Source organism: Rattus norvegicus, chromosome X (assembly GCF_021556685.1).
Source record: "Rattus norvegicus strain SHRSP/BbbUtx chromosome X, alternate assembly SHRSP_T2T, whole genome shotgun sequence".
In the NCBI taxonomy this organism is placed as follows: domain Eukaryota; kingdom Metazoa; phylum Chordata; class Mammalia; order Rodentia; family Muridae; genus Rattus; species Rattus norvegicus.
Genome location: NC_141554.1, coordinates 105,660,192 through 105,782,087, shown reverse-complemented (window position 1 = coordinate 105,782,087; position 121,896 = coordinate 105,660,192). Strand labels below are relative to the sequence as shown.

Genomic DNA, 121,896 nt, shown 5'->3' with positions numbered 1-121,896 from the left:
TCATGACTTTCGTTAACCCTGGTAAAACTCACGTCCCTGGGGCATTCCTTTCCACCAAGCGTCCTAGCCTAGGCTGACTCTCACTCTCACAGCTCTTTTCCCCTATTTTGCATCACAAATAGCTAGAAGGACATGAGGAAATGCTTGACACCATTTGTCGTTAAATATACACAAATGGAGACCACAATCAGGTCGCACCTCCTGCCCACTAACTCTTAAATTTTTATCTACTATGTAGGAGCTAAGGAGGTATGAAGAGAGAGGGCTCCAAAACCCCCCAGAGACCAAATTAATTCCACTCACTGTGCTCAGAAATACTCCACAAGGCCAAATCCATAAAACCCTGGAGTCTTTGTGGAAGACTTGGCAGAAGAGCTGGGAGAACAGTAAAACAGTCCAACTATGAAAATCAGTCACACATCGTTAAAACGCTAAAGTACAAGGGAAGTTCTGCTCGCTGTTAGTCTAAGGAGAAGTTTGGGGACAAAATGGATTCCACTAACGTTTCCCCAGAAAGTTGGAGTGGGGGAGGAGGGAAAGGCAGCCAGAGGAGTTTGAAAACTGTTTATCTGCCAAAAACTCAAACCAACTTCATGTTCATGGACGGCAAGGATAATGCCTCCCTTTCTAGGCAAGGAGTCGGAGCTGGAACTGACTTGGCAAACAGCCAGGCTTTCTACACAGAAACCACAAAAACTGCGCATGGTGGTGCACATCCGGAATCGTAGCGCTCTGTAGATGGGGGCAGGAGGACCACAAGTATAGTGCCGTCCTCTGCCATATAGTTCAAGACCAGCCTGGGATACAGGAAGGAGATCCTCTCTAAAAAAAATGACACCGTCGTTAATACCCAATAAGGCTGTTCTAATATAAAGTGACTTACAGGAGCAGAGTTCTGTAGCAACCAAGGGTCTTGGGCCCAGCTACTGCCTAGGGCAGCGTTGTCATTACTGTGACAAAATACCTTAGGAAAGATCTCAAATGGAGAACTTAAGTACGACTTTAATTTCTTGTGTCTCACAAATTCAAACTAAGTTCCTCACGGTTGGAAATAAATTGAGATGACAAGGCTTAATGGTCCTTGGCTTGTAGCTTGGGTAAAGGGTCAGGCAGTGGTATGAATTGGGCATGAAATGCCTGACCCCCTCCAGCTCATGCACTATTTTGTGCTCAGTTGTTTTTTCAGTCAGGGTTTCTCCGTGTATCCCTGGCTGTCCTGGAACCCCCTCTATAAACCGACCAGGCTAGCCTCAAACTCAGAGACCCGCCCGCCAGTCTCCTGAGTGCTGGGATTAAAGGCGTGCACCACTACACCCATCTTCCTGCCCCTCCCTATCTGCCCTCCAACTTTACAACCTCTCCCACAAAAATAAACAGGACATCCAGGATGCTTTGTTTACATACTATGGTTTCCTGTCGTTACCCCGTGTTGTGGAGATCTTGCAGCTTTGCTTCTATCAGACTGACGACCCTTTACAAGCTGCAGTAGTTCATGGATGGGGTAGATGTTGGAGTGGGCCAACTCAAAGCCCTGGGTCCAGGCCCGGGTGGTAGCTGAGCTGTCAGCCCACGATCACTCCTGCGCCACCAGGTCTAGCTCTTCCACTTTACCCAGGTGAGGGGAAGAGCCAACTCTGCCCAGTCCTCAGACATTAACATGGCCCCAGTTGGCAGTCCAGACCAGGGACATCCGCATAAGCCTTTGGTGGTAACATAGGCCCCAGATCTCTGCTGCACAGGGCCATGGACCCAGAGAGGACCCCTAGTGTTATCAGCCGGGACTTCACCATGGCCTTGGGTAGCACATCAGGCTGACGTCACTATCCTCTTGTCTCCAGTTCTGTCTCTTCATATTGCACAAATCATTCAGCTTCTCTCATTTCTCCACCACACAGTTGCTCAGCACAATGATGCCCATTTGCCTGCCTGACACGGCAGAGAGATTGGGGGTTCTGGGTGTCTTCTAGGAAATTCTTAATTTTGACATTCATTTTTTCATTTATTCTGTGTACTTGGTTCTGAAGCTAAAAAATCATCATCTAATGTGAGATCGTAAAGATTTACTCCTGTTTTGTCTAGGAATCACCCCCTATCCCATACCTCCTTCCCCTTCTTCTATGAGGGTGTTTTCTCCACCCCAACCACCCACCCCTTCCCGCCTCCCTTCCCTGACATCCCCCCACACTGGACTCAGGATGCTATTTTCTAGCACAATCTATTTGCCTACGAATTTCATGAAGTCATTGTTTTTGATAGCTGAGTAGTACTCCATTGTGTAGATGTACCACATTTTCTGTATTCATTCCTCTGTCGACTTGGGATATACAATTATTCCAGCATCATTTATTGAAAAGACTATGACTTAACCCTATTGAGAATTCTTGGCAACCATGTTTCAAGTTGCACTATCCTAAAGGTATATATTTATTTCTGAATTCTCAGTTCTACTTCATTGATCTGTATTTATTCCTTTTTTGTCTATGCTTATGTACGTACGTATGCACATGTACATTTGAATGCCTGTAGAGGTCAGAAGAGGGTGTCAGATATGAGGTACAGGCAGTTGTGAGACATTTGAAATGGGTGCTGGGAACCAAACCCAGGTGCTCTGCAAGAACAAGTGCTCTTAACTGCTGAGCCATCTCTCCATCCCTCATAAGCACACTGTGACCGTAACAGGCTCCCAGACCTTAGCCCAGCTGACTCCATAACTAAAGTACCATTCCGGCTGTAAAACCCAGCACAGAGACAGCATTTTTAAAACAAATCTTTACTTCTTTCCATCTTCTTCCCTTTTAAATCCCCCAACCTGCTCGAACTTCTTTCTACACTCACTTTACACATGACCTTTTGTTCCCCTCCCTCAACCCTTCTTCCCTTTATTTGACCTCTTATTTGAATTTTAAAACCAATTTGTTGGTTTCTATATGTGCCAGTTGGGATTTTTTTTTAAACAAAGATTAAACTGTAATGAATGATGCCTTAACTATATTGTCTTCTAGATGAATATGAAATATCTCCACATTAGATTGTCTTTACTTTTGAAAAGAACATTGTGACTTGACATATTAACTGATTTTGTAATGTTAAATTAACCTGGCATCCCTGGAGTGAATCAGTTTGTCACAGAATATAATTCATTCTTTTTTATACAGTATATTACTAAATTTGATTTGCTAATATTTTCTTGAGCTTCTTAGATATAGACTTGTACCAAGGGCACTGTTACAATTTAAAATATTTTCTTCTTTCCTTTTCTGTCCTCTTTAAAATATCTATTTTTATGTGGGTGAATGCTTGCCTGAATGTATATCTGTGCACCATATACACATTCAGTGACCAAGGAGGACAGAAGACGACATTGGAGTTGCAGATGATTGTGTGTGCTTGAAACTGAACTTCATGTATGTAGTGGCTACTCTTAGTTGCCTGCTTGACTACCTCTGGAATGAACTAAAAACCCGGGAGTTAGACATACCTGGGAGGGATTTTTAGCTAGTCAGATCATCTGAGGTAGGAAGACTCACCTTAAATATGTGTCACACCTTCTCATGGAAGCCAATCTAAATAAAGGACAAGGAAGAAAATGTTTTGCTCTTTGCATGCTTGTCCTCACTCACTGGCAAGCCCATTCTTGCACCAGTATTAGCGCCTAGTTCTTCACGATTCTGGTGTATACTAAAGATGCATTGATACATCCAGCCTTGTGGACTGAACTCCTGGATGGATCCATGACCTGTAAACTCCTCTAATAAACTCCAAATAGAGTCATTCTCTCATGTCTGTTTCTCTAGAGAATCCAGTGCATTAAGTGTGATTGCAATATCCTCTTGATGGATTTTTCCTTTAATGGGTAGCTAGTATGCTTCTGTACCTCTTCTGATTACTTTGGCTTGAAGTCTATTTGGTCAGACATTAAAACAGCTATACCTGCTTGCTTCTTGGATTCATTTGCTTGAAATACCCTTTCCCCCATTCTTTTCTGCTAAGGGGATGTCTGTCCTCAGTGGTAAGGTATGCTTCTTGAATTCAGCAGAAACATAATTCCTGATTTCTAATCTAGTTTCTATGTCATGTTATTGGAGAACTGAGGCCATTAATATTGAATTATTAATGAGCAATGCTTATTAATCCCCTTTATTTTGTTGCTGTAGTATGGGAGCCGCACCTGCAGCCATTGTAACTAAGTGCTCTAGGATTATTTATTCCTCGTGTCCTCTCCCGTGTATACCTCCCTTCAGGGTGAAATGAAGGTTTTCTTCTGGTACCATCTGTAGAGCTGGAGTGGTGAACAGGAATTGCTTAACTGTGCTTTATTGTGAAATGTTTTTCTTTTCCTGGAGATTGGGATCATAGTTTTGCTGGGAATAGCAGTTTATGCTGGCATCTGTGTTCTCTGGAAGCTTATAGAATATCCTTTCAGTCCCTCCTGGCTTTCAGAGTCTCCATTAAAAAAAATCAGGTGTTACTCTCAATGTACATGTGTTAAATAAAGTTGTTCAGTAGTGATAAAATAAAAATTTACAATGAATTTTCAGCAAAAATATCTCCCTGTTATGGATTTTTAAAAAAATATTCAGAAATACTCCGGAAGGTAAAACTGAAGTTAGTTTATTTAAGCCTGGCAATTTAAAATCTGAATTAAATACATAAATACATACATATACATATACATTCAAATATAGTGCTGTCATAAAATCAAACCAATAAAATGAAATTTCTTCATTTCCCCCTCCTCCCTTCCCTTACAATTACTGCCAATGCAGGCAGATAGCCATCAGCTTCTTGGGATGTTAAGAGTCACACATGTTGCATTCTACTATTAGTATCTTAGAAATGTAAACTATTCCTAGGATTTCAGAGATTGCAGAGTATTCTGCATAAGTGTGTCTGAGGAGTAGCTTAATTTATATTACTTGTTCTCTTCCACTAACAAAGCCGACGAAAATGCAAAGCAAATTTCCTACTAGAAAGCAGACATATGTGTCTCTTCATGTATAATTCAGTGAAAGCAGAACTGGATGATGAAGAGGTTATTTTTCATTAGTAACCTTAATATCTGAAGACTAAAATGAAGTTAGTGGACACCAAGGCTCTCTTGAGCCATGGACGGAAGGAAGGCCAGGCTTAGTACTTCTTAAAGATGGCAGTCGGCTTATGAAACGGATATGGAAAGTCATGCGAGGTACTTAGTCTCTCCAGCAGTGAGACATTTAGTCCAGTATGGCATTTGTTTATGTCAATGTTTATGTGTTTTTCTCTGTTTTGGATACAGAAGAATGATCGATACTACTTTTTATGAAAAGGTTTAAGCCTTGAAAACCCTCTGAATATAAATGGTCCAAATACCAGTTCCATTTCTTTCCCTGCAGGTACAGAAAAGGGAAAATTACTTATTGAACATGGATACTCGTTCGTTCCCTACCTCCTTTTCTTCCCCCAGAAAAGTTTACGACATGTTGGATGCATATTGAAAACAGCTTAAAAGAGGTTCATGATTAGAACTAAGTCACTAAATTAATCAAATCGCTAAATATTGATTTAATTATACGGATGAAACGTTCATCAGAACAAAGTACTATGAAATGGAAAAGCACCACTATTCTATTCTCATACTCTAGAAATTCACCATCTAAAATAACGGACACAAAAGATATAATGTCAGCCAGTGTGTGTGCTGTGTACACAGGAGGATTTTCTAGGATAATGAAAGCTCTGTGCACAGTGTAGTTACATCAGGTTCATTTTAGATACATACTGTACTATTACATGAGACAAAGAATGATCAGAATAGCAAGAGTCAAACTAGGAAGAGTTATATTCTAGACATAATGAAGGACTATGCCTATAAATCTGGATTATTTGATTGCATTATGAAGGCAAACATTTCATTTTCACTTTTTGGAGGCAGTAGGAGTAAAAGAAGGAAAAAAGAAAAGGCATAGAAAATCTCTTGTTTAAGTTATATAAAGTTCCTGTGTGAGGAAAGTAAGTTTATTTACCCGGATAGAGCTCAGGTGGACTGGCATTTCTTCTGGGCTCTCCTTTAAAAGAAGGAAACGAGGAGTCACAGAGATGAACACAGTAGGTTAGCAAAAGTCATCAGATAATAATCATGGTCCTTCCCACTCTGATTCATCTGGCCACGTTCTAGTCCTACCATCTGCCTGGGACTCCCGAATAAACACTCACTATGACCCCTGCATTTCCTTTTCCCTAAAAACACGAGGAACAATAAAGGCATGGTGGATAACTGAGCTCCTAAATTTAGCTAATCTATGATGTCCTCTTTTTATTTTGTACATAAGCATTAAGGTAGTGATGGGTGCTAAGGGAGACTTTTTCCTAAGAAATGTGGTATTTGAATTTCACCTTAAAAGACAAAAAGTACATTTTCCGCATTGCTCGGTCATCTCCATCCTTCCAGGATGTTACAACAGTCCACTGGAATAAAGCCTGGCTCTTCTTCTCTAAGTTTATTCATTTATTTCTTTTTAGTTAGTTTGGCTAGACCTTTGTCAATTTTGTTTATCAATTCAAAGAACCAGCATTATGTTGCAATGATTTTATATACTGCTCTTTTAGTTTCTGTTTCTGTCCTAATCTTTATTATGTCTTGCCATTTACTATGTTTCTAGAAGCTTGTGCATCACTAGTTTGAGGTCACTGTTTTTAAAATGTTGTTGAAGAATTTTTAAATATAAATGAGTCTTTTGCCTGAATATATATATATATATATATATATATATATATATATATATATGCAGCACATGTGTCTAGTCCTCACAGAGGTTAGAAGAAGGTGCTAGATCCCTTGGAGTTAGAGTTACAGATGGGGGTATCCTACCACACTGCTGCTGGGAGCAGAAGCTGGGTCCTCTGCAAAGTCAGTAAGTGCTCCTCACCGTCGAGTCACCCTCCAGATCTTACTATGTTTTATTTAAAGTAAGCAGCCATAGCTGTAAGCTTTCCCTCTCAAAATGCCTAGCTGCATCCCAGAGGTTCTGGGAGGTTCTGCTATGATTTCATTTGTCTAGGAATTTTAAAATTCCTCGGTCAATTGCTAAAATCCATCCATTTAAAAGTGTATTCTTTAGTCTCTGGGTATCTGTAGTTCCTCTTACTGTTGATTTCTAGTCTTATTTCAATATGCTGGAAGGGATTATTTGAATTTTGGTGTTTATCACACCTGCCTTGAAACTGCATTCATAAATGCAAAAGAATGAAATTAGATTCGTATCTTTCACCTTCCTTCAAAATAAATTCAAAATGAACCCAAAGACCTTAACATAAGACCTGAAATTCTACAACTGTTGGAGAGAAAACCCTTTAGAATGTAAGCATAGACAAAAACTTTCTGGAAAAGTTTCTGACTGTACAGGAGACAAGCCCAAGAATTGACAAATGGGCTTCTATAGACTTAAAGGGCATTCCCACAGGAATGAAGAGCACAGCAGATAATCCACAGAATGAGAAAAAATCTCTGCCAGCTAAACTGCAGACAGCAAGCTAGTGTCTAAAGGACCATAGAAATTAAACATCACGAAAACAAACTATCCAATCTATAAAGTAATAAACTAAAAATTCTCAAAAGAAGAGATACAAATGGCTAACAAATGTTTTACGAAGTGTTTGGCATCCTCAGCCATCAGGAAAACAAAGAGTAACGCTGCCTTGACCTTCCATTTCACCAAAGCCTTTAGGAAAACACGGGGCTCGAGATGACTCAACACTTACTAGCCCTGGCTGCTGCTCTGCCCGCCTTACAGTTCACACCCACCTAGTGCTTTACAATCCTTTGTAATTCTGGATGCAGGGAATCTGACCCTTATAAGCCCTGGGGCACCAAACATGCCTGTGGCACACACACACACACACACAACACACACACTAAAAACAAATCACAATCAAACAAAAAATAGACAACAGCGAATGCTAAAGAGGTTCCCTTATTGACTGCTTGTTGGAGAATAAACGGCTGTAGCAGCTGTGGACATCAGTATGCGACACTTGCACATACATGTGTCTGCTACTGCGCTATTCATAAAAGTTAGAAAAGAGACATCCTTTATATCTATCCATAGATTAATGCATAAAGAAAAGATGGTACATTCACACAGCTGAATTCATTTAGCCATAAATAAAACTGAAATCATGACATGTGCAGGAAAATGGGTGGGAATCTAAATTAGCATCTTAAGCAAAATAATCCAGAGTGAGAAAGACAAATGCTATGTTTCTTCTCTCCTATGTGGATCCTAGATTCTCTGTATATTTGTGTGCATATGTTCATGTACACATATGTAAAGATCAGAAGGGAACCCGGATCCTCAAGATCCAAGAGACAACATCTCTTTAGTGACCTGTGCCTCTCCAGCACTGGGGTTACAAGTACACGCCTGGCTTTTTTAAAATGTGGGTTCTTAGGATCGAACTCAGGTTATTCTGTTGCCCTGCAATCACTTTACTGACTGGGCCATCTCTCTAACCCCAAAACCCAAAATGTAATTTCTGCAGTGCATGTATGTGTATAGAGGAGTTTAAAACTGGAAAGGGGGCATGAGGAAATGGGGTGTTAAGGAAGGAGGAAGGGAAGGAAAAGATACGGGAATACCTGCGACATGAAGTGGATGGGGATATTGGGGAGGCTGGAGGGGACATGAAGGAGCAGGGGAATTGGAAAAGTACAGGAGAAAGATCATCATAAAATATAGGAAGATGCAATGATGAAATCTAGCAGTTTGAAAGCTAAGCTAAAAAGGTAAAAACCTAAGCACTAAAAAGGAATAAAGAATCTAATGAGGTAAGCACTATTACAGTAGAGTCTATGAGAGGAAACCTTCACTAGACTTTAACCAGCACTCTATTCTTGGACATGATGCTTTTTAATATCACTAACAGAAAATCCTGCCTATCAAACACTTACAATGCAGTAAGTTTGCTATACAGCCTTTGTTTTGTTTTGAAGTACTGAAGATCCAATCCAGGGCCCTGTACATACTGGGTAGGTACTCTGCCAAAGACCAATCTTCACCTCCATGATGGTTTTTCCTGCTTAGCATTGCTATTTTGTAATCCTGAATGAGTTGTTTCAGGTGTAGGCCTATCCTTAACATTTTTAGAAACATGTTAGTAAGTATTTGCAAATTGACAAAAGCATTGTGTATGTATGTGTGTGAGACAGTGCTAGTAATGAAACAGTTCTTAGAAGATCTAAAGGCCACTGGTGACATCATCCCACACATGTAAACATAATGACTGCTGACCCTTCATAGTTACATATTCCATATCTATGGGTAATCTACCTAGAATCAAAACTACTGGGCGAAAATATAATAGACTCTCCAGTCAAAACTTGAAGCCGCTATGTGTTGAACAGTATGCTGAGTCCATATAAACAGAAGGATGTGCTGGCATGCCCTGCTGTAGCTCCCCAAGGTACTCTTGGTTTCAGCACTGTTCACCTAGCATCTGTGTACTGTTATAAGGTACAATGGTACTGTCTGTTCTGAACACTTACAGACGATTTTTCTTACCGTTATTCCCTAAACAATCTGTTAGAACAACTCTTTACACAGAATTTACTCTCTACTGGATACTTAGTAAGTAATTAAGGAATGGTTAGTTAAGTAATTACCATAAATACTGTACTGCATAAGCATTTCAGAGATGACTTAAAGACAGTTTCCAACTTAATGATGGTTCAACTTAAGATATTTGAACTTTATCACGAACCCAGAGGGACAAAAATCTCACCCCAAGTCAAGCAGCATTTGTATACAAGAGGAGGTGCATAGGTTCTATGCAGATCACTTGATGAGACGTCAGCATCTATGGACCTTGCCACCTGTGGAGGTTTCCTAGAGTCTACCAATATCAAGGATCAAACAGATTTCTGCCTCTTGCTTCAGGAGAGTTTGGAATGTGTACGTTTCTGTCTGCTTCTCAACTTCTCCATTTTCTTTCTGGAGGATTAAAACTATCTTGGGAAAATTTTTTCCCAAGCTACTGTAATTCATCAAGTCTGAAGGTAACCTGTCTCTGTACTCTCAAACAACAAAGAACAAAAACTCCGTGGTTCCTACCCGGCTGCAAATGCTCACCAGCCATATCCTGATTTGGGATATACATGGGACTGACCAAATGTGCTTTAGGAAACGACGAAATCCAGAGTGTGCTGACTAACTCCATATTTGATTTATTTTTCTAACTTCCAGGTTTTCTTCTGCTCCAAGCCACTATGTCAAACTGTCTTAACATTTTGGTCCTGAGTGTCAAACAAACTTAAATAGGTCAAAACAGAGGTTTCTCTTGCCCTCCTTCATAAACAAGGCAACACCTCCAGTTCTTTCATTAGAATTCCCCTTACGAAAAACTGGAATCACAACAACCCTAACAAGAGTCCTTTTCTCATTCCTACCTTCAACCACACCGTCATCAGCACTCCTGCCTGCACGAAACACACGTCACACCAAAGCAGTCCATTTCTATTAGTCTCCCTTGGGGCCACCTGTACAAAATCATCCTCAGGATGTCATGTAGACTCCTGCAACTGTTCCTACTGCCACTTGGCCCTCCTCTTATAAAAACTATCCTTTACAAAGAAAGCACACATCACTAGTGGATGCTGACTTACTGGACTAGGACTCTGCTGGAAAATCTCCCCACTGTCTCCTATTGCATTCTTGAACTGACCTCTAAGACAGATAGTCACCTATGTCTTTTCAAACTTTTAAAAAATCCTGTCTCCAAAACAACAAAAATAGAATTCTTTTATATGGGCGCTATACATATTAAATATATATCCACGGTCAGCAAAATGGCTTAATGAGTAAAAGTGCTTCCAGCTAAGTCTGATAACCTCCATTCAATTCCTAGAACACACAGGATCAGGGGAGAGAATTGACTACTACAATTTGCTCTCTGACCGCACATGAGTGTCCTAGCATATGTGAGCTCCATTTCACCCCCCCCCCCACAGGAATAAATGTAAATTTCTAAAATAAAAAATACTTCCAAGGGCTAGATTTATTAATACTGGGAATCTCATTGATTTGAAATGTTTACAACTAAATACATCAATAAGGTAAAATTGCAGAATTAAATCATACACCACTGTATCAGGTTATAAGCAATACCTAAACTATACAGTATTTAGATAGTTGTCACTTAGTTGGTGACTGGGACTCAAGACAACCTTCAAAAAGACAGACTAGTGTCATATATGGTGGTTCAAGCCTATAATCCTAGAGCTTGAGAAGCTGAGGTAAGAGGTTTACCTCAAGTCCCATGCCAGCCTGGGCTACAAAGTGAGAACCTTTCTTTAAACAGTGTGAGTGGTGAGATATGAATGTAATTCCCTTTAACTTTTGTTTTGTTTTGTTTTGTTTTGTTTGTGAGACAGGGTCTTACTTTATAGCCCAGATTGTTCTTAACCTCACAATATAGTGCCCTTGAATCCACAGTTGTCTTATCTCAGCCTCTAAGTACCAGGGTTATAAGTGTGAACCAGTGTGCCCAGCTTACTGTATTACTTTTAAAACCATGTTGTCCGAACTATATAGAAACAGTATCAAAAATGGCGGTTTCATATATATGCGCCAAATATACTCTCTATGCTGCTAAATTTTTACCTTCTGGAATGAACCTTTCGCATTTATCATTAGCAATATGAATTACTAATCCTTTAAATTTGTTTACTTGTGTTCAAGTTCATATATTCACTACTCTGAGACTGAACGGTCTTAGTGTCTCTCATTCCTGCTCTGTCTCTCAAGGAGAAAATCTTTTATCTGATTCAGTACATCCTTTTCCAAATAAGACTTACAGAAGGTGCAATTGACTGAGAGTGTGGAGAGATGACCATCAATTCACTGCTAGTAGAAATATAAGACAATATAACTTCTTCTTAAAAAAAATTCACTGCTAGTAGAAATATAAGACAATATAACTTCTTCTTAAAAGCAAGATAACAAAACCCAAAAATCTTTTAGAAGATGTACCATTGAGAGCAACTTCTCTTGTAGTGGTTTTCTCCAACAGAATACTTGTATACATGTAAAGGGTTGTGTACAAGAGTATATCTTAATAAAATTATAATCAAATCATTAATAATGAGGAATTAAATTCATATAATGGCAAACACAAAAAAGAATAAAGCAGCCTTTCATACACTAATGGTAAACAAAAGTCATGTTGAAGATAGATCAAATATTATTAAAACATTTTAAAATAGGGACCAGAAAATTGTCTTGAGAGGATATCCTGTATAGCAAGATGCTTAACAGCATCTCTGGTTCTAGCCACTAGATGTCAGCATGCCCACTCTCCAGTTAGGGAGAAACAAAACTGCCCCAGACATTGTAAACCATGTTGAGGAGGGACTTTTCCTTGGCCTTGAGCTACTTATTGCTTCAAGTACTGAGCAATGACAACCATGAAAAATTCCCAAAATATTTTTGAATTATGATGCAAATTAATCAATATGTACTACCACTATCCAGGCAATCACTCTAAGTCAAGCATACTGAGATTCCCACACATGATGAAATATACTGTTTACAATACAATTAAGTGTATATTATCATTCCTACTGAGCAGACAAGGGGAGCAGGGTATGGCAGCACGTCTCCTTAACTCCAAAACTCAAGACACTAATGGAGGAGGGTTAAGAGTTTAAGACGAGACCAGGCTATTCAAGAAAACCAACCCTGTCTCAAACACAAAACAAAATCTCAACAAGGCCAGAACCTTTTTAAAAAGCGTGTCTAAGATCAAAGTTATTAAGCAAAGGCACAGAATTTGACCCACGTAGGGATATCCAATGTTCTGGTTTGTTTAAGACATCTCAACATTTATTCTGATATGTCTGCTCAAAACAAACAAACAAAGAAGGTAAAAACTAACAAGAAATTAACTAAATAATTTCTATTAAACTTCAATTAAGATGAACAAATGTCTGAGACTGGAACTATGACCTGCTCCATCCTGGAGAACACAGCTAAGGGTTCAAGGCTCTCTTTCACCCAAGAATACCAGCACGTTCATCTTTGTCCCGGCATGTTCATTAGGCACAGATTCCATGCTGCTGGGGTATACCAAAGACTAGAGGCTTCTAACTTACATCATGCCTAATACAGTGGCTCAGGAATTATTCTAGGGAAGGAAGCAGTTAAAGTGACCTATATATGCACTAGAGTTTTATTCATCCATAAAGAAATGAAATTATATCACTTGTAATAAAAATGGATGGAATTAATTGATCATCACACACACACACACACACACACACACACACACACAGAGAGAGAGAGAGAGAGAGAGAGAGAGAGAGAGAGAGAGAGAAGAGGAATAAAAGGTCTGAATAGTTTTTACAAAGAAAATATAGAAGTGGCCAATGGGTATGAAAAATGGAAAATATCCAGCAATGCAAATCAATATCATAATTCAGTATTCTCTCATACCCTTAGTATAGCCAAAATTAAAAATATATATAACAATGAGAAATATGTGGAAAAATGGAATCTTCACATTGTCTTTTTGTACTTCTTTACATTTATTTTTCCTTCTTTCCTTCCTCTATCCCTCCATCCCTCCCTTTTTCCTTCATTTCTGAGATAACATCTCACTGTATGTCTCAGGATAGTCTCAAATTTACAACTCTTCTTACCCCTAGCCTCAGCCTCCCATGTGCACTACCAAGCCTATTTTGTTGTTTGCTTTTGTTTGGGGTTTTGGTTTTGAGTCAAACCATCTTGGAACCCTTGATCGTCCTGCCTCAGCCATGAACATCTTCATTTCTGCTTAAGTTGTTTATTGACAGCCTCCCCAACTGTACACTGAACTCTGAGAACAAGATCCAAATGCATCTTGCCCATCTCATGTATGTTTGAGACATCTAGTCAAAGACCACTGCCCTAACTCTATGCTGTTTTCATTGTTAGGGTTCTCAATGTTCTATCTGGTTAAGAAACTTGTGAATCCAAATTCTTCTAGCATATTTGTAATCATAACATTGTATCATGGATACATTTAACATATACAGCTTATGAATAATCCCCAAGTCACTAATAAGGTTGAAAATGGTAATCTTGCCCATTACCTAAGAAGACATACATCCCTGCCATATCCACTAACCTCCACTACACTGAATCAATAGCTTCAAGGAAGAATAGAAAAACACTGCCTATCTCACACTTTCAACCTTAGGAGGGATACACAGGAGCTTTCATTCTATGAAGCCCATCCTTACCTGAACTATTCATGGAACTTTCTTATATTGGCCCTTCCCTAACTTCACCACATCACGCTATAATCCTTTGTTAACAAGTCTGTCTCAGTAGCAAGGTCAAGCTCTAATCTTAGAGAATAGATATTGAAGTTCCTTAAAGCCTAGCATCCTACCAAAATTTTGTTAGCACTAAAAAAATCTGAACATGCCTTGCAACTCAGATATAACATTTCCTCTTTTCATAGTCAGTGTTACCACATGAAATCCAAAGACCCTGTAAATCCGCTTACCTGTAGCAAAAAGGAAGCTGCATAGTTCAATAGACAAGGATGGTGCACAAAATTTAAGTTGTGTTTATACTGTGTTTCTCCAGTATTTTCTATGATTTGGGGATCAATGTACACTCCTGTTTCAAATGGTCTGGATGACCATAGGCAATGAACCAGAGCTGTCAAATAGTAATTAAATTCTTTACAGATCTTGCTGCTAATACTGAACTCTGACTTTGCCTAATGGGAAAGAGAGAAAACAGTCATTAACATCTATTATTTTTGTTCACTTTATTCCTAACAAGTCCCACATATCTATACCTGATTATTTACAAAAACGGTCATTTAACACAGTTTTATCCTTTATACCTTCTGTACAAGGTCCTTTTTCTTAGCAGCTGTCAAATTATCGCGATACCTAATAATAAAAACAAACACAATAACACATTTAAAATGCCATTGGATATAATATTTCTGAATGTAAAATAAATTCTTTAAAATGTGTATTTTAGTTCCATTGGTAAAATACCTGTCACAGAAGCACAAGTACCTGAATTTACCTCTCTAACCCCCTCATAAAAACCAGGTTTGGGGGGGTTGGGGATTTAGCTCAGTGGTAGAGTGCTTGCCTAGGAAGCGCAAGGCCCTGGGTTTGGTCCCCAGCTCCGAAAAAAAGAACCAAAAAAAAAAAAAAAAAAACCAAAAAAAAAAAATAAATAAAAAAAAAAAACAAAAAAAACAGGTTTGGTTGACATATCTTTAACCTAGCACTGTAGATCTCTGGGGCTCACTGTCTAGCTGGTCCAGGGAATCAGTGAGCTCCTGGTTCAGTTAGAGATGATAAAGTGCAAAGCAATAGTGGAAGACACTCGACAGTCACCTCTGACCTCCACGTGACTATACATGCAAGTATACATACACAATCGTGCACACACACACACAGTATATTGTAAACAAATGCAAATGTGAACAGACACAAATATTTAATTGTCTAGTTAAAGATTTTATACTTTGGTTGTACGTTTTCTATGAAGAATTTTTAAAGTTAGGGTTTTCAAGTGGAATTACGCATTAGACCATTTGTGTAGCATGCGTGAGGTCAAGTTCAACCTCGAGTACTGCAAAAAAAAAAAAAAAGATAAATAAAAAGAGGCTCAAACTTCAGTTGGAGGATGACAAGATTAGCAAGTAAAGTGCTTGCCGTGAGCTCTTACCACCTGAATTTGATATGCAGAACCCACGTACAAGGAAAGAACTGACTGCACAAAACTGGTCTCAACTCTCCATATAATTATGGTACATGCACACCCATATACATACAGACACAATAATGATAAATTTTAAAAACTGAATCAGACATTTCAGATGTGCCCTTACAGTAAATAAAACTGAATAGAAAACATTCTTTTATTGGTCCATTATTAAAGAAAGCAGTTAATCACTGATACAGAACCCATTTTCTTTATGTAAAATAAGGTCTATTTTTCATAAAGCAGCTCAATGAGATGACTGAGCAGGCAGAGACTCTTAACATTGAGCCCGATGACCTGACCTTGGGCAGGGGACATCACAGGGTGGAAGAAGAAAACAGACTCTTGAAAGTTGTCCTTTGACCTCCACACAAATTGTTACACACACACACACACACACACACACACACACACACACACACACACACACACTCAGAGCCACGAACACACATAGGCACGAACACATGCAAACATGCACACAAAACAAATAAATGTCAAAAAGTTAGTTTATAGGTATAGCAAAACAGACAATAAAATCAGAAACATAATCTTTTTCTTATCTGAGAACAGCTGTCTAAATCATTTCTACATATTTTAACATTGACAGAGCTATACAAAGAGCAAAAGGCCAGAAGTAAAGCTTAGAGGGTCACATAGGCAGGCCCTCTTGCTTTCCAGAAAAATGTTCTTTTTACCAGAAAAAGTACATATACTTCAACAGTTATCAACAAATGATTAATTTTTCTTTAACATGAAAATTTTAATTAACAAAGCTGAGTGCAACAGTGCCATTACATAACAAACCAATCCTTAACACAGACTTTTAACCCCATGTGCTCTATGGGGGGAATTGAAAAATAGCACAGCTACAGTTTTGGTGTCTTAAGATACCTCCATAACACATCTTGAAATCACTTATAAAGTTACATATGGCAGAGTCAGAAAGAGAAATACTATGTTTTCTCTCATTTGTGGATGTAATATTTTATATAGACAGAAAATATCATTTATGTATACATATGATAAACAGAAGCGATAGTGGAGAATAGAAGTAGACTAGCAAGAAGGGGTAGAACAGAAAAGGCGCGGAGGAGCAAATCCAAACAAGGAGCACGGTGCTCTATAACGAACATGTCTTCAGAAAAACCAGCACTTCGTACAGTGAGTATAGCTCAATAACATTTTACATAATAAAAATAACAACATAGCTATCATAGTCATAAAGTCAGACACCCCAAAAGCCATGCTACCTATTTCCAAAGACCCTGGCAGAAAATTGATAGGAATTTTATTATAGTTACATGATAAACAGAGAATTATGGAGGAGAAATTCCTAAAATCATTTAAAGAGAGATGGGGGCTTGTACCTGTACATTATGTAACAGAGTTGGTTCAAGATAGTGGCATCCAAGCTTAGGAATGCAGAATGAAAGACCACAGGAGGAAACAACACCACCAATGGAAGGTCATAATTTATATATATGTCACACACCTTTGGGAAAGAATATTAATATTAATATACATATTAGTGTCCATTAATCAATGAAGCTTACTCAAAGACTCATAGATATAAGATAAACAATATGGCAGCAGTAGTACATTTGGACCTCTATAATTCCTAAATAAAAAGGGTTTCTATTAGTCTTTTTAAAATACAACTCATCGAACACCAACCTTAACTCAAAATTATTTCTAAGACCATTATTAAAATATTTCACTTAGGTGGGCCAAGTGATGCATGCCTTTAATCCCGGCACTTAGGAAGTAGAGGCAGGTAGTTCTCTATGAGTTTAAGTTCAGCCAAGGCTATTCAGTGAGATCCTGCCTCAAAAAATACTATTTTTATTATGGGACTGGGGCAATGGCTCCGCGGTTAAGAGCATTGTCTGGTCTTCCAGAGGACCCAGCACCTACACGGTGGCTTACAACCATCTCTAATTCCAGTTCCAGGGGATCTGATGCCCTCTTTTTTTACCTCTGTGACAGCAAGTATTCACATAATGTGCAGATGTTAGTACAGGCAAAGCACCCATATAAATAAAATTAAAATAAATCTTTAAAATCCATCTTAGCACAGGAAAAACATGTTAGAATAAAGAAGCATTATTTAAAGTAGGCAGAATGTTTGCCTAGCACAAAGAAGGCCCTGGTTTCAATCCGCAGTGCCATATAAACTAGGAGTGGTGATGCAAGCCTTTAATCCTGGTACACCAGGTGAGAGGCTCAGATGATCCTGTGTGCTGGCTAGTTTTACATCAACAGGATATACACTGGAGTCATTTGGGGATAGGGAACCTCACATGAGAAAAGAGCCGCACCAAACTGGCCACCCTGTGGAGCATGTTCTTGATCGACGTGGGAGGGCTCAGCTCCCTGTAGGTGGTGACACAGTAGTTTTGGATGCTATAAAAAAGCAGGCTGAGCCAGTCCCAAGGAGCAAGTCAGTAAGCACTGATCCTCCAATGGCCTTTGCTTCCCTTCCTACCTTGAGTTTCCTGCCCTACATTCCCTTCATGATAGACTGTAACTAGGGCATGTAAACTGAAATAAATCCTTGCTCCTCAAGTTGCTTTCAGTTGTGGTGCTTTGTTATAGCAATAGAAACCCTAAGACACTTGGCTACACATCAAATTTGTGGCCACCGTAGGCTACATGAGACCTACGTCCAAAGGAAAGAAAAACCAATTAGGTTATTAGTGTATGAAAATAGAAAACTGGGGAAAGGGAGACTACAATGGGGGCTTTGTGGTGGTGATTGTTTTGTCCCTGTTAAATCCTATAAAACAATAAAAGAACTAAATTTATGAAATTACTAGGTACCAGAAGAAATCAAAGTCAGGAGTCAAAAAAATCAAAGTTCAAAGTCAGGAGTACAAATCTGAAGAAGACAACATTTTCTTTTTTTATGCCTGGGGACAAGAATAAACATAGATGGACAAAAACATGATGCCAGACACAGCCTTTTACCCAGGACCTTGTTTATCAGGTCAATATATGTTAAAGTGGCATCTGAACTAAAACCAAGTCATTTTCCTCTATACCTGTTCTATCAAAGTCAGTTGTTCAGATGAAACAACACTTGCTCTACTAAAGTCAGTTACTCAGGTAAAACTCAACCATTAATTTTAAAATATGGCTATTTTAACTACTTAGGAAGATTGTAACATACCTTAAATCTAAATCACAGGCTAATAAGGTGACTAGCTGTCATAAATATATGATTTGTGTACTACCTTCTCATAGAAGTCCAAAATAAAGTGCAATAGTAATGTACTGCTGCTCTCCAGGCGTATTGCCACCATGGACAGCCAGCCTATGTACTCAATCAACTGAGACACAGAATCCATGGATCCACCCAAAGTTGTCTCCCTGCAATAAGAAATCATAATACTTAGATAAACACCAGTAAAAGCGCTCAGTTCCAAGTTACAGATAAGCAATGTAAAGCAATGGATGGATAGGGAATTCAAAAACTGTAAATTCTCCAATGTACAATTTGCTGTTTTAAAAGATAAAAGCACAGCGATTAACCACAGTATTACTCTTAATGGCAGTGGTTGTTGTCCTCCTCCTCTTCTTCTTCCTCCTCCTCTTTTTTTTTTTTTTGAGATATGGCCTCACTACACAGCTCTAGCTGTCCTGGAACTCACTACTATGATGCAGAACTCAGCAGATCTGCCTGCTTCTTCCTCCCAAGAGCTGGGATTAAAGGCAGGCACCACCGAGGCACAGCACTTTTGTCTTCTAAGGAACCATTAAGAGCAACTCAATTTTAGCACTTGGAAGGCACTTAAGGAAGGTCAAGAGTTCAAATGCTGAAAATTTGAGGGCCACTAGAGGTACATGACTACCTCGAAAAATGAAATAAAATGAAAATGATATATGTTGGACTGGAGAGATGGCTAGGAGGACAAAGCATTTGTCATGTAACCCTGACAACATGAAATCAACCCCCAGAAGCCATAGACAGTGGAAGGAGAGAGTCAATCACACAGTATTGTCCTCTGACCTTCCCACATACCATGGCATCGTGTGTACATGTACATGTAACATATATAAACACACTGCCAGACTAATAGTAAGCGTTATAAAATTTTAGAAACTGTTTGGTTATTATAATGGTACCATTTTAATAGCTGAGATGGTATCTAGAGTTCCCAGGAATTATTCTTAGGAATAATACAAGGAGAAAAGTAAAATGTGAAGAAGAGTTTGGGGATAGAGAGATGATTTAGCAGTAGAAAGAATGTACTGCTCTGGGGTTGGGGATTTAGCTCAGTGGTAGAGCGCTTGCCTAGGAAGCGCAAGGCCCTGGGTTCGGTCCCCAGCTCCGAAAAAAAGAAAAAAAAAAAAAAAAGAATGTACTGCTCTTCAAGGTATTCCAAGTTCGAATCCAGTGGGTGGCTCACAATCATCAGTAAACTTTCGCTTCAGGGGAATCCAACACCTTTGGCCTCCAAGGGCACCTACATTTAACTATACACATCATACATATACACTTATTAAAAACTAATAAAAACAGTTCTTAAAAAGAAAAGCCATTGAGTCAATAACTATTAAAACTGGATGATGGATGTGTAAGTATGGTGTTTAATCTTGATTCTTAACTTGATACGATCTAGAATCAGCATGGAAACCAACCTCTAGTCATGTCTGTGAGAGATTAGTGAGACGAGGGTAACTGAGGTGTAGGAGGACTCACCCTAAATACAGGTGGTACTGCTGTTTCATGGGTTGGGGTCCTGAACACAAGCATGAGTTGCTCTGTTTACTAAATGTCAAAAGAATATGGACAGCTGCCTCATGGTCCCACAACCACCCCTTCGCCACCACAATGGACTACATATTCTCAACTGTGAGCCAAAATAAACCCTCTTTCCTTCCTGGACTTTGCCAGGTCCTTCCTTTGGTGCAACAAAAAAGTAATTTACCAGAGGCTGGTAATATTGTACTGTGTGTGTGTTTCTATCTTTGGAATTATTTTTATTGTCTATTTATAATTTAAAGCATTTTTGTATTCCATGGAAATCTCATAAATGTATTTTGATCATATTCACCCCAACTCTTCCCTTTAACTCTTCCTACCTCCCTATGCCCCTTCACCTTTATGTTCTTTTTTACAATTTAATAAGCCATCAACTCCACGTTTTTGCTATCCACACATTTCTGAGGGTTATTCACTGAAGTATGGTCTGTCTACCTTAAGGAAACGGAGTTCATCCTAGAAGCTATAAAGTACTCTTAGCTACCCAGGGGTGGAGTCTTCTGGATTGCTAGCATATCGACAAGCTGCACTATAAGTTCAATATTCCCTTTTTGCTATATTACCTAGTGCCACATAACTCAAAAGGGTTGCTTTCTGGTTTATCTAAATAGTAACTTAGAAACTTGATTTTTCTTTCAGGATTATGGGAATGAAATATAAAGATTAACTATAAAACATTTCCAGGAAAGTTCTACGTATTTTCATAAAATAATTAAGTCTCACGCCATAATATTAGATTCCATATGCAAACATTTTTATGTAGAACATTTCTGTGGACGGCCATAGGATTAACTCACAGAGGACTGTCTGTCATGGGCTGCACCTGTGCTTCTGTAGAGAGCCACAACAGCCAATTCTGCAGTAAGTCTTTCAGACATTGAAGAAGACTGCACTGAAGAGGGAAAACAAAACAAAACAAAATCATCCAAAGCAAATAGTAGCTAGACCGAACAGACTAGAAATAGAATGTGAAGATGGCGGTGGCCCACTTACAACTCAGTTGCTACTGACATGCTCAGTCTCCAAAACGGAGCTGAATGCAAGCACATGCTTATGTTATCAATTTTTTTCTAGAACATACTAAAACAAGACTTCAAGCTTAGCCTAGGAACAGAGTCTTCTCTAAATCATACTCCTTTATAACATCCTTTATTTCATCAAAGAAACCAGCAGTCCTGGCCATGCACAGTGGCATAATCTATATTGGCAGCACTCAGGAGGCAGAGGTAGGGAGATAAGAGGTTGAAACAGAGTAGTACATAGTAAGTTTGATGCCAGCCTGGGCCGCAAAAGACTCTATCTCAGAAACAAAATCATCCCTAGTGTCCTCTCCAAGATCATCTCAAGTTGCTACCAGTAAGAGTTTTCCAGGCTTTTTCTTTGTGGTCTCTTAAGTACAAGCTATTTCCTTTCTGCTGGTTATAATCTTCTATAATTCTGGAAAACGTTTCTAATGTCTGAGTTCTCAGACTTTTTACCCTGTGTTCCCAAGGCCTCATTCACAATTCCTTAACTATCTTCAGTAAGTCTCAGTTTGGGTCTCAAAATTAAAAACTGCTCTCTATCCTTGATTCATTTTCTGTTTCCTTTCCTCCTTCCGTCTCTCCTCCCACCCCCTTCCTCTACTCTTAGACATGAAGAGATAGACGGACAAATAAATGGGTCCATGCACAGCAGGTTGAATCATGAATAACTGCTATCAGCCCCTGACCTACACAAATAACACCTGCCTACAGCTCACCAGAACATCCGCAGCTAAGGGGCTCTTTAAACTGCTGGCATGAGTGGACATTTTTGAAAAGAACTCAACTAGAAGATTAGGAGAGAATTGTAAGAGATTTTATTTTTCGAAATAGTCTCTGAAAGTTTAGTAGCTGGGATAACTGGTATTTTCATTTGAATAACAGTATTCATATAGTAGTAAGTTACAAGTAATGTAATTTGTAAATTCAAGTTAATAGTTAATGTGATAGGCAACAAAGTGACATGCAATGAATTATGAGAAATACTAACCAGAACAACTTATTTTTCCTGTAAATGCAGTCAACAGTGAGTAATGTGAGAGGCAAACTAAAGAAATAGTCTACCATCAGTGCTTTCAAAGGAAAATAGGTATTCGATAAGAAAGTGACTCAAGGAATTTGGTTGGCTTTGGTCACTATTGCACCCTACAACTGTTAAAAATAATTAGAGCATCGTGGCTCACATCCCTAATCCTAGTGCCTGGAAAACTAAGTTAAGAAGACAGATGCAGGTTAAAGGTTATCCTGAGTTCCAGGGAGACCTGGGCTACATAGGTAGACCCTGTTTCAACCTCACATCCTTAACTCCCAAAAAACTTTCAAAAGAGAAATTAGTATATTATGATATATAGTATGATATTAATAATTAGTATATTTATGAAATATACTAACGTAAGTATTATGTTCAAAATTCTAGCAATGCATTGCGATAAAAATATCATTCATTATATTCTAAGAGACTGGAGCTTTGGCTGGATTTTATAGCCAGAGTTAATTCTGTACCTTGAGGTCGTTTGAGATTGCTAGCTACTGTGTACCTGATTTGTTTGTTTAACCTGCCTTTATGAAAACAATGCTCCAATCGACCCTGCTGGCCCTGAATTTCCCACAGAATCATCTTTTAAATCGTACGCTAGTGCATAGCTGTAATCTTAAATTATGTAATTTCCAAGTCCCTGACCCAGAACAACGCATGGGCATAATTTGTTTAAAGCAGCAACTATAGAGGTTGAAAGCAACCTTTTAAAATGAATATTCACTGTAAATGTTGAGCACAACACTTATGGATATCAGTTGATATAAACAATAGTATTTATAGTTCTGTTTTATTGTCTGGGTCAATTAGGGTCAGTTGGAACCAGTGGCTTAATCCCTTGTAAAACTCTGTTCAAATTTTCAGAAAAGTATCAGATCCTTGCTCACAGTTAAATGACTCCAGGAGGAAGGGCTGTTACTTCTTTAGTGTGATACTGATGCACTGTTAGTGATGGGGAGTTAAGAACAATGCATTTAATCCAGGCACAAAGGCATAAATAAAAAACTTCATATACAGTTGAGTATTTCTCAGTGGGTTTGCTCATTGTTAATATGCATTTGACATGTTTTTCGCTGCTTACTACTATAAAAAGTTCAGGAAAAGTGTGTGACCAAGCTTTCAAATCAGAAAGTTCCATACACTTTAATTTCCATAATATGGAATAGTTACAAAGTAAATGCAGTGGCTAGGTGCAGTGAGACATACCCACCCGTGCTATCGTGCTATCAGCGCTGGGAGAGCAAGGACCAGAAGGACTGCTGCTATCCCAGCCTGTCCATGGACCAAATCCCAGGCAAGTCTAAGCTACAATACCTAGCAAACCCTTGGACTGAAAGGGAGGAAGAGGAGAAAGAAGAAAGGGAAGAAAAACTGGAGGGAAGGAAAGGAGGGCAGGTAAAATTCCAAGCCATGACAAACACATTGTGGTGTACGTGCACAAACACACGCGCGCACACACACACACACACACACACACACACACACACACACACACACAGAGAGAGAGAGAGAGAGAGAGAGAGAGAGAGAGAGAGAGAGAGAGAGAGAGAAATGTCACAAAATTACAAAAGAGAGGAAAATAGAAAATCACTGCCAGAATTCCACTTTGGAATTATAGAACATCAGTTAACAGAAGTATGTTTTTTCCTGAGTATGACTCAGATATGTTTTTACCTTGAAATAAATGGATGATGTAAAGAAGAGAGGTGCTAGATGATCAAGAAGAAGTGGCTTTATCTCTAGAAAATAGAAGATAAAAGGAGTATTCAAAAATCTTTAATCTTCTTATATTACACTGAATCAAATAAGTTCAAGTTCTGGTGGTTTCAGTAAAAATGTCTCCCATAAGTTGAGTTCAAATGCTTGGTCCCTAAATGGTGTCGATATTCAAGTGGGCTTCAAGGCTTCAAAGCCTAGGCCACTTCTAAGCCACTCTCTGCCTCATCCTTATGCTTTAAGAAGCGATCCCTTCCTTATATTCCCGGCCTACCTCTATGCTCTACTGCTGTGGATTCTAACACGCTGGAATTGTAAACCAAGTTGTAAAACAAACTCTAAATTGTCTCAGGCATGGTATTAAATCACAGCCGAATAAAAGTTACTGGGGCTGGAGAGATGGCTGAGGGCTTGAGAGCACTGACTGCTCTTCCAGAGGTTTTGAGTTCAATTCTCAGCAAACTCATAGTGGCTCACAACCATTTGTAATGACATTTGATGCCCTCTTCTGGTGTGTCTGAATACAGTGTACTCATATATATAAAATAAATAAATCTTAAAAAAAAGTAACCGATAAGTTTTCATGGTACATACCAGAGAAGCTACTGAATGGAATCCAGGCCAGAAGCTTAAGGAACTGTGACCGACAAGAGAAGCCATCCCAGAGAGGCAGGCTTTTATACAGGAATGCCTCACAGGAGTAAAATCCCTCCTGAAATACATGGTGATCATAAAACCTTGTATAGAATCACGAAGGCTAGTCTAACAACCATTTTATTTTGTGCTATAGTTGTTTCAGATGTGTGAGGGCATCTAAGCAATGTCAATACATGACAGGATAAAAAATACACCTGCAAGGACATATGACACACTCTGAAATGTTTGTAGCTTTTAAAAATATAAGTCATGGGCTGAAACCGGAGCTCAGTCAGGGTGCTTGCCTAATATGCAGAACCACCTAAACTGGATGTGGTCATGCACTCCTGCAATCCCAGATTTCAAAGTGTGGAGACAGGATGATCTGATCAGGTGTTCAGAGTCATTCTCGGGCCAGCCTGGGCTAACGAGGCCCTGTCAAAGGATTAATTAATTAATTAAAACACAATTCACAGGCTGAGGATATGGAGCAGTGGTAGAATAAGGGCTCACCTAGTACACACAAGGCCCTTGGTCAGATTGACAGCACTTGCCCCAACCTTATATGGTAGTAACCCTCTAAGACTTATATTCCTGGATAATTCAATTAATTGAATGCATCACAACCATTTGTTTTCTTAAACTTATAGAAATTTCCATTGTATTTAAAATTTTAAACATATTCCTTCTTCAAATATAATAGTATAAAAATAAACACCAGTCCAACTTGGCTCTCTAAATTTCATTTGGAGAAAATAATATTTTTAAAATATGCCAAGAATAAGGAAAATTAGAAAATAAAAATAAAAATTGATGACAGCAGGTACCACGGCTTAGAGTACAGTTCTGTTGGTAGACTGCTTGCTTAGTATGCACCAGGCCCTTGTTTTGATCCCCAATATTGCAAACTATCAGGTGTATGTATGTGTGATACATAAGACTCTACCTCTAAAAGCGAAGAATGTCAGTTACACAAGAAAATACTGCAATGAGCATCCAAATGAATCTTAAGAATGATGGGGTCACTAGAAACCAGATAAAACCTTACTTGTAAGAAGCACTGCACCCTGATGACCATGTCCAGAAAGTTTATAAACTCCTTTTCTTGTTGATAATCATTCATATTATACCACACACACTCTAGAGAAGAAATTATGAATATAAGCATCTGGTCAGACAATAATAAAAATGATATGGAATACAGGTATGACTACTCTGAAGTGACAAAGAAATGACAAATTGAAAAAGTTGTAGGATTCGAATATCCTGGCTAAGTGACATTGTAGATTTGAACAGGGATCTGGAAGTGATAGCCAGCAAATATGGTAACATAGGTGAAAGCTTACAGTTCACTTACAATGAATAATATTACCTTCATGTCAGAGGAATTCAAGTGACTATTAATAGATGCTTGAAAATAAATAGGGTGAGTTGAATATAAGCTACAAGTAGTGAGAACTTACAAATTAAAAATCAAATTCATCATATCAAATATCCTATAAAGATAAGACTCTAGATCAAAGGAACAATCCCCTATGGAGACTAAAACTGATTGCAAAGATGTGAATAGTCAAAACTTGCTTATCCAAGAAATAAATACTTAATGATAATCAGCAAAATTCCAAGAGAAAAATGGCAATAAAGTGATCAGGCTTTACTAGGGTGCACATGAAAGCCTCTTCACAGTCACTTCCTTGAGCTCTCTAATTAAAAAAAACTGCTAATAACCAATGGGCTATTAGAGGCAGGACTTGATTTGGTCCACATGACCATGTTGGTCACCAAAAAGAATCAAGTCTACTATAAAATAAAAAGATGATATTCTGTCTTGTAAATTGATTTTCTCTCAGATGGCTTAACATTAACCTAATCATTCTTGCCTGTTCCTAGGAATACAAAGAAGATCCCTGAGATAAAGGTCAGTCATCTGACAAATTCTGATGCTCATGTAGCAGTGTTTGCTTAACATCACTCCATTTTTATTGTCTTAAAATGATAACACCACAAGTATTCATGTTCAGGATATAGGATTACTAGAGAAGTGACTACAACATATATATATATATATATATATATATATATATATATAATTTGTAATTTAGTATAAGGAATGTGTTTACTATCATCTTCGACTCTAATTTACCTAATGCTTTAGAGCATCAATTCTTACCTTCTTGTAATGTTTGACTCAGCCAATAAGAAAGCCTGAGTAAGATTGACTCATCTTTGACACAGTTGACATAGTGAAGTAGCAGAGAGCTGTTTAGCACTGAGCTCATCTGAGAAGGCAGCTGTGAAGATGGAAGAAGTCACCAGTTACTGTAGGAAATGAACAGCACAGCAAGAAGTAAAACAGTATATAGGAAATATACAACAAGAATGAAGGGTAGGCCTGAGATAAGGCTCAGTTCCTTGGTATGTATAAGGCTGAGTTTGATCCCAAGTACCTAAAAAAAAAGAGGCTCTGCAGATCAAACAGAAAACCTGAATTAGCACCTGCTCCAGTCACATACCTCTAAGCAATGAATGTTCTCTAAAAGCTGAGGGAAACTTTGCAGTTGTTCTACTGGAAGTGATCTATCATTGCTGAGATAATCAAAAAGGCTCATCTTTTCTCTGCATTCTTTCTTAGCAGAATTTACTGCTGGTATAACTGAGTGATAATTCCATTTCTAAAGGAGAAAAAAATTATACAATAATTTATCAATGTACTAAAATGACAATCTAAAAAAGGTAAAAGCAGCAAGTCAGATACGGTGGCACACTCTTTTAATCCCAACATTCAGAAGGCAGAAGCCAAGCCTAGTCAACATAGCAAGTTTCAGGCCATCCAGACTACATTTTAGAAATATACAATCTCAAAAATAATAGATAAAAAGTAAATAAATCTGTAAAATCAATTGTTAAGATGTTTCACTTAATGGGAGACTGGATGTGGCTTTCATAGAATACTAGATTGTCAAAATCTAAGTAAATGTCTCTCACCACCATCTGAATAGTTACTATTTCAAAGCCACAAGTCCTTTGGTACCTTACATTACTTACTCTTTTTAGAGAACGGCCGGAAGTGGGACCTAATTGAAGCTTTAGAGGTTCTGGAAAAATTCCTTGATTCCTTAGCTTCACAGCAAGGAGAGCTGGAGTCCATAGATTTTTTGAATTATTAAAAAAGATCTATAAATTTAGGTAAAGCAAAGAGGATTAGGTACTCAGGAATCAGAGCAATTGAGTCCAAAATTATTAACTGAATGCATATTAATCATGAAATATTTACATTCTTATAAATCCATTTAATACTTTAGTTCAAATCTTTAAATTAACTTCATGAAGAACAATGTATTTTGCCAAGGCTGTGGTGCAAACTTGCAGTCTCAGCACTTGGGAAGCCAAGGGAGGAAGATGAGTTACAGGCCAGCCTGAGCCACCACAGCACAACCCTTTCCCAAACAAAACCAAATAAACAAAATGGATTCCATCTCTGTAGGACTTCTCCCTTGGTAATCCCTTACCTTCTTCCTTACAGGCAAAGATACAGAAATCAGGGTAGGAGCGAAGAACTTATACAGTGACAGCAAAGCCTGGAGATGAGGCTGCATTCCCTGAAATAAAGTGAGAATTTGTCAGTTTTCATTGTTCAACTCAGTGGCCAAATGCAAACTAATATTAACAAAAAGTAATAATAACCCAAGTCTAAATCTTTAGACTCTAATTTCACAATGTAGCCATCCAGGCATGGTGGCAAACAGCTCCCAACAATCAGGTGCAGAAGTAGAAACAAGTGGAAACTCTGTGAGCTCAGAACCAGCCTGGTCTACATAGACAGTGTGCCAGGCCAGGCAGGGCTAAATAGAGAAAGCAAACTGTCTGTGTTGGGTAGTTCTCATATCAGCATGACACAATGGAGAGCCATTTGGAAGAAATAATCTTTATTGAGAGATGCCCCGATAGGATTGTTCTGTAGGTGAATGTGGAGGACATTTTCATGATTGATGGTTGATGTTCAGGGCTTAGCCCATTGTGAGTGGAGCCACCCTTGGGTAGGTGGTACCGTGGTACAAGAGAAAATAGGCTATCCAAGCCATAAGGAGCAAGCCAGCAGGCAAGGATCCTCTATGGCTTCTGTATCAGCTCCAGACGTCCCTGTCTATATTGTAAAAAAAATAAAATAAACCCTTTCCTCCCAAGTGTGGTTTTCGTAACTGCATAAACCCTCACTAAGACACTGTGTAAGAAAGAGTGAACAGAAGGCAGAGAGGCAGGCAGGTAGGCAGGCAGAGAGGGAAGGAAGGAGGGAGGAAATGAGTAACCAGATAATTTATATCAACAATCTTAAAATCCAATTTCCCCACTGGATGATCTCCTCGTTGGTTAAGTATTTCCTTATCACTTCTTCCATGGATTTTCTCAATGTTTCTACCTGTATTTTAGTCTTACAACTCATCCTTGCTAGCACAGGCATGGCTTACTCAGAATGGCAACTTACTTGAGCTTCCATGTTTATTAATCTTTGGAGCTGAGAGATAGCTAAACAAAAGCACCCAATACTCTTGCAAGGACCCAGGTTCCAGTCCCAGCACCCACACAGCAGCTCACCGGGTCCATAATGCTACTTCCATGAGTTCTGTCACCTACTTCTGGCCTACTTAGGTACTGCACACATACATAGCCACAGACAAAATACCCATACGTATAAAACAAAGTTTTTAAAAATAGTAGCAAGGGTGTGGTGGCATATACCTTTAATCCCAGCACTCAACAAGGGGGAGCAGAGGCAGAAAGACCTCTGTGAATTTGAGGCTAGCATGGTTGGCATGGCTAGTTCTAGGACAACGTGTGCTATACAGCAGGATACTGTCTCAAACCATAGATAGACAGATAGATAGATAGATAGATAGATAGATAGATAGATAGATAGAAAGAAAGGAAGGAAGGAAGGAATATGGTCATCTTTGAATTAGACATCAAGGCAGTAGGATCTAGAGTAAAAGTCAAGAAAAACAGAACCGAAGAGATGTTAATTTAACAAGAATACTTGATCATCGTATCCCAGCAAACGCATTAGGAAGGCTGTTGACGCCGTAATGCGCGCAGCAACCCACTTTTCATGTACTGGCTGCTGCTGATTGCCCCATCTTTACAACAGCCCTCCCTACCTCCCTACTGGACAACAGTCAAAGAGCTTGATAAGACCAAAATAAATCTTCAAAAATACTAACTTAGCACCCGATCAAATGGCTGTCAACAAAGTACATGTCTGGCAAACATGAAGGTCTGAGTTCCTTCCCAAGAACCCAAGTTTTTAAACTTGTCATGTGTAATGGTATGCATTTGGAACCCCAGTGCTGCAGAGGCAGTCAGGTAGATCCTAGGGTTGGCTTGCCCCAGCCGTTCACTTGCCAGCCAGCCTAGACTACTTGACAAGCTTCAGACTATGAAGAGGCCCTGCTCAGGAAAGGTGGATAGGAACTGATAAGATGGCTCAGTAGGTATAGGCACCTGTACCCAGACCTGATGCCATGAGCTCACTCCTGGGACCTGAATGGTAAAAGGAGAAAACCAACTATGGCAACTTGTCCTATGACCTCCATAAGCACTCCACGGCACATGCACACCCACACGTCTATAATACGACATGCGCAAACCAGTGCACACACACATAAGCAGAGAGAGAGAGAGAGAGAGAGAGAGAGAGAGAGAGAGAGAGAGAGACAGAGAGAGACAGAGAGAGACAGAGAGACAGAAAGAGACAACGTCTATAATATGACATGCGCGCACCAGTGCACGCACACATAAGCGGAGAGAGAGACAGAGAGAGAGAGACAGAGAGACAGAAAGAGACAACGTCTATAATACGACATGCGCGCACCAGTGCACGCACACATAAGCGGAGAGAGAGAGACAGAGACAGAGACAGACAGAGAGACAGAGAGAGGGATTGACTGACTTCACAATGAAAACAGTCATTGATGCTGGATGTCTACATTTAATACACTTGGTTACTGAAAAAAAAGAGTATCATTCCAAATCGAAATAAGTAACCAAATCTTTTTATGACATTAAAATTTTGCTGAATTGAATACTATACAAAATAAGGCAGCAAATGCCACTTAGAAGCACAACAGTCATAACAACCATGGGGATGTATTACGAGAAATGCATTGTTAGTGAGTTCATTATTGCATGAACATCTTCTCCTGGTTAGTTCTTTAGACAATTTAATACCATCAATTTAATAATTTAGAGTTGTCTGTGAAGAGAAAACCTCAATTGCGGCAAACGCCTCCAGGGCTAAATGGCAGATTGTTCTTCCAGAGGACCCAAGTTTAATTTCCAGCACCTCCACGACAGCGCACAACCATCTGTAACTCCAGTTGGGGGACGCTGACACCTTTTCAGGTCTCCACGGGCACTCTATGAGCATTGTGCACAGATATACATACTGGCAGAACACCTATACACATAAATTATTTAAATAAGTTTTTAAAGAAAATGTCTGTCAGATTGCCTGTAGGCAAGTGTGTAGGGCATTTTCTTGAAGAATGATTGATGTTCGAAAGCCCACCACACTATGGGCAGAGGCATCCCATGGTTGTATAAGAAAGCAGGCCATGGGAACAAGCCAGTATGCCATATTCCTCCTTGGTCTCTGCTTCAGTTCCTGCCCTAATTTCCCCACAACATAGACTATATAAACTATAAGCTAATAAACTCTTTCCTCAGAAGGTTGTTTTTGGTCCTGGTGTTTTATCACAGCAATAGAAGGCAAACTAGGAATAATCATAGAATCTACTTAACCTCATATGGGTATGGCCTATTGTTAAATAATTAGGCTCTGTACGCACCACTGCATATGTGGTCAATTGTTAAATAAAACATTACAGGGAACATGATTGTATTCCACTCACGGACACTCATGTAGCCCAGGCTGGCCTCGAAACTTGCTATGTAGCTGAAAATGACCTTAAACTGATTTGCCTATCTCCACTTCCCAAATGCTAAGATTACAGGTATAGGCCATAATGTCCAATTTTAATGGTTCTAGGATTTGAACTGAGCTTTGTGCCTGCTAAGTAAGCACTCTACCAACTAAGCCACACCCCCTCCCCAAAACTTAATAATTTTTTTAAAGATTTATTCATTTATTATATATAAGTACACTGTAGCTGTCTTTAGACACACCAGAAGAGGGCATCGGATCCTATTACAGATGGTTGTGAGCCACCATGTGGTTGCTGGGAATTGAACTCAGGACCTCTGGAAGAGCAGTCAGTGTCCTTAACAGCTGAGCCATCTCTCCAGGCCTAAATTTTTATTTTTAACCTTTTATTTTTATTAACATTTTACACACACACACACACACACACACACACACACACATTAATTGGATTCAATGCTGTTGTTCAGTGCAACAGTTTAATACAGCTTGCATTGTTCACTGCATTGTTGACTACTGCAATAGTCCTACCTCCCTGTCTTCCCCTAACATATTCCTTCAATTGATATTAATACTCCATGTCAACAGTGACACTTTTTAACAACTCCATGTGATACTAGTCCTTGTGTCTGGCTCCTTTTATCCATCCTTAGTGTCTTCTAGTTCCATCCAATTGCTGCAAGAAGACTTCATTTTTTTTCATGGCTGAACATATTGTATTTTACATATTTAAAATGTCCCTTTCACTCAGTCATTTCCAGACAAGCAGCTCAGCTGATTCTTTCTTACCTAATGCACACTCTAAGTGTCCCGATAAGTGGAGGAATACAAGTACCACTGTGCTATGCTCACTTTGTCTGCTTCTGTGTGAACCCAGAACACTAACTACATCGCACGGCAGCTCCATCTTTAGTGGTATTTGGGAGTAGGGGAGGATGACATGTGCTCTCCATAACGACTGTACTAATATAATTTCCCAGCAATAGTAAGTGAGTTCCTTTTTTTTTTTTCAACTAAAAGTAGAACTGACTGTGAAGGAAGTTAAATCAGGTTTCAGAGACACACTTATGGGTACATGTTTATTGCTGCACTATTCACAATAGCAAAAATATGCAACCACGGGGCTAGAGAGACACTTGGGAGCTAAGAGCACTAGCTGCTGTTTCAGCGGGCTGGGTTTCAGTTCCCAGTACCCACATGGAAGTTAAAAGCTGTTTGTTAACTCAATTCTAGGGATCTGCTGCCCTCTTCTGGCCTCTGTGGGCACTGCATGCATGTGGTGTATACACACACACACACACACACACACACACATACACACACGCACACATACACACGCACGCACACACACACACACACACACACGGGCGCACACACGGGCGCGCACGCCCGTGCATGTGCTCAGGCATGCACACTTGTGCACAGGAAAACACATACATAAAATAAATGAATTATACATTTTTTAAAATACGGAACTAAGATGTCAATCAAAGTCAATTGATACAGAAAATGTAACAAACTGGCACAATGGAGCTTTACTCACCCATAAAGAAGAAAAATTTTATCATTTGAAAATGGATAAACTAAAGATCATGATGAATGAAATAAGCCAGACTAAGAGAAATGTCATGGTTTTGCTTCTATGAGGAATCTAGAATTAAATATAAATATATTGGCCAGCCACAATAGGCATATGCCTGTAATCCCAGCACTGGGGAGGCAGAGGCAGGAAAACTGGCATAAGTTATGCCAAGCTAGGTCTACAGAGCACATTTCAACAGATCTAGGGCTACATGGGAAAACTGAGTCTCAAAAAGATATAGATGTGATTGAATGCATGCCTGTGTATGTGTACATATATATGTACACATTAAATGTCATATTATGTATGACACAAAATTAAAATTAAGCCTATGAAGGAGACAAAGGTGTGAAATGAGGGGAAAGGAGAGTTGATTTGAGGAAGAGGACAAACAAAATATCCCATGCTTCTCTAATATGTAGAATTTGGGTAGAAGTCTCAATACGTGGACATATATGTATATACGTATATATGCGACATGAAATCACCAGTGATGGAGAAAATAAAAGAAGAGAGCAATGGCACAGTGATATAGTAAAATACCATCCCCAAACTCCTTATTGTGTACTGTCACTTTAAAAGGTAAATGTAAAAGTTTTAAACAGGCTGGCAAGAGAACAGATAAAGTATTTCCTGCAAAGCCTGAAAACCTGAGTTTGCACTTCAGACCCACATGGTGGAAGGAGAGAACTGAGAGAAATGGCTCTCCCTAACTCTCCTCTGACGTCCACATGTGAGCTATGGCATGTAGTACCCACATGTATACATCCACACCCAGCCTATACAAATAAATAAAAAAACAAATAAATGTGATTTTTAAAGACTTTCAGACATGAGCAAAACCAGTCCCTTTATTCACACTAGCAATTGATTTGAGGGTGGGAAGGGTTGATAATAGCCATTCCAACTTTGATGATACAGTACCTTTTAGTAGTGATATGAATTTCCCTGTGGCTAATGATAGTGGACATTTTTTCATATATTTGTTGAGTATTTATAACTAAAACTAAACTGTTTATAAAACAAAAATGGTCCAGTGCAGTCAATGCTGAAAACATCTTCTGATACCTGTAAACTCATTAAAGTATTTGAACTGGGCTTGTTTTAGTTTACACAGAAGCTCATTATGTACTCCAAGTAATCCTTCTGCCCTCTGCTTCCTATGTGTTGGGAAAACAGGCATGAAATGCAATGTTCTGTCAGAAAATGTATTTAGGGAATTAGATGAAATTTGGTATAGGGACAGCCTTATAAGCATGTATGATCTGAGTTCAATCTCAGAAGCTACATTACAAAGCCGTGGATGGGGGGGGGTGCATATGCTGGAAATCACCATGTGGGAGAGGCAGAGACAGGTAGATTCCTGCCATCTCTGGCAAACCAGCATAGCCTATGTGGTAAATTTTAGGACAATGAGAGCCTGTCTCAAACAAAACGACAACAATAACAACAACAAAAAACCGCAGACAGCATTTGAAAATGACACATTGTTATCTTCTGTACTGTACATATACCACCATCTATAACACACATACACAGACAAACATACAGCCCTTCCAGCCTGCGGCTTCCACCAAGGCTGATCATTAGCTTGTCTGCCCATCTGAAGACTCCCCAGTCTGAAGGCCTCCCAGGACATCTGCTGCAGCCAGGGCCGCAGGAGGCAGGCTCAAGACAGAGACACCCAGGACAGTTAACACCAGAGATAACCAGATGGTGAGAGGGAAGCACAAGACTTTAAACAACAGGAGTCAATGTACATGGGCATCATCAGAACCCAGTTCTCCCACCACAGCAAGCCCTGAATACACCATCTCACCTGAAAATGAGGAAGCTGACCTAAAATCCTATCTCATGAAGATAATAGAGTCCTTTAAGGAGGACATAAATAACTCACTGAAAGAAATACAGGAGGGGTTGGGGATTTAGCTCAGTGGTAGAGCGCTTGCCTAGGAAGCGCAAGGCCCTGGGTTCGGTTCCCAGCTCCAAAAAAAAAGAAAAAGGAAAAAAAAAAGAAATACAGGAAAACACAGGTAAACAGTTAGAAGCCCTTAAAGAGGAAACAAATAAATCCCTTAAAGAAATATAGGAAAACAAAACCAAACAGGTGAAGGAACTGAACAAAGCAGCCCAAGACATACAAGTGGAAGGAGAAATAATAAAAAAAAAAACACAAATAGAAGCAATCCTGGAAATGGAAAAGCCAAGAAAGAGATCAGGAATTACAGATGCAAGCATCACCAACGGAATATAATAGATAGAAGAGAGAATCTCAGGTGTAGAAGATACCTTAGAAGATATTGACACAACAGTCAAAGAAAATACAAAACATAAAAAGCCTCCTAAACCAAAACATCCAGGAAATCCAGGACTCAATGAGAAGATCAAACCTAAGGATAATAGAAATAGAAGAGAGTGAAGATTCCCAGCTCAAAGGACCAGGAAATATCTTCAACAAAATCATAGAAGAAACCCCCCCAACCTAAAGAAAGAGATGCCCATAAACATACAAGAATCCTGCAGAACTCCAAATAGATTGGACCAGAAAAGAAAATCCTCCCGTCATAGAATAGTCAAAACACCAAATGCACAAAATAAAGAAAGAATATTAAAAGCAGTAAGGGAAAAAGGTCAAGTGACATAAAGGCAGACCTATCAGAATCACACCAGACTTTTCGCCAGAGACTATGAAAGCCAGAAGATCCTGGACAGATGTCATACAGACCCTAAGAGAGCACAAATGCCAGCCCAGGTTACTGTATCCTGCAAAACTCTTGAATAACATAGATGGAGAAACCAAGATATTCCATGACAAAACCAAATTTACACAATATCTTTCTACAAATCCAGCGCTACAAAGGATAATAAATGGTAAATTCCAACATAAGGAGGCAAGCTATACCCTAGAAAAAGCAAGATATCTCGTCTTACAGAAGCTTTCCACTTTCATGAGGTCCCATTTATCAATTCTTGACCTTAGAATCTGAGCCTTTGGAGTTCTGTTTAGGAAATTACCACCACAACCACCTCACACCAATCAGAATGGCTAAGATCAAAATCTCAGGTTACAGCACATTGCTAGTGAGGATGTGGAGAAATAGGAACACATTTCCGTTACTGGTGGGATTGCAAACTGGTAAACCACTCTGGAAATCAGTCTCGAAGTTCCTCAGAAAATTGGAAGTAGGTCTACCTAAAGACACAGCTATATTACTCTTGGGCATATACCCAAAAGATGCCCCAACATACAACAGGGATGTGCTCCAATATGTTCCTAGTGGCCTTATCTGTGATAGCCAGAACCTGGAAAAAACCCAGATGACCCACAATGGAGGAATGGATACAGAAAATGTGGTTCATTTACACAATGGAGTACTACTCAACTATTAAGAACAATGACATCCTGAGTTTTGCAGTCAAATGGATGGAACGAGAAAATAGCATCCTGAGTTATGTAACTCACAAAAGGACATGCATGGTATGTACTCACTAATAAGTCCATATTAGCTCAAAAAATTACAGACTACCCAGAATATAATCCATGGAATTTAAGAAGGTTAACAAGCAGAAGGGCCCAAGTGAGGATGCCTCAATCCCACTTGTGAGGAAGAAGAAAACAATCATGGGAGGCAGGGGGAGGGAGGGACCTGGGTGGAAGAGAGGAGGAGGAGGGGAAAGGCGAACAAGATCAGGTATGGGGAAGGGACAGGATGGAAGTGGGGGGGGGCACTCTAGAGTGTTCCAGAGACCTTCACTCTAGAATGTTCCAGAGACCTTAGAGGTGAGAGACTCTTAGGACTCAAACGGAGGGACCTTAGACGAAATGCCCTACAGTGGGGAGAGGGAAATCATAGAGTTCATCTCCAGTAGAAAGACAGGGCATCAAATGGAGGGATGGGGTTGCCATCCCACAGTCAAAAACTCTGACCCAGAACTGTTCCCATCTAAAAGAACTGCAGGGGCAAAAAGGGAGAAGAGACTGAGGGAAAGGAGGTCCAGCAACAGGCCCAAACTGGGATCCATCTCAAGGGGAGGGTCCAAGGCCTGACACTATTATTGATGCTATGGTGTGCTTATAGACAGGAGCCTGGCATGGCTGTCCTCTGAGAGGCCCAACAAGCAGCTGACTGAGACAGAAGCAGATATTTACACCCAATCAATGGACTGAAGTTGAGGACCCCTATGGTTGAATTAGGGAAAAGCTGGAAGAAGCTGAGGAGGAAGACGACCCCACAGGAAAACCAGCAGTTTCAACAAACCCAGACCCCTGAGATCTCTCAGACATTGAGTCACCAACCAGGCAGCATACAGGAGCTGGTCCAGGGCCTTACACATATACAACAGGGGACTGCCTGGTCTGGCCTCAGTGGGAGAAGATGTACCTTGAAGCCCCCGGGAGTGGGGAGGCCTGGAAGGGAATAGGATGGGGAACATCCTTTTTAATGCAGGGGAGGGGGGTTGGAATGGGGTGAGGAACTATGAGAGGGTGGACCAGGAAGGGGGAACGACTAGATTGTAAAGAAATAAAAGTAATAAAAAATAAAACCAAACACACACCCATATATACACACAGACATAATAATATGCATGTATACTTTTAAAGAACACATACTGCAGACACCTTTAGGATTTACTGTATGACTAACTGAACTCATCACTTTGGTAAAAATTAACATACTGTACTGGAGGTTGAACCAAGGCTTCATGCATGGTAGGCAAGGACTCTAACCACCGATCTTTACTCTCAGCTTTGAGTTTGATTTTTCAATTTGTTGACTGAGTTCTCCAGGAAGTGAGTTCCTTCAAGCTAATGACTCACTTGGCTTTGTGTCTTCAAAGCCTAGCTCAATTCCTAGCTCAAAGTGCAAATGGATTCTCCAGGGTCTTTTCTGCACTCACCATTTTGGCCTGGAGATCAAGCAATTTTCTCGCACGAAATGGTTTGACTAGAAAACAGAGAGAAAAGTGGTTCTCAGCATCTGCTTCGGCAAAAGAAGTCAGTTATACTTAATCACCATGTGAGTCATATAATTTCTCACAACACTTTCAAAATATAAATACCTCTTCAGTTAAGCCACTATGCAGATACTCTTAGATAGAAGTACTAAAAAGGCAATTTTCAGAAAATGAGTGCTGTCATGCAACTAGTGCTAACAGTTATTGACGTTCATAAAGGATGAAACAAATGCTGGGCCTATAGAGTGGGAGTAATGTAACTGGGGTGAAAACACTTACCATTTTCCTTTTTGGTCAGTAAATATAACAAATGGCAAACATAAGGGCACTGTTAAATAAAAAAATGAAAATTGACAATGTGATTTTGAGTAAAATAACACCATAGCCTCCTCAAATGTCAATCATCTGCTAAGTAAAAGAATTTCAGGGCTTCACTGAACAATAATTTCCTCATCTAAAATGCTGGATACAAGTGATTACATGAACTGAGATTTTCCAGGCACTTAATGAAAAAGCACCGAAGTCTAAACACAAAATTCCCTGGTGAGTTATATCTACTGTTTACAGAAAGTTTAAGGTAAATTCCCACGTTGATTTTAATGTGTCTGCTTGACTATGGCTTGTGGCGTGAAGCAAGACATTTTCCACTTTTCCTCTTGGTGAGTTATATGCTGGCATCTGTGCATGAATGCACGCATCCTTGACATGTGCACACTTAGAGATCAGATTTGAATTGTTGAATGCTTTCAGTCTCAGATTTTCTGACTGGCTGTGCTCAAACCTGTATGTGATAGTGATTTTTTAGAAAATTGCTTCAATGGTGACAAGATAAGTGAGAATTCTTGTTTTGCCTTTTGCTTAATTTTGCCTACATATATGTATGTATACCACATGTCCACCTGGTGCCAATGGAGGCCAGAAGAGGGCGTTGGTCCTCTGGAAATGGAGTTACAGGTAGCTGTGAGTCATCATGTGGGTGCTGGGAACAGACCCCAGGCCCTGAGCAAGGAATGCTCTTAAACGCTGAGGCAACCCTCCTCCAGCCTAACATTTCTGCTCTAAAATCAAAAGGCAATGTGGACAATTTTGAACAAAATTTTAAGAAAAATTGCTTAGAAAAAAATGTGATGTTTATAAAGAATGGAATGTTTTATGTCATTTGCCAGAAAATAGAAGAGAATTATATTGAGAGAATTAAGCCACTTTCAGAAAGACAACTATTGTTTTTTCTCTTATATGTGCCTCAGATTATTTTACATAGATATATAAAAATCATATATATATATATATATATATATATATATATATATATATATATATATATATATATAACTTGAAAATAGAAGCCAAACTGTCAAACTGTCTAGGGGAACAAAGGGAATTGATTAATGAGTAGGAGGGTAAGAAAGGGTAAGGTAGGAAAGTGTGAGGGAATATTCTCAATACATAATAGACTTGTATGACAATGTCCTTATGTAATACAGCATCAGGAGCAATGAACACATACAATGAAAACTTCAAAAGATCTTTAAAAATTACACATTCCTTTCAATACTAGTTATTGCTTAATAAGTATAATGGTTTGAATAGGAATGACCACCATAGATTCATGTTTCAATGCTTGGCCCACAGGAAGTGATACTATGAGGTGCGTTCTTGTTGGAGTAGGTGTGGCCATGTTGGAAGAAGGATGTCACTGTAGGGGTGGACTTTTCCAGTCTACTGTTTGCCTTCAGTACTACAAGATGTAGAACTCTCAGCTCCTCTAGGACCATGCCTGCCTGGATGCTGCTGTTTCCCACCATGATGATATGGGACTAAACTTCTGAAACTGCAAAACAGCCCTAATTAAATGCTATCCTTTATAAGAGTGGCCTTGGAAGCACCAATACCTGACACTATTAATGAATTTCTGCTATACTTGCAGACAGGAGTCTAGTATGCTGTCTTCTGAGAGGGTCTACCCAGCAGCTGACTGAAACAGATGCAAATGCCCAGAGACAAAGAGTGGATGGAAGTTAGGGACTCTTATGGAAGAATAGAAGGAAGGATTGCTGGCCCCAAAGGGGATAGGAACTCCACATGAAGACCAACAGAGTCAACTAACCTGGGCTCTTGGGGCTCTCAGAGACTGAACTGCCAATCAAAGAACATACATGGGCTGAACCTAGGCTTCCCTGCATATAGGTACAAGATGTGTAACTTGCCCTTCATGTGGGTCACAGAAACAACTGGAGCAGGGGCTATCTCAAAAGTTGTTTCCTAAGCCTGGGATATGTTCTTCTAGCTAGGCTGCCTTGTCTAGACTCAGTAGGAGAGGATGTGCTTAGCTTTGCAGAGACTTGAAGTGCCAGGGCAGGGCTGGGGACTACCCAGGGGGCATCACCCCCTCAGAAGAGAAGGGGAGGGAGAAGGAAGAAGGATTGTGGAAGGGGAAGACAGGGAGGGGGGCAAAGAGTGGGATGTAAAGTGAGTAAGTAAAACAATAATAAAATAAAATAAAAGCTATATATAAGAAACAAAGAGTACTCTGGTAATTGAAAACAAAATTACATATAAAAGCACATTAAAGGGCTGGAGAGATGGCTCAATGGTTAAGAGCACTGACAGCTCTTCCAGAGGTCCTGAGTTCAATTCCCAGCAACCACACTGTAGCTCATAACCATCTGTAATGAGATCTGATGCCCACTTCTCATGCTTCTGAAGACAGCTACAGTGTACCTATATATAATAAATAAATAAATCTTTTTTAAAAAGTACATTAAAATATTTTAATGTTCCTTCCAAGATAGAGAAATTTAAATAATAGTATAGAAAAATACTAAGGAATTATAAATTATAAATTGTTGTTTAAATATATAAAACGCTATTACAAAAAAAGAGTTGCCTTGGTCATGGTGTCCCTTCACAGCAATGGAAAACCTAACTAAGACACTAAGATACAAAATTCAAACTTTTATCCTTGGGCCTAGAGTGATAGCTCACCGGTCTAAACACTTGTTCTTCCAGAGGACCCCGAATTGATTTCCAGCACACAACAAAGTGATTCAAAATCATCTGTAACTCTAGTTTCAGGGGACCTAATGCCCATTCTACTTCCTTGGCTTCCTGTCTACACAAGGTACAGATGTACACACTCAGGTGCACAGAAATACACAGGAGTACATTCTGAAACCTTTATCCTGGTTTCCCACTTTAAAGCATTTTGATATATACTATTTAAAAGATCATTTTGAGTGGTGCCTCATTTTCCATGGGATAGAATTCTTTTGTGTGCAGGGCTCGGCACATGTTAAGTAGATGCTGTCTCTTGAGTTCTAACTCCAGCCAATTATATCATAATTTAAGCAACAACTTGTCTATAGTCTGGCAAATAGGACACACTCACTACATTATTTTATTAAGTTACTGGATGATGACCACTCTTCTTCATTTTAAGTGTCCGTCTGCTGAAGGCGTACTTCACTTGATAGAAGTTTTACCTAGCATGCATAAAGCCCTGGGTTTACATACAGGTCTGCTGGTCCAGATCTATAATCCTGGCACTCTGGTGGTAGAAATAAGATCAGAAGTTTAGGATAGTCCTCAGCTATATAGTGAGTTAGAAAGCCAGTCCGAGATGCTTGAGACCCTGTCACAGACAGATGGATAGGTAGATGGGTGCATGGATAGATGATGGATAGGTAGATGGATACATGGATGGGCAGGCTGGCAGGGGGACAGATGTCACTCCCATTCATTCCTGTATTGCCAATAGCTAGTTTGAAATTATACCTGTTGTAACTAAAATAGTATGGTCATCACATATAAAAACATTTACTCCTGAACCTTTAAGGAAATTTTGTAAATACTTCCTGTCAATGAACAAAAGCCAAAAAGTGTATTATAGCTGGTCAGTGGCTCACTTTAATCCCAAGACTTGGGAAGCAGAAACAGGCAGATCTCTGTGAGTTCAAGACCACCCTGGTCTATGTATCGAGTTCCAGGATAGCCAGAGCTTATCTCAAAAAAGAAAAAAAGTCAACTATTTAGTGGAAACAGAAAAGAAGGCCTGGCAGATAAAAGCTCAGCCTGTGCAAACCTGATCCCTGAACTGAACACTGGAAGGAATGAACCAACTTCCAGAAGTTCCTTTGGTTTTTTATATGCTTGCAGTGATGAGTGCACAGCCACACTTACACATTCAAGTCATACCCACATGCACGCACATGTACACACATACAGACAAATAATAAATACACTAGTTTTCAAAAACAACACAATGCTAGTCTCTAAATGAATTTGCATACTAGTAGTCATTACCCTATACTTTGAAGGATAGAATATTCTAAAGTGTTTTTTCTGCACTTAGAAATGGATTCAGATAAGACTCTAAACATAATTTTAAGAAGAAAGAATTTAGATTTCGGTACAAATTCATTACCTCACACCCCTAGGATATGAGCCATTAACAACACTATTCATCATGTTGAATACAAAATGAATGCCATCCAATTGCTGGCCTGAGGCTCCAGCTGGTATTATGGGGAATCTGACATTCTCCTTTAATCACATCTAGAAAGAAAAAATCCATATGCATCTCATACGTTGTAGTTGCCTTGATGGCAAATATTTAACTGCCACATCTGAGTCACTGCACAGTCAGAATCTGATCAAAGTCTATGAAAATGACTTTTAAGAAATATGACTTTTAAAAGCTAAACCCTGCTGCTAGCCATGGTGACTGACTCACACCTACAGCCCCCACACTTCGGGAAGGCAGAAAGATAGTGAATCCAAGGTTATCCTGAACTATACAAGACACTCCGTCGCAAACATACAAACGCGAAAATAGCACCATTGAGATGGCTAAGCAGGTAAAAAGCGCTTGCAGCATAAGTCTGATGACCCCAGGCTGATCCCTGGAACCCGTATTGGAAGGAAAGAACCAAATCCTGAAAGTTTTTCTCTGATATTCACATGTCTACCATGGCAGATACATACCTATATTCACAGTCTTCCCACACTCACACAGAATCCACCATGGCAGATACGTACCCACTCACATACATTAGTTATGAACACAATGTATTTTTTTCATATTAAAAAAAAGAGTTGTTTTCCATTTGTTGATATTTGCACAAACGAAGTCACTTAGAAAAAATTAGAGGGGCTGATGAGTGGGCTCAGTGGTTAAGAACACTTACTACTCTTACAGAGGATCTGGGTTCGATTCCTACCACCAACATGGCGAATCAAAACTGTAACTCCAGGACCATGGGAACTAAGGTCCTTTCCTGACCTCCAAGGGCATCAGGCATACACATGAAGCATGTACATATGGACAGACAAAACATTCACACAGAAAAAACAAATAAATCCTTTGAAAACCTTAGAAATATAGTTCTCATTTTAAAAAGCCAGTCATGGTCAAGCAAGACAGCTCAGCAGCTCAAGTTACCTATTGGCAAATCTGATAAGCTGAGTTCAAGACACTGGACCCACAGATGCAACTAAGTCCAGCAAGCTGTCCTCCAACCTCATCATCTATGTTGTAGAATGCACACCCACATGTCCACACAAAATAGATAAAATGTAAGGGCTGGCAAAATGGCTCCATGGGTAAAAATGGTGTCTGCTGCCAAGCCTGACAAGAGGAGTACAAGTCCCAGAAGCCACATGGTGTAAATAGTAGCCCAACTCCCTCAAGCTGTCCTCTGACCTCCGCATATGTATGTGTGCACACACTAAACAAACATGTATTCTTTAAAGTGGTAAAAAAAAAGGCGCTTCACTTAAAAAGAAGGCTGACGAAAGGGCTCTGTGGTCAAGTGCACTCCCTGCTCTTCTGGAGGGAGTTCTAGTCTCAGCACCCACATCAGGCAGCTCACACTCCTACAATTCCAGCTCCAGGACATCAGCATCCATCCTGTTCTGGCCTTTGAGGGCTCCCACATTGATACATACACTTAAGTAAAAATTATAATATAAATCTTAACAAAATTAACAAAAAACAAGTCAGGTATAAAAGACCACATTGTATATGGTTCTTTAATTTTTATAGAAAATTAAGTATTGATCATGTTCTAAAATTGGCTATGCTGATCTTATCTATGACTACACAAAAATCAAAGTTATATACATTATCTTGTAAGTTTTGAGTATGTTTGAAACATTGTTTTGCTGTCCATCTTAGTTATATTCTGTATGCAGTGAGGCCCTGTCTCAAAATAAAACAAAGTTCAACTTCTAATAAAAAGAAACCCTCCACAGTTTATTCCCAACCCATGTTTCTCAGTCTTTTTTTTTTTTTTTTGTGGAAGCTGCATTTTATTTGAAAATCCACCCATTTGCTAACATACATTTTAATACTGTAAACAAAAATAGAATCTGCAGAGACAATGCAACAAGTATGCTTAACTCATGTACAGAATTGCTTTCCTACAATGACCTGTCCTTCTTAAGGCCCCTCTCACCCCAGGCGTTAAGACGTATGTACAGAATGCACCGGTCAACAGTGCAGTGTAATTCTTCATTAGCTAAGCTCTTGGCTAGACACTGACTTTAAAGATACTATCTCCCCTTATTTAAAAGGTCATGTTTCTCAGTCTTACCAACCACTATCACCCAATACCAACTTCAGCTAAGTCAGGCTGTCTATTTGTATTCTCCTAAATACAACCTCTACATCTCACAGCTTTGCCTGAAATCTTGCCCTCAGAACTAACACTATTTACTTCTGTCAAAGCCCTAAATCACAGAACATGGTGGCACTCCAGTACTCAGTAGACAGAAGCAGGCAAATATCTAAACTCAAGGGCAGTCTAATCTACATAGAAGTTCCAAACTAGCCAGAGTTTCATAGTAAAACTATCTTTTAGAAATCCCAAATTCGATTCATCCTCCCAAGGCCTAGCACAATGCTTATCTTTTATGCCTTTACTAATCACTGATTTGTATGGTTTCATTTTCTAATCTAGTATAGCAATTACTATCTTCATGTTTTTATTTTGCCATCTGTTATAATTCAACTTTTAAAAAAATGTGTAGGGTGCTTTGTTTGCATTGTGTATCTATGTGCTACATGTATGCTGTGCCTGCAGAGGCCAGAAGAGGGCACCTGATCCCCTAAAACTGAATTTACAGAAGATAAAACTAAAGATAGTTTTGATCCACCCTGTAAGTGCTAGAAATTGAAACCCAGGCCCTCTGAAAGAGCAGCCACTGCTCTTAGTCACTGAGCCATCTGTCTAAATTCATAATTCAACTCTTGAGTTGTTTCCTTCATGTAATTTAATTCCTTTGCTACATTTTTATACTACTGAACTACAAAAGCTAAATCTTTTTAATCTAGGGACCAGAAAGATGGCTCAGTGGTTAAGAGCACTTACTGCTCTTGCAGAGGACATGGGATCAATTTCCAGCACACATATGTCAACTTACAACTGTTTATCATTCTAGTTCCAAGGAATCCACACATTTTTCTGAACCCCCATGGGCACTAAGCCCGCAGGCAGTACACAAGCATGTATGTAAGCAAAACACTCATGCATATAAGTAAATCTTTAATAAAAAATAAATTTATGCCTATCAATACAAGGAAAGAAATAGGATGGCAACATGAATTTTCATAAATAAAACAAAGGCATGAATTCCATTCCCAAAGCCAAGAGGAATTTGACTATGTATGTGCCTCACATGGTCTGTAAACTAGTGACTGTCCTTGAAAATCTTCTAGGTGGCTAGTCGGTTCATTTCTTAGCATTGTTAATACATTAATAGGGATAACTATGCTATATAATAAAAATTGGTCCATTTGCAACTTGTGAAATATATTATTTTCCTTCTTATTGGTTTTGATGTAGTTTTTGCTGTGTTGAGAAAATTCAAACCAAGTCACCCAAAGGTGTGGTTTAAAAGGGAAAATTATAATCACTGGGCTACATCTACAAAACTCTAACATTATTTTGTTAAAAGATATATAGCAAATACCACAGATTCATTAATCTGTGAGACAGTGCAGCAATGAGGTCTGCTGTGTAATATCTTCTGTATTCTTAAAATATCTTTAAGTATAGAACACACATTAGGTGGCCTGTCGACAGGTATTTGACTGAAGCTCAATGCTGGTCGATATTTACTTACCAGAGTATCATCTTGCAATGAAACAAAAAAGAAGCCATACAGCGAATTAATTTGCTTCTTATGATCAATAAAATCAAACATCGCAACCAACCAACGATAAAAAAGTACCTGTTTGATAGAGAAAAAACACTGTCCTTAGAGAAATGTAACTAAGTGTCACAGAATGTTAATCCCCCCTACACTGATATTTTGAAAGGACTAAGTAGGATAAAAGATTTTTATATTTGTTGTAAAAATTTTTGAAGAGGGTCCTTTTATCAATTCCTGAAACCACAGGTTCTATACAAAAGGCCACTGCCATTACTGTGTAAGTGGCTCTTCTCTGATAGCCCTTAAGTGGGTTCTGAAGGACTTATCATCAAAGTATTCAAAAAGATTACCTTGGTATTACCAGAACACTTCCCAACACAGAGCCAGGATACTGCCTTAACCACAGAATCTTCTGATATGTGAGTTTCTGGAATCATGCACTTTAAAATCCGTGTGCTTAGAGCATTCCCTGGAAGACAGACCAACTCTAAATTAAATTGGATTTCAGGGTCTCAATTGTTCCTTTACTAGTATCCACTATAGGACATAACTCTCTAAAACTTCTAAAACAAACTAAAAAGCAAATTATCTTGGGTGTGTACATGTCCCTGTGTGTGCATGTATGCATGCAATTGTGGAGGACAAAGCTCAGTGTTAGGTAGCTTCCTTAATTCTCCATCTTGCTTCTCAAAAATCTTTTGTATTATTTTATATGTATGGGTATTTTGCCTGCATGTATGTTTGTGTACCATGTGCATGCAGGACCCACTGAGGTCAGAAGAGGGGACTGGATCCCCTAGAACTGGAGTTAGAGGCAGCTGTAAGCTTTCACTGGGTGCTGGGAATCAAAGCTGGGTCCTCTGGAAGAGCAGCAAATAGTCTTAAGCACTGAGCCATCTTTCTAGCCCCATCCACCTTACTTTTTGAGACATGGTTTGTCAGTCGAGCTGGAGCTCACAGACGCAGCTCGATCGGCTGCTTTGCAAGCCACATGGATCCTCTGGTCTCCATCTCCATAGCACTGGGATTACAGGTACATGAAACATGCTTCTGCCCAGTTTTCTTTTTTTCACTTTACATTTATATGAGTTCTTGTTTGCATACATGTACATGCGTCACACATGCATTTAACGGAGTGTGTTGGATCCCTGGGACTACAGTTACAGAAAAGTGTGAGGCACCATATAAGTGCTAGGCAATAAACCCATGTCATTTAGAAATGCAGCTAGTGCTCTTAACCACTGAGCCATCTATCTAGCCCCTTGCCCTTGACTTTTAGGTGAGTGCTGGGAATCTAAACATGGGTTCTCATTCTTATATGGCAAGCACTTTGCCAACTGAGATATCTCCTAGCTCTTAAATAAATTATGTGACCCAAATACATCTATTTTTTTTAAAAAGTAGGTTTAGGGACCAGACCTGGTGGCTCATGCCTTTAATCCCAGTACTTGGGAGGCAAAGGTAGGTGGATTTCTGAATTCAAGGTCAATCTGGCCTACAGAATGAATTCCAGGACAGACAGGGCTCTTACACAAGGAAATCCTGTATGGAAAAGGTGGGGAGATGTTAAGAGCTGACTATGGAGGTACAGGCCTGTAATCCTAGCACTCAAGAGGCTGAAGCAAGAGGATCTTAAGTTTGAGGTCAGCCTGAGCTACATAGCATTACCGTGTTTCAAAAAGGGGAAATGAGAAAAGTGTTTCCTTTATTAAAATATTTAGCAATTCAATCATTTTGATGATTGCAGGACTCAGTAAATTTGCAAACGATACAATGTGTATGTTTTTCAGCCCTAAGGCTTAAATTTAGGTTCAAGCATATTAGGCAAGTACTCTTATCACTGTGCCATATTCTCATTCCAATACATTCGATTCTTAAAGCACTATACATTTTAGTATTATATCATTAATCTCAACACTAAAAAGCCTTTTAATCACAAGAAAATTTCAAAGTGTTTTTAACTTTAATTTTGTAACGGCACAATAGACTATTATTAATGGTCTTATTATTATTATTACCTACTAACAGGTATCTTCCTGAGTTGTTGCATTAAAGAATTATTTTAAAGGGCTGGGTACAGTAACTCATACCACTATTCCTGGAACTTGAAAAGCAGAGGCAGCTGGATCTTTTAAGTTTCAGACCAACTTGGTCTATAGAGTTAGTTCCAGGACAGTCAGGGCTACAGACAAACCTTTCTCTGTGAGGGTGTCAGGTGTGGGAATTACAGATAGTTGTGAGCTGCCATGTGGGTGCTAAGATTTGAATCTTAACTGCCGAGCCATCTCTCCAGGCCCTGAGAAACCCTGTCTTGAATTTTAAAAAAGGCAGGGGGAGGGCTGGAGAGATGGCTCAGCAGTTATGAGTGTATACTATTCTTGTGAAGGATCAGAGTTCAGTGCCCAGGGCCCATATGAGTAGCTCAGAATCACCTTCAACTGTAGGTTTAATGGATACCATGCCTCTTAGCTCTCTGGGTACCAGCATCCATATGCTTATACCCCTTCACAGACACAAAGACAATTAAAATTAAATCTTTTAGAAGAAAAATGAAAAAAATATGTTGGCAAGCCCAACTTTCCCTAAAAGCTGGGAAAGTTGCAGAATGAAAACTCATTCCCTCGGGATTAGCTGAGGTGCAGCATTCTGTACTAGTCTAATCACTCCATCTTGTTCTCTATCCTGCACAGTGCTTCCTTTCTATGTGGTTTTTAATCAAGCTCTAATCATTATGGTTCCAAGTATTTACCAACAATGTCCACACCGTCATTCTGTAGAGAAGCAATGCAATGATGGCAGTGTTAGAAAAAAAGCAAAACAAACAACGACAAAACTAAGAATACAAAATCTTAATAAAAATGATTTTCTTGACAATTCTAGGCTCTATTATCTCCCATTGCTATCCACGGACCATGGTAAACTTTCAAACAGCTTCCCCACTTGCCAGGTAACAAGCTCAAAGTAGAGACCCTACACTTACTCTGTTTTCCTCAGTAACTTCTAAAATTAGTTAACCACTAAAGCAGTGGGTCTCAAACTGCCGGCTGCAAAGCCTTTGGGGATTACATAACAGATATTTACATTACGATTCACACCAGTGCCACAATTATAGTTATGAGGTAGCAATGAAAATAATTTTAGGGTTGGGGGAACACCACAACATGAATACAAATAATAAAGACTCACAGTATTAGGAAGACTGAGAACCGTAGATCTAAAGTCTCTATGCATGCCTGGTGCCATTTCTAGCATACCTAGTCCTAAAATATTCATTTCAATGTTCCAGAGATAAATGTGATGATCTAATATGGAGAACAATACAGAAATACCTAATAGAGAAAAGAGGAATTCTCATGGTAACGGTTGATCTCAGCAAATTTCAAATTAACATAAAAATAAAAAAGTAACAGGCAGGTATGGTGGTGTACACCTTTTTCTTAGCACTCAGGAGGCAGACCCATGCAGATGTCTCGGAGTTCAAGGGCAGTCCTGTCTACAGATCAAGTTTTAGGTCAGAAAAATAAAAATAAATAAATGTAACAAAAGCAAGAGATTATTTTCTTTCCTTTACAGTTTTTTAAAGATAGTCCCATTATATGGCCCAGCAAATAAAGACAAAGCAATCCTCGGCCTCAGTTTCTCTAGTATTACAATTTACCTATGTGCACCACCACAATGACTTAGCTCAGAGATTACCCTTTCAAATATTATAAACAAATTTCCAGAGCCTGAAACATTTTACAACACTCCCTATCTGGCATACATCAGGAAAAGCTTCCTACCATCAATTTATGGTTGAATATCAGATATTTATGTATCAAAAAGGAAAAATTTGAAAAAGCTGTCCAGTCTACGTATTTTTAAAGGAAGACAAAAATGTAAAATTGATTTCAATGGAAACTAATGAGACACAAATTCCTGAAAACGTATGAGAACCAAATATCTGAAACCACCACCTTCAAGAACAGAAATCCATTATTAAGTCTAGCTTAACTAGGAACACATAGATCTAATCAGGTAAAGGACAGAAGTAAGATACTTGAAATCAGCCAGTATGTTACCTTTAATGTGAAAGCACATATAACCGCACTTACACCCACTTCTATAAACAGAATGGAAGGTTATACATCAATATGCAAAACAAGAAAACAGTTTGTGTTAAATCATAGGTTAGTAAAAAAAAAATGGTGACAATGTAAGCATAGACACTAGAATGATAGGAGGTGCGGATTTTCCTGATTCTAGCTTTGACATTAAGTCTCTTTAACCAGTCTGGACCTGTCTTCACATCTTTGTTTTACCTTCTACATTTATCTGTGTGTGTGTGTGTGTGTGTGTGTGTGTGTGTGTTTTGTGTATTTACATTTGTGTCCCTTTACTATGTCATACATGTGAAGGTCAGAGGACTACTAGTGGGAGTGGGGATTGGTCCTCTTGGTCCACTATGTGGGTCCCGGGACTGAGCTCAAGTCCTTAGGCTTGCATGGAGGCCTGATGAACCACGTGTTGGCCCATGCACAGTAAAATGAAGAGCTATGCTGAATGCGTGAATTCAGGTGAGAGAAAGCTAAAAGTAAAAAGACACTGATCAGGCGGTATTTCTTAGTCTCTCTCCTACCTCTCACCCTAACCAATGAACTTAAGACAAGAAACAGGAGAGAAAAGCATTCTGACTGCCAGGGTCAGGGACACTGAACTGAAGACAGTATAAATAGAAAATTGTCAGATAAATAAACCCAAAGCAATGAAATAGACTAAGTGATCTTTTAAAGACCATCTTTGGGAACAGTATTCAATCTATGGGTCTGAAAAATGCTGAAAATGGTTCCCTGCATCTGGTGACAGAGTCCCACGTGCATTTTCTTTATAAAGATGTGGTAACTGGTCACTTCCAGCAATAAGCACACAAATACCCTTGGCTCAGGAAGCTAAACATAGAAAAGCCCACCTTGTCATCTTACCAGATTGATCTTACGGACAGACTAGGACGACTGATTTCAACACAACTTAATTCAAAAAATCTTAATGGCTTCGGAGCTTAGAAGTTAGGAAAACTTGATGCTCCAGCAGAGAACTGGATTTGGTTCCTAAGACCCACATGGTGGCTCACTACCACCAGCACCAGAGGACTCCACAACATTCTTCTGACCTCCGAAGACACCAGACACACACACAAGGCTTACATACAGACATACAAGCAAAACCTCTCATATACATAAAACAGAATAAACAAATCTTTAAAAAAAAAAGCCTAGCTGTGGTGGTTCACATCTGTATTCCCAGTACTTGGCAGGCAGAGGCAGAAGGGTCAATGCCAATCCAAGACCAGACTAGTCTACGTAGCAAACTCTAAGACTACTTCAGTTATCTCACTGTGTCTCTTTGTGTGTACACACTGCTCGTGAGTTTTGTTGGCCTGTTGGGTTTCTTCTATTCTCCTTTGTTTGTTTGCCTGTTTTATTTTTTCTAAAGAGAGAGAAAGCAAACATGGAGTGGGATGGGTCAGGAGGTGGAGCTGATCTGGGAGGATATGATAAAGGAGAAGCCATGATCAGAATATATTCTAGAAAAAAAAAACCCTAGCTTCAACAAAACCCAAGAGACACAGTACATTTCCTTTCGAAAGGAAAAAACAAACAAACAAACAACAAAAGCCCACAAACCATGAGGAAAGGTGAAACTAACAGGAAACTGAGGACAAATGGAACATACCGAACTTGCCACTGAGTGCCACATTCAATAAAATATCAATTGCTTCTGGGGCTAAGCCATTGTTCCAAGCCACATTTTCCACAGTTTTCAAGTGTTTTTCCAAGACCGAATCTTTACTCAGTGAAGCTTTCTTAGGGCCTAGAAAAAGAAAAAAATATTAAACAATGAGACCTTGAAAATTCTTTCAGTGCTCCATCCTCAACAAGTACAACCTTGTTAAAGGAACAGATTTATGCTATGAATGTCTTCCTTAAACACAAAAAAAAACCTTGAGAGCCTTTATTACTCAATATTTTCATCATGCACTGACATCTCATATATATATACATATATATACATAACTTTATTACATTGTTATATTTATTATTTAATAATAAATATTATATATAATTCAACTTAAATTAAAACTATTTTCAAATTAGAAATTAGGACAATTCCCAAATTCTGCAGTGCAATGAATTACCTAGAAATAATCTTTATTTGTGTATATAGGTGTGCATGTGCCCATTCCTGTGCATGTGTAGCCGTGTGTGTGTGTGTGTGTGTGTGTGTGTGTGTGTGTGTGAGAGAGAGAGAGAGAGAGAGAGAGAGAGAGAGAGAGAGAGAGAGAGAATGGTGATGCTGCTAACTCTCCATCTTTTTTTGAGATAAGGCTTCTCACTGAGCTGGGAGCTCCCCAATTCAGCTAGACTTCTGGCCAGTAAGCTTCTCTGCCGCCCTAGTACTTCCAGTATAAGCACATACACCATGCCAAGAGTTTTACATGCACACTCATCAACTGGGCCATCTCCCCAGCCTACTCAAAACCTTTTAAAATTCACAGTGCCAGGTTACATCCCATACTAAGAGTCAGATGGCTAAGAGTAGATACCAAACATTCGTATGTTTTGAAGATTCTCAGGCGATCGCAGTGTCTGCAAACTCTGATGGGAGGATGTCTTGCTTTCTCTATATTATATAATATACTATTATATAGTAAATTTTCTATAAATGACTATTAGATAAAAATCTGAATAAATGAAAGCATGTTTCCTTTAAAAGCATCTTAAGGGTAGACTTGATGGTGCCTTGAATCATAGCATTTAGGAGAAAGGGGCAAGTGGATCTGTGTGATCCGAGGCCAGCTAGCTTCCAGCCCAGCGAGGGCTATACAGTGAGACACTGTCTCCAAAAAAAAAAAATCTTAATGAAAAAGACAATTATTTTTAGACAGGTTCCCACTATATAGCCTCATGTAGCCTTGAATTTATGTTCCTCTTATGTAATCCTTACCTCCAGTGCTTGGGACTCTGAGTGTGCCTGCCACTACATCCAGCAATTATAACTGCAATATTCTTAGAGAGAAATAGGACTGGGGGCTGGGGCTGGGGCTGAGCTGCTAGAGCTCTGGGCTCTATCCACAGCTCCACATAAACCAGACACGGTAATGCACACTTGGAACCTTAGAAGCAGGCAGAATGGGAGCTGCAGGCAACCCTCGGCTACAAAGGGAATTCAAAGCCAGCCTGAGGTACAAAGACTCAGTCTCAATAAAAAACAAGTAAATAAAAACAATACAAAACAAAAGCCCTGCACATTCACAAGGCAAACAGCCTGCCTTTACCTTTCTGGAAGTATTCTACTGCTGTCTGCAGAGCGTCTTCAGTTTGATCGTCAGCGTGGTTAGAATCTTCCAGGGAACTACTTTCTTCCAAGACACTCTTGGAGTTGCCTGCTTTGTCTTTCACCTTCCAGTCTAAGAGAGTGGTCTGACGACTATTACTGCCTTGAGAAATTCTGTTTTGTTGTTGGGAGTTTCTAGTAAGCCTTGGAGTTGCCATCCCTGTATTAATGTTCTAGACAGAAACAAGTACCATGTTAGTATTAATCAGCTAGAGATATGACCATATTTGCTGGAATTCCGATATGCAACAGGTATTCAATGACAAAGAACTCAGGAGACATAACCTGCAGGCTAGTTTTTTTTTTAAAGCCCTTGACCCAAACAGAAACAGATTAATAAGTTGCCAATGTAAATAATATCAGCTAAACTCTGACAACATATGTTCCCTTTTAAAAATGGCTACATCCGGGCTGGAGAGATGGCTCAGTGGTTAAGAGCACCGACTGCTCTTCCCGAGGTCCTGAGTTCAAATCCCAGCAACCACATGGTGGCTCACAACCATCTGAAATGAGATCTGATGCCCTCTTCTGGTGTGTCTGAAGATAGCGACAATGTAATCATAATATATAATAAATAAATAAAATATTTTAAAAAATGGCTACATCCTATAAGTATAAAACCATTCCATTTCATAATTCCAATCTTCTTCCACACCTACTCCTCCCTTTTTTCTCTATCCCTCCTTGATTTTACCTTTATTCTTTATATTCCTTTTGTGTCAGTACTATGTTAAAACCACCCCACAGTATAGAAAGCTAACTAGCGCTCAGGGTAGTGATGTTATCCATTTATTAATGGGTTAATGTATGAATTAACTATTCATATATCTAATAAATAATTACCGTGCGTCATCATTATGCCAAACACAAGTCTATTTACTAGGGATGCAAAAATAAAATAAAACATCACAGTACCTGAATTCATGAACCCTATACTGGGGCACAAGGGTTATAAGCCAATGAATCAACATGGGACTAGTGCAGTGAAATGACAGAAACAGGGTAGAATAGGAATCTAATTTGAAGTAGGCATTCAGTGATAGCCTCTTGTGGAGTGAGAAAGCCCCCCATAGGCCCATATATTTGAATACTTAGTCCACAGATAGTGGAACTGTTTGGGAAGAATTAAGAGGTGTGGCCTTATTGGACTCATTCAGCTCTCTGCCTTGTGCATGTGAATCACAGATAAGCTCTCAGTTACTGTGCCAAGTGCCATGCCTGTCTGCCTGCCTTCATGATAGTCTCGGACTCTACTACTCTCTGGAATAGTAAACCTCCTCAAGCTAAATGCTTTCTTTTGTAAGTTGCCAATAGGAAAGTAATTAAGACACCTCTCTTAAGTGACCTTTAAGGTGAAATCTGAGTGCCACTGGAGGAGGGTGAAAGATGGGGTGGAAGAGTATTTTATGACAAGGGAAAGGAAAACGTAAGATCTTTCAAGCAAGAAAGTACTTTGTGTGTTAAACAAAACATGTCAACACCAGTGTGAATAGAGTGGAGTGACAGAAGGGGAAAGCTAGAAATGAAGTCAGAGAGGTAAACAGGGGGATCATATTGGGTCTTATAAGCAAACAGTAGGGACTCTAACCTTTCAGTGTTATAGGAAACCGCAGGAGATAGAAGACTTAAGACCATATGTTTCTGTTGAGTAGGCTAGTGTCCAGAAGTGTCAAGAAAACTTACCAGGTGTTGGCAAAGAAAACAGATAACTGGCCTACAGTAGGCCTATGCTGTGTAAAAGTGTAAAAAAAGATACTCATTTAGAGGCAGACTGGAAGCTCCATTCAGCAGCATATGTACTTGGGCAGACTGTTAAATTGGGGAAACAAACAACAACAAAAAACAATTAGACATATGAATGATGGAAGCCAAGAAGGACCAATCAGCAACCAAAACTGACTTCTCAGGTTTTAGCTTCAAGTGGGAAAAAAATCTACGGGGTCAGATGGAATGACGTTAATCTCTTCACCCTAGAACAGATGAGACCAGAGCAAGAGAGCAAGTAAATTCAAATCTGAGGGAGAAGGGGTCCCATGACATCCTATAGAAGAGGGGCCAGGAACGGTTTATGACCCCACTGGACGAACTGTTCCAGCACCTCTTGGGGGTCAATTCACAATTCCCTTCCCCTCCCCACCCAACAGGGAAATCGGCAAACCACTCCCGACTAGGCCGATTCCTGGGGCCACAGAAGAAAACCCGATCCCTAACATCCTTTCCAAGATTAGTCTTACCCCTGAGTAACAGGATTCCAGAAGATCTCTGAGTCTCCACCTCAACACCAGCCGCTGGGCAATTTACCTAGAGAACCTCTGCTACTACACAGCCTCCGAAGCCCAAAAGCCGCCTCTGAGATTCAAAGGCGCGGGACCCGCCCCGCGCATGCGCCTCCTAAGAGACCGCGGCTGCGGAGGAGTTAGTTCAGCCAAAAACTAATTGGCTCGAGTACGGCTCTAGGGCGGGAGGTGGCGCGCGAGCGAGCAGAAAGTGACGCGGATCGATGACGCAGTGCGGCTGGCCCCACCCACGTAGGCCTGCGGCGCGCCCCTGCCGGCTGTTGCTCCTGGAGCCCCTTGGTGCGTGGTGTTCTGTGTGTCTTGAAAAGGCTTGCATTAGTCAGTCTGAGTGAAACAGTGCTAAGTGGCTAGACTTTGAGTTTAATGCAGTCAAGTGCATTCATTTTGTCCGCACGAACCCTCAAATGTTGGGGCTTTGAATCTGAGGAAAAAATGCGAAACTAAAAATTCGACAATAAAGGTGGATTTTCCTCTATGCGGTGTTTCTTAACTGTAAAGTTGGGACAGCGGAGCAGAGGAAACCACAAGGTCTGCCTGATTTTGACAAACAATGGGGTACAAGTAACTTAAACTTACTAAAAAACTTATTCTAGGTCAGAGGTTAATATACTTGGAAGGCTATCAACATGTAAAAAAAATATTCCTAACTTTGAAGAACTAACTGGCCTTAAACTAGCTAAACCAGAAACAAGAAGTTAGGCCAGGGTCTAACTTTAGCTCCGAATTTAATATTTAAACTAGAAGTAAAGCCCAGAGTGGGAGCCTATAATTCCAGGACAGGAGAGATGGAGAGGGATCACCAAGGTTCAAGGACTCCCCGGGCTACAGTGTGACTCTTGTCTTTAAAAGAAGAAAAAGCCTAGGAATAAGATGAATTTAATGCTTCCCAGCGACTTGAGGGCATAATATTATTATGAATGTTATGCAAAATTGTAAAGAAAAAATTGTCATGTCAGATAAGCATAATCGAGGATTAAGTTTGAAGTATCTGAGATAGACTACAGCAGAAATGACTACCACATCTAACATGGCTTTCAGAGTAGTTTGACAAACTCATTTACTCATGCATGAAAATTGAGACTGTCCATTTTTTCCTGATAGCTGCTCTTTAGTAAAATTGAAATTTTTATTGAGCCATTTTTCATGCTTTTAATGATTTAATAGACTCAAAGAAGTGTAAACTGAACAGGATTGAAAGCTTCACCCTCCTTCTCACAGATGAAATGGTACCCTAAGTGATGAAATAGCTTACTTAACATGACAAATTTGTGCCAGTACAACTTATCACTTTGTGGACACACTGTGGTGAGAAACACTGTTTCATATTTATTTAATGAACCCTTGGGGTTTTTTTTCCTGAAATAATTTTTCATCTTTTCCTTTGATTCACTCAATAAAGACCTTCCTAAACCTGGAGATGATATTAGGTTCCTGACTCTAAGGCTTTCCCTCTTACATGGTAATATAAAAAAAAAAAGCATAAAGAAACTTATAAGGAAGAGCAAGTTAGCAACCTCATTTGTATATTGAAACTAATATACCCTTCTCTTCTTCTTCATCTAGACGTTTGTTTGTAAGCCAGGAGTGAGATATGGTGGCACATACCTTAACCCAGCACTCAGAAGGCAGAGGCAGGTGGATTGTTCTGTGTTGCAGGCCAGCCAGGGCTACATAGTGAGAGAGAAGGGGCAAGAAAATCTCCACGTTGAGGCTGGTTTAGGCTACAGAATGAGATCCTGTCTTAAATAACAACAGCACAAAATCCTCCAGAAATTCACACAGACAGAAGAATCTGAGTCCCTTAATTTTGGGAATTTTCTTTCCATATTTGTAGTCCATATCCATACCATGTCCTCCAAATTTCAAAACTCTTTATTTGGAAAGAATGAGCGAAAGAAGACAAGTATCAATTACCAAGAACAATGGCACTGAAGAAAATACAGGAAGTACTCTCCCCACACACAACCCCACCCCGTTTCCCATCCCTGGCACAATATTAAAACCATCAAAGCACATTTAACCAAGAGAAACAGCAGTGTGTAACTAACTACAAAAGCAAATTTCCATACTGGTCAATCTGACTAACCCATGTCAAATGTCCTCCCCCAGCTAAACTCCACCCTCTGGAATGCTGAAGAGGTGTAAAATAGACATTTCTAGGGGGTGTTTTGGTCTTTGTTAACTTTAGCAAAGTTCAGTGGGGAATCAATAGCAGTAGAGAACTCTTCCTACAGATAAACAGTGGCTATAGCTTCTCCATCCAATTACAGCTTTCAGAAAACCACTAGGGCTGGAGATTGAAACTTGTACCAGGACCAATCTCTGGTCCCTCAATGGAAACGATGGGGAAGCTTCAGATCCTGGTTGGCTGCTGATAATGGTAAAGTGGGGCAGCTTTGTGCTTACAACAAAAGTTGAAGGTGTCTAGTAAAAGGTCACGAATCGAATGTGAAACCACTAAAGAGCTCAGTTGCTTGGGCTCGGACAAAGGCAAGGAGACCCCTCCTACTGCATTGCTTGAAGAATCAAACTAGGTTATTTGTTTTCCACCAGAAACAACTCTCTTTACGGGATGGTTCTTTTATTCTGTCTTTGCTGGAATTAATTTATAGAGGGAAGGATACTTGTGCAGGATTAGTTCAAGATCTGAACCTCCTCTATATGTGTGTGTATACCCACACACATGGCAGTTATATACGTTCCCCCACACATAATCTCAGTCACATGCTTGCTGGAGTCCATCTCACAAATACACCTCAATTATATTCATACACATATACATGCAGCAAGATGAATGTTGCTCCAGAGTGATTAAAGGTGGCACACGGATGTCAATGTGGGGAGGTCATTTTAGGGTATAGATGTACACAAGCCAAGTAACTTACAGATTGTATTTTTCTCTTTACTCCCAAGATAAATAAATCAAAGGAAAACACACACACACATACACACTAATGTCATCTTGGGTGTCAAAGAAGCAACTGCCTAGAAGGTCCATTCTTTGCTCTTCCAATTTTTATGACACCTTCACTTTGCCCTGTGGGGCCTTCTCATATAAGGACGGTTGCTCTTCTGCACTCTCAGGCAAAGCCTTCTTCTCAGAAGACCGGTCTTCAGGCTTGCGGGCAATCAGCAGGCGGCAGGTGAGCAGGATTCCAAACACCAGAGCATGGGCATAACGTTTGAGAGGATCGCCAACCAGCTGGTGGAAGAAAAGCACAGCCAACACCAGCAAGAGCAGGAAGAAGTTGGCCACATCTTTGGGACGACCGGGTACCAGGGTCATGACAATGCCACAGGCTACTTCAAGCGCACCAATGCTTTTCCGAAGGAGAATGGAATTAATGCCCATTTTCTTCAGCAGAGGAAGGGCTCGAACATAGCTCTTGTAAGCACGTTTCTAGAATGGGGATATCATAAGGATATCAATGCATTAACCACAATTTTAACATTAGAATAAAGAACACACCTGCAAGGGTCTTTTCCTACCTTTAAAAGGAACCACAAACCACAAAGGCCCTCAGCTGACCCAAACCTGCTAGCACCTTGACATTGAATTTAGCCTCCTGAGTTGTGAAAAAGCAAATGTGTGTTGTTCACAAACTGCTAGTCTGTAACATTTTGTTTATGGCAAATCTGGTTTCATAGTACCTTTAAAAGTTGCTGCTTGTAAATCACTAAGAAATTAAAAGAACTTCACTGAACCCATGTAATCCATATCCACACGTTCTAGTTGCTGCTTTGTCCAAACCCCGGTGTAAGACAAAGAACAGGGAAACCTCATTACTTTGAACATCCTTTATTGGAATGTATGGTAGGTTTTTTAAAGCAGAGTTGGAGTATATATTTGTTGAATCTACCAAACATTCTGATTATTTTTTTTTTAAACGGGGCTACAGTTGACAGTACTTGCCTAGTATGCATGGCGCCTTGGGTTCAATCGTCAGGCTGCATAAGTCAGGCATGTGGGCACTTGCCTGTAAGCCCAGCACTCCCATAGTAAAGGCAAGAGAATCAAAAGTTGAAGATCATCTTCAGCTACATAGAAAGTTAGCGGCCAGCCTGCTATACATGAGGCCCAGTCTTGAAGAACAAACGAACCCTAGCTCCCTTCACTGATTCAGTATTTATTCTTCCCGTATGATAGACATTGTACTATTCCAAATGCACATGTGAATCTGTCACAAGGCCTTACCTTCTTGAAGCTTGAAGTTTAAAAGAGAAAGGTAGATACTGAAATGTGTGAATGTGATAAAATGTTGAGTGTTGCATGAAATAATATAGAGGTTATAGCTGGGGCATATCCTCAGATCTCCTCAGATGCTGACAGTGAGAGTGCAATCTTAAAAGAAATCTGGTGTTTATAAGAACAATAAGGGCTTGGCAGACAGAAGGCACTGGAAGAGAGGAAAGACCCTGAAGCATAAAGCAGAGAAATGTATTGAAATATTACCTCACGTTACCATGGGGAGGAAAGACTAGACATAAAAGAGAAGCAAAACATACAACCGCATCGTGGAAAATGTTATTGTGCTATTGAGCTTTGGACTTGGGCCTATATCCAGTGGGAGCAACATAATTTGATTTTAAGGAATGTCTTATTGGAAACCATGGGGATGTATTGAACAGGTATACTTGCTAACAAGGATATCGGGTGAGATGCTTAGACTAGCAATAAAACACACACACACACATTCCAAACAAATAAATTTAAAAACAATTCTAGGGCTAGAAGTATAGCTCAGTTGGTCGAGTGCTATCCTAGTATGCAGGAGAATGACTTGGGCATGTTAAGACATACCTGTAATCCTAGCTTGGAAGGATGAGGCAGGGGGACCTGAAGATCGTGGTCATCCTCAACCACAGAGTGAGTTTGAGCCAGACTGGGATTGTGAGACCTTAGGAGGAGGAAGAGGAGGAGGAGGAGGAGGAGGAGGAAGAAGAAGAGGAAGAAGAGGAGGAGGAGGAGGAAGAGGAGGAGGAGGATGATTCTAGAACTCTCAAATAAGAGAAAACAAGTGAATTTTTCTTTATGTATCTGATTTATTTAACTTAATATGATCTCCAGTTGCATCCATTTTCCAGAAAATGACACATTTATTCTCGTTTATGACTCAATAAAACTCTGACTGTAAGAAGAAACTAGTAGGGAGCAGAGTGAAGGCTCAGTAGTTAAGAGGACCCCAAGTTCAATTCCCAGCACCCATGTAGGGTGGCTCACCACTACCTGTGACTACAGCTGCAGTGGATCGTGGATCTAAGATCTCTAGCTTCCAAGGGGTCTCTCTCTCTCTCTCTCTCTCTCTCTCTCTCTCTCTCTCTCTCTCTCTCTCTCTCTCTCTCTCTCTCTCATCCCCTGTAACCAGCTGGTCACAATAAGTAGCTGAGGATGCCTTTGAACTCCTGAGCCGTGCACTTGGACCTCGTTAGTACTGGATAACTGGAGTGAGTCACAAAGCCCACCATGTTCACTTTCATTTCTAATTAACAGTACAAAGTTTTTCAAAGAAGAAATTCCTAAATCCTAAAGTTGGAGCTTCTGAAGGATGCACAAAGGGAACAAAGTACTTTTCTTAGAGATTCTACAGTCTCTTCAGGTCCTGTGACTTCCAGAATAGCACTGCCTAGCTTCTCCACTCTCTCCAGCATCAATCACTTAATATTCAAGAATAGATTGTTAGCTGGGCAGAGGTGGTACACATCTTTAATCCCAGCATTTGGGAGGCAGAGGCAGGTAGATCTCTATAAACTCAAGGCCAACCTGGTCTCAATAAGACAAAACAAACCAAAACCAAAAGAATAGATTCTTATCTACGATTTCGTGAAATCTGTCAGCAGCCATCCTCCTCTCCCTGTAACCATACCCAGAACGAACCTGATTTTCAGCATTGATAATCCAACCTGGGGCCTGATACATGCAGCTTGGTAAATGCTCCACTAGTGAACCCTATTGCCTCTTTCTTTCCTTGTTTTTTTTTTTTTTTTCAAGAGAAAACTGAGTGTGGGCAGGGCATTTCACAGAAGCTTTAGTTCTAAGCTGAGCAGACACACATCAGAGCTATTGATTACCCATGACTCCAACTGACAACTTTATGATTTATTAGAGATGGGATAAATATGGGTATTATAGAGAACCTTGCATCCTTTCTGTTGTGGAGAAGAAGACGGATATCAAAAGACTCCTACCACTGCCAGCTCCTTTCTTCATATGTGGTGCAGGCTACCTCATTTGTAACAAATGAACAGTCATGTATCTTGATTCTGTAGTAACTGATCTCTAAAGGCATTAATGGTTCTGAAGGCACATGTAAAGAGAGCTGACTGACTCACTTTCCTCACATCTGTCACAATTCACTTTTTATGTTTGGTTTTATTTTTCCCTCAAATGAAACAGACTCTGAATCCATAGTTTCCTTGAAGGGGCAAAGAAATGGGAACCAAAAGTGTTCAGCCGAATGCTTCAAATCTCTTCAAATACTATCAGGCATCAGTGTCCTTGGGCCTCTATTTGTTTTGTTGCTTGGAGAAAATGACAGGTAGGGTATTGCCTCAGTTTCCCCTTTTATGTTAAATGAGTATTCTGGAAATTTAATAAAAGATTCACAGTACCATAGCTTCAACTGAAAGTAAAACACACACACACACACACACACACACACACACACACACACACACACTGAGAAATCATTACTTTCGAAAGTCACCATACCTATTGTAATAATGTGGATGAATCGAGCAGGTCCATCCTTTTGGTATGAAAATGTATGATTGAGAAAAGAGTTTTTTCAAAAAGCACATCGTGATTTTCTTTACTCACCCCCTTTTGCTCTCTGTTCACTTATTCTTCATAACACGCCAGGGCCATGATCTCATATTAGTGACATTAAACTTGAACAGCTAGCTAAAGAATGTCAAATAACAATCACAATTATAGCCGACCTAAGTCAGCTAATGAGACAAAACAGGAATACAGGGTAAGTAGTTTGATCCTCTTTAGTTCACTTACGCCAACTAGTTGAAAGAAAAAATAGGCTAATAGAATGTATAATAGCCACATTTAAAATCAAGAAAACAGATACAACTGTCTTATATTGTTAGAAATCAGGACAATAAAATACCCCTGGGAGGGTAGTAACTGAAAAGCACCAGAGTGCTGATGGATACATACTTACATGGGAATATTCTGAACTTTTCTAGGACTGTACGGTTACACAGTGGGGTGTGTGTGTGTGTGTGTGTGTGTGTGTGTGTGTGTGTGTGTGTTATACTCCAATACAATTTACAGGGAGAATTGTATGAACGTGGAAGAGTACACTGATAAAAATATATTTTGCCTAAAAGTCTCAGCCTAGTTACTATCTTAGACCACATAAAACCTACACAAGCTGCAAAATTTGCTGACTCACGTATGATTTTCATGAATTTTTGTAGGAAAAAAAAAGCTACCCGTGAATCATAGAGCATTATCTGAAGGCAACAAAAAACTCATCACGTTTAATTGCTAACTGTTCCCATGAATGATAAGTACCTTTTCAGTGATACCACTTGCCATTGTCATTAATATCTCTCTAAAGAGGACTCTTCACAAACCTGATCCTATTAAGCAAAGGGGATCCCGTCTACAGTTGCTCCTTAGAACAAATGAGCCTGTCCTCTACTGCTAAGTCAAAACTACACTGAAACAAAGTCAGATGTTGGCCAACTAAGAGTCTACAAGATCCCAGTTGCAGCTTTGATGTGATGTGTATGGTTCAGCTTGCGTGGCTGGGTGAACTAAGCAAGTCACATCACATCTCAGGGTCTTTTTTCCCTCTAAGGGAATAGATATACTACACCACCTCCAGGAAGGCTAAGCATCAGTGAATTACTACCCTATTACCTAGTTGGAAAGCAATTAATGGCACTGATTGGAAGCATAAAAGATCGCCCATGGACATTAAATAAACTGCACAAACATGTTGGGAATGTCTCACTAGGGCTGCACAAACAGGGGAGCATTTAACTAACTACAGACAACCAAAATAATAGAATCAACAATTCTTTTTTATGAGGGGATGGAAAGAAACAGAGACTTGTCTGTCCCATGGTCCCCAGGGTCCAAATCCTTTGGCTTCTTTGTGACTGGATTTTGTTGTTTTCTTACTAATATATATGTGGTCTTCTGGATAGAACCACCACTACAGAAAGCCGAATACAAATTGCACTCAAGTTATCCATCCATTTACCCCCAGTCACTGCACAGGAAACTGCTTAGCAGCATCTGTAAATATTGTCTCCCAATTCAAGGGAACTAATGAGGCATTCAGTCGAGGGAGTCTCCAATCACGCAGGAGTCACTTGGGATATAGAAGACTGTATAATAAGACTTCCTTAATCTGGGGGAGGTATGAGACAACACATACCAAATGGATTATTCAGAGATACACATGTTAAATCTGTAGAAGAGTCAGTGTGCATCACACAGCAGCAAGTAGATTCTTCAATATTATCTGATTGCATAAAGGTCTGTTCACAAGGGCACATGAAAGTACATTTCGTTCTTCTGCACACTTGATTCTAGCCCCTTAAGTGACTATTCAAATTAGCTTGAAAACCACTGCATAAAATAGAATCAATTATCACCATCACCTCACCCAACACTTTCCTTAAACACCTACTGTAGCAAACACTGTACCAGACATTATAAAAATGCTGGCTCGGCTAGTGTTTATAGCCCTTTGAGGTAGGAATTCTTATTTCCATGTTACAAATAAGGAAACTGAGATGCCAAGAGTGCCAGAATTCTAACTGTGGCTTGTATGAATCCAAACTCCTCCTACTAATACTTCCTGTATTCTCCAGTGGAGCCAGGAGAAAAATTCATATTATTTTGTTTGGTTTTTAGCACTTTCTCCAGTTATTCTTCATAGAGAAAATTATCTAGGATAACATAATACCTTTATCTATCTATCTATCTATCTATCTATCTATCTATCTATCTATCTACTATCCATCTATCCTCTATTTATTTACTTATTTATTTATTGAGATGGGCTAGCCCTAGCTGTCTTGGAACCTACTATTGTAGCCCAGCCTGGCTTCACAGTGATTCAGTTGCTTCTTAAAAGCTGGGATTTAAGGTGTGTACCACAGGCCTAGCACATAATGGCTTTAAAATAGAGATTAAAAAGTAGACAAAAAAAAAGAAATGCAAAAATATAAATTTTAAAAATTGGCTTAAAAATAAAGTCCCAAAATATAGATTGAGGAATTAGCTCAGGCAAAAGAAAAGGGAAGAGGAATGTGTCACATATTTTACAGAGTCAGTCCTATGTTCTACCAACCAAAACAATTCAGTGACGTTTTATGCACATGGTTTCCAATCTCTTGTCTAACAAGAGCTTTTCCTATGATTTTGGATAAATCCTTAAACCTGCTGTGCTCCAATTACCCATTAGTAAAATAGAAAGGTCTAATAAGATGAATCTACCTCACAGATATATTCTAAATAAATAATCTTAGAACTACACCACCCCCACCCCCCACCACCTTGATGTCTTATGAGAAATACCACTGCAACCAATATGTGACTAACTCCACTAATACAGAGAAATGGCTCCAAAATGGGAAATAGAAAAGTGTAGATAATCATCCCATCTGTCCTAAATTTGTTGTTCTGAATGACTATTGACCCCCTCTCAGAAAGAAGAGAGGGCTCATGAACTGCTTAATCAAGAATAAACCAGAGAAGACCAAAGGATAGCGATGAGGCAATGCTACAAATGACTCATTTGACTCATTCATTCACCTATCCATCCCACAAATATATATATATATATATATATATATATATATATATATATATATATACATATATATATATATATTCCTTTTGGCTAATAGATACTATTTTGGAGACTATATATAGTCTCCAAAAGCATACATTTGTGCCTCAGGCTATGTACCTCAAGCAAACTGGAAACTTCTAAGACTCCAGCCTTAGCATGCTGAGTGGTGTGCACAATATATATTAAGCACATTTTGTTCACGAACTGAAAACTGCATCCCTTTCATGTGGGCTCCAGATGAAAGCTGGGACAAGCCTGGACACTATGCAGTGGGCCTTATGTCAGAAAGCTGTCACCAGCCACAGCCTGGCACTCAGTGTAGGAGGAGACCCTGGAAAAGAGCAGTCTGGAAATCCTCTATAAGGTTTAAATCACTGTGATATCTACCTTCCAGTTACATAGTATTTCCACCCTTCCAAAAACCTCATAGTACAGAAACACAGAAGCCAGCTCACACACACACACACACACACACACACACACACACACACACACACACACACTCCCTACTGCTCTGTTAGAGTATACCAATTTAAATCTTTTCTCTGTTTATGCCAGGAGATCTTCAGGCTTGTTTTCTCTTGCTTTCATTCGGCTGCAATAGACAGCTCCACTCCCTAGGAAGAAGCTCACTTTAAACCCATTTGTGCCCAGTCCTCCTCATGAGCTCCTGCCAGGCTGGTAGGAAGCTTCCCGGTGGTGACTCCATTTTAGTGGAATTGCCTGCAGAGCCTAATACTGTACTTAGGGTGCAGCTTGGGGGTCCTTTAAAGCAGCTGGGCAAGGTTCAGAGTGCAGGAAGCATAGTGGAGAAAGCTATGTTCCTAAAGAAAGGGAAGGCTTAAAATACCTCTGGTGCACAAGCCCAAAAGTATAAATAAACGTACATGTGAAAAGTAAAGCGAGAGCACATTCGTGTATTTAACATGAAACACTTAAACTAGTCCAGGCAAGACAAAAGCATAAAAGCATTTCTTCACCGCCCCTTCCCTGTACTTCAACCTCTTGGAGCCCTTTGGTGGCTTCTGCTCCCTCTCCCTACCCCCTTCCCCAATGCAGGCAGCCTTGGCTACTTATTTTGACCTGCTTTCAATTCCATCTGCTCTAACATACTGGGAGGAGGGGAGATGAGAAGGAGAAGCATGGATTTGCCACTGGGGCTAGACCTAAGCCACCCTCCCCCACCCCAGAGTAATCCCGTGGTAAGGAAGAAGCAGAACGCTCAAGCCAGAGCTGTGTGCAAGTATTTTCTGGACATCTACAATTTGCCAGACTTCATCCTTTTGCAGCTCATGTTGAGGGGCCCTGGAAGGCTCTGCAGTGGGCTCTTGGAGCGTGGTGAATTCCTCTCAGTGTCTGAGGCTATTCCTTCCTGCCTCAGCCCTAAAGAACAGAGATTCTCTTGCTTCTTTTCTCTCTTCTGTTCCTCCCCTAAGCTCATTTCCATCTTGACCTTGAGAGCCCAGTTTTATGTGCTTGCTCCCATTACTGGTACCCTGGCAAAGGTTCCCTATAGCCCGCCCAGGCGGGGGAATGGGCAAAGTGACAGGGGCGGAGGTGAGAGACCGAAAGTGCTGGAAACATCTCTAGCTATCTCCTAGTACTCCACTACATAAGTCCTCATCGCACCCAACTGGGTAAGGTAGCCCAGCCCCCAGTTTGCAGAGCTGTTTTGGCCAGTCACCTTCGGGCATTCCAACTCTGCAGAGAGGAAACCTGCAGAGGGCCCGGCTCTGGGAAGCCACCGGAGGGAGGTATGGTAAGGATTCCAGACGGTACGAACAGACTTGATAGATTCTGTAAATTAGCCCACACACAAGATAAAATAAAACATCCAGCTCTCTCGCTCTCTCCAGGGAATGGGGCAGAGGCAGAAGATGCTCAGTGACCTTTATTTGGGGCAAGACTGCTTTGTCTCCAAGCTCCAGATCGTACCCGGTGCCTAAAGGAATATTGTTAGCTCTGCACATGGGATGACGAAGAATACCTAGTCAGCCCCTACAAACTGCTAGCTTTAGGAGCCCGTCTCCCCACCCCACCCCCAGCTCTTCCTCTCTTTCCCCTTTGTTCCTCCCTAAAATAGATAAACTCTGGCTCCCTAAACTCTTAGCTTAGAGGGAAGGACTTGGACTTGCAGGCTGGTTGTGCCTGGGACTTTGGGTGTGTGCTGGGAAGAAGGACAGGCTCGCGGATGACAGGTGCTACGCAGGTCTCAGCCTCCTGTTTGACTTGAAATTGGGGGTCTTCCCTGGGCAGCCCCTCCCCCAGCTGGCATGCAGTGGCACCAAAACAGTTGCTCCCGGCATAACCCACAAAGAAATCGCTCTTGGTCCAGCTGTTCCTTCAGAGCTGCAAAGTTGTTAGGGAGGAGGGTCCGGGGTTGGGGGAGAGGTTAAGGGAAAGGCACCGGAGCGGAGAAAGAAAGGAGAGGTTGTCACAATCCCACAGTGGAGCGCTCCTCAATGCTCCTTTATATCACTCACCATCTCACTGTAGGCATCCTTGCTGAGCCTGGGGGTCAACTTGATAGTCCCCATGAAAACAAAGAAGAGTCCCAGGGCCACAGAGAGGGCCACAATAGTTATGGTTCGTGGGGATGCCATGGGGTCACCAAGGCAGGTCCCAACTAATCCCTCTGCTTTGCGCAGCCCGGCTGTCAAGGCGCGGGCAGTTAGCACAGGGAGAGCTAGAGGCACGCCGCGGAGGCAGCAGAGAGAATGACAAAGGGAGAGGAGGGAGCTGGAGAGAAAAATTGAGAGATCGAGATTCAACCACTCTCACTACAACAATCGCTGGGTCCTAATGCCCTACGCGTGCACCTCCCTGTGTAAAGGATCGTGCAGAAGTTAAAAGAAGCCCTGAACTGAGACGGGAACTCCCAATTCCTAAGTGCAAAGAAGGCAATGTATGTCTGGAGTTCGGCCCCAGGAATGAGGAGTTAAGAAAGATGTCCTTTCTATTATTTCCCCGGGTGCAGTTTTAATCCCCCTCACACCTACCCTTCCGTTATTCACTCCCCCTTTCTACCCTCATCATTTCCATCAATCAAACAGCCTGTGTTCCCGAAGTCACTGGTGTCAACACGCAAGGAGAAAACTGCAAGTCCTACCTGGTGGTTCAAGCCTGGAATCCCAGTATTCTCATGACTAGGGCAGGAGGATGTGAATCCTGGTCCAGCCTGGGCTACACAGTTAATTCAAGGCTATCCTGGACTACTTTCCAAAAGCCCTTCTGAAAACACACACACACACACACACACACACACACACACACACACACACACACGAAAAAAGAAAAATTGTAAAACCATAAAATTCTCAGGATTGACAGTAACCGAAGAAGGCTTTGTCATCTCCTTATGGTTCCCATTGCTCAGTGTTTAATCCTTAGGTTTTGCATTTAGTATTCAAAAAATTTGCATGGGGCTGGAGACCTAGCTCAGTTTGTAGAGTACCTGCTATCTTAACCTCCCCTCCTCTTTTCATTTTGAAAAGAGATTTCTCAAAGATTTATCTTTCAGTAGGTCCCACTGCCAGGTGCCTTCCATTTCCTACCCACTCACTGCCCCATTCTACTAGAGCCTCCCCACTCCTCATGCTTTCAATCACTCCTTCTCCTTCACCTTACTCATCACTGACTTTCAAACTTTGCATTGCCATCATCTCCTCCATAAAGCCGTTCCTGGCAGATGCCCAGCTGGATAAGCCCCTTTTTTTTTCTTCCTTCAATGTTCTATTACAAAAACCAATGTTTATTGAGTGGTTCATAGGGGCAAGAAACTGCGCTTGTATTAATTCACTTAACATGTATAGCAATACTGTGAGCTAGGTATGACTCCCCATTTATGAATGGGAACATTGATGCCAGGATTCAAATGACTAGACAGCTATGTCTCGAGGCCAGGCTCCACTAATTTTGTTAAACACATGAAGCCTTTGTTTATTCTAGGAAGGGGTAAAATGAGCACCAGGGCTTCTAATAAGATTTGCTGCTCTATTGCCCAAAAGTGTGTTCAGAGGTCTTATACAGGTAGTACACAGCCAGTGTAGAACTCACACTGAAAATGAATGGGGAGATGACACACCAGGATCGTGAGAAGCCTTATAGACTGCACAAGGATGATCAGTGGTCAGAGGGTGCTGTATCTCTTTGTTAGAGCAGAGGGACATTGGGCAAGCTGAGTGGTGACCAATCCAGGTCTGACTGGAGCTCACCCCAGAGAGATAAGCAATACACTGCTCAAGCAAGGAGTTGGAAATCTTGAGTCTTGTAGTTTGCTTTCTGTTACTATGCAAAGCATTGAGCTCAAAAGTGACTTGGGGAGGACAGAATTTATTTCAGCTTGTACTTTATAGGCTGTCATAGAGGGATGCCAGGGTGGAAACTAAGGCAGGAGCCTACTGCTAGGAACTGAAGCAGGGACCGTGGAGAAAAGCTTATTACTAGCTGACTCCCCTGGCTTACTGGACGACCTTCCTTGTACAACCCAGGATCACCTGCTCATGGGTGGCACTGCCTGCAGTGGGCCAGGTCCTCCTCTATCAATGTACAATATAGAAAAGGCTTTACAGATGTCCCCACAGGACAATATGCCTGAGACAATACTTAAACCAAGGTTCCTTCTTTCCAGATGTGTCAAGTTGACATCCAAGATAAGCCTCCACAAGTCTCAACTCTCACTATGACTTAAAGGTCTCTTTCTATCCTAGTCGCCAAGCTATAATACTCCTCCTACCTAGCCAATCCAAGCTGGGTTTCATGGTTCCTGTCTCTAACCCCAGCAATCACCAGGAAGCTGACTTCAGAGGATTTCTATGTTCAAAGCCATCCTAAGCTACATAGTACATTTCAGACCTGCCTGAGCTATAGTATAAGATTCTGCCTCAAAAAAAGACAAACAAAATGCATTTTAAAGAAGAAGAGGAAGAGGAGGAGAAAGAAGAGAGGAAGGAAAGAAGGAAGGAGGGAGAAAGGAAAGAGTAAATACTACAGAATCAGTACAAATTCTCTTCAAAGCATCTTCCCTATTGCCCAGACATTCCTCCTTTCCATCCGCAGGTGTTATGATTCCCTTATTCATTACTGTGATAAAATCCTGGAGAAAAACAACTTAAGGTCCTGGGCAGGACTGTGAAGTCACATTATGTTTAAAGTCAGGAAGCATCCTCTTCATCCATCTCTGCTTCCTGGTGCATGGAATAGTTTCACATACTTCAGTTGTGTCTTCTGTCCTCAGTTAAACCTTTCTCGGGGCTGTGGAGATAGATAACTCAGTGGGTAAAGCACTTGCTGTACATGCAAGAAGACTTGAGTTCAGTTCCTGGGCACATAGACAAAAGCCGAGCATGGGCTGGAGAGATGGCTCAGTGGTTAAGAGCACCGACTGCTCTTCCAGAGGTCCCGAGTTCAAATCCCAGCAACCATATGGTGGCTCATAACCATCTATAATGAGATCTGATGCCCTCTTCTGGTGTGTCTGAAGACAGCGACAGTGGATTTAATAAAACAAGAAAAACAAAACAAAACAAAAACGAACAAACCAGCAAAAAGAAACAAAAGCCAAGCATGACAGCACACACTTGTAACCCCATCATGCTGTGGAGAGCACAGGAGGATGATGGGATAAGAAAAGCCAGGATAATTGGAGACAGGTAAATTCTGAAGCGATTGCTGTTTGTCCGCCTAGATAAAATGGTAGTTCCAGGTGCAGTAAAGACTATTTCCAAATATAAGGTGAAAAGGCAGCTGAGAAATATATTCTGACATCATCCTCTAGCCTCCAAGTATACTCACAAAGGTACATATAACACGCTCACGCATACACACACACACACACACACACACACACACACACACACACACACACGCATGCATGCAGCAGAAAATGAAAAGAAGAACATTAGAAACAGCCCCATAGATACACCTAGAGGCGTGTTTCTATGGTGATTCTAAATTCCATCAAGTTAATAATGAAGTTTAACCATCGCAACAGGTACACTGAGCCCTCTGAAATAGATGCCCCCATCCTGATCAGCATGATTTATATTCCAAATATGTTGCCATAATCAATTCCATCAAGGAAAATTGGTCCCTCTGCCCTTTATGATGAGGCTCTTGGTGACTTTCCTTGGTGACTAAAAGACAAGAAACACCCGTATAAAATAAATCCAAAGCATGCTGCCCAAGGACTCCCTCCTTTATAAACCAGCTCTTATCTTTTTATTACTAGGCAAAAGAAGCTGAAAACGTTCTTCAATTCAGTTTTCTTGGATTAGACAGCCATGGCCTAGAAGCCTCCCATCTCCCATCATCTTTAGATGTGTAGTGTGGCAGTAACAAGTGCTCTCTATACCCCCACATCTTCCTGAAGCCAGCATGCTGGTGTGCTAGGTCCTGATACTGCCACAAGCCAACCTCATCATGGCACCCTAAATACCAGAGGTTACTCCAGTAGAGTTGCAACTCCAAGGGCATTGGGTTTTCCAGGCTGTCCCTCTAGGGCAGGTTCCCACCCTGCCACTAACATTCTGGAGATGTTTATCCCCATTTTCCAGGCGGGTCTGAGCTTAGAAAAACGATTAAGGTACTCATTGTTACCACTGATTTGAATGCTGAGTCTATGAAAGGATCTCGACTGAAGATGCTGGTACTCATGCTAAGTTTGGCACCTAGGGTTAGGGGTGGTGGGTCACAAAAGACCCCTCCTCAACCTAAATCCACATCATAAGCATAGGGTACCAGAATGAGTCCTTTTGTTGTTATTGTTGTTCCATCCCCTGGATAAATCTGGGAGAGAAGAGTCACGAACCCATCCCCACTGCTTCAAGCCTTGTGACTTAGGCACTGTAGGCGTACACAGAAAGTGAGATACAGATCCTGCTAACAATGAGCTTGTTATTACACAGCAGACAGTAGAATTTGTTTATTTTCATACACACAATAAATGACTGGAAAAGAATGTATCAAAGTATGAAATGTTAATCTTTGTAATTTATTTTTCAAACATCATGCTACATTGAATATGGCAGTAAAATGAGTACTCTTGGAAAAATATGTTTCTTACTTATGTGACTGATTATATATAGTGTATTTTCATGTCAAGTGAAATAATAACGGGAATAATAACATACTCAAAAATATTTAAAATGAAAAAGGATATAAGGGAAAATAACTCATGATTCCACTATGAAGAGATATTATTGTTGGTGTTTTTATTGGTCAGTATTCAAATTGACCTTTTCCTTAACTGCCTCGTCATGAAAAAGACATATATAAATTATTCGTTTTTCAGAATTTGACCACTTTAGTACATTTTATACCCACATTTTATGAACTTGTTAGCATTGTTGCTATATTCCTGAGTTAAGGCAAAAATTCTACCTTCAAGGAATCTCAATAGGATCTGGTCAGTTACTTCCTCACAGAGCCAATCAAAGGATTGCACACTAAGGCACAAAGGTAGGCAAGAACTCTATCAACAGTATCATTGCACTGGTAATAACAGGAGCCTGATTATCTAAAATCTGTCTTCCCTGGGGTTTTTGTGGTGGATGTTTTTGTTGTTTTGTCTTGCTTTTGAGGCAAACTCTTGCTATGTAGCCCAGGGCAGCATTGAACTTGTAAAATGTTTGCCACCAATGCTAGGATTACATCTTCAAAGTGCCTATAACAACAGTGTTAATGTTATATCAGAAAGAGCAGCAGAGGCAAGAATTGGGGGTTGCCAGGTGGCTGTAACTTTTCTATTGCTGTGATAAAACACTATTAATAAGGCAACTTATAAAAGAGAAGGTGTTTAATTAGACTTTCAATTTCAGGGGGTTAGAGTACTCGATGAACAAGCAAAGGCATAGATCGCAGCAAGAGCAATGGCGAGCTCGTATATTGGGCAAGCAGAAGGAAGAGGGAGCCATGCGAGTCTTTTGGCACACCTCATCTAACAAAGCCATACCTTCTAAGCTTTCCCAAACAGTTCCACCTACTGAGTCTAGTGAGACCATTCTTGTTCAAACCCTCACATTTGGAATAGTCCATACTATCATGGCCTGCCCACTGTCTGATTAATAATTATCTTGGGTAACTCACTCAAGATCAGTCATGCAGTACAATGTTCTCTCTTGCTTAGATAGAAGTTTGGGCATCAGTGGGATCCTAGTTAGATGTATCAGAAAAAGACTCAAAATAACTTAAAAAGATGGGAATCAAAGAAAGATGTAGTCCCTAAGAAAATAGAGTCCACTGGGCTAGTAGCAGGACCCTCCTCTAATCCTGAGTAGGAAGCCATCACTCCACTTCCGAGCAAGTGAAATCTGAGGTATGTCTCCATAACAATTAGTATGCAAAACAATAACTATTCTGTCTATTCTGTGCTGGTTTTTTTTGTTTTGTTTTCAATTTGACACAAGCTAGAGTTACCTGGGAAAAGGGAACCTCAAATGAGAAATTGCCCCAACATATTCGTTCCATATGAATTTTAGGATTTATGTGAAGAATCTATAAATCATTTTAAGTAATACATATAACATGCTGCCTTTCTCTTCTTCTTTCCTTCCTTCCTTCCTCCCTCCCTCCCTTACTTCCTTCCTTCCTTCCTTCCTTCCTTCCTGGGTCTCCTGGAAAGCACAGGTTGACCTCAAACTTGCAGTTCTAATGTTCCCACCTCTACCTCCTGAGTGCTGGGATTATAGGTGTGTGCTACCATGCCCGATTTATGTAGCACCATTGGTCAATGGAAGACTTTGTCCAAGCTAGGTCAGTATTCTACCTACCAACTGAGCTATATGCCCAGCTCCCTTGTTTTCTTCATATAGTGCTGTTAGTTTGTTTATAAAATATGAAAAGTTCCTCACAAGCTCATGTGTTAGCTTGTTTTGCAACTGGTGGTGGCGGCCTTATTTTGGGAGGTGATGGAAGCTTTGAGAAGTAGGGCCCAATTAGAGAAATCAGGTCACAGAAGAAATGGCCTTGTGGAGTCTAGATGTTCCTTTCAGTTTGTCTGAGCTTCCTTTCCACATCAGGGGTCGGGGAGCTTTGGGTTTCATTGTATGCTCTCACCATAATCTCTCATCAAACTCACAACAGTGGAACCGGCTGGACATGGGCAGAAACTGAGCCAAAAAAAGTTCCTCCTCCTATATAAGTTGTTTGTTGCCACACATTTTATCACGGAGGTGAAAAGTCTTAACAGAGCCCATTATTACCCAGAATAGCGAGAAACTTTGGAGCTCAAATCATCCTCCCCACTAGCTGTACCTAAAAGTTTACAACACATCTAGCCGAGACTAGAAATCTTATTATTAGGGATTTTATCCTTGAGTCATCATCATGAATACATCCACCCACTTTATCCGCTGTCTGTGGCTGACTTACAGGAAACCTGTTGTCTCTTCTGAACACTCTCCTTTAATCTATTCATACTTCAATTGACTCCCCCTAGGTATTGTCTGGGTAGACAACCAAATCAACTGCAAACAATGATTTTTGTCTCCCTTCTAATACCTACACCTCATTTCTTTTCTTATATCTTACTCTGTTAAAAACACACTTTTTAACATTTGCCTGCCCTGCAGCAACCAATGGAATTCTACTTGCCACTTGTCAAAGGAACCATGAAACGGAGCACCAAGACAAACAAGGAAACAATGGTTATTACGCTTTGGAAGTAATCATTGCTGTGAACTCTACTGGTATCAGGAAAGGAAAGAGATGACAAGCTAATTTGTCTTTTCTTTTCATAGGCACTTCTGCTACCCACATTCTTCCTGTACTTTTTTCTTTCCATAATTTACTTTTTTCCTCACAGTACTTCCCATTCACAGCCCCTCCCTCCTCTGCCCCCAGTCCAGCCCTTACAAATTCCTTCCCCCATGACCCCCTCTCCTCTCCTCCTCTGAGAAGGGAAACCCCCCATTTGGGTGTCAGCCCACACTGGGGCTTCTAGTCCCAGCAGGACTAAGCACATCCTCTCCCACTGAGGCCCAACCAGGCAGTCCAAGAAGAAGGGGATCTGATGGCAGACAACAGAGTCAAATATAGTCCTTATTCCAATTGTTAGGAGACCCACAAGAAGACCAAGCTGCACATCTTCTGCAAATGTGTGAGGGACCTAGGTCCAACCCCTGCATGCTGTCTGGTCGGTCTTCCTGCATTTTCAACCAACTTCTGACAGCAGCAGCATAACTCACGGAAAGACAGACCTTCCTGCCATCTAGATGTGTATTTGCCTTTTGTTTCAAGGGAGAGGAGCCGGGAAGGATTATCTCGAAGTGTGAATGGTACTGATAGTGAGAGCAGATATTTAAGGTTGTGTCTGCACCAGCTCTCCCACCCCCAAGTGGATGCTATGTGACACAGTCTCCATGCTTTCTCTTCCATCTCTCTGTGCATTTTCCCACACAACAAATCTTAATAGAAAGACCATAAGATCCACAGCAGAGCAGGTACAATTCCATATCTCACATGACAACACGCATTCATGGTTTGCTCTTTTATCTGAAGGGGCATGCTTTAATTTTATCACTATCTCCAGGGAGATCCTTCTGTGCTAAGTACTGTGTAACTACAGTGCATTAAACATAAGAGGCCAGGGTGGGCAGCTCAGTGGTAGGGTACTTGTGCTGAAGGCCCTGACTTTCATTTCCAGCACTGCCAAAATAGGCTCTGAAAGAAGTCCCTTGAGCTCTATCATTGTGCTGACTCTTTTTGCTGTGTTTTGCCCATATGTATGGATACAGACCATATGTCACCATCTGCAAGTTTAACTTGGGAACCATCTCTCCACCCCTATACTAACTTTTTAAAATGGGAAAATTTGGGACTCAAAGAGTTTTAAGTCATTTATCCCAGGTCATATTATCCTAAGTAATAGAGCTCCAACCTTATCTTTTTTTTTTTTTTTTTGGTTCTTTTTTCCGGAGCTGGGGACCGAACCCAGGGCCTTGCGCTTCCTAGGCAAGCGCTCTACCACTGAGCTAAATCCCCAACCCCAACCTTATCTTGTACTACTGGTATTTTGGGTTTTATTTTGAGACAGCCCTTAAATTTGTGATCTCCTGCCTCCTCTCAAACACTGGAATTACAGGTATCCATTGCCACACCTAGCTGTAGAATCTATTTCCTTGCCCACTGTTAGCTCTTAACTATGTTGATTAGCATTAGCATTTTGTGTGTGTGTGTGTGTGTGTGTGTGTGTGTGTGTGTGTGAGTGAAGCGTGCATGCGCGCACACACACACGCACACACACACACAGACACACACACACACACACACGCGCACACACACACACACACACACACCCCACATCCACAGAGAGATATGGTTGTAATTGAATATTGGTAGTTTTCAAGAACTTACCAAGTGTCTTAATGTGCAGCCAACTGTGGCTTGCTTTGTTGCCTGAAAACTCAGCTGTGTCTCAGTGAAATATTTAACTCATGCTTCTTCTGCCTGTCTGCTGTAGGCGATGTATATTCTTTACAAGGTAGGTGTGAACAACAGCTCCAAGGAGAGCTTGCACAGTAATGGCTCTTTCCTCAGCTTCCCAAGGTAGTGCTAATCGAGACCCTCCACAGAATCAGACTGATGTGTCAGCTGTATTAAATCCTAAGCTGACAGGTAGCTATGCTTGGCAAATACTGCTCTTCAGTGTTAACTCTTTCAGTGTCTTCAAAAAGAGGATAAAGATTATACTGTCTAGATAGCAGCATTTAGTAGCAGTAAGGAGTAGGTCAGAAACTGAGCTGAGCCTACCCCAGCATATGGCCAGCTCTTTTCTCAAATGTTGTATTCTGTGGCACAGGCTATGCACTGTGTTTCCTCTGAGGGTGGGATAGCTAGCCAATTTCTAGTTGTTTGGAAGAGAGAGAGAGAGAGAGAGAGAGAGAGAGAGAGAGAGAGAGAGAGAGAGAGAGAGAAAGATAGATTAGTTCTCCGTGACCCCTGAGCACTGGGCATAGAGCACAAAGAAAAGTCACATGAGTGTCTCAGCATCATATGCCATATAATGATAGGTTCACTTGCCCTTCATGGGCAACCATGGCCTACAAAACAGAGGCCTTCCAAATGTGATCCTCATGTCCAGCTACTTCCACATCACTTGGAAACTTGCTTGAAATGCAAATTCTTAGGCTGACTTAGTTTGGAGATGGGACCTCACCACTTAAGTAGCAGGGTTTGTTTGTTTGTTTGTTTGTTTGTTGTTGTTGTTGTTATTGTTGTGTGTGTGTGTTCATGCATGCACTGCATGTGCACATGTATGTGAGAGTCAGAAGTTGAAGTCAATCTCAACTGTTGTTTCTCAGGTACCATCCACATATTACTGTTTTATTAATTTATATATGATATATATTATATTATATTATATTATATTATATTATATTATATTATATTATATTATACAGGGTCTGTCATTGGCCTGGAACTTGACACATGGTCTAGGCAAGCATGACAGTACCAGGGATCTACATACCCAGTACAGGATTGCAGGTGGGCATAACCATTCCTATTTTTTTTTTTGGAGACAAGGTCTCCCTATGTGTTCCACTATGTGGGACTTGCTCTGTAGACCAGGTTAGCCTTAAACTCACAGAGATCTATCTGCTCTGCCTCTGCCTCTGCCTCTGCCTCTGCCTCTGCCTCTGCCTCTGCCTCTGCCTCTGCCTCTGCCTCTGCCTCTGCCTCTGCCTCTGCCTCTGCCTCTGCCTCTGCCTCTGCCTCTGCCTCTGCCTCTGCCTCTGCCTCTGCCTCTGCCTCTGCCTCTGCCTCTGCCTCTGCCTCTGCCTCTTGAATGCTAGGACTGAAGATGTGTACTACCGAGGCCATCATTATGCCTGGCTTTAAAAAAAAATGAGTTCTGGATGTCAAACACAGGACTTCACGCTTGCAAGATAAGCACTTTTCTGATGTCTGTATCTATCTAGTACTGGATATATATGGCCTACCATGACCTTCAATTGAAAATTTTTGGTGATTGTCCTACTTCATAAGTGCTGGGATCATAGACAGGCAGTAGTGGATGAATTTTACAAAACCTTTCAGGGAATGCTGATGGAAACCAGAGTTTGAGGATCACTGGTTAAAATTTCAAGAATCGAAGTGGGAAAATGGGTATCTGACAGCTGACTCTAAGGTCTACTCCTGTCACTTACGTGTGAACTTGGATTTGTTATTTATTGCTCTGTATATCTCAGTTACTTTGTACATAAAGTGCAGCTATCAATGTTCTGCCCTGTAAATTGGGCAGCTTCTCACTGGGCACTTAGGATACTGTGTGGCACAAAGTAAGTGTTCAGTAATAAATGCTGGCTATCCCATTACAAGGGCTGTCTGGGATGATCATTTTCATGTCCAACAGGATTGGGTTCTTATAGGGTACAAAATGTCCAAATTAGAAATCTAGGAAACCAAGAAACATGCTTAAAAACTGGGCGTGATGGGACAGAGCATCCACACTTAGAAGGCAGAGACAGGCAGATATCTGTGAGTTTAAGTCTGGCCTGGTGTACATTGTGAGTACCAGGCCAACCGCATCAGCAATGGTAAGACCTCATCTCAAAAATAAGTAAGTAAAACTAAGAAGCAGCTAGGTGTGGCCATGTACACCTTTAACCGCAATACTTGGAAAATGGAAGAAGAGAGCTTGAGAGGTCATGGTCATCCTCAACTACATGAGGAATTTAAAGTCAGTCTGGGCTACCTGAAACCCTAGCAATTTTTCCCAGTGTCCTCCCAAAGTTTAGAAGCTACATGGCACACTTTAATAACTCAGCTGGAAGAGTGAGACCATTTTTTCCAGCTTACCAGAATCTTCACACAATTGGGGGACATACAAGCACGGAGGGACTAAAGCAAGCTAGTCCTGACATCCCTAGCAACCTAACAATGATGACACTTGAAAGAAATCGAGGAACACATCATCAGGAAAGAGAAGAGAAGCTTGTGTCTTTATTACGGGTTTGCTGAGGACAGTGATTTGGAGAGGACAAAAATTACAGCCTCGGGGGCAGGTGGGGGATTTGTGCCTTTGTTGCTAAGTCCCAGGCCTAAGACTGAGATTCTTGTACTGATAGTGTGCCGGTGTGGAGCAGAGCGTGGGATTGATATCCCTAGGTCATTTCTCTCCATCTAGCTGTGAGGGATGAGCTGTCAGTGCTGGAATGCTGGGTACATTGAATTGCAAATTTTAGCACGATAAAAAAAGCAAAGCATGGAGACCCTAGGAGGTGAGAAAATGAGCATTAGCACCAGCCATGTAAATGTAATATAGTAAATATCTGTGTTGCCTTAGAAACTAAAAGTATAAAGGAGCTAGTTAGTTGGGTGACAGTTTCCAGGGTAATTCCTCCCACACAAAATGTAAGAGCTTTTGTACTGACTTGTATACATGTCCACTAGCCCCTCTCTCCATATCCCCACTCTCCTTTTTCTCTCTTAAAGATTCCCTTTCCAAATTCTTTATTTTGTTAAGGGGTAGTACCATCCTGCCAAGTGCTCGCACTAAAACCTCTTGATATTTATTCAGAGAGCCAAAGGGACCCCACTTTAACGTGTATCTCTAAACCCAGGAAATACACTTTAGAAAAATAAAAGATTAGACAAAGAAATCAGGAAATGATAGACTCCACTGAAAAAAAATTTTTAAGGTAGCTTATAAGTGGATGAAACCAGCCATCTGTGACTCTTTCCAGGAGCGACTGCTGGTAAATATAATTTGTAGATAGACTGAAGATGAGATTAAGATGCTTCCCAATATCTCACCTGGGAGCTACCAGCCTACAATGTAATTCATGTAAGATGAGCTGTTACCTTGGAAACAGTGATGCATAATGAGGCTAGGAGGTAGGTAATATTGTAATGACAGGCGATTCTAGTAACTAGTTAGAGGTGGCAGAAAAAAAAGAGAACACTGGACAGTCAGTGTTTCTGAGGAACTTTTAAAGTCACAGGAATACCAGGCTGCTCAACTCATTGCAAATAACCTTGTGCAAGAGCTCCCTGGGGTCTCTTATAGAAGAGCTGGGTGAAGGATTGAGGGACCCCAAAGAGGACAGGGACTCCACAGGAAAACAGTCAACTAACCTGGACCATTGGGGGCTCTCAGAGACCAAACCACCAACCAAAGAACATATACTGGCTGGACCTAAGCCTCTCTGCTCCTATGTGCAGCTTGGTTTTCAGGTGGGTCCCAAACAAATGGAGCTTGGAGCGGGAGCTATTCTAAAAGCTGTGGCCTGTCCAAAGGATACATTCTTCTAGCTGGGCTGCCTTGTCTGGCACAGACTTGAAGTGCCAGGGTGAAGGGATACCTGGGGCAAGGGCTCTACTTTTTCAGAGAAGGGGAGTGGGTGGCTGGGAGGTGGGGCAATGATCAGGATGTAAAGTGAATAAATAAAAATAAATAATTAAAAAAATATTGTGCTCTATCTGTTCAAGTGATGGTTAACTTTCTGATTCCTGGTTTAGTCTCCCTGGTGCATTAATAGCAATAGGGATGGCGCTAATTAATAAGAGTATTTCTGTTACTAGGAGTGGTATTCCTCACTGAGATCTGGCTCGCAAGCCAGCCTCTTATAAATTTGCTTAACAAGTTGGTTCTCCAGAGTCTACTCTTTTCTACATTTACTGATAACATTTTGTTCTCAAGGAGCTTCACCAAGATTTGACAACTATATTTTTCTTCATTGTCCATGTAATCCATGTCCACTGTAGAAAAAGTGGGATGTGCAGAAATGGAAATGCAGTAAACAAATACATGAGACCCATGTTAGTTCCTTTTCTATGGCTAAGATAAAATACAATGACCAAGGCAATTAATAGGAGACAATTTATAGGCAATTTAAGTGAGATATCATCTATAGTCTCAAGCATTTGAATCCTTGGTCCCAGTTGGCGCACTGTTTGGTTTAGGAAGTATCACCTTTGTGGTAGAAGTGTGTCACTGGGGCAAAATTTGATGTTTCAAAAGCTACGTGTTATTTCCAGTTTTCTTTCTCTGCTTCCAGCTTGTGCTTTGAGATGTGAACTCCCAGTTCCAGCTGCCGTACCTACCACTGATTGCCATGTCTGTCACCGATTGCCATATCTGTCACCTGCTGCTATGCTGTTCCTGCCATTATGGATCCTCTAACCCTTTGGAACGATAAGGTCAAATGAAAGCTTTCTTCTTTAGGTCCCCTTAGTCATGATGTTTCATCATAGCACTAGAAAAGTAACTAACCTAACCCCCATTTAACCCCCATCTTAGTCACTCTTCTGTTGCTGTGAAGAGACACCATGACCAAGGTAACTATATAAGAGAACACATTTAATTGGAGGCTTACTTACAGTTTGTGATGGTTTGCAGATGCTTGGCCCAAGGAGTGGCACTGTTAGAAGGTGTGGCCTTGTTGGAGGAAGTGTGTCACTGTGGGGTCGGTTTGGAGACCCTCCTCCTAGCTGCCTGGGGATGCTCAGTCTGTTTCTGGCTTCCTTTGGGTGAAGATGTAGAACTCAGCTCCTCCTGCACCATGCCTGTCTGGATGCTGTCATGCTGCCATGTTTCCACCTTGATGATAATGGACTGAACCTCTGAACCTGGAAACCAGCCTCAGTTAAATGTTGTCCTTTATAAAACTTAAATTGGTCATGGTGTCTGTTCACAGCAATAAGTCCCTAACTTAAGACACAGTTTCAGAAGTTTAGCCAATTATCATCTTAGTGGGGAACATGGTGGTATTCGGGTAGGTACTGGATCAGTAGCTGAGAGTTACACCCTGATCAAAAGAGAAAGGGGGAGGGGGAGGGAAACAGAGAGAGTTTAGAAACAGGCAGACACTGGGCCTGGCATGGGCTTTTCAAACCTCAAAGCCCACATCTCCAGTGATACAATTTATCCAACAAAGCCATACATCCTAATCATTCTCAGATAGTTCCACTCCCTGATGACTAAGCCTGGGGGGGGCATTCCTATTCAGACAACCACAACCCCAAGTCCACTATCCAGAGGTGCCACTGTGAACATTTCTTGTGTCTTTGTTCTAGTATATTTTAAGACATTTATTCTAGTTTTTGAATTTATATGTATTAGTATGATCAGTGTGAATGCCAGGTGAGTGTGGATGTCAACTGAAGCCAGAAGAGGACATCACATCCCAGTAGCTGGAATACAGATGGTTGTGGATGTCCTAGTAAGAGTGCTGAGAACTAAATTCAGGTTCAGTTTCAGCAAGTGCTCTTAACCATGGAGTCATCTCTTTAGCTCCTTCCAGTGCATACTCTTTATCGTCTTTTATGTGTGTGAATGTTTTGCCTGCATGTACGAGTGTGTACCATGCTTGCATGTACGAGTGTGTACCAAGTGCACACTGAGGTCATAGGAGGGCATTAGATCCCCTCGAACTGGAGCATGCTGGTGCTAAGGATTGAATCCAGGTTCTCAGATCAGTCGTTGCTCTTAGATCACTGGGCCCCATCCCCAGCTCCTTGATTTCTTTGTTTTGATTACATTTACTTATGTTGCGTCTTTCTTTGTGTGTTCAACAGCACACGTGTGCGAGTCAGAAGACAACTTGTAGAAGTGAGATAGATCTCTTTCTTCACTAGGTGGCTCCTATGGCTCGAACTCAGGTTGTAATCCTTGATGGTTAGTGCGTGTACCCACTGGGCCAACTTCCCAGTACCTGGGAAAGAGTATATAAAATCATAAATGGTCTCATGTAGTCTAGGGTGGTCTGCAACTCTCTACGTAGCCAAGAATGCCCTTGAACTTTCTTGTCTCAGCCTCCAAGTATTGGAATTGCAAGCTATTATGCTTGACTGGTTTAATTTTTTTTTTTGAGTTCAACACATTCATATGAAATTTTATCTGGTATATACTGGGGCTCCTTTTTAAAAATTTTCCCCTTAATTGTGTAGATTATGTTGTGTGAGCAAAAGTGTGTATCCATTTTTGTATGTATGTGTGCTCACCTATGTATGTATGCATGTGTGTGGAGGCTAGGTTGCTCTTCCTGTAGAAGGATTTCTTATCCTTTCTGCTAGTATAACCACCCAGTTTGCTTTGGGGATCTCCTGTCTCTGTCTCCCAAGTGCTGCTATCACACTCACCTGAATAATTTCTTTTTACATGAGATCTGGTATTCAAATTTCAGTATTCATACTTGCACGGCAAACCCTTTGTCCACTCATCCCTCTCCCTTGACTACTGAGATCTTATTTTAATATGTGCATCATGTGAGGTACTTGTTAGAAACCCAGGAGTCCCTGATTCCTCCCCTTCTTGAGGTTTCACTTTGGTAAATATGGATAGGGATCAGAAATCCACATTTGTTTCAACCACTCCAGCTAATTGTGGTGCATAATGGCCCTGATAGTATTTCTAGCAACTATACAGTGTGTAATATAGTCTGCTTAATGGCTGTGGCAATTTCCCTCAGCTTCTACATGCTACAATCCATCCTGTGGAAGGCCACTGGAGTTCTCTTGTGGACTCATTTCAGGAGAACTCTCTAAGTTAGCTTCCTGTTGTTACAGGATCATCTCAAACTCCCCAAGGCAGCATTCTTAGACCCTCAGTTATCTTCTGGGATCAATCTGATGAGCCAGAAGGCCATGGCTGTCTCAGCGCTTTCCCATCTATCCAGGCCTGCATAGTAATGAGTTGTCCTGCTGAAGCCTTGAACACCCCCAAAGGATACAGAGCCTGGGCAGTCATTCCAGTTCTCACATCCATTTCCTTTCCTGACTTCTAAAATGATAGTTGTCTTCCTAGAATAGCGATGCGATGCTCTGACTGCTATGGATTTTAACTCAGTGAAGCTTGTCTTCCTCTCAGAATCAATCTTCAGGGACATGGTATGTATATCTTGCCCCCCAAGGCCTCTATCATAACTCTAGGCATGAGGAAGCGCGGTTGAATAGAACTAAGCCAGTTGTGTCTAATTGTTTTAATACATATTCTTAAATGAAAATATATTAAATGTATGTGTATACATATGTGTCCATGTGAATTTATGTGTACCATGGGCACACAGGTGCCCATGGAGGCCACAGGACATCAGAACCTCTGGAACTGGAGTTGCAGGCAGTTGTGAGCCTGCCAGGTGTGAGTGCTGGAATCTGAACTGGAATCTTCTCCAAGAGCAGTAAGCGCTCTTAACCACTGAGCTGTCTCTCCAGCCCCCCAATACGTGGTCATTCTAAGAAGGAATTCTGTAGCCTCTCACACATCTTTCCTTGCACCAAATTGAGAAGGCTTGACAGATTTCTAGACATTTCACTTCGTCGTGATTTTGTTTGCTGATAACAAGGTTAAGCAAAAAAAAAAAAAAAAAAAAAAAAAAAAAAAGGTTATCTGGTTCCAGTGTTTATCTAATTCAACCAACCTGCTTATCACCTATGACAGGTCCACTTACAGATTTTCTGCTTGAAGAGTCTAACCTTTACTGTAATATGAGATATTTCTTTTTCTCCTACAAATGTAATGGTTTCTCTTTTTCTAGAAGAGCATGTTTTATTGGATTAAATAAATACAAAGGGGTTAATGGCTAAATAATTTCATTTGGGCTTCCTTAATCTCCTTTCTCTCTTTACCCTTCAGGGTTCTGTCTCCCTGAAGAACAGAAGTGCTTTAAATGAGTTTGCCTGGATGTGCAGAGTAGGTGGGGATACAGAAAGAAATGCCCTTTCTCTTGCAGTAGGCAAGGTGGTGAGCTTTGGCTCATCAAATATTTATTGAGCTCTTCTGGGCACCTAGCTCTGTGCATAGCACTCCAGAGAACACCAGAATGGAGAGGGATGAGTGAGTGGAAGGACGGCTCAAGAACCACGGCAGCAGTGGTTTGAGCTTGGAAATTGAGAGTCTTTAGAGCTGTTAGGGTGGTCACAATTTCAGTCAGATTTACTGTTTGAGGCTTAATAAGAAGTCAAAGATGTCTTTCAATAAAGTAGCTATAAATGTGTTTGTGTGTACTCGTACATTATTGTATACGTATGGGCACTATATGTACTGATAATGTACACTATCTGTACATTATTACTAATATTATGCTGAGTATCAAATCAAAACAATCTTCCTCTGAGTTAAATCCTTAGTCCCTAATCTTTTGTTTGTGTTTTGTCTTCTTTTGTTTTGAAACAAGGTCTCACTGTGTAGCTCTGGCTGTCTTGGAACTGACTATGTAGACCATGCTGGCCTCACACTCACAGAGATCTGCCTGCTTCTGCCTCCTGGGTGCTGGGACTAAAGGAGTAGGCTACCATACCTGGCTATTGTTTTATTTTGGGAGGCGGTAGACTTATTTGGTATTGTATAAATGTACTCTATGTGAGTTACGGAAAGTTGTGAGCCACTATGTAGATGTCGGGAATGGAACCCAGGTTGTCTGCAAGAGTAACAAGTCTTTTTAACCACTGAGCCATCTCTCCAGCTTCTGTTTGTATTTTTTAAAAATATTTACTTATGGGGTTGGGGATTTAGCTCAGTGGTAGAGCGCTTGCCTAGGAAGCGCAAGGCCCTGGGTTCGGTCCCCAGCTCTGAAAAAAAAAAAAGAACCAAAAAAAATATTTACTTATTTATGTGTATAAGTGGTTTTTCCTATATGTATATATGTGCATAATAGGTGTGCTCAGAGCCCTCAAAGTTCAGAAAAGGTCATTGGATCTGGAACCGGACAGTTGTGATCCACTGTGTTGCTGGGAACAGAACGCAGGTCCTCTGGAAGAGCAGGCAGTGCTCTTAGTCACTCAGACACCTCTCCAGCTTTCGAAACTTTTTTCAATGATAATGGCTGGCATTTAGTGTGTGCTTGTTGTGTTTGAAGCACTTTCACTTTCCCAGTATTAACTTATGTAATCTCCCTCATAATCACACGAGGCAGACACAACTATGATGCAGATTGTGTATGGAGCAGCTGAAGTGCACATAGCTTTGCAGTATCAATGCAGTCCTTTTATTTTTATTTTTATAGATAATCTTTATTGAATGTTTGCTATGTAAAGCATTATTTACAATTTATTTTTTATACTTATTTACTCTGCATGTGTATGGGGTGGGCATTCATGCCCCTGGGCTTGTATATAAGTCAGAAGACGGCTTTTGGCAGTTAGTTCTCTCCTTCCCCATGTGGGCTTTAGGGATTGAATTCCAGTTCAGCAGGCTCAGAGGCCAGTGCCTTTATTCAATGTGCTATCTCACATTGGAGGGAGAGGAAACAGAAATTGTGGTTCAGATGTACGATATGAGAGAAGAATACAAAATAAACATTTCCATTTGTCAAAAAATAAACGAAAAGGGAAAAACACCCCCCTCCAAGAGTTCAAGTCCAGCTTATGCTGCACGAAACCCAAACAAAACTAAACAAAAAACCCCAGCAACAAAGAGCAAGCAAACAAAACCACCCGAACCCAAACAAGACAAAACATTTTCCCATTGCTACAGAAAATAGAGGGGAAAGGAATGTCGGAAAACGTCTCTGGCTTACAATAGGGCTTTTACCATTAGACAGACCTTCATACCACTTTTCTCCCTTTGTCCAAATCTCCCGTGGATGCTAGAGAGTTTTCTGAAAATGCTTTATGCGGGGCATGTGGTCCCAGCACTTGGAAGCTTACATAGTGAGTTACAGGTCAGCCAGGGCTGCATACTGAGACCCTGCTTCAAGAAAAAAATTTTTTTAAATTTTTTTTATTTACTCATTTATTATATATAAGTACACTGTAGCTGTCTTCAGATACACCAGAAGAGGGCATCAGATCTCTTTACAGATGGTTGTGAGCCACCATGTGGTTGCTGGGAATTGAACTCATGACCCAAGAAAAATTTTTAATCACATTTTAGTTAGTTAATTAATTAATTGATCATTGTGAATGGGGAGCAGGGGTTTCACATGTGTGGATGTGTTGGGAGATCAGAGGACAGCTTGCACGCAGTCCACTCTTCCACCATGTGGGTCAGGGGGATGGAATTCAGTTTGTCAGGTTTGGCAGCAAGTGCCTTTTGTGCAGAGCAAGTGAAAAGGATGAGCTGGTAAAAGGGCTTGCGGTCAAACTCAATGAACTGAGTTCGATCCCAGAGACATACACGGTAGAGAAATGATTTTAGCAAGTTGTCCGCTGACCTCCACACTCAGGTGATAGCACATTGTGAGCTACATAAATAGGTGTAAGTTAAAACTTAAGAACAGAAACACATTTTTGGGTTGCATGCTGGGATATAAATTTCTTCAGGATTTTCTTCCTTGGCTTATGCAGATCCCTATTTGATGAGGAGAAAAGAGCGCTGGTTGACAGGATCTTAAAAAGGAACTTGGAAATAAAAGTTCAGCAGGCGGCTGAGACAGGAGTACTTCCTGGGAAAGTCTCGGGTTAGAGTCTGCCAGATTCTGCTGCATGTCTGAGGGAGGAGGAGCCCCGCAGCACAGGGCGGAGCCAGAGCAGGCGGGCTGGAGCGCCGCGCACCAGGAAGTGACTGGCCCCTGCGACCCCTTAGCACCGTCCGCTGGTTTTTTAGTTTACCATTGCACGGTCCAAGGCCTTAGTGGCTCCAAAGGAAGGAGTCCTGGGTAAGTAGACTGGAAAACCCTGAGTAGGGAGTACTGTTCCCTGCGCCCAAGTGTTTGGGACTGGGAGGAGCCAGGCACACGGGGGCGGAGGGGGGATGTCACCCTTGGTGGCTTTGAAGGTTGTAGCCAGCCATCGCAATCCCCCTCCTGCTGTCTGCCCTAGGTCAGCCCTGCCACCTGCCTATGGTTTGTGGCGTTTTGGTGGCTTGTCCTAGCATCCGTTTGCTAACTAACTTAGTGACCGTTCCTATTGCTGTGGTACAATTCCCTAGCAAAAGCAGCTTTAAGGGAGAAAGGGTTTATTAGGTTTCAAATTGCAGCTCCCAGCAATTAGTCACGAAAAAGTCTAGCCAGGAATTTGAAGCAGCTAGCCACACCTACAGCCAACAGTACAGGGAGAATGAACGTAAGATTTCCTCCCAGGCAGTTCCTGCAGTGCTCTGCAGTTCAAGACTGAAACTCAGAGATAGTACCCACAGGCCAGGCCTTTCCACCACAATTAATTTAACCAAGACAAACGCCTCCCACGTTCTATACAGGCAAACTTGATCTAAACCAGTGATCCTCAACGTGTAAGTGTAGCAACCCCTTTGGGAGTCAAACGACCCTTTCACAAGGGTTGCCTAAGATCATCCTGAATATCAGATATTTACGTTCAGATTTCTAACAGTAGCAACATTACAGTTATGAAATAGCAACAAAAATAATTTTATGGTTGGGAATCACCAGAACATGGGGAATTGTGCTAACGGGTGACAGCAATAGAAGGTTGAGAATCACTGATCTAGACTATTCCTCTTCAGCTATCTATCCCTACCTACTCACCCCGCCTCCAGCTATGACCTTGACAATGGAAACAACCATCACAACACCCACCTTATAGATGCTTGGGCAACAAACATGTTCAAAGACGGGATTGCAGGCCTCTCTGGGGGAAGAACAGACATCACTGCATGGGGTTTGCAGTGGGACACGTTAGCAAATTCAGTTTCCTCTCAGCTTTAGTCAGTAATCCTGGCTGGGATCCAGCCAGTGGAAAGGCAGGTAATTAGGCACCTACCTAGAGGTTGCTGAATATTTTGGAATGTTTAGCTCTCTGAAGCTTAGAGCTTTCAGATTGTCTCTGACTTGAACCTCTGAGCACTGGAGGCAGATTATCCACTGAAGCTCAGTAAACGTTAACTGTAGGTGGTTGCTGTACACTCTTGGACTTTCTAGTCACTGATTAATCCTGAGGCAGGACTAGAGCATGTTCTCTCTTTCTCTCTCTCTCTCTCTCTCTCTCTCTCTCTCTCTCTCTCTCTCTCTCTCTCTCTCTCTCTCTCTCTCTCTCTCTCTCTCATTTGTTTTCTTGATGACAGACAGCCATTCTGACCAGGGGAGGTTTTTTGTTTTTTGGAGACAGGGTTTCTTTCAGTACCCCTGGCTGTCCTGGAACTTTATAGACCAGGCTGGCCTTGAACTCACAGAGATGCACATGCCTCTGCCTCTTGAGAACTTGGATTAAAGGCGTGTGCCACCACGGCCTGGCAACAAAGTAGTTTTAATCCACATTGGTTTCCTTGTTTGTTTATTTGTTTATTTTAGTTCTCTGTATTCTAGGTATCAAACCCCTATCAAATGTATGTTTAACAAAGTTTATCTCACTATCTGTAGGCTGCCTCTCCATTTTGCTTTTGATATATGTGTGTGTGTGTGTGTGTGTGTGTGTGTGTATGTATGTATGTATGTAAGCTTTTTAGTTTCATGAGCCTCAGTTCATCAACCATTGTTCATATTTCCTGAGTAACTAGTGTCCTGTGCAGAAAGTTCTGACCTCAGGCAGGTTTTTATAGTTTTCTCTTGTAGCTGCTTATTTTTTTTCTTGAATTTTTTTTTCTCTACCTTTAGCTAATGCCATCCCACCTTCGGAGCCTATGCTATTTTTGTAAAATTTGGATTTGTTTTAATTTATGTGTATAACCATTTTGGCTGCATCTATATCTGTGTACCACAGCAATGCCAGATGCCCATGGAAGTAAGAAGAGAACATTGAATCCTCTGGAACTGAAGTTTCAGATGCTTGTAAGATACTAAGTGGGCGCTGGGAATCAAACATGGGTCCTTTGGAAGCGCAGAGGGTGCTTTTAACCACTGAGCTATCTCTCCAGTCCCAAAGCCTATGTTCTTAAATATGACAACTTATTGCCTCTTAATTGCGTCAGTAGATGGAGAATGCTATTATTAACATTTGAACTATAGAATAGCTTAAACGTGCCCTCTTAGACATTTGAAAATTTCCTTCCAACTCCAAATAATGTCATCCTGACACTTGAGTTTGGTAGCTGGGGGTATTTTTTAGAGCAGATCAGTAGGTTATCAAGCCGAGTTCATTCAAAGGTTTGGTGACACTTAAGAACAGTTCTCACCCATTCCTGGTGGTGAAGACCTGTAGTCTTAGCTACTCAAGAGGCTAAGGCAGGAGGATCATGAGTTCCACTCCTATCTGAACTGCACAAGGAGTTCTAAGGCCACCTTGGACACCATAGTTAGACCCTGTCTCAAAATTAAGAGTGAAATGAGGGCTGGTCATTAAAATGAATAACTTTTCCCATTTCAATCAAATTATAATTCATTGAATGGAAATATCTTAAATAAGACAACAAAGAATACTGTTATTTTTATAAGTAAGCACACCAAAATGCTAACAATTTGCCTTTTAAATTTTATTTTATTTATTTACATTCCATCTGTTGCCCTCCCTTTCCTGTTCCCCCCTCCCACAGTTCCTTATTTCATTCTTCCTCTCCCTTGCTTCTGAGAGGGCACTCCTTCCACCAGGCCTCCCAATTCCCTGGGGCCTTAAGTCTCTTGAGGATTAAGCACATCTTCTCCTGCTGAGACTAGACCAGGTAGACCTCTGCTACATATGTGCAAGGGACCTCGGACCAGGCCATGTATGCTGCCTGGTTGGGAGCTCCCAGGGGTCTGGGTTAGTTGAGACTGCTAGTCTTTCTATGGGGTTGCCCTCCCCTTCAGCTTCTTCAGTGCTTCCCCTAATTCAACCATAGGGGTCCCCTACCTCTGTTCAATGGTTGGGTGTAAGTATCTGCCTCTGTCTTGGTCAGCTGCTTGTTGGGCCTCTCAGGACAGCCATGCTAGGCTCCTCTCTGTAAGCACACCATAGCATCAATAACAGTGTCAGGCCTTGGAGGCTCCCTATGAGCTGTATCCCCGGTTGCCCAGGTCATGGGACCTCCTTTCCCTCAGACTCTTCTCCATTTTTGTCCCTGCAGTTCTTTTAGACAGGAGCAATTCTGGTCAGAAAATTTGACTGTGAATTAGTAACCCTGTCTATCTATAGGAGGTAGACTATTTGAGTTCCCTCTCCCCAGTGTTGGGCATTTTGGCCAAGTTCACCCTCAATGAGTCCTGAGAGGTTCTTACATTTCAGGTCTCTGGCATTATCTAGAGGGCCTCCTTACTTCCCACTTCCGAGGCTGCATATTTCCATTCATTCTCTTGTCCCTCTGGGCTTCTCTCCTGTTCCTTCCCCGTACCTGATCCCCCTTTCCCCTCCCTATCCCACCCAGAGCCTTCCCTCCCTCTGCTTCTGTGATTATTACCTTCCTGATTCTAAGTGGGATCAAGGCATCCTCACTTGGGCCTATCTGCTTGTTACACTGCTTTGTATATGGATTGTATCCTAGATATTCTGTACTTTTTGGCTAATACCCACTTATCAGTGAGTACATGCATGTCCTTTTGGGTCTGGGTTACCTCACTCAGGATGATATTTTCTAGTTCTATCCATTTGCCTGCAAAACTCAGGATATCCTTTTTCCTTTTTTTTAAATTTTGTAATTATATTTATGTACAGAAAACTTAAGTGTACATTTAATCCAGCTTAGTGGCGAGTTCATTAGCCTTTGCCTTTTCCAGCTTGGCAATGCGAGCCACAGACTTAGGACGTTGCCTCCCCAGTGGCGGAGGATCTTGTCTTATCTGTCATTATAATTGGTTCTAATAGCTCCCACCAGCTTAGCCAGAGCCCCCTTGTCTTCTGAGTTAACCTGTGTGAAGGCAACAGTGGTGCTTGTCTTCCTGTGGACCAGGCGCCCCAGCCTGGCCTTTCCCTTGGTGATGCAGTAGGGCACCCCCATCTTTCGACAAAGAGCAAGCAGGAAAACCACCAGCTCAGTGGGGTCTACATTATGGGCAATCACCACCACTTGAGCCTTCTTGTTCCCCACCAAGGTGGTGACTGTATTGACCCCTGCTCGGAGGACTCAGAGGACAGGCGGTCTCTCAGTTGGGAAGTCCCCTTTGCCAGCAGCTTTCTTCTCAGTGCAGGCCAGCAGCCTCTGCTTCTTCTCCTGCTCTGTCTCTGGCCTGTACTTGTGGGCAAGCTTAAGCAGCTGAGTCGCTGTTTGCCTGCGAAGGGCCTGGGGGAACTGGTTGATGGCAGGAGGTACTTTGAGCCGCTTATAGAGGATGGCCCTTTGCCGCTGCAGCCCAATGTAGTGGGGCCATTTGACGAAGTGTGAGATCTCTTTTGGGCTGGATGTCCTGCCCAATGCCGAAGTTCTTAGGGCTTTTCTCAAACAAAGGATTGACCACCTTTTTGGCCTCCTGTTTCTTGACCACGGCGGGGTCCGGGGCCACCTTCTTCCCCTTGACCTTCTTTCCTTTGGACATCTTGCTCGGCTGGAGGAGAGCGCATCCTTGTTCTTAATAGCTGAGTAGTACTCCATTGTGTAGATGTACCACATTTTCTGTATCCATTCCTCTGTTGAAGGGCATCTGGGTTCTTTCCAGCTTCTGGCTATTATAAATAAGGCTGCTATGAACATAGTGGAGCACATGTCTTTGTTGTATCTTGGAGCATCTTTTGGGTATATGCCTAAGAGAGGTATAGCTGGGTCCTCAGGTAGTTCAATGTCCAATTTTCTGAGGAACGTCCAGACTGATTTCCAGAGTGCTTATACCTGTTTGCAATTCCACCAACAATGGAGGAGTATTCCTCTTTCTCCACATCCTCGCCAGCATCTGCTGTCACCTGAGTTTTTGATCTTAGCCATTCTGACTGGTGTGAGGTGGAATCTCAGTGTTGTTTTGATTTGCATTTCCCTGATGACTAAGGCTGTTGAACATTTCTTGAGGTGCTTCTCAGATATTCGAGATTACTCTGTTGTGAATTCTCTGTTTAGCTCTGTACCCTATTTTTAAATTGGGTTATTTGGGTTTTTTTGGATCTTAACTTCTTGAGTTCTTTACGTATTTTGGATATTAGCTCTCTATCAGATGAGGGATGCTGCTCACTGGCTTTCTCCTCATGGCCTGTTCAGCCTGCTTTCTTATGTTACCCAGGAACACTAGCCCTTGGGTGGCACTGCTTACAGTTATCTGGACTCTCCTGCACCAATCAAGAAAAAGCACAATGGGCTTTACAACAGATCAGTCTGAATGGAGGCCTTTTCTCAATTGAGTCCTCTTCCCAGAATACCTAGTGTTTGTTTCAAATTGACACAACAAACAAACGACCCTAAGTAGCATATACCCTAAGGTAAACAAGCAGAAGGGACGTCCTGTAATGGAGGAGGAGGGGTTCCCTATTAGAACACTCTGATAAAGGCACTGACAGACACAGTGCCTGCCACTGTATTTGGAGAGTCACATTTCTTAACTCTTGCAGCAAGTGTGTCAGACTTGTCCTTGGAGTTATTCATATAATTCCTTTCTTGTGCGCTCCATCTGTATGGCCTCCCCCATTCAGTTCCATGATAGCCTTAAATGCATTGTGACAGTGATAACACAGAAACGCTTCTGCTAGGTGCTGGGCACTGCGCTTACAGCCTTACAGATGTCATGTGTCTTTAATCTTCAGTTGAGGACTTTTTTTTATGTAGTGTGGGGGTTGGGTTTCGGGCCTTGTAGCTGCTAGTCAAGAGCTGCATCATTGATCTTGTCCCCTGGCAGTACATTTTATTTTTATTAATCATCTTTATTTAGCTCTTATAGCTGCTCTTATGAGGTAGGTATCATTAGGATTTTCTCTGTTTAACAGATGAAAGAAATGTCAGAGGAATGACTAACCTGCTAGAAGCCATCTGGCTAGTAAGTGTTAGAGTCAGAAGACAGCCCAAGCTCATTCTATCATTCTCCTGATTCTAGGGCCTGCACTACTTCCTGAAAGGCCAAAGCATTCACTTATCCTTGCTGTCTGGCTCCACCTATTGTCTTCTTTCCCTTTTTTGCGTCAGACATTGTTGTCCTGGCTGCGTCAATGCCTGCATCAAAGATATCTATCTCTCTTGACTTCTCTAGCTCCATGTATTGGGCTTCTTCTTCCTGATTATTCTTTTCCTTTGTAAACCAACCTTTCCTCCATTGTCCCTCTCTTCCTTTCTTGCTCTCTCTCCCACTCCACCCTCTCCGTTTCCTTCTTTGTTAGGGTCTGATTATGTAGCCCTGGCTATCTAGAACTCACTCACCATCTAGGCCAAGCCCCTGCCTCCTTAGCGCTGGGATTACAGGTATGCCATCATGCCTGCTCTTACTGCTTGGTCCTCTTTTATTTATTTATTTTTGTTTTTTGTTTTTTGTTTTTTGTTTTTTTTAATTAACTTGAGTATTTCTTGTATACATTTCGAGTGTTATTCCCTTTCCCGGTTTCCGGGCAAACATTCCCCTCCCCCCTCCCCTTCTATATGTGTGTTCCCCTCCCCATCCTCCCCTCATTAACGCCCTCCCCCCAACAATCACGTTCACTGGGGGTTCAGTCTTAGCAGGACCCAGGGCTTCCCCTTCCACTGGTGCTCTTACTAGGCTATTCATTGCTACCTATGATGTCAGAGTCCAGGGTCAGTCCATGTATAGTCTTTAGGTAGTGGCTTAGTCCCTGGAAGCTCTGGTTGCTTGGCATTGTTGTTCATATGGGGTCTCGAGCCCCTTCAAGCTCTTCCAGTTCTTTCTCTGATTCCTTCAATGGGGGTTCCATTCTCAGTTCAGTGGTTTGCTGCTGGCATTCGCCTCTGTATTTGCTGTATTCTGGCTGTGTCTCTCAGGAGCGATCTACCTCCAGCTCCTGTCGGCCTGCACATCTTTGCTTCATCCATCTTGTCTAATTGGATGGCTGTATATGTATGGGCCACATGTGGGGCAGGCTCTGAATGGGTGTTCCTTCTGTGTCTGTTTTAATCTTTACCTCTCTCTTCCCTGCCAATGGTATTCTTGTTCCCCTTTTAAAGAAGGAGTGAAGCATTCTTGGTCCTCTTTTAAGTCAGCAGCACCTCTTCTTTTTCTCTTCTAGGTGGAGTCACTGGCCTTTCGTTCTTCTCTATAGTCAACCTTCTTGTTTTGTACACTAACTGGTGCTTACAGGACTGCGGAGACAGATCTTTACTTCTCCGTACTAGAGCTGTCTGCTCTACGAAGCCGTTCTTGAGCTTGATCTTCTCAATTAGACTGTTAAGGTATAATTCATTCTGCACTGCTGTGACCTGTTGCCTTGTACATAGTAAGCACTTACTAAATATCCATCGATTGATTGGCCATTGGGTAGGAGGGTAGGAGAGAAGGGATTGACTGAAGAAATGTATCCTGGGGGACAGAATCTTATTTTCTTCATCTCTTTATTTTGGGAGCTGGTTATTTATTTATTTATGTTTGTGGTATTAGAGATTAAACCAATGGCCTCACACCTTCTAGGAAGGCATTCTATCCCTGACCTTATTATTTTGAGACAGAGTCTCATTATATAGCTCCAGTTGACCTGAAAATTACTATGTAGTTGAGGTTGGCTGCCTACACACAGAGATCTGCTTGTCTGTCTCCCAAGTGCTCTTATGCAAGGTGTACACTACTATACTCAATCTTTTCTGTCTCTTTTTTTGGAGACAGGTTCTCATATAGCCTAGGCTGGTCTCAAAAAGCAATATATAGATAGTCAATGATGACCTCGAACTTCTGATATTCTTGCTTTTACTTCCTGAGTGCTGGGAATTAAACCCATGGCTTTGTGCATACTAAGCAAGCATCCTGCCAACTGAGCTACTTCCCTAGCTCATTTACTACTACTACTACTACTACTACTACTACTACTACTACTACTACTGTTATTAGCCAGGCTAACCTTGAACTCACCTGTGTAGCCTGGATGGGCCTTGGCCTCATCTTTCTACCTTAGGCTTCTGAATCGCTGGGAAGTTTTAGGCCTAAACCATCAAGTTTGGCTTAAAGCTTTGTCTTGCATGCCCTAAGTTGTATTCAATAGGTATGTTTTACTGAATGTTCGCTGCTAGTACTGTGCTTGGTGCTGCAGTTCCATAAGGGTTTATAAATGGCCAAAGGCTTTAGGAGTTCTGCCCCTACAGCCACCTTTCAGTGGGTGAATTACAATGTGTGTCTTTGATTGGCAGGCATCAAGAAAAGAGTCCTAATGTACAACCCAAGATTATTCCTTTCCAGGGTGAGTTTCTTCTCCAAACCAGGACTGCTTCCCTGGGATACTGCGAGACCACCAGATTTGTTACAGTCCTTTTTGGGCACAGCACATAAGGGGTGTTTCACTAGCGTGATAGCTAAGAAACACCCAATCGGACAAAAATATCAGAAGAAACAAAGGCATTGTAGACCACAGATGACTCCTGGCAGGAGAGGTAAGACCTAAGCTGATGTCTGTTGTTTGCTGCAGATCAGAATCTATGGGTCCACTGACATTCTGTTGTGCTAATCTGACTGACTTAGAACTGCGAAGATTCCTGAGGTTGCTTGGAGCAATGTGATCAGGGCAGTCTTGATGACTTGTGCAGGATAGTAATAGAACTACTTCAGGATTGTAGGAAATATTTTTGTCTTAGGGTGCATCTTTGTCAGAAAGGAGATCTTAAACTGCCATCTTGCTTCTAAAGAAGGTCTATGGAGCTGGGTGTGGTGGTGCACATTTGCTACTGCAACAATCAGGAGATGGAGACAGGACTATCTGGTGTTACCATCAGCAAGTTTGAGGCTAGCTTGGGCTACGTGAGGCCCTGGGTCTAAAACCAAAGTAAAGTAAAAATAAATTAAAATAATTTAAAAACTAGGAAAATCAAAATCAAAATACTATTCAGGCATGGTGGTGAATGCCTTTAATATCAGCCCTTTGGAGGCAGAAGCAGATGAATGAGTTCAAGGCCAGCCTGGTCTACATTAGAGTTATAGACCAGCCAGGGCTGCATAGACCCTGTTTCAAAACAAGCAAACAAAGTTACATGGATTGGAGATGAATAGTCTCTTTCTAGCCAAACACAATATACCTCATTTTATGTGACAAAGGTATTTTTAAGGTCAAATTACATTTTAAAAGCATTAAGGAGGTGAGCTTTTGAGAGGAACTCAGGAGTAAAGCTTTTTTTAATATGACTAATTACCACCTGATAAATCTGAAATGTCATTATATTGAATTTGCCCATCTGTTCTGCTTTGTTAAGTACCAGACATCACCAAAATGGGCTCTTCTCCCAGACTCCCATCTCCTGAGGGGAATGAGAGTCAGTTGTAGCTTCTGAATTTAAGTAAAACCTCAGAGACTGGTGACAGGAGGTCCTTATGCATAGTAGGTGCTCAGTACATATTTAGATAATTAACAGTGTATCTGAATTATTTTATTCAAGGCTGGCTGATGCTGTGACTCCATTCTGGAGGCTGAGATATGAAGAACAACTCAAGGTAGGTGTCTAGCTTGAAACTTCTCCCCCAACTACTCCAGCACAACGGCACTAGAGGCATGCGAAGCCTGATTAGAGAGTTCAGTCCACTTGTCCCATAGTTTCTTTCTTTGTTGTTGTTGTTGTTGTTGTATTTTGTTTTTGAAGCAAAGTCCTAGGTTGGTTCCAATTCACTAAGTAACTAGGGATGACCTTGAACCTGTTGGTCTTCCTGCCTCCTGAATTACAGGAGCGGACTATCACACTTACTTTATGCAGTCTCTGGGCTTAAACCCAGGGTTTTGTGCATGCCAGACAGGCATTGTGTTGAGGAATCCATGTTCCCAGCCTACCCCACAGGTCTTTACATTTGGTTTGTAATGACTCTGATGTTTGAACTTAGGGCTCCTTATAGCTTCTGAACTCTAGATTTGTAGATCCAAGTGTTGATGTCCTTTCTTTGCTGTCCTTGTCTTGTGTGTATGAGTGATCGAACAGTTGAACTTCTCAACATAGAAGCCACCAGCCACATGTGTCTGTTTAAATTTAAGTATAGTCAATTTTGCCATAATGCTTGCTTTGAAAACAAATTTGTTTCAATGGATTGATGTATTAGGAAACAATTTGAGCATAATGTAGATTTCATGTTTACCAGGAGCAATTTATTTCATGAGAAGTGCTAGGTGAAAGGAAGAAACTACCCAGTTGAAGCGCACTGTATAAGAATGCATAAAAAGGGGGTTGGGGATTTAGCTCAGTGGTACAGCGCTTACCTAGGAAGCGCAAGGCCCTGGGTTCGGGGTCCCCAACTCCGAAAAAAAGAACCAAAAAAAAAAAAGAATGCATAAAAAGCACATGCATATATGTCAGCTATCTTCTGGCAATCTCGGTTCTCTGATATTATGGACCACACCCATTCAGTACTGGAGATCGAATATACACCCGATATACTTTTAGTTTCTCATGCTATTCCCCTTTGGCACCCACTTCTACAAACAAATCTTAGGTCTTTGTGGAAGGGGGTAGAGTTCAAGCCTTGTTGTCATTTATCCTTCTTTCTTTCTTTTCACAAAATTGTTAGCTTTATGTATTCTTTTGTATGTATGATTGTTTTTGCTTACATGTCTCAGTATGTACCAGATGCATGCTTAGTTCTATCAGAGGTCAGGAGGCATCAGATCCCCTGAGATTGATGTTACAGACAGTTGTGAGCCATCATAAGGGTGCTGGGAATTGAACCTGGGTACTCTGCAAGAATAAGTGTTCGTGACTGATGAGCCAACTCTCCAGCCCCATACTCTAATTTTATTTTTTTTTAGCCATTTAACATATTGGAAAGTACAAGAGTGTTCCTACATGTACACACACACACACACACACACACACACACACACACACACAATCAGTTGTAAGAAAGATAATAAAAACCTTGCCATGGTGGTAGACACCTTTAATCCCAGCACTTGGCAGGCAGAGATAGCTGGCTCTTGAGTTGGAAGTGAGCCCAGTCTACATAATGAGTTCCAGGCCAGCCAGGAGGAAACAAAGAGCAAGGGGCTGGAGAGATGAGTCTGCTTAAGAGCACTCACCGTTCTTTTAGAACCTCAGTTGATTCCCCAGCATCCCCATGGCAGCACACAACCATCTGTAACCGCAGTTCCAGGGGATGTGACACCGTCTTCTGACCTCCATGGGTACCAGAAACACACCTGGTGCATAGTCATATATGCAGGCAAACACCCAGACAGGAAAAAATAAAAACAAGAGAAATTTAAAATCCCAAAGAACCCAAAACAAAGAATGATGGGAAAAAGGCAGGAAAGGATCCAAGGCTCAGATGACGATCCATATACTGTGGGTATTCTAGAGAAGTCACGTGAAGGCTGTGACAAGTAGAAATAAGGACAGAAGGGCCGAGAGGCAGGGAAGGGCATGGGGAATGGGACTAGCAGAAGCAGAATATATAGTGGCTCTAAGGAAAGTGGAATTCAGACTGTGGTGCAAACCTGAGTGCACAAGATTGAGTACAAATACTTTCTGAAGAGGGGCCATTACAGCATTGTAATAGATTCCTACCTCTCCTTCTGCTTTCTTCTCTGAAAGCAGTTTACCTGGGTGGATTACTGACTCATCGTAGAATGTTGTATGCCTAGCTCTATTTCTCCAGGAGCTCTTCCTTTGACTGGGGCCATTTCAAGTGCTCTAGCTACACATGACTAGTGGCTACTCTGTGTGAAGAACGTAGCACAGACAGAGCATCTCCATTATGGGACACTCTACCGGGCAGCAATGACATATACTTTAAGTGTTTAATCTTAAAGGTCAGATAAAAAGATGAGCTCAGGCAGAACTCCCTCTTGACCTTTCCTTAGCATCTTATTAAGTCCTTGCCTGTGCTGGATTTCTTGCTTCTGTTATCTGCTAAGAGCATAACCCATGAATCTCGGAGAGACCTCTTTTGTCATCTTTTCTAGTCTTTGCAGTGAAACTACATTTGCTTCGTTGCTTGTATTCTCTCTGTTGCAGGTGAAATTTGAAGCTCAGAAGAAAATTTTACAAAGCCTGGAGTCTTACCTACAAGTACTCCATGGAGTCAGTGCCACAGTGGCTGTATCCCAGTCTGAGGGGCTCTGCTGTCTCCTCCATCCCATTATGCCCTCCGTAAGTCCCTGCCTCCCTCGTTCTTACCTTCTGTGGCCCTGAAATGATATCAGCAATATTCTCTGGGCACTTGCTCAGGTCAGATGATTATCACGCATCACTTGCCCATTCTTCTATTTACAATGGCCCCGAGGGAGGGATAGGTCCTCTTTTTTTTGTAAACGGAGCTTTCAGAGAATACAGAGAAGAAGCAATTTACCTAGAGCACACACCTAGAAAGTGTCGGAACAATGTTTACATATACGCTGCACTGTCTGATACAGAGCCCACTTCATCAGGCCACTCTTACCTCCTCAGGCAGATTCCAGGCTTTAAAAACCCTTCCTACCAGCACTTCCAAATAGCAATATTTCATTCACGGCAGAAGTCGGCAGACCGTGGCCCTTAAGACCAAATCTGTCTGTTTTGTATTACAGCTGAACTCAACCTGTTTGTGTCTGTGGCTGCTTTCGGGGCTCCAGTGTCACTCTCAAGTAGTTATGACAGGTGCCATATGTCCTGCCAAGTTTATTGATTCCAGCTCTTGACGGGTCAGGTTCACTAGCTCCTGCTTTAATGGGGAGACTGGAGATTTCTTTTGCTTTTTCAAATAGCAAGGAAATTCTATTCAAAAGCAAAGCAACAGCGCAGATCAGAAATACGCTGTCAAGGACGACAGCACATCATGTGACAGAGTTCTCGTAGGCTTGGCAACCCTAACTGCTGTGGACCACGTGGATCATTCCAGCCATTGGCTTTCACATGTACCATATCTTCTAAGTCAGCATCATCACTCCCCATCCATCCCCTTTCTTGTTGTCCTCTTTCATTTCATCTGTTCTCCTGGCCTTCTTTCCTTCTGTCCCCTCTAGCCTACCACCACTGGCTACTAGAACAAGTCCACCTTTTCTGTGAACCAGAGCCCAGATGGCAATCCAAAGACCGTGGGCTATTACCTAGGAACCTGGAGAGGTCAGTTCAAAGCAAAACTAAACAAACAAAGAAACAAAAAAAGCAAAACAATGATGGAGAAGGAAAGGAAACAAGCGTAGCAGTGTCAACAGGAGTGGACCACACTGTGATCATAAAGAAGGCTGACGGCTTTGGCACAGCTCAGGCTCACAAGGTTGATCTGGGTTAATTTCTACTGACTATAACCAGGATAGACATTACTGCCCTGGCCTATTCTTCCTCTAAATGCAATTTACCAGCTAAGCCAGCGTAGGCCTCGAGTAAATGCTCCTGTTGTCACTGCTGCTGTCTCCTCGTTGTCGTCGTAATCGTTATTTTTGCTCCTGTCCATATTGGGAGCAGTGCCCTCATTGTTAGTGAGTCACTATCAATTTTCCATCGTCATAGACCTAAAAACTGGAGCTCTCCGTGGTTGCTGAATCTGCCTTAGAAGAACTGGAAGGGAAAGTGGGGGGTACTCGTGAGGGAAATCACAGGGGCATTTTCTGAAACTTACTGCCTGCATCCATTCCCAGATTCCATCCCCGAGCTTTTTATCTGCCTATTTTCAGTAAATCTACTTGAAACCCCATCATTTCATATTACCTACACTGTTTAATATCCATACACCTTGAACTACAGTTCATTCAGACAAGCAATGCATTTAGCTTTTCCCTTCATGTGCTGAGTTAAATGACTTTATGATTTCAGGGTTCTGTTATTCGGTAGTAGAAAAACAAAGCCCATTACATTTTATTTCCCTCTTAAAATCCATGCCATATCTTCACATGGCACACTTGTGGCATAGGAGGAAGTGTTTAGGACTAGCTCCATTAAGAATTAGCTGATGAATGCCTAAACCAGCAAACAATTAGGCTTTCTCTGAAAAAAAAAATAACTATATGCTTTTGCTTCTTTGTATTAACATCTGCCTCCGAAAGGAGGAAATTTCAGCTGCCGGGTTAGGAGGAACATCATAAATAAAATCATTTTTGTTCACGTAGATGGAAATGCCATCTGTGTACCATGTAATCATCTGAAAAACATCCCAGACAAACACAGTCAAGTGGCTTAGGTAAAATTGAGCGAGGGCTGGTTGAAGATGACCTGGGGCATTGTACTCTCTTAACTGCAGTGTCCCTGACATTTTAATATGGGTGCCTGCCGTGATTGCTGGAGGAAAGGGGGGGCTGTGTACTGACAGTCTACCTTTTAACGTGGCTAGAACATTGCTCTGGTTTTCTTCCAGGGATGGTGTAGAGTGGGAGGCAGAAGTGCTATTGTTGCTGCAAATGTCAAGGGGTCCAAGGAGGTTGATAATAAGGAATAATTAGGATAAGAGGTACTGCTGAGACCACTGTGATGCGTCAGGTGTTCCAAACATTTGAAAGGTTAATGCTTTCAGCAGAACAAAGAAGTACCCTGAGAGCTGTAGGCAAGGCAGTAAGGCATCATGAGAGTGAGCCGGCACACAGCTCAGCAGTAGAATGCTTCATGCATGAAGACCTTGGTTTGATTCCTGGTCCCACACACAAAAAAGAAGCTTCTCATGGGATGACCCCTCAGACACTTAGAATTTGTCTGGTGTATGGGGCCACTACTGAGTGCCTGCCGTCTTTCAGGCACTGCACCTGGAGTGGGGCCGCAGGGGTGACTCAGTTTGTCATTAAAAATGATGCCTGTGCTCAGCCCTGAACAACAGAAGGCGGAAGCCTTACTGATGATTGAACAAGATGTCAAATGATCCTCTTCCTCCCCTTCATTCTTACCAGCACCTACCCTTTTAATGATGTTTGCTTCTGACACTGGGTGCTGCTTTATTTAGCATGCTAGTAAAGCATGCTAATGAAACACAGCGATAAGTTCCAGAACTTTCCACAGCTGTTTTTGTAGGCTCACTTTCTAGAATCCCCATGCTCTTCATCACCACCTTGTCCTATTTTTTTCTGAGTTTTTTTTTAAATTTTATCACATTTATTTATCTATTTGCTTATTATTTTAAAACAATCTCTTCATTTTTATTGTATGAATGTTTTGCCTGCATGTGTCTCTGTTCTACATGGATGTGCCTGCTCCCTGTGGAGGTCAGAAGAGGGCGTCAGATCCCCCCGGAACAGGCGTTACAGGTGACTGTGAGCCAGCATGTGGTTGCTGGGACTTGAGCCTGGGTCCTGTGCAAGAGCAGTCGGTGCTCTTAACCTCTGAGCCACCTCTACAGCGCCTCTCTCTCTCTCTCTCTCTCTCTCTCTCTCTCTCTCTCTCTCTCTCTCTCTCCCTCTCTCTCTCTCTCCCCCCGCCCCCCTCTGAATGGCCTGTGTGTGTCCACATAACTATGTGTGCTGTGGTGTACTTGGGGAGGTCAGAGGACAATAGTCTCAGGCATCACACTCATGTTGTCAGTCCTGGTGGCAAGTACCCTTTCACTGAGCCGTGTCTCTAACCTCTGTTAGTAATTATGCTAAAACTCTTACCCTTCTTTTTTTTTCAACTTATTACCTTTGACCTTTGGTTTTAGAACATTGACTTAAGAAGTTCCAGCTCTCAGAAGGAAGCTCCTTTGGCTGTTTGTCCATCTACAAATGTCACTGAAATCCATCCACTCTTTACTTCCATCTAAGTGAAAGAGGTACTTGCTTCCTTGTTCCCACCAGACCGTAAGCTTCTCTTTAGACTCACTTCCTGTTTCTTAGGTTCCCTGTCCTTCATCACGTACTCCTCCTCCTGTTTCTTTGCCTACACCCACCTTATATCTTTTTATTTTAAAGATTTATTTATTTAATGTATATGAGTGCTGTATTTGTATGTACACCTCCATTCCAGAAGAGGGCATCAGATCCCATTACAGATGGTTGTGAGCCACCATGTGGTTGCTGGGATTTGAACTCAGGACCTCTGGAAGAGCAGTCAGTGCTCTTAACCACTGAGCCATCTCTCCAGCCTCTCATAGCTCTTTTAAATTAATACTATGACTAGTATTTACCATCCTTAAGACATTCTAATGGGTCTTCCATATGTCCCAAACACTTGACTAAAATTGATCTTTTTGAAGCCATCAGTGATCTGCTTTTGTCAAAGCCCGTAGAAGCTTTCTGCCTCTAGCTTCATCTCGTTTTCTCCCCCTGCAACTCTCTTCTTTTTCTTTCTTTCTTCATTTGGTTTGTGGTACCATTGTCTGACAGCTTTCCTCCTATCTTTCTTCTAAAGATGTGTGTGTGTGTGTGTGTGTGTGTGTGTGTGTGTGCACGCGCGCGCGCGCGAGCGCCATGTGTGTTCAGGTGCTTGCCAAGCTAAGAGTGCCAGAGCTCCTGGAGCTAGAGTCTGCTAGCTGTCAGCTACCTAACCTGGGTGCTTGAAGCTGAACTTGGGTCCTCTGGAGGAGCAGCGAGCTCTCCAACCTTTGAGCCATCTCTCTAGCCCCAACTTTCCTCTGATCTTGTTGACTCTTTTTCAGTCTTTCACCTGGGATTTTTTTTTTAAATTAATTCTCCTTTCCCACTATCAAGGTTGGTGTCCCTGAGGACTCTGTCCCAGGCCTTCTTATCTCTGAACGTACTCTTGGGAGACAGCACCCAAGATTAGCTGGTGCCCTGAATAGCTAGTATGCTGACAGCTTTTTACCATGTATTTCCATTCTACTGTGTGCTAGAGCTTAAGGAGGAGGTTTCCAGAGGCCAATGAGCATCCTGAGAAAGCTATCTTCTGGAGATCTTTTTTTTTTTTTTCCCCTCGGAGATAGGCAAGCACTCTACCGCTGAGCTAAATCCCCAACCCCTCTCTTCTGGAGATCTTAAAATCAATGTTGTCCCCATCAGGTCTTCTCGACTTCTGCCCTGTTGCTGTTTTGTGTCGTATTGTTTTCTCTTGTGAGGGGCTACTGGGTCCATTGTATCCTGATTAGCAGCAGCTGTGGTGGCTGGCTACTAGGCACCATTCGTTTGTAATAAGCAAAATTGCTTCTACACGTCCCCTGGTGAACACAGTCTCCCCATGCTAGTAACCACAGCCCTGAACTAAGCTTATCCTCTTATTTCCCCAAATGTTTCCTCCATACTTAGCTATTGGCATTATAGTCGACTTATGTCATCTTAGCTCCTGTCACACAAAATTCCCCCTTCCTCCTTGGCATCTAATCCATCTCCAAGTCCTTGTCAGTTTTATTATTCTAGAACTATCTTGAGTCCACTCAGTTCTACACTGTCAGCACTTGAGTTCAAATGACCATTCTCTGTAGTCCGGAATACCGACATGTGTCTGCCTGGACTTCCATGCTTCCAGCCTTTCTTTCTGAGCATTCTCCGCTCAGGAGCCCCCGCTGTCTGTAAACTGAAGGCGGTGCCATTCCCCTGCCGAATGTTCCACAGGAGTTGCCCAGTAAATTTGAAGTCTTTGAAAAAATTATGCGTGTATTTGTGTTTGTATGTGTTTGTGTGTGCATGAGAACACAGGCCACTGCACACATGGAGAAATCAGAGGACAGCTTGCTAGAGGTAATTCTCTCCTTCCACCACGTGGGGCCCAGGGATCAAGCTCATGTTGCTAGGGTTAGCAGCCGAGCACCTTTATCCACAGAGGCATTTTGCCAGCCCTGCCCAGTATCTTTTGGATTGCAAGGTTACATTTTTAACATTTCATTTTAGGGTCCTCCTAAGAAGGAGACCAGCCTTATCTTCTGCCCTATGACTCCCTGCTTTCTTCTTTCCATTTGTACTGAACTGGCGTGACACTACTGTGTTATCTCATTTCTGCCTGCCTGCCCTCTCTTTCTAGAATGTCTTCAGTTTGCAACCTACCCCCACCACCGACATGACTCTTTATTCTCCATTCAAGCACCAGATCTGTAGAAAACCATACCTATCTCCTCAGTCTGATTAAGAGTCCCTGTCGTCTGTATGTGGGTATCTCTACTGTGCATCTCTTGTACAGCACCTGGTACAGCATATTTCATTGTCTGTGGGAGCTTCCTACACTAGCCTATGGAGATAGCAGCTATGCATTACCTAACTTCGTATAGCACCCAGTACCGAATCACACATAATGTGTGTAAGTTTAGAGCATGTTTGGTATCCTCAAATACTTTCCATTTATTTCTTTTAGATATTTTGAAGCACATTTTGATATGGATTCTAGAAAAAGAAAATTAATTTTAAAATATAACCTTATACCACCATCACATCTAAATATAGACATCTACCCATAATATGAAATAGCTGGTGTTTAGATTTTGACCCTAATTTATCCGGTATTTTTTTTTTGGTTCTTTTTTTTTTTTCGGAGCTGGGGACCGAACCCAGGGCCTTGCGCTTCCTAGGTAAGCGCTCTACCACTGAGCTAAATCCTCAGCCCCATTATCCGGTATTTTTTAAAGGATGTGTTTGTTTCTTTATGGATGTGAGTGCTCTGTTTTCAGACACACCAGAAGGGGGCATCAGATCTCTTTACAGATGGTTGTGAGCCACCATGCAGCTGCTGGGAATTGAACTCAGGACCTGTAGGAAAGGGAGCCATCTCCCCAGTTCCCAGTATATTTATTTATTTATTTATTTATTTATTTATTTATTTATTTAATAATTTTCTCAAATCAGCATCTTAAGATTTGTTTTTGGTATCCTTGGTCTTTGGGTCCAGGCTCCCCATAGATAACCAAACCCATGGATGCCCAAGTTCCTTCTATAGGAAATGGTGTGGTGACATTATATCACTTACACTCATCTTTCTGTACTCCTAGATGATCTCTGGATTACTTGTAATTCTTAATACAATGTAAATGTTATGTAAATAGTAAGCCAACAGCTATGTAAATAGTTGTTACACTGTATTGCTTGGGGACAAAAGAAAGAACTATCTGTGGATGTTCAGTGCAGACACCTTTTAAAAACAGTTTTTAAACATTTGTTTTTTTTGTATGGGGGTGCAGGGGTATGTGTGCCATAGTGTGACTGTGGAGGTCAGAGGGAAATGTGGAGAATTTGGTTTTCGCTTTTTACCATGTGGGTTCTGGGGATTAAACTCAGGTTTTCAGGTTTAAGTGGCAAGCAATTTTACCTCTGAGACATTTTGCCACACATTTTGTCTTTTTTTTTTTCCTTTTTCTTTTTTTCGGAGCTGGGGACCGAACCCAGGGCCTTGCGCTTGCTAGGCAAGTGCTCTACCACTGAGCTAAATCCCCAACCACATTTTGTCTTTTTTAGTAAGGATGTTTCTCTGAAGACCAGGACAACCTGGAATTCATGTGTAGATCATGGTGTCCTCAGACCTACAGTAATTTCCCTGCCTCTGCTTCTGACAGCTGGGATTAGAGGTGGGGGCCATTAAGATTGACTTTTTCAGATTGAAAAATTCTTGATGTTTTAATTTTGTATGCAGACAGGGTTTGCGGGGTTGTGCACTTGTGTCTGCTTGCAGAGTCCACGGAAGGGCCTTGGGTGTCTGCCATATTCTTTTGAGACAGGGCCCTTACTTGAATCTGGTGCTTTTGAATCTTTTGGCAAGACTGGATGCCAGCAAGCTCCAAAGACCCTCGTGGTTTTCCCTGTGATCCTCCGTTGCTGGGATTAGGGATGTATGCCACCATGCCCAGTGTTGTTTGTTTGTTTGTTTAATGTGGGTGCTGGGACCCAAACTAAGGTCTTTGTGCTTATACAAGTGCTCCTTCCAGACCAAGATTTTAAAATTTAAAAGATGTTATTTATTTATATAGTAGCGTGTGTGTGTGTGTGTGTGTGTGTGTGTGTGTGTGTGTGTGTGTGTGTTGGGGAGTGAAGGGGTGCATGTCTGCCATAGAGTGAGTGTGTGGAGGTCAGAGGATACGTTTTTAAGAGGGAGTTGTCTCTTTCCACCCTGTTTTTAAGGGAAGAGCTCTTTCTTGTCTTTTCTGTTACTGCACAGCCTCCTGTACACACTTCTGGCTGACTGTCTTCCCTTCCATCTTGCCATAGGAGTACTTGGGCTGGAATTTCAGACTGGAACCACCACATCTATTTTTTAAGCTTGTTCCAGGGATAGAATTCCGGCCATCAAAATTACTAGGCAAGTGTTTTTACTTGCTGAACCTTCTTGCCAGCCCCAGATTTTGATTTTATATATATATATATATATATATATATATATATATATATATATATACACATATATATATAGGCTTTTTTTTCAGTGATATAAACAGGCTATCATATAATATCATAAAATATCATAAAACCGAACAGTGGATCTATATGCTGTATGAACTCATTAAAAACTTTCCCATTCAATTTGTGTTGAGCCATGGTCACACCGTATATCCCTGGATCCTCTTCTCTCAGAGTCCCAAGCATTCATGCTCTTGCTCCCAGCTGCCATCAATATTCATTGAGTGTTTTTAGCAGTTGATCTTTGCCTATGTCTGTCATCTCCTGCTATGTGGAGATGACCACACGTATATCATGTCCTCTTCCTGTATTAGTTACAATTATCCGACTTCTCCTCGTCTTCCTTATCTTCCTTCTCCTCCTCTTCCTCTTCCTTTTCTGTTCCTCCTATCTTTCTTCCTCCTCCTTCCTCCTTCTCCTTTCTCTTCTTCTCTCCCTCTTCCTTCTTCCTTCTCCTTCTCCTTCTTCCTCTTCTTTCTTCTCCTGTTCCTCTACTCCTGCCTCCTGTACCTCTTCCTTTTCCTGTTTCTTTTTGATGGCACTGAATCTCATCCATGGTAGGCAACCGCATTTACCCCTAAACTGTATCTCTAGTCCTATTTTTTTTCTAAAGCTGACTTTTCCTTGTCCACTGTATAGTTATAGATGGTACTGATATAGGAAAAATCTAAGGAACTGATTGAATCTTTCACATTCATGGAAAGGTGATCAGTTTGTTTTGATATTATTATGAGCTACTATATTTTTTAAAAGATTTATTTTTAAAAATTAATGTGTATGTGTATATACCTTTGTTCATTTATATGCACAGTATTTGTACAGTGCCCACGGAGTCTAGAAGAGGGTGCCCAATCTCTTAGAACCTGAATTACCTGTCGTTGTGAACTACCTGATGTGGGTGGTGGGAACTGAACTCAGTTCTTGTGCAAAGGCAGTATATACTCTTAACTGATGAACCATCTCTCCAGCCCGAGAGATCATGGATTCTTAACACTTGTTGTTGTTGTTTCAACTCACTGGAGAGGCTGGGTTCTTCATTATTTATTTTCTTTTCTGTAAAATATTCAATACTGTAAGCGACTTGAAGATCATTAACTAGTATTAACTTAGAGCAACTGCATATCCTATTAAGCAGTTTCAATCCTATGTGGGTACACAGAAGAGTCACAGAGTTAGAACATCAAACATGTCGAAGATGGTCACAAAAGGACGTTTAATAATATCCCAAATGTGAAGGTTCAGATGCATATAAACAGAAAGACGAATTGATGCATTTTTTTTTGTCCAAGGGAACTGAGTTGTCACTGCCAAGCACAACATGAACTGAGCTTTAAATACCAAATTAAAGACTCCAGAACCATCTCTACCCCTTGTAGTATTTTATTCACAAAACTATGCAAGCATGAAGAACGAATGCACATTTCTTGCATGTCAAGCAATATTTCTTACTCTTTTTTGTTTTTTTATAACAAGAGAAAACAAAAAGTAACACACTGAATTGGACAAAACAAACAGATGGAAAAATTGCCCAGGAGAAGGCACAAGTAGCAAACACAGAGATCCTCTTGTTCTCACACCCAGGAATCCTGTAAACTGAATTTGACCTACAAAACTGGAAAGCATAGCACATACACAGAGGACCTGTAAGGCAAAAATAGACAAGAAAAAGAATATAAAAAATAAATAAGATAAAATTAAAAGAGAAGAAAAGGAAAAGCCCCAAGAGGACATTACGAGAGAGGGAACGTCCAAAGATGCCACCAAGTTTGTTTTCTGTTGGCTCTACTGCTGGACATACAGCCCCTACCATCAAGAGTACTTTGTTTCTCCTCCCTTGGAGGAGAGTAGCTTTCCATTGCCAAGTGGCTATCACTTGGATTTTTGGTTTTGGTTTTTGAGACAGGGCTTCTGTGTTTCCTGGCTGTCCTGGAACTTACTTTATAGATCAGTCTGGCCTCTAACTCAAAGAGATCCACCTGTCTCTGCCTCCTGACTGCTTGGATTGAATGTGTGATTGAATATTGATTCTGAGTTAGGGATGGGAATATGTGTTCACTTCTCCTTTCTTTCAGCTTTAGGGCCCCATCTGGTGCAGACTCAGATGGTGAGGCAGACCCTGCGCATGCTGCCTCAGTCTCTGTGAGTTCATATGTGACTTCAGTCATGTTGACTAAGAAGGCCTTGCTTTCTTAGTGTCCTCTGTTCTCTCCGACTCTTATATTCTTTGTGCCTTCTCCATGGGGTTCCCCGAGACCTGAGGGAAAGAATTTGATGGAGACATCTCATTTAGTGCTAAGTGTTTCAAGGCTCTCTGCATAATGTGTGGCTGTGGGTCTCTGTATCTGTCCCCATCTTCTGCGGGAAGAAGCTTCTCTCATGATGGCTGAACAAGACACTGATCTATGAGTACAGCAGAATGACACTAGGAGTCATTTTATCATTGAGTTGTTTTTTTTTCAAGCCAGCAGTATTTGTTTGGCTAAATGTTCCCTGGGCTATCTAGTCTTGAGTTTTTGGTCATCCAAGCAGTGTCAGGTATGGGTTCTATCTTATGGAGTGAGCCTGAAGTCAAGTTGGATATTAGCTGGTTACACCTACAAGGTTTGCTTTGTTTTGTTTTGTTGTTTGTTTTTGAGACAGGGCTTTCTCTGTGTATTCCTAACTGATCTGTGTAGACCAAGCTGGCTTGAACTCAGAGACCCACCTGCCTCTGCCTCCTGAGGGCTGGGATTTAAGGTGTGCTCCACCACTGCTTGGTCTACTCCCACAAATTTTATGCTACCATTTCATTAGCATATCTTGCAGGATGGACACCTTTGCAGACCAAAGGGTTGTAGCTGGTTGGTGTTTACCTTTCTCCTTTGCTAGCACACAGAATACTTTCCTGAACTGTAATGGTTGTATATGTTTGGCCCAAGGAGAGTGAGTGTGGCCTTGTTGGGGTAGGTGTGTCACTGTGAGACCCTCACCCTAGCTGCCTAGAAACCAGTCTTTTCCTAGCAGCCTTCAGATGAAGATGTAGAACTTTCAGCTCCTCCTGCACTATGCCTGTCTGGACACAACCATGCTCCTGCCTTGATGATACTGGACTGAACCTCTGAACCCGTAAGCCAGCCATAATTAAATATTGTCCTTATAAGACTTGCCTTGGTTGTGGTGTCTCTTCACAGACCTAACTAAGACATGTACTAAAGATGCTAGGATGTAGGGGTACAGGCTCTATGTACACTTGACTTCTCTGTTCACTGACTTGTATAGGTGTTGTTCTCAGTAATGGGCCTTACCATCAGTTTGTGAAGAATAACTTATTGTCTTGGCAACAGCCTGGGTTATTTGGGGGTTCCCATGGGACTCCTTTGGCCAACAACTCAATTAGATGGACCCCAGTCCAGGTACTGGGAACTTTATTTCATGATAAGAGCTGTCCCATTGGGACTCTGTCTTCCCCATTACTTGGCATTTTCCCTTAGATCACTTTCATGTATGTGTATATTTTAGGAAGCATCTACTGTATTAGGTTTTCATATTACCCCTCAAATGGTCCTTAATTTTAGCTGTCTCTTCCCATACTCCCCTTCATCCCTTTCTCTTCTCACCATCCTCACTTGATCTTCCTGTTCCAGCTCCTCTCTGTTCATCCATAAGATAACTTTCTATTTATATCCCTTTTCTAGAGAGACTTATCTGTCCCCCTCCCTGACCCTTACTCTATACCTCACCTCTGCAGTTCTACAGATAAAGCTTGGTTGTCATTGACTTAACAGCTAATTTCCACATCTAAGTGAATATATACCACATTTTTCTTTCTAGGTCTGTGTAACGTCACTCAGTGATATTTTTCTTGTTCTACTTATTTGTCTGTAAATTTCATGAAGTCGTTTTTAACAGCTCAATAATACTCCATTGTATAAATGTAGCCCATTGCTTTATCCATTCTTTTGTTGAGAGACATCCAGGTTGTTTCCAGTTTCTGGTTATTATGAAGAGTGGCAATACCATGGTTAGGCAGGTGTCTCTGTGGTAAGTTGAGGCATCCTTTGGGTTTATGCCTAGGAGTAATATGCTGAATCTTAAGATAGGTTGATTTCCAACTTCCTGGGGAACCACCACACTGATTTCCATAGTAGCTGTAAGGGTTTGCATGGCCACCAGCAATGGATGAGGGTTCCCCTTACTCCATATCTTGCCATCACGAGCTGTCACTTGTTTTATTATCTTAGCCATTCTGACAGGTGGAAAATGAAATCTCAAAGTAGTTTTGATCTGCATTTCCCTGGTGACTGAGGATGTTAAATATTTAGTGTTTCTCAGACATTTGAATTTCCTCTTTTGACAATTCTCTGCTTAGATCTGTATCCCATTTTCAAATTGAGTCATTTGTTTTCTTGACACACCGAGTTTTGAATTTGTTATAGATTTTAAATATTAGTCCTCTATGGGATATACAGTTGTTAAAAAAAGAAAAAAAAACTTTTCCTATCCCCTAGGCTGCAACTTTATCCAAATAATGGTGTCCTTTGCTGTGCAGAAGCGTCCCAGTTCCATGTGGTCCCATTTATTAGCTGTTGCTCTTAGCGCCTATGCAAAATCTTTCCCAATGAATTCAAGGCTATTCTTCATTTGCTCTTCTACAAGGCTCACTGTGTCTGATTTTATGTTGAAATATTTGATCCCTTTGAAGTTGAGTTTTGTGCAGGGTGATAAGTATGGGTCACTTTGGATTCTTCTACATATAGCTATCTAGTTTTTGACCAGCATCATTTGTGGAAGATGCTTTTGTTTATTCAGTGTATATTTCTGACTTCTTTATAAAAATCAGGTGTCTTATAGGTATATAGATTTATGTCTGGGTCTTCAATTTATTTCACTGAGCAATGTGCCTGTGTTTAGACCAATACCATGCAGTTTATATGACTGTAGCTATGTAGTAAAGCTTGAAATCAGGGTTAGTGATACCTATAGAAGTTATTTTATTATTCGTGATTCTTTTAGCTATCCTGGGTTGTTGTTGTTTTTGCTGCTGCTGTTGTTGTTGTCATTGTTGTTGTTGTTGTTGGTGTGTGTGTGTGTGTGTGTGTGTGTGTGTGTGTGTGTGTGTGTGTGTGTGTTTCTGTAGGAAGCTGAAAATTGTCCTCTTTCAAGATCTGTGAAGAATTGTGTCAGAATTTTGATGGGAATTGTATTTTATTGAATCGGTAGATTACTTTCAGTAGAATGGCCATTTTTACTGTATTAATTCTATTGATCCATGAGCGTGAGAGATCTTTCCATCTTCTGATATCTTCAGTTTCTTTAGTGTCTTAAAGGTTTTATCACACAAGCTTTTACTTCCTTGGTCAGAGTTCCCACAAGGTATTTTATATTATGTGAGGCTGTTGTGAAGGCTGTTGTCTTCGCTAATTCCTCTCTCAGTTCATTTGTCATCTGCATATAGGAAGCTACTGAATTTTGTGTGTTAATTTTATATCCAGCTATTTTACTAAAATGTTTATCAGCTTTAGGAGCTTCTTGGTGGAATTTTTAAGGTCACTCATGGATGTTAACATATCATCTGTCAATAGTAATACCTTGACTTCTTCCTTTTCAATTTGTATCCCCTTGATCTCCTTTTGTTGGCTTATTGTTCTAGCAAGAACTTCAAGCACTATATTGAATAAATAGAGAGTGGAAAGCCTTGTCTTATTCCTGATTTTGGTAGGATTGCTTTGAGTTTCTCTCCATTTAATTTGATGTTGGCTTACTGTAAATTCCTTTTATTATATTGAGGTACGTTCCTTGTATCCCTAATATCTCCAGGACTTTTATCATGAAGCCTTTTCTCCATCTAATGAGGTGATCATGTTATTTTCATCTTTCAGTTTGTTCATAGGGGGGGTTTACATTTATCTATATCTATCTATCTATCTATCTATCTATCTATCTATCTATCTATCTATCTATCTATCTATCTGGTGAACCATCCCTTCATCATGGTTGATGATTTTTTGACGTGTTCTTGGATTTGGATTATATGTATTTTATTGAGTATTTTTGCATCTATTCTCTTAAGGGAAATTGGTCTGTAATTTTCTTTCTTTGTTGGATCTTTATGTGGTTTGGGTATCAGTTTGGGTACATACATACATACATACATACATACATGCATACATACATACATACCATGGTATTTACATAGGTCAGAAGGAGGCATCATAAAACAAACCAGGTACTGTTCCTTCTGGTTCTATTTTATGGAGTAATTTGAGGAGTGTTGGGATTAACTCTTCTTTGGAAGTCTGTTAGAATTCTGCACTAAAATATTCTGGTCTTGGGATGTTTTTGGCTGGCGGAATTTTAGTTACTGCTTCTATTTCACTAGGGTTTATAGGTCTGTTTAAATTGCTTGTCTGATCTTGATTTAAATTAGGTAAATGGTATGCATGGGAAAAATTATCCTTTTCTTTTAGCTTTTCCAATTTTGTGGAATACGGGTTTATCAAATTGTGTCCTTATGAGTCTCTCTCTACATTTCCTCAGTGTGTATTGTTATGTCCCCATTTAATTTCTTATTTTAAATTAGCTTAAAAATAAGATTTGTTGTATTTTATACACATGAGTGTTTCATTTGTATATATACACACACATACATACCATGGTATCTACAGAAGTCAGAAGAAGGCATCGTCTTTCCTGGAACGGGGCTTACGGATGGTTGTGAGTTATCCCGTGGGAGATGGCAAGTAGAGCTGCTAACCTCTGACCCATCTCCCCATCCCCATTAATTATTTGCTTTTATAGCCTATTGAGTACCAATTAATGCAGCCAGTATGTGCATGGTGGAAGGGCCAACCACGGGAGCATAGGCAACCTATCAGTTGCCACCTTCCTGTTGAAAGCTCTGTCTTCTTCCCCAGCAGCCACCAGTTGTCAGTAGATCCTCAGCTATGGGCTACACTTGTCAGCCCTTTTCCCTTCAATGCTGGTTTCTTGAGTGGTTTGATCTTTTGCAGGTTCTGTGTAGATAACCTTGCTTCTATGAGTTCATAAGCGCCTTGGTCTGTCATACCCAAGAGACAATGGTTCACAGCGGTCCTTTCTAACTCTGGCTCTTACAATTTTTGTCACTGTCAGCTACTGTACAAAGAAGTTTCTCAGGTAAGGAATGAAAACTTATTTTTATTTTTTATTTTCTAAAGACAGGGTTGTGTAACCCAGGCTGGCCTGAAACTTGCTATGTATCCAAGGGTGATCCCAAATTCCTGATTCTTCCACTTCTACTTCCCAAGTGCTAGAAATACAGGTATAGGGCACCATGAATTGTGTGTGTGTGTGTGTGTGTGTGTGCGCGCGCCAAAGTTTAAAAAATGTGGACAGCACCTTAAACACACACACACATACACACACACACACACACACACACACACACACACACACACACACACACACCACAGTGGTCGGTACTTGTAGAGTAGGAAGATGGGCTGGCCAATGATTTCTAAATGGGCTCCCTTTCTCTGTATTCCGGTTCAGGATGAAGAGCATGAAGCATCATGGCCTGCTCTTTTACTTGTGTTCTGGGGCTTGAAGTTAAGTTCTTTGAAGACAAGCACCTTACCCACTCAATTGTCTTTCTAGCCCAAGTACGTTTTCGTGTGTGTGTGTGTGTGTGTGTGTGTGTGTGTGTGTGTGTGTGTGTGTGTGTGTAGATGCATGAACACAAGTGTGGATATCTGATCATGTGTGTGTGCGCGCGCACGAGTGTGGAGGTCAAAGATCAACCTTCAGTGTTATCCTTAGTTGTTCACTTACATGGTAACTCACAACTTTGTTTCCCAGTTCTGGGGATTCCAGTGCCCTCTTTTGGCCTCCATAGGTACTAACACACGCATGGTACATAGGCTTTGTGCAGACAAAACATCCATACACATAAAATAATAAAACAAAAAGCAATTATTCCTGATGCTTTTTTGTAAACACTTTACTGAGGGAACCATTTTTCCAGACCCCTCCCATGTATTTTTTTAAAGAAAAATATTTCATACAGTCATAATGATTCATGAAAATTAAAATTTTAGAATTGAAGTTTTAATTCAAGTTCTTTGATTTTCTTGTATTTGTATTATTTGTTCCTTAGTAAAAACGTTACCTTCTGAGCACAGGAGTAACATAATTATGCATCTGTTTGATACTGCTGTGCATTTTAATAATTTCATAGTAGTATCAATTGGATTACAAAGAAATGATTATTGAAAAAAGCTGAGGTTTTCTTTCTGGTACTTTTGTCAAAAAAAATTATGCCTTTGAAATAATTCATCTCTGTGTTGATAATTACAAATGATGCTTGACACACGCTCACTTTTTTTCTATTTGGCTTTCAGATTTCATAGGTTTATCTACTCCCTTATGTGAGATAGGGTTTCCTCCATGTAGCCCACACTGGCCTTAAGCTTACGAGGTAGTAGGATTACCTTGAACTTTTCTTTTTGAGTCAGTATTTCTTCATGTATCCCTGGCTGTCCTAGAACTCACAGGGATCTGACTGCCTCTCTCTCCCGAATGCTAGGGTCCCTCTACGCCAGGGTGGCCTTGAACTGCTTATCCTCTTGTATCTACTTCCACTTACAGTTACTACTGTAGTTACAGGCATGTACCACACTTGGTTTATCTGAGGGATTGAACCCAGGGTCTTGTACATGCTAGGAAGCATATTTCCAATGAGCTATATCCTCATCTTGGTAGATTATTTTAATTGTTTCTTTGTTTGATTTCATTTTATAATTTTTTGAGATAGCTACATGAGTCTAGAGACAGATCTAAAAAACAAAGTTGCATTCAGAGAGGTTAGATTTTCCTGGGTCTGGAAGGGGGCATCCTAGGAGGGAAAGGCAGGGCCATCTCTGTGAGTTTGAGGGCTAGACTGATCTAAATAGCAGATTCCAGGATATAGTCAGGACTGTACCAAGAGACCCTGCCTCAAACAAATAGAAATGTCAAATATTTATTTTTGACCCTTCTCCCAGACTTTTCCCTCCTTTTATGGGAACTTTTCTTTTCATTTTTGGTTATGTGGAATTATATATTTTAAATCTCTCAGTTTGTATTTTAATTTGGCTAACCACAAACACTGTTTTGCACCATACATATGAGAGAATGTCTCATGTAGCCCAGCCTTGAACTTACTATGTACCTGAAGAGGACTTTGACCTCTCCTGAAAGTTTGCTTCTCTGTCCAAAGTGCTGAGATTACAAGCTTATGTCACAGCTGGCTTGTATTTCCATTAAGAATATTATATATATATATATATATATATATATATATATATATATATATATATATATATATATATACTCGAGAGTTAATTTATACAATGTCTTTGATCATCTTTACCCTTTACTCTCCTTAATTCCTCCCAGACCCCTTCCCTACATCTCTCTTCAAACTTCAAGTCCTCTCCACTTCCTTTCTTCAGTTGCACAGCACTATGTAGTGTAGACACATTCTAAGTTTTTGTTTTTATTCATATGGACAATTTCCTCCTTTCCATGCTTGCTTAATTTTCTGTGAACATTTTGCTAATTTTTCCCAGATGCCTTAAAAGCATTGTGAAGCATCCATTAGTGTTTTCCATCTGCTCAACAGTTTCCATTTGTTTTCCCCAAAGACCTTCTCTCTGAAATCTGCCTTCCTGGTCTCATTAGACCTTCAGCATAACCATTGTCCTGGAACTATTTTCTCTTAACTCTCTCTCTCTCTCTCTCTCTCTCTCTCTCTCTCTCTGTGTGTGTGTGTGTGTGTGTGTGTGTTTTGGGGGGGCATAACACATTTTGTGTGACACTGTACCTGGGGAGGCATGATCAAATGTCTACTCACTCCAGGGAGGGAATGAACACTAGACCAAAGTGAGGATACCAACAAAATTGAGCTTGGACAAGCAATGAGCTTTATTGCCGTTATTTATAAGCATACGGGTGAGGGGTTGTTTACAGAAGCATACATGACTTAAGGCAGCTCTATTACAAAAAGTCCACTCCAGCATGGATGACAGCCCCTGAACGCTGGAAACCTAGAGTGCACTGCATAGCCTGCAGGCAGCAGCTCTACAAGTTGAGGAGTGTCCTTTCCAGGCAGCACAGTTGATCTGAGGTGACTTGGCTGTCTCTCTGGTTCTAGGCAGCTTGGCCAATCTGAAAGTCTTTTTTTTTTTTTTTTTTTTTTTGGTTCTTTTTTTCCGGAGCTGGGGACCCAGGGCCTTGCGCTTCCTAGATAAGCGCTCTACCGCTGAGCTAAATCCCCAGCCCCAATCTGAAAGTCTTTTATCCGTACTTGTCTGAGATCACCTCTTAGTAGTTCACCTCCTCTTAAGATAACCTGCTGTTTTATCTCCCCTTTAACATCCCATGTTTTAATGAGCTACTCTCCAAGGTGAAGTTTGATTTCAGGAGATTGCTACACAGAAGCACACGTGCTTGTGAATGCATGCATATTGTCACTATGCATAGCGAGGCCAGAGGTGTATGTTTCTTAATCATATTTTTTGAAATCAATTCTTTCATGAAACCTAGAGCTCATTTATTTGGCTAGGGTGACTGACCAACCAGCCTCAGAAATTCTCCTGGCTGTGGCTCCTTTTACCCAAGCCAGTGCTGCGATTACAGTTGTAGCCAGTTCTTCTGTAGGTGCTAGGGACTCAAACTCTGGTCTTCAGGATTGTGAGGCAAGAACATTACTGACTGAACCATCTGCTCTGTCTCATCAACCTGGGACATTTTTATTGCTGTATAGTCTTGTCTTCTGTTGTTATCTGTTTTAAGAATAGTTCTCCCTATGGAGACCAGGCTGGCTTTGAATTTGACAGAATCCTGCCTTTGCCTCTTGAGTGCCAAGATTACATGCATGCCCCCCCCATCACACCCAACAGTCTTGTCTTTACTGTTTCTTATATCCTGCCTTGTTCTTTTGGTTTTCACCTTTATTTGCCTAGAGTACTATCTCCATTAGCTTCTTGAGGAATGTTATCAAGGACATAATGGTTATATTTTGGCAGGTCTATATATAAATACTTTTTCCTACCCTGAAATGACTGAAAATGTTTCTAAATTTAAAAATCTGGTTTGAAATCATTTGACCCTTGTCTTAGTGACTCCATTGCTGTGAATAGACACCATGACCAAGGCCACTCTTATAAAGGACAGTATATAATTGGCACTAGCTTACGAGTTCAGAGGTTCAGTCCATTATGGGAGCATAGCAGCTGGAGGAGCTGAGAGTTCATCTTGTTTCAGAGGCAGCCAGGAGAAGACTGACTTCCAGGTAGCTAGGAGGAAGGTCTCAAAGCCCATCTCCACAGTGACCCCTTTCCTCCAACAAGGCCACACCTCCTCCAACAAGGCCACACCTCCTAATAGTGCCACTTCCCAGACTGAGCATATTCAAACCACTATAACCCTATAAAGTTTACAGACTGTATTTCATGGTTATGTGATCAGCAGCATTGTGTAAGTCTAATCAATCTCGACCATCCTTCCTTCCCTGATTGCTCAGAAGCTTTTAGAGAGTCCATCTTTTCTTTCCTCTCTTTGAGGGGTGTTGGTGGAGAGGGTTGTCTTGCTCTGTAACCTTGGATGACCTGGATACTCACTGCATAGATCAGTCAGATCTTGAACTTGTGGCCATCCTGCTACTTTTACCAGTCAAGCTCTAGAATACATGAGGTATCATGCCTAGTGTAGGAAATCTGTCTTTATGCCTCTAATTTAATGATCATTTGGGCCTTTCTTGCATTATATGGAACACTTAGGCCTTGTATATCTAGAAACTAATGCTTCAGGATGTAGGAAGTTTTCTTTATTTCTTTGAATACCTCTGTCCATTCTGTTTTCTATATTCTCTTCTTTTTCTACCCCCTGTTCTTTGAATCTCAGATTTCACTGGCTGCTTTTATAACCTCTAGCAACTTCTTACCTCACATTTTCCATCATTTTTGCTTTTTTATCATGGCAAAAATATTCTTGAGTAAATGCCCAAACATGTGGCTGATTTTCTCCTATTTTTCTATTATTAATTTCAAAACCATTTTCTTTATCTCTGTTCCTTTTGCAACCTATTGTCTTTAGTAAAGTAGCATCTGTCCATCTACCTGCCCATGTATCCATTTACCTATCATTTATCCCTTTGGGGTTTCTTCTTTTGAATTTTGTATTTTATCATGGAGGCTTTACTCAGCTTACCTGTGTGTTTCTTGGGTTCTGTTGTGTTGATTATAGGGGTACCTCTCATATTTCTCCAGTCAAGATCATTAGTGTGGCACTATTGCTTTCTCCCAAGAGTCATCTGCAAATCCCTGCCTTGTTGCTCATGTGCAAAGGAACTCAACAGACGTCCTGTTATTATCAATACGGATTTTCGTAGACTTCTGCATCTCTCTCTTCATTACCACCTTTGTGCTTGGTATAAAATGTCCAGTGCTTTTGGGGCTCAGATTTTTTTTTCTGAGAAAAAAGCCTCCAGTCAGCTGATAGAAGAAGGTCACCAGTAAGTGGTTTGTTTGGTAGATGAAGGGGTGGATTTTTTTCCCCTTTTAAAAAGAATATTTATTATATGCGTACAGGTGCTTGCCTGCATGTCTGTACATCACATGTGTACAGTGCCTGTGGAAGTCAGAAGAGGGCGTTCGATCATTGGGGACTGGAGTTGAGGTTGTAAGCCACCATGTGGATGCTGGGAAATGAACCCAAGTCTTTTCCAAGAGCAGATGGTGCTCTTAGCTGCTGAGCTATTTCTGTGATGTGTAGTCTTGCCTTGTAGCTCAGGCTGGCCTGGATCACACGATGTATCCCAGACTGGAATTGAACTTCAACTTCTCCTGCCTTGGTCTCTCAAGTGATGGGATTAGAGGTATGTATTCCATTACCACTTATTTTCCAGTTGGGTGTTAAGATTTTTGGTCAAAC

The 121,896-nt window shown here is 41.1% G+C and overlaps 3 protein-coding genes across 6 annotated transcripts in view; 1 reads left to right on the top strand and 2 right to left on the bottom strand.

Annotated features, from left to right (window-relative positions):
• Positions 1 to 4,595: 4,595 nt before the first annotated feature.
• Cenpi (centromere protein I) lies at positions 4,596 to 56,275 on the bottom strand. 4 transcript variants are annotated; one of them, NM_001431557.1, is made up of 22 exons: positions 56,159 to 56,275; positions 55,608 to 55,894; positions 53,866 to 54,097; positions 52,263 to 52,400; positions 46,901 to 47,019; positions 46,521 to 46,628; positions 38,676 to 38,724; positions 38,340 to 38,386; positions 28,434 to 28,523; positions 27,970 to 28,098; positions 27,438 to 27,596; positions 27,095 to 27,215; positions 25,973 to 26,064; positions 24,883 to 25,000; positions 24,247 to 24,311; positions 21,312 to 21,406; positions 18,983 to 19,118; positions 17,117 to 17,241; positions 14,869 to 14,917; positions 14,521 to 14,739; positions 6,003 to 6,044; positions 4,596 to 5,366 (listed from the first exon to the last, which is right to left on the bottom strand). In NM_001431557.1, the coding sequence occupies exons 3-22, from the start codon at positions 54,080 to 54,082 to the stop codon at positions 5,247 to 5,249; spliced, it is 2,238 nt and encodes a 745-aa protein (NP_001418486.1). In that variant the 5' UTR covers positions 54,083 to 54,097; positions 55,608 to 55,894; positions 56,159 to 56,275; the 3' UTR covers positions 4,596 to 5,246. The 4 variants fall into 4 exon arrangements, with proteins under 4 accessions (NP_001418486.1, NP_001418485.1, NP_037087.2 ...); NM_001431556.1 differs by having other exon boundaries at positions 55,608 to 55,733; NM_012955.2 differs by lacking the exon at positions 56,159 to 56,275 and having other exon boundaries at positions 55,608 to 55,733; positions 55,825 to 55,888.
• Positions 56,276 to 58,075: 1,800 nt separating this feature from the next.
• Positions 58,076 to 68,930, bottom strand: Tmem35a (transmembrane protein 35A). The gene is made up of 2 exons (NM_001001799.1): positions 68,532 to 68,930; positions 58,076 to 59,621 (listed from the first exon to the last, which is right to left on the bottom strand). The coding sequence occupies exons 1-2, from the start codon at positions 68,649 to 68,651 to the stop codon at positions 59,238 to 59,240; spliced, it is 504 nt and encodes a 167-aa protein (NP_001001799.1). The 5' UTR covers positions 68,652 to 68,930; the 3' UTR covers positions 58,076 to 59,237.
• Positions 68,931 to 88,410: 19,480 nt separating this feature from the next.
• Trmt2b (tRNA methyltransferase 2B) overlaps positions 88,411 to 121,896 on the top strand; it is a 126,238-nt gene continuing 92,752 nt past the window's right edge. The window contains 5 exon segments of the mRNA XM_087601120.1: positions 88,411 to 88,583; positions 97,032 to 97,198; positions 97,201 to 97,222; positions 98,219 to 98,273; positions 100,778 to 100,912. Coding sequence (XP_087457246.1) covers positions 88,411 to 88,583; positions 97,032 to 97,198; positions 97,201 to 97,222; positions 98,219 to 98,273; positions 100,778 to 100,912 — 552 coding nt within the window.

What these genes read in the sequence shown, in the direction of transcription:
- Cenpi (NM_001431557.1), bottom strand. Translation starts at nt 54,082, where the DNA reads ATGGCAACTCCAAGGCTTACTAGAAACTCCCAACAACAAAACAGAATT. An exon ending in AGTGTTCTGGTAATACCAAG is followed by an intron (nt 46,629 to 46,900) that starts GTAATCTTTTTG and finishes TCTATCAAACAG; the next exon opens with GTACTTTTTTATCGTTGGTT. An exon ending in TCCATTCAGTAGCTTCTCTG is followed by an intron (nt 24,312 to 24,882) that starts GTATGTACCATG and finishes TCTATTTTCTAG; the next exon opens with AGATAAAGCCACTTCTTCTT.
- Tmem35a (NM_001001799.1), bottom strand. Translation starts at nt 68,651, where the DNA reads ATGGCATCCCCACGAACCATAACTATTGTGGCCCTCTCTGTGGCCCTG. An exon ending in AGGATGCCTACAGTGAGATG is followed by an intron (nt 59,622 to 68,531) that starts GTGAGTGATATA and finishes TCCCCATTCTAG; the next exon opens with AAACGTGCTTACAAGAGCTA.